Source organism: Mobula hypostoma, chromosome 14 (assembly GCF_963921235.1).
Source record: "Mobula hypostoma chromosome 14, sMobHyp1.1, whole genome shotgun sequence".
Classification (NCBI taxonomy): domain Eukaryota; kingdom Metazoa; phylum Chordata; class Chondrichthyes; order Myliobatiformes; family Myliobatidae; genus Mobula; species Mobula hypostoma.
Window position 1 is genome coordinate 31,700,867 of NC_086110.1, and position 144,179 is coordinate 31,845,045.

The 144,179-nt window shown below is 40.5% G+C and overlaps 1 protein-coding gene across 1 annotated transcript; it reads right to left on the bottom strand.

The window, feature by feature from the left end:
- Positions 1-22,642: 22,642 nt before the first annotated feature.
- On the bottom strand, positions 22,643-120,644 carry nkd1 (NKD inhibitor of WNT signaling pathway 1). The gene is made up of 10 exons (XM_063066892.1): positions 120,429-120,644; positions 120,292-120,324; positions 120,012-120,136; positions 74,419-74,476; positions 43,666-43,769; positions 36,765-36,860; positions 32,082-32,229; positions 30,307-30,391; positions 27,967-28,097; positions 22,643-26,176 (listed from the first exon to the last, which is right to left on the bottom strand). The coding sequence occupies exons 1-10, from the start codon at positions 120,451-120,453 to the stop codon at positions 25,587-25,589; spliced, it is 1,395 nt and encodes a 464-aa protein (XP_062922962.1). The 5' UTR covers positions 120,454-120,644; the 3' UTR covers positions 22,643-25,586.
- Positions 120,645-144,179: the final 23,535 nt, after the last annotated feature.

Genomic DNA, 144,179 nt, shown 5'->3' on the forward strand with positions numbered 1-144,179 from the left:
AGAGAGAGTTTAAGAATGTTTGCAAATACTCGTGCTGATCGGCAAAGGATCTAAGGACGTGGTCACGGGCACCATCGGGACAAAATGTTTTCTGCAGGTTCATTCTTCAGGCTGGCAACTGTGGTTTCAGGTGTACTGGAGATTGTTAGGGTGGGTGGGGCCATCCCCATTCCGTTCTGTTCAAAACCTGCATTAAGCTCCTAAGGAAGGGACGTGCTGTTGGTGTCAATGCTCCCCAGCGTTGTTTCGTAGCCTGTTACAGCCCATAAGTGCTGCCACAACTGATGATTTTGGACTGGTACTGTCCCTTAACATCTCTAATAGCTTTAAGGAGGTTGTATCTCGAAGGGCAGATGCTACATACTGTTCAGGAGATTGAAGGCTTTACTAGCTAGACCATTAGAGTATTGAGCAACTGGTCTGCTGCCATATGTCTGAATTTGCATTGGCACATAACTCATCCCTTAATTGGGCTTCAGTTAAACTGACATCAGCTCAGCATTTACAAAATACTTATGCAAACTGATAGTTGCAATTCACCTAATCTAGGTTATTTTTTACACCTTCTGAGATACAATATAGCTGTAGCATTAACATTAACATGCATGACAACCAAAGAGAAACAAATCTGAACAGAAATTAAGTTAAAAAAATTGGCCTAAATATTTACTTGCATAATGTGTAACTTTTATGTGTTGTGTGGCTAATTAGGTGTATAAAAAATTGATTACAAAATGGAAGCAGTGCCTCTGAATTTGCATTCCACTTAATGGACACATTGAAATTTATGGGCATGACACACTGGTGTGCACTTGGCATTGGAATACTGGAGTCCACACAACAGGAAAACAGAGTGAGCTTCTGCAGGGGAAACAGGAACGGGTTCTGCTGGAGTGCCACTCAAAAGCACAGTTCTTACCTGACCTGTACTTCTTCACTGCACCAATGGATCAAGTTATCTTTAACAAACATGAGAAACTCTGAAGATTTTGGAAATCCAGTGCAACACACACAAAATGCTGAGGAAGTCAGCAGGTCAGGCAACATCTATGGAAAAGAGTAAGCAGTCAACGTATTGGATCCTTGGTCTCGGCTCTAAATACCAACTGCTTGCTCTTTTTCCATAGACGTTGTTTGACCTGCTGAGTTCCCCCAGATTTATTTTAATTTTGCAAGTAACATCTTCTCTGGCTGGTGACCTGGTCACAAAAAGCATTGCCTTGATTTTCTACGAGGAGTGATTGAAAAGGTCGTGGCCTAAGGTAGAAGCAGTCAATTTTAGAAAACCTAGCACATTTATTTTTTAACATAGTCCCCTCCTACATTTACACACTAGTCCAGTGGTCGTGGAGCATACGGATCTTGGACCTCCAGAAAGTGTCCACAGCAGGGGTTCGTGGCTTAAGGTAGAAGGAGATGCGTTCTACAGCTCTTGTTACAAGCACATGCAGTTCAACGCTTTGAGTGATTATACAGAAAGTTTGAAGCTAATAACTCATCTCCTTCTAACTTAGACCACGAACTTATCAATCACCCCTCATATTTCCAGTATCACAAGGTCTGGTCAAAAGGCTGCAGGCAGGCTGCTCGGTGTCAACATCTAAACTAATGAATGCTAGACAAGTTCACTCCAATCTTTATCATAATATTTGATTAAGTATTCTTGTTCATTTGAATTATCACTTACGGGTAACATGTAGGAATACTTTAACTGCATACATCATCATGCTACCACATGATTGGCACATGCCTCACTGAAAGTAAAGAATGAAATTACAAACTTTTTTTCAGACTCCTGAATTTACTTTTGAATTAGTTTAATATCCTGAAGTTACAAAACATAACATTGGATGAATACATTTTAGATTTTTTTTTAGCTAAGAAGAAACCTCTGCATGCATGAAGAAATTGTCTCCATTTCTGCAGATGAGTGTCAATAAAATGTCAGAGGAAAATGAAAAGAAAATAGTGAAGATGTGGGAAAAGTGAAACTAAAGCAGGAAACAGGATTTTGGAACTTGCCATTTTGAAGCTTGTCTCTGGAGTTTGGAGGGGTGAGATTGTGAAACAAACTGCCAGCAGGAGTGGTGAATGCGGTTTGGATTTCAGTCTCTCACAAGGCCCATGTCCAATCCAATTTACTACATCATCTTGACTGCCAAACGGCTGAAACTTCATGACAACTTGCTTTGGCAAAGTCCATGTAGGCAACATCCACTGTCTTGCCTTCATCAACTTTCCTGGTACCTTTCTTGATAAACTCTATAAGACTGGTTAGACATGACTTTTACTATGCACAAAGCCACATTAACTATCCCTAGTCAGCCTCTGTCTATCCAAATACTCATATATCCAGTCCCTTAGAATACCTTCCAATAACTTTCCCATGACTGATGTCAGATTCACTGGCCTATAATTTCCTGGCTTATACCTAGAACCTTTCTTAAGCAACAGAACAATGGTAGCTATCCTCCAATCCTCCAGCACCTCACCCATGGCTAAGGGCATTTTAAATATCTCTGCTAGGGCCCCTCCAATTTCTGCACTGCCCCCCCACATCCACCCTAAATCAGAATCAGGTTTATTATCACTGGCATGTAATGTGACATTTGTTAATTTAGCAGCAGCAGTTCAATGCAATACATAATCTAGCAGAGAGAAAAAATAATAATAAATAAACAAGTAAATCAATTACGTATATTGAATAGAATTTTAAAAACATGCAAAAACAGAAATACTGTATATTTAAAAAATGTGAGGTAGTGTCCAAAGATTTGATGTCTATTTGGGAATCAGATGGCAGAGGGGAAGAAGCTGTTCCTGAATCGCTGAGTGTGTGCCTTTAGGCCTCTGTACCTCCTACCTTATGGTAACAGTGAGAAAAGGGCATGCCCTGGATGCTGGAGGTCCTTAATAATGGACACTGCCTTTCTAAGACACCACTCCCTGAAGATGTCCTGGGTACTTTGTAGGCTAGTACCCAAGATGGAGCTAACTAGATTTACAATCTTCTGCAGCTTCTTTCGGTCCTGTGCAGTAGCCCTTCCATACCAGACAGTGATGCAGCCTGTCAGAATGCTCTCCATGGTACAGCTATAGAAGTTTTTGAGTGTATTTGTCGACATGCCAAATCTCTTCAAACTCCTAGTAAAGTATAGCAGCTGTCTTGCCTTCTTTATAACTACATGGATATGTTGGGACCAGGTTAGATCCTCAGAGATCTTGACTCCCAGGAATCTGAAACTGATCACTCTCTCCACTTCTGATCCCTCTATGAGGATTGGTATGTGTTCCTTCATCTTACCCCTCCCGAAGTCCACAATCAGCTCTTTCGTCTTACTGATGTTGGGTGCCAGGTTGTTTCTGCGGCACCACTCCACTAGTTGGCATATCTCACTTCTGTACGGCCTCTCGTCACCACCTGAGATTCTACCAACAATGGGTGTATCGTCAACAAATTTATAGATGGTATTTGAGCTATGCCTAGCCACACTGTCATGTTTATAATGAGAGTAGAGCAGTGGGCTAAGCACACACCCCTGAGGTGCGCCAGTGTTGATCGTCAGCAAAGAGGATATGTTATCACCAATCCACACAGGTTTTGGTCTTCCGGTTAGGAAATTAAGGATCCAATTGCAGGGGGAGGTACAAAGGCCCAGGGGCTGCAACTTCTCCAATCAGGGTTGTGGGAATGATGGTGTTAAATGCTGAGTTATAGTCGATGAACTATAGCTCACCATTTGGTCAGCAGGTGGTGTAAAGCCGTGTGGACAGCCATTGAGATTACGTCTGCCATTGACCTATTGTGGTAAAAGGCAAATAGCAATGGGTCCAGGTCCTTGCTGAGGCAGGGGTCCAGACTAGTCATGACCAACCTCTGAAAGCATTTCATCACTGTCAATGTGAGTGCTACCAGGCGATGGTCATTAAGGCAGCCCACATTATTCTTCTTAGGCACTGGTATAATTGTTGCCTTTTTGAAGCAAGTGGGAACTTCCGCCTGCAGCAGTGAGAGGTTGAAAATGTCCTTGAATACTCCCACTAATTTGCCTCAAGACGCCAAACACTTCCTCTGTAATCTGTATAGACTCCATGACCTCACTGCAGCATTGCCACACAGCTATCAACTGCCTGTCTCCGGAGGAAATACAGATGGAAAAAATCCTTTTGAGATCTCCCCATCTCTTTTGGCTCCACACATTTGATTACCACTCTGATCTTCCAGAGGACCAAATTTGTCCCTTGCAAATCTTTTGTTCTTAGCATATCTGTAAAAGCCTTTAGGATACTCATTCACCTCATCTTCTAGAGCAACTTCATGCCTTCTTTAGCCCTCTTGTTTTTCTCTTAAGTGTCCTCTTGCATTTCTTTACTCAAGTACCTCATTTATTCCTACCTGCCTATACCTGCTATGCACCTCCTTTTTTCATAAGCAGGGTCTCCATATTTCTCAAAAATCAAGATTCCCTAAACCTGTTATCCTTGGCTTTTATTCTGACAGGAACATACAAACTCTATACTCACAAAACTTCACTTTTGAAGGCCTCCCCCTCACCAAATATCCTTTCTCCAGAAGACCTGTCCCAATGCACACTCGCCAGATTCTTTCTGTTACCATCAAAATTGGCCTTTCTCCAATTCAGAATCTTAACTCAAGGACCATGTCACAGGGGCGGGGGCTTTGGGAGCAAGGGTGGACCCAAATGCAAGATACATCTTGTGAGGTTACTTAGATTTAGTTTATTGTTCGATATCATGAGAGCAAGGCAGGAGCAGGAGTAGCAAACCGGACAAGGACTGAGGACTATGACCAAGCTGGGACCAAGGGTCTGGGCTAGGACTCGGAATCGGCTCCCAGAACTAGAGGAGACATGAAGAGACTAGGGTATGGATTCCAAGCTCGAGACTGGGCAAGGACCCCGTACCTGGGTCTTGCCTCGGGCTCGGACCCCAGAACCAGGCATGGACATGACATGGGCTAGGGAGAGGAGGAACATGGGAACACAGAGCCTCGGTCTCGGGAGAGCAGGTACATGGAACCATGGACACATACACAGAACAGAGGGCCGGGACCCCTCCTTGGGGACAGGACATAGGGCCGGGACTCACACACAGAACAGAGAGCCGGGACCCCTCCTTGGGGACAGGACATAGGGCCGGGACTCATGACCCTCCGCGGGGCAACGGCAAGACGGCCTGACTTACTCCACGGAGGTGAGGACAAGACAAAACAAAACATGACGCCCCGCGGGGCAACGGCAAGACGGCCAGACTTACCCCACGGAGGCAAGGACAAGACAAGACAAGACATGACTCCCCGCGGGGCAACGGCAAGTTGGCCAGACTTACCCCACGGAGGCAAGGACCAGACAAGACAAGACATGACTCCCCGCGGGGCAACGGCAAGACGGCCAGACTTACCCCACGGAGGCAAGGACAAGACAAGACAAGACATGACTCCCCGCGGGGCAACGGCAAGACGGCCAGACTTACCCCACGGAGGCAAGGACCAGACAAGACAAGACATGACTCCCCGCAGGACAACGACAAGACGGCCAGACTTACCCCCACAGAAGCGAGGACCAGACAAGACAAGACCAACACGAATGAACACTAGACAGTACCTATCTAGCTCCGGCGATGGAACTAGACTGAAGTGCAGGCGGGGGCTGCAGACAAGGGCTAGAGGTGAGAGGGGCAGAGAAGGGATTCAGACAAGGGGGTAGGACAGGAATCACAGACGGCCAGGGCCAGAACTTGACTCAGAACTGGGAAGCCGCCAGGGCCAGGTCTTGACATGGTACTTGAACACCACCAGGGCCAGGACTTGACTTGGTACTTGAATGCCGCCGGAGCCAGGACTTGACTTGGACCCTCCGGGTAGTGGCGAGCTCTTGACTCGGCCCGGGAACAGTGGACAGCGGTTCTTGATTCCCTCCGGTGGGTTAACTGACGGACCCACCTCGGTAAGGAAACTTTGCAGGCTCGCTTTGGCGAGGTAACTTGACAAGTTGCTCCGGTGAGAAAAGGCGAATTACTGGTACTCACTTCAGGCGGAGACTAGGCTTGCTCCAGCCAGATGACATTGGCACGCCATACCTTGGTGACTTTGCAAACGCTCCCGCACCGCACGGCTGAAAGCCGGAGACTATAAACTACCGGTTCAGCCGAGTGTTAATTGCCTCTAATCACCAAAGTCGAGGGCCACGGGAAAACAGAGAATCAACAGTCCAGATCGTAACATAAACAAGCTAAATTTAAAGGGACCCCGATCCGGACCATGACAGACCAGACCTATCCTTTTCCATAATTATCTTGAAACTAATGGCATTATGATCACTAGATACAAAATGTTCTCCAATGCGAACTTCTGTCACCTGCCCTGTATCATTCCCGAATTGGAGATCCAATATCACATTCTCTTATTGGGATTTCTATGCACTGATTAAGGAAACTTTCCAAATCGCATTTGACAATCTCTTTCCTATCCAGCCTCCAGCCCTTTTCTCGTATAGGAGTTCCAGTCAATATGTAGAAAGTTAAAATCACCTACTATTACAACTTTATGTTTCTTGTAGAAGTCTGCACTCTCTTTACACATTTGCTCCTCTAAATCCTGTGGACTGGCGTTCTATAATATAATCCCATTAACAGGGCCATAGATTTCTTGTTTCTCAGTTCCACTCATAAAGCTTCACTAGACAAGTTCTCCAGTCTGTCCAACTGAACACTGCTGTGACATTTCACTGACTAGTAATGCCACCCCTCCCCCTTTAATCCCTCCTGCTCCATCACATCTAAAACAATGGAACCCTGGAAAATTGAGCTGCCTGTACTGCCCCTTTTGCAAACAGGTCTCGTTAATGATCACAATGTCATAATTCCACATGCTAATCCATGCCCTAAACTCATCTGCCTTTCCTGCAATACTCCTTGCATTGAAATATACACAGCTCAGAACATTAGTCCCAGCATGCTTGATCTTTTGATTCCTGACTTTGTATGTAGCCTTGTAGACTTAACAACATCTTTCTCCACAACCACTCCAATATCTGTTCTGGCACTTTGGTTCTCATTTCCCAACCCCCTGTAACTCTATTTTAAACCCCCCCACCCCACCACCCTCCCCCCATGCAGTACTAGTAAACTTTCCCGCTAGGGTGTTAGTCCCTCTCCAGTTCAGGTGCAAACTATTTCTTCTGTACAGGCCCCACCTTCCTTGGAAGACAGCCCAATGATCCAAAGATCCGAAGCTCTCCCTCATGGACCATCTCCTTAGCTACATGTTAAACTATATGATCTTCCTATTTCTGGCCTCATGTGCACGTGGCATGGATAGCAATCCTGAGATCAGAAACCTAGGTGCCTTGTCCTTTAACTTAGCACCTGACTCCCTGAACTTACTTTGCAGGACCTCATGACCATTCCTACCCATGTCATGGACCGTGACCTCTGGGTACTTTCCCTTCAACTTAAGAATGCTGTAGACTCAGTCCAAGGTGTCCCTGACCCTGGCACCCGAGAGGCAACGTACCATCCAAGAATCTTGTTTTCATCCACAGAACCTCCTTTCTGTTCACCTAACCAATGAATCCCCTATCATTACAGCTCTTCTCTTCTCACCCATTCTCTCCTGAGCCATAGAGCCAGACTTAGTGCCAAAGACACGACCACTGTGACTTTACTCTGCTGGGTTATTCCACACCACCCCCCACGACAGTATCTAAAGCGATATAACTACTGTTGTTGGGAACAGCCGCAAGGCTACTCTGCATTGGCTGTCTATTCTGCACCTCTCTGTCTATCAATCCCTCAGCCTCCCAAGTGATCTGGAATTCATCCAGTTCCTTAACACCGTCAGTTAGAAGCTGCAGCTGGATGCATTTCTTGCAGGCTTAGTCATCAGGGACACTGGAGGTCTCCCGTCCTTCTCACATCCCACGAGGAGCATTCCACTACCTAGCCTGGCATCCCCACTGCTCTAAATGTCTAATAAAAAAAGAAAGAATAAATAATTTTAATTCAAGTGATGGCATAGATTTGACATTGCCCCCCGTGCTCTTCCCACATCCACATTAACCTTGTATGGATGCCCGGGTCCAAACATCCTGAGCCTCCATGTTGAGGCCTCAGTTGGTGTATGGCTGAGAATACTTTGACTGCCTTTGACAGCAGGTGAGGTAGAGAGCACATTCTCAACTCCTGTAAGTGACTATAAAGCTTTGTGACAGTTTTGCAAGGAATTTAATACCTGTCCAAGCTGTTTTAAACAATGTTTAAAAAAAAACTTTTAATGAAACTTCGAGTGCATGTTATAGAATTAATAAACAACTAAAACATTAAAAGAAAGGATGCCACGTGACAGTGAGTACAGGAATAGAATGAGGTGGAGGATAAATGCGTGGCTGAGGGATTGGAGCAGGGGGCAGGGATTTCTGGATCATTGGGACCTCTTCTGGGGCAGGTGTGACCTAGACAAAAAGGACGGGTTGCACTTGAATCCAAGGGGGACCAATATCCTGGCGGGGAGGTTTGCCAAGGCTATTGGGGAGAGTTTAAACAAGAATTGCTGGGGATTGGGAACTGAACTGAAGTGAGTGAGGAAGGTGAGATTGGTTCACAAATAGAGAAAGCTTGGAGACAGTGCGAGAGGGAGGATAGGCAGGTGATAGAGAAGGGATGCACTCAGTCCAATAGTTTGAGATGTGTCTATTTTAATGCGAGGATTATTGTGAACCAAGTGGATGAGCTTTGAGTGTGGATCAGTACTTGGAGCTATGATGTTGTGGCTATTACAGAGACTTGGATGGTGCAGGGGCAGGAATGGCGACTTCAAGTGCCAGGCTTTAGATGTTTCGCAAAGGACAGGGAGGGAGGCAAAAGAGGTAGGGGCATGGCACTGCTGATCAGAGATAGTGTCATGGCTGCAGAAAAGGAGGAAGTCATGGAGGGGTTGTCAACGGAGTCCCTGTAGGTAGAAGTTAGGAATAGGAACGGGTCAATAACTATACTGGGTGTTTTTTATAGACCACTCAATAGTAACAGGGACATCAAGGAGCAGATAGGGAGACAGAATCTGGAAGGGAGTAATAACAACAGAGTTGTTGTGGTGGGAGATTTTAATTTCCCAAATATTGATTGCCATCTCCCTGGAGTGAGCAGTTTAGATGGGGTGAAGTTTGTTCGATGTGTTCAGAAGGTTTCTTGACACAATATGGAGATAAGCCGACAAGAAGAGAGGCTGTACTTGGTATTGGGAAATGAACCTGGTCAGTGTCAGGTCTCTCAGTGGGAGAGCATTTTGGAGATAGTGATCACAATTCTATTTCTTTTACCATAGCATTGGAGAGGGACAGGAACAGACAAGTTGGGAAAATGTTTAATTGGAGTAAGGGGAAATATAAGGCTATCAGGCAGGAACTTGGAAGCATAAACTGGAAACAGATGTTCTTAGGGAAATGTATGGAAGAAATGTGGCAAATGTTTAGGGGGTTTTTGTGTGGGGTTCTGAGTAGGTATGTTCCAATGAGACAGGGAAAGGATGGTAGGGTACAGGAACCGTGGTGTACAAAGGCCGTTCTAAATCTAGTCAAGAAAAAAAGAAGGGCTTATGAAAGGTTCAAAAAACTAGGTAATGATGGGAAAGTAGAAGATTATAAGGCTAGCGGGAAGGAGCTTAAGAATGAAATTTGGAGAGTCAGAAGTGGCCACGAGAAGGCCTTGGTGGACAGGATTAAGGAAAACCCCAAGGCATTCTACAAATATGAGAAGAGCAAGAGGATAAGATGTGAGAGAATAGGACTAATCAAGTGTGACAGCGGAAAGGTGTGTATGGAACCGGTGTAAATAGCAGAGGTATTTAATGGATATTTTGCTTCAGTATTCACTACAGAAAAGGATCTTGGCGATTGTAGGGATGACTTGCTGTGGACTGAAAAGCTTGAGCATGTAGATATTAAGGTAGAGGATGTGCTGGAGCTTTTGGAAAGCATCAAGTTGGATAAGTCACTGGGACCGGATGGGATGTAACCCAGGCTACTGTGGGAGGCAAGGGAGGAGATTACTGAGCCTCTGGCAATGATCCTTACATCATCAATGAGGACCGGAGAGATTCCAGAGGATTGGAGGGTTGCGAATGTTGTTCTCTTATTCAAGAAAGGGAGTAGGGATAGCCCAGGAAATTATAAACCAGTGAGTCTTACTTCAGTGGTTGGTAAGTTGTTGGAGAAGATCTTGAGAGGCAGGATTTATGAACATTTGGAGAGGCATAATATGATTAGGAATAGTCAGCATGGCTTTGTCAAAGGCAGGTTGTGCCTTACGAGCCTGATTGATTTTTTTGAGGATGTGACTAAACACATTGATGAAGGTAGAGCCGTAGATGTAATGTATATGGATTTTAGCAAGGCATTTGATAAGGTACCCCCTGCAAGGCTTATTGAGAAAGTAAGGAGGCATGGGATCCAAGGGGACATTGCTTTGTGGATCCAGAACAAGCTTGTCCACAGAACACAAAGAGTGGTTGTAGATGGGTCATATTCTGCATGGAAGTCGGTGACAGTGGTGTGCCTCAGGGATCTGTTCTGGGACCACTACTGTTCATGATTTTTATAAATGACCTGGATGAGGAAGTGGAGGGATGGGTTAGTAAGTTTGCTGACGACACAAAGTTTGGGGGTGTTATGGATAGTGTGGAGGGCTGTCAGAGGTAACAACGGGACATTGATAGGATGCAAAACTGGGCTGAGAAGTGGCAGATAGAGCTCAACCCAGATAAGTATGAGGTGGTTCATTCTGGTAGGTGAAATATGATGGCAGAATATAGCATTAATGGCAAGACTCTTGGCAATACGGAGGATCAGAGAGATCTTGGGCTCCAAGTCCAGAGGACACTCAAAGCAGCTGTACAGGTTGATTCTGTGGTTAAGAAGGCATACGGTACATTGGCCTTCATCAATCGTGGGATTGAGTTTAAGAGCCGAGAGTTAATGTTGCAACTATATAGGACCCTGGTCAGACCCCACTTGGAGTACTGTGCTCAATTCTGGTCACCTCACTACAGGAAGGACGTGGAAACCATTGAATGTGTACAGACGAGATTTACAAGGATGTTGCCTGGTTTGGAGAGCGTGCCTTATGAGAATAGGTTGAGTGAACTCGGCCTTTTCTCCTTGGAGTGACGGAGGATGAGAGGTGACCTGATAGAGGTGTACAAGATATTGAGAGGAATTGATTGTGCGGATAGTCGGAGGCTTTTTCCCAGGGCTGAAATGGCTAGCACGAGAGAGCATAGTTTTAAGGTGCTTGGAAGCAGGTACAGAGGAGATGTCAAGGGTAAGTTTTTTATGCAAAGAGTGGTGAGTGCATGGAATGGGCTGCCGGCGGCTGTAGTGGAGGTAGAAACTATAGGGTTTTTTAAAAGACTCCTGGACGGCTACATGGAGTTTAGAAAAATAGAGGGCTATGGGTAAAGCCTAGGTAGTTCTAAGTTAGGGACATGTTCGGCACAGGTTTGTGGGCTGAAGGGCCTGTATTGTGCTGTTGGTTTTCTATGTTTCTATTAAAGTTAAATAAGTTCACTTTCTCTCATAATCTCAATTTGAATAATGAGATCTTTGGTATGAGAGGTGGCAAAACCTATCGCAGTCTAAACTTGGTGACACTCCTCTTTGCTTTGAAACTGGCTTTGCAAACATCCATCACCAAATGGAAAAGATGCGGAATCCTCCTAGAGAAAGCTGTTGGACCTTTGTTTCTTTTCCTGATTTTTAGGGTTCTTCTGGGAGTCAAAAATGGCGAGCGGTCCTAATTCCAAGATTTCGCTTTATTTTAGAGTACAAATATTAAGCAAACGAAATCAAGAGCTGAGAAACGATCCTGTGGGGAATTAATGCTAAAGGGTGCAAGACAACAGAATTAAAGATGGCACTTCAGAAAAACCTATTACTTTCTAGGAAAGATAAAGTAATTTCTTAGATAGTGATAAATTAGTTAATAGACTACATAACTAAAACAATTACATCACAATTAATGTGCTAATATTAGCGAATGAAAAATGACAAGGTTGATAAACCACAAACAATAAAAAACCTGCAGATGCCGAAAACCCGAACAACACACACAAGATGCTGGAGGAACTCAGCAGTACCCAAGGTTTTAGCCCAAAACGTTGACTGTACTTTTTTCCCATAGATGCTGCCTAGCCTGCTGAGTTCCTCCAGCATTTTGTGTGTTGTTTGAAGGTGGTAAACCTTTATTTTAGCTGCTATTTTACTTTCTGCCAGTGAGTGTGAAAAATACACAAGCTTGTTAAAAAGTACAAATCTTATAAAAAGTATTATTAAAAAAAAAACAGTGGTTTCCAACAAAGCCCATTGATCTGAATCAGATGAACTCACTACGGAAACTCCAAATATGCATTTTTGATTACAGTGCAAAGAGTCAATACTAGCATGTGTTCGTTGTTTCTCATTCTATTTCTGTACACTAACTTTTTTAGCTTGCCCCATCCACATTTCGCCTGCTGCTGCAGCAGTCCTATAGTGGACACGCTGTGACTGGCTCTCCACTCTGTTTTGGAGCCCTTAGAAACTGCAAGACGTACATCAGACTAATGTTTATTGATTATTGTTTGATGCGCAGCATCATCATTCCCTCAGGACTAATAACCAAGCTTCAAAACTTAGGCTTCTCTACCTCCCTCTGCAATTGGATCCTTGACATTTTAAATGTTCTACAATCTCAGGTCTGAAAGCACATAAGTAAAAAGGTTGTGTACACTGAAATCACACGTTGATAATGTTCAAACCATTTTATCATTAATTCAATGCTCATCATACATGATTAAAGAATGCAGCTCACAACCACCCCATCCTCATTTAATATTTCCATTTGATGCTGAAAAATTTCATATTAAAAGCATCTTGCTCTTTGAGGAGAAACTTAGCATTAAGTCATGAAACAACAATTCAGTTCAACAAAAGATACAATGAAGACAGCAACATAATTTCATCTTTGTTCCTCCGTATCTTATTTTGTTTGCTGTGTATAATTTTAGAAGATGGATAATGTTAGCAGTTGGCAACATATTATGGGGAGTTCTGAGTAACACTAAACTCAAAATTTTCTCCAGTTTCAAAATAGCTGATGAAAGTCACTTATGGATGAAAAATTTGGCCTCTCGCCTAATTTCAAAATAAAATTCAACCCTAGACTAGCTAAAAAGTTAATTCAATAACTCTCCTTGTGGAAGTCAGCTATAAGTAGCTCCACATCAACATTTAAACCTTGGGGAATGAAATTAATTTCAAATCACCCTAATACAAACTGAAAGTATCCTCACAAAGGGATTTGTTTTGATGGTCTCTTGGTTTTAAGTCAAAATAATGTAATTCTGGTGTGAAACCTTTACTGCAAATTTTTTCAATAGTTTTCTGAATTCAGTTAACCACAACCACCAATTGAAATCTGATGACAAAATTGCCTTTTGGCCTTTGGAGAAGAACAAGACACAATGATGTTCTACAGGTGCTGGAAGAGGCTGTGTTCCATTGAGCTGACCCCAACCACAATTCACAGGGAGACAACTGGAGTAAAGTGATAGACGATGGTCACCGATTGGATTAAGCAATAACAGTGACTCCAAATAGCTGGAAGACTGGTTGGAAATGCGCAAAAAATTTGATAGCGCAAAGACGTGGAGTACAATTCCGAGAAAGTGATTCAGAAGAGTGGATGCAGAATATGATCCAATGAAAAGCATATGTGAGGCATAAGTAAAAATGCTAGGTTTGCCCCCACAGTTCTTTTGCCAATATGTGTTACCCTCAGATCGGACAGTGTGGATCGGACCATAACATTTCCTCCTCGCTGTCAATCAACGCTGGCGCACCTCAAGGAAGCATATTTAGCCTACTACTTGACTCTCTCTACACCCACGATAGTGTGGCTAGGGACAGCTCAAATGCCAACTATAAATTTGCAGATGACACAGCTGTTGTTGGCAGAAACTGCATAACACCAATGCCTCAAACACCTATGTCAGGATACTGTTCATCGACTACAGCTCAGCATTTAACACCATCATTCCCACAATCCTGATCAAGGAGTTACAGAACGTGGGCCTCTGTACCTCCCTCTGCAATTGGATCCTCTACTTCCTAATCGAAAGACCACAATCTGTGCGGATTGGTGATAACATCTCTTCCTCGCTGATGATCAATACTGGCGATCCTCAGGGGTATTTGTTTAGCCCTCTGCTCTACTCTTTATATACACATGACTGTGTGGCTAGGCATAGCTCAAATGCCATCTATAAATTTGCTGACGATACAACCATTGTTGGTAGAATCTCAGGGGATGACGAGAGAGCATACAGGAGTAAGATATTCCAAGATATGCCAACCAGTGGAGTGGTGTCGCAGCAACAACCTGGCACTCAACGTCAGTAAGAGGAAAGAGCTGATTGTGGACTTCAGGAAGGGTAAGATGAAGGAACACGTACCAATCCTCATTGAGGGATCAGAAGTGGAGAGAGTGAGCAGTTTCTAGTTCCTGGGTGTCAAGATCTCTGAGGATCTAACCTGGTCCCAACATATCAATATAGTTATAAAGAAGGCAAGACAGCGGCTATACTTTATTAGGAGTTTGAAGAGATTTGGCACGTCAACAAATACACTCAAGAGCTTCTATAGTTGTACCGTAGAGAGCATTCTGACAGGCTGCATCACTGTCTGGTATGGAGGGGCTACTGCACAGGACCGAAAGAAGCTGCAGAAGGTTGTAAACCTAGTCAGCTTCATCTTGGGTACCAGCCTAAAAAGTACCCAGGACATCTTTAGGGAGCAGAGTCTCAGAAAGGCAGTGTCTATTATTAAGGATCTCCAGCACCCAGGGCATGCCCTTTTCTCACTGTTACCATCAGGTAGGAGGTACAGAAGCCTGAAGGCACACACTCAGTGATTCAGGTGCAGCTCCTTCATCTCTGCTATCTGATTCCTAAATGGACATTGAACCCATGGACACTACCTCATTTTTTTAAATATACAGTATTTCTGATTTTTGCATGTTTTTAATCTATTCAATATATCTATGCAGTATCTGATTTACCTATTTATTATTTTTTTTTCTATTCTATATTACGTATTGCATTGAACTGCTCCTGCTAAGTTAGCAAATGTCACATCACCTGCCAGTGATAATAAACCTGATTCTGATTCTGATTTGTGGCCTTTATCTTGAAGCCAGCAAGGACAAAATTTGTCAGGCTTTGCTTGATTAGCGTAGCAAGATTACTCTATATGTTACATAATCTAACACCATTGTTTTGAATAAGACCACTGTGACATTAATGTTGCATCACAGAATTACAATATACACCCTGAAGGATATGCTCAACAACTTCTGAATATGCAAGCATGGCCACACTTCACTTGGGAATTCTGCTTTGCTACCATTATAAATAAAATGCCCTGTGGCCTATGAAAATTGGCAAGCAAGAAAACAGCAAGTATTCTATCACACAAGTGTGTTGTATGTTAATACAGCTTCTGAAAGTGTTTTGGAAACCCTTTCCTCACAGTTCTTTTGCCAATATGTTAGCTTTGGATACTGATGCAGAGCTATGACCTAGCAGAGTCAGGTCACTGGCATTGAGTCTGGATGCTCAGCTCAGAAGGGAAGAAGGGAGAAGGGGAGAGCTGTAGCCAGGGAAACAGAGAGGAGATTCTATGGATGGTATGTTGCCTTGCAGATGCCAGGCTCAGGGGCAACTTGGACCGAACCCACAACACTCTTTCGTTGGGGTGGGGAGTAAGCAGCCAGGGCCATGGTCTATGTCGGTACAAATGTCAAAATGGCATGGGTAGGAAGGGTGATGAGATCATGCAAAGTGAATTCAGGGACTAGGTTAAAGGAGACGACCTCCAAGGTTTCGCTCTCAGGATTGCTACTGGTGCCATGTGCTAGTGAGGTCAGAAATAGGAAGATCGTACAGTTTAAAATGTGCTTAAGGAGTTGGTACAGAATGGTTGGCTTCAGATTTTTGCATCATTGGGCTCTCTTCCAGGGAAGGTGAGACCAATACAGAAGGGACGGTTTGCACCTGAACTGGAGGGAGACGGATATCCTTGTAGAAAGGTTTGTGAGTTCTGCATGGGGTGGGGTTAAACTAGAATTGTAGGGGGGTGGGAAGCAGAGTGACAGAGCAGATAGTGGACTGGAAGTGGAGAAAGATATTGCTAAGCCTACATACAAAGTCGACAATCAAAAAGTTGAGCATGGTGCAACTAATATTCTGACTTGTGTATCCTTCAATGCAAGGAGTATTGTAAGAAAGGTGGATGAGCTAAGGGCATGGTGAGACTTGGTCTGAGGATGGGCAGGACTGGCAGTTCAATGTTCCAGGGTTCTGTTGTTTTAGAAGTGTCAGAGCGGGAGGAATTAAACAAAGAGGGGTGGCATTACTAGTTAAGCAAAATGTCATGGTAATGCGGAGACAGGACAGACTGCAGAACTTGTCTATTGAGGCTATATGGTAGGAGCTAAGGAATAAGAAAGGTATGACTACATTAATGGGGTTATATTATAGACCAACCAACAGTCTGCAGGATTTAGAGGAGCAAATTTGTAAAGAGATCGCAGACTGCTGCAAAAAGCATAAGGTTGGGATATAGGTGATTTTAACTTTCCACAAATTAACTGGGACTCTCATACTCTAAGAAGGCTGGCTAGGATAGAGTTTGTCAAATGAGTTCAGTCAAGTTTCCTTAATCAGTACGTAGAAGTCCCAATTAGAGAGTGCAATACTGGATCTCCAAACAGGAATGACAGTGGGTAGGTGACAAAAGTTTGTGTAAGGGAACACATTGCATCTAGTGATCATAGTGCCATGATAGAGAAATAATTATAGACGAATGGAAGAGCTTTGATAATGGTATAAAAAAATTCCAGGTTTCTGAGCAAGTCACACTAATATCTCTTTTCCCATCTTAGCAACTATCGACTTTCCATGTGGTTAATAATTCAATAACAAACTTGCTCATCAATTAAATCACAAAGATGTCACCTGGCAGAACATCCACAAAATACAGATATGCATTGCATTTTAGTGTTGGAGATATAGGGAATGAATGCCATTTGAAGAAAAAAAATGGAGCTTGAGTCAAGTTAGGAAACTTACCTCCACCTTGATGGCAATGGTAACAACGGCAACAGTTTGAGACAGTCACTTCTGTTTATCTAATCTGCTAGTTACATCTTCAAAAAACTTTTATTAGATTTGTCAAATAGTTTTCCTCATATAGCACAATGTTGACCTTGGCTGATCACATTCTAATTTCAAAATCTTGGAAGAACTCAGTATGTTGCTCTGAATTTCCAGCATCTGCAGAATATCTTGTGTTTCTAATTTTCAGTCTGCTTGGTTTCAAAACTCTAAGAAGAATTGAAGGTAAAGAAGAGAAGCAGAAATAAGGCAAAGTTAATTGACACTCCCTGTCATTCAAAATGATCCTAGATGACTTGTATCTCAAATACACATTGCACCCAAATTATTATCCTTTGATTCTGTGTGACTAAAAAAAATTGTTGGAATTCAGCATTTTGTCAATGTCAGACTAACATGTCTATAGTTTCCCCTCTTTGCTCTCCTCCTTTTCTAAAATAGAAGGGAAACCATATCTTCTTTCAAGTCCGTTGGAACTGTGCCAGAATCGAGGACATTTTGGAGGATCGTTATTAATATGTCTATTTTCTTGACAACAACTCTTGTTTTAGTCCCCTTAAATCTTCAAATATTTTCTTTCTGGTAACATTCATTACTATGGTGAAATTATTTACTATTCAATGACATTCGTTACCACGGCGAAGTTACTTATTTTAAGTGCAGTCCCTTTCTTTCACCGTTACATTCATTGTATCCTCGGTAGTGGAAAAGGTATTTGTTGAATAACTCAGCCATTCCTTATTTCCCAATAATATCTCCTGTCATTGATTCTTCAACTCTCACATTTAAATTTGCTACTCATTTTTACACCATTATCAAAGCTCTTCCATTCATCTTATATACTTCTTGTTAATTTGCTTTCATATTCTGTCAATTCCTTTTTTTTTCAACCTGTTAATTAATTTCTTACCACTTCCTAAATTTTTTCTAGTCACAAGATTGCTCCTCTTCTTTGGGAACGTTATATTTTTCCTGTTATTAATTTGATACTTTTCTTAACTTCCTTCATTAGCCGTGCATGCATTTATATATTTTTTTCTCTCTCTGTTGGTTGGGAATAAATATACATTGCATGGAGAATTATTGTTTTGAATCTATGAACAAACCTTTCCCAATCAGCTTCATATAATTTACTCCTCATGATTAGCTATTTTTAGGTTCAAGACTTGTTTCCAATATAGCTTAGTCCTTTTCAAACTTAACGCATAGAGAATTCACATCGCCCTAGATTTATTAGGTGATCGCTAAATAATTCTGTCTGACTTCACGAAAGCTGGGAAGTGATTCCTTCATTTATAATCAGCAGACGAGGTCTTTGGCAAATGGTTTATTAGTGATAAAAGAAAGCAGAGTTCCTTCTACTTATTGGAATCATCACAGAACTGAGGTGAAGGGATGGAGAATCATTTGGGACCAATCTGTGATCTATCAAGGAGAAGCAATTCATTAAGTCCATGCTGACCATTAACAACCCATTAAGTGTTGGTGAGCCTCCGCCATTGCCAGAAAGTCCAGCAGTGAATATTCTTCCAGAAAGCGAGTTCCTGTTTGCTCTTGAATCAGAATGAGGTTTATGATCACTGGTATATGATATGAAATTTATTGTTTTGCAGCAGCAGTTCAGTGAAAAGACAATCTATAAATTGCAGAAATAAATAAACTGTGCAACAAATAATAATGAGATAGTATTCATGGATTCATGGACCATACCAAAATATTCGCTGAAGAGTCATACTGAGGAAAGATCTAGCCCTCAGCGTTCTCTGCCCTTCTCAGGTCCCCATCAAGAGCTTTAGAACATAAGGCTTATCAAATCTTTTTAAAAAATGCATTTAGCAGGAAAGTGCTCATTTCAACACTTCATAAATAGATTTACTGCATAAAATGGGAATTTTTGCAGGAGGAATAAGTGATGAAATTTGATTACCTTTTCTTATCTATGGAAGTTAAGCAGTAGATCCAAATGCTACAAATCTTTAAATCACTGTTAATATAGATCTTCCATTTTATGGTGTTTAGGTTAAAGGCCACATCATTTTCAGACAAGCTGTAACTCTCAAAGGATTCTAGTGCTATGTACAGTAGGTAGACAAAACAAAATCTTCCACCTTCTCAGATTTTGTACTGTTTGTAAAGTCTCACTTCAAATGACTGTTAAGAGGAATTAACATGATTATTGTCTTGGTACAGGATGGCGTTGAATCAGGCTATGCAGTGCAAATAGACCAGCTGGGTTTTGGTTCATCTTGTTGACAGACTATTCCCAAGCACAACAAATGTGAGTGTAGTTTGCTCAGATCTTTTAATATTTTCCAGTATATACCCAGACAATGATGAATCTTTGTAATTCTTTGTCAAAGGCTACAGAGGCTCAGCTTTTGTGCTTACTGAAGAGGAAAGACTGATATTTTGTAATGTTAAGAAAGTAACAGGATATGAGATCAGTAAGATTACCTCTCATTCTTTTGAATTCTAAAGGCACAGTGTGATTAATTTTTCCTCTCATAACAACCCTGCCATTCACAAGATAAATCCATGAAAATGTCGTTGTACACTCTCGATCACAAGCATATTCTTTCTTACTTAAAAGGGCCATCCCTTCCACAATATGCCAAGCAGTTTGACTCAAGTCCTTGATAACACCCAAATCCCTCTGAACATCAGCACTTTTTTCAAAAACATTGTTTTTCTATTTTTATTACCAGACCACCGAGCACAACTACAAGGAGCATCTGCCACAAGAAAGCAGCATCCAACACCAAAGACCTCTACCATCCAGACTATGCTCTATTCTTGCTGTTCCCCTTAGGAAGAGGCAGATTCACCCTTCAATCATCAGGCTCCTGAACTTGCAAGGATAGCTTCACTCCGCTCAACTCTGAACAGATTCCGTATCTTATGGACTCACTTTCAAGGACTCTACCATTCATGTTCTCACTACTATTTATTTACTTTTTTTTTGTGTATTTGCGCAGTTTGTCTTCTTTTGCATATTGGTTGTTGGTCTTCCTTGGTATGTACTTTGTCATTGATTCTATTGTACTTCTTTGTTCTACTGTGAATGCCTGCAAGAAAATCAATACTAAGGTACTATATGGGGGTATTCGCATCATTTGAAAACACATTTACTTAGAACTTTGAGAATAGGTTGAATCACAAATTTTCCACTCTATTTCATCTACCATGTCCTCACTCACTCAGTGAGCTGTTCTCACCTCCCCGAGCCTGTCTGCACCCTCCTCGACTCCACTCAGCCTCCAATCATACACAAACGTGGATATAATGCATTTGAGCCCCCAAGCAAATCCTTAACATGGATTATGAACAATGGGTGTCCCAAAAATGTTCCCTGCAGCACCTCTACTAATTACAACCTTCAAACAAAAAAAGACCCATTTATTTCTGATACCTTTTGCCCATTTTATTATAATGTCCTCAAAGTCATAATCTCCAAAATGGTTAACAGTTTGTGTGGCATGTAATTAAATGCCTTCTAAAAGTCTAAAGCACATGTCCAAAGGTTTTCAAATCACAAACAAGAGAAAACCTGCAGGTGCTGGAAATCTGAGCAACACACACAAAATGCTGGAGGAACACAGCAGGCCAGGCAGCATCTATGGCCGAAGTTTTGGCCCGAAATGTCGACTGTACTTTTTTCCATAGATGCTGCCTGGTCTCCTGAGCTCCTCCAGCGTTTTTTGCGTGTTGTCCAAAGGTAATTTTCCTCATCTATTCTACTTGCTACTTAAAGCTCTGATGGATTTGTCAAACATGATTTTCCTTTCATTAATCCTTGTTGGCCTTTACCAAATTCCGTTATTATTTTATAGCTCACTGCAACCATTTGCTAAATAATGAAATTGCACTTTTTTCTCCTCAGTCACTAATGTTAGGCCATCTCATCTTCTCTTCCCATTTCTCCCTACTTTCTTTTTTTTAAAATGGCGTGGATAAATGTGTTACTTTCCAAACTGTTTTAAAACTGTGGAATTTTGGTACAGGACAATCAACCATCATCTCCAAAACCACCATATTTAAACTTGAGATAAATCTTCAGGTTCTGGGGATGTATTAGGTTTCAGCCCCCCTTTTTTAAAAAAAAGCTAAAGGGTAACAAGGTGAAGCTATAAATGACAAAAGGGGTTTTATAACAAATGGCCCAGCCACCTATATTTATAATAGTTAAGTAAGTTGGATCCTACTTCATTTATTTACAAAACATAGTTTCATTTACACGTTTATCCAGTTATGTTATATGGCTCAGAAGATTGGACAATATCTAGTAACATGAGGAAGCGAATTGTAGCAGCAGAGATGTGGAGGATGCAAAGAATATCATGGATGAAACGAATATCTAACGAGGATGTCATGAACAGAGCAAACACAAAAAGAGGAATAATGTATAAAATCATGAAAAGGCAACGTAACTTCATTGGGCATGTGATTAGGAAAGAGGAGTTAGAGTACACAGCAATTATGGGAAAGATTGAAGGGAAGAAAACAAGAGGAAGGCAAAGACAAATGATGATGGAGACAGCAACCAGAGAACTGGAAATGAATACCAATGAATTGATCCACTTGACCCGAAACAGGAGCGTGTGGGCCATGGCAGTCAAAGCTCAAACTGGGCATGGCACCTGATGATGATGATAGTTCCATTATTACCCAGTAATTTGTTGGTGAGAGAAATGCAATACAAATTACTCGGATGTCCAAAATGTACTAGTAAACTTTTAGCTGGTTATGCTACCAATAATAGGGAAATGCACTGAGATGTATTTTCAGTTCTTTTCAATACATAAAGAATTGACAAAAAAAGTCTTTCTTTTCCTCTTGTACTACATAATAGTAATTTACCTTTTGTTTTGCTTTCAGTCTCAGTAAACCCAGCAGCCATTCTTTCTGAAGGTTATTAACATTTGATAAAATAGTCAAAAAAAAACATCCCAGACACAGGAACAGGGGTTAGAAATATTTGTTAACAAGAGTATTTAAGTTTTATATTTTAATGTGTGCTCTTGATATTTAAGTATTGAATTCTTAATCTTGTGATTGTAGTAGTCTCATAAGCATGGGGTAGTACAGGCCCTTCTGCCCAATTGTTCATGCCAATGTGATGCCTATCAATGTCAATCCCATTTACCTGCACTTGGCCTACAGTAGACCCCTCTACTCCTGTCCTATCAAAGTACCTGTCCAAATGTGTTTTAAATGTTCTATTTCTATCACCTCCTCTGTTCCATATAACCACCAGTCTCCGTGTGAAAAACTTGTCCCTCATATAATTAATTTCTGACCCCCCACATTAAAGCTCATGGTGTATTAAAATGAGCAGATAGCCCAACTTTATTAAGCATTAATGCACTAAGATGTAAAGGAAAATTTACTTTATTACCACTTATTTTTACATATTACATTCCTGTAAACAAAATCCGAACATAACTTTAGGTATTCTATTGAAACAAATGACTGTACTTTGGAATCAAAAGAACTTTAGTATTTCATCCCATAATATTTACACGTTGTTCTGTTTATTTCTTATGTGAAGAGATAGTTAAAATATTTTAAATTTGCCATCTAGCATTAGAATATAATAACTATCCACCAAATCGTAACAATCATGGAATATAAGTAAGGATACTCAGTTCTTATTTTTAATTGAATTAACATCCCCTCCCAACAGGTTTTCTAGTTTTTTATTACTTTGATGAATAACTCAACTTTCTAAACCTGACTGTGCATGCAATGATACATGAAGTTCATAGAATATATCAGTGAGTGAGAATTTGCATATTTGTCAAAAACACAGGGAAACAAATCAGAAACTATTAGTTCCTACAGTGAGGTACTGTGAACTTCGTAAAATAATTAGTCTCAAGGACACAGATTTTTTTAATATAATTAACTAGTTTATCTTTAATGAAAAGGGGTTTCTGTTGGCACAGTTTTACTATTAAATAAATAAAGCATTTAGTCAAAACCATCCATATATACTATACAAAATACTGGAAGATATATTCAATTAAGGATACTGCAAAAACGTGCTTTCAGAATGGAACATTATGAACTGTGTCACACAAGTAGATTTACAACTGAGTGGTACAATATGTACTCAATACAGATTTAAATTTAAATACTGTTCTTATACATGGCTGTCAGAAAATATTATACATTGGGAATGTACACAAATGTGTAAGATATATTAATGATGGAGTCATGATTGCATTAAACTTTGATAACACAGAGTTACTAATAATTAAAACACTAGGACACAAAAAGCCAATATGCTTAGCAGACGTGTGATTTTTCAGTCCAATATATATTCCATAAATACAAAGTATATTTAGAAGGGAAGGACTGCTAAACAAGCAGCACTCTTAACATACCTAACAAGATTCAACTCTGTCTAAGTCCAAATAAATGAAACAAGTTTTGTGGCTTCTAATTTCTTCATAAATCTGAAAAGAATCTGAAAAAGCATATATAACGTTTTCTTCGAGATTGATGTTGTAAATAAAACAATACAATCTTAAACATGTTCTTCTATGGTCCATGAGCAATGATACAATTGTTCAAGGCATTTGTCTTTCATGCCTATATGTTTCACAGGTGTGAAATAAAGTCCAATTCACACAGCAATGTACCTCTTGATAAATTTGAAACTTTGGGTAAGACATATACTTCAATATGTGTTAATCGGTATACAATTGTTGCCTGAACTGTTGGCAACAAAGCCAGCCCTCCATGTTAAATAATCAATAGAAATATATCACCAACTTCCAGTAGTGAAAGTTTATTACACGATTTAAAAGCAAAGAACTTTGATTATATTAATTAATGCAATAGATTTTACAATTTGCTTCTCATTATAGTTAGATACATGACAATTTTAAATTTTAGATGCAAAACCATGAGTAAGATCAACTAAACTTTCACTGAAATAAAAAACCAAATCTGATTTTTCTCTTACATTTCTTGTCTGGTAACAAACAAAGCTTATTACTATCCTATTCCTAGACTTAAAATTATCATTTGAAATGATACATTTATTGCTGAGTGAATAGGGCTGGACACTTAATCGTTAGCAGCAGCATGTAGTGATTTAGAATTTCTTTGTAGTAGAGCTCAAAGCGCCAACCATAGAATAACCAGGATATCTCATTCACTCCAGACCTCCTTCCATTTGTGCAACAGACTCATCACATCTGACTCATGACAGAATTCAGCAAGTCACCACTGTGGGTAGGATATCTTCCCCTGATCAAGTCCAATGCTATTTCAATAACTTTCAGAGACACAACTTCAAAAATCGTAATGGATACACTATGTCCCGACTTTCACAAAGAAGTCTACCATCACCAACAGGCAAATGTTTCCAAAAAATATATATTCAAACCACAGTTTTAAGAGAAAATGCACCTGAGATAGAGTATATACTTGCCAACTTCTCTGAAATGTATAAAGGGTGTCCAACCTTCTGTGTTACTCAGTCACATCATACAGGGTTTACCACTATAGTTAACTAAAGCTTTTCTATTTGATGGCAACAGACTGACAGAGTTTGTGAACAATATTGGGATTTACTTGCATATGTATGCAACTCTTACGCTTTGCACTTTAAGCAAAGTCAAACACATAAATTACACCACCCAAAATTTGATGGTAAACCTCTGATCTGCACTAAAGTAAACATATTGGCAGAGGAAGTTTGGAAATTACATCCACAGTACTGGCTATTCAATTCACTCAATGCAAATATACAGATAAAAGAAGGTTAATCTGGGCGATACACCATTGTTTTGGGTATTCCAAAAGCACAGCTGAAAAACATTCAATCAATAATATTTCAGAAATCACTGAATGTAAGCAACCAGATAAACTGAGAAAAGTCGCATCAATAATGGAACCAATTTCTCAGAACACCGAACAGTGCTTCATCTCCCCGTCTTCAGGCTTCCTCTCAAAAGGTTGCAACAAAAATTTCAGCCAAGAAAGAAGAATTTACAGTACAGACCTATATTAACTGAAGAGTTGGCAAGTGTGGTTAATGTGAATCTTAATACAGAAAATATATCACAGAAAGTCTGGACAACATGAAAAAGTTACATGTATTCAGAACAGTAAAACCCCCCGTGACTCAATTAATAGTTTAAAGAAAATAAAATCTGAATTAAAACTAGAGGTAGCCAGCTGTTCAGAAGTCTTTTAGTTTCACTTCATGTCATTAGCTTTCACTGCTCATTTTATAATTAACATTAACAATACTGTATAGATCAGTGGTCACAAAATCCAGTCATAAAACTCCTCTTCAAATTGGATGCTGTGGTTTTAAGTTCCTGTTGAATACCCTGCCGTGCTCTGCTCATGTCTGGTAGAAATGATGGTAGTGGTGATGATGTTCGTGATGGTGATGGTGTTCATGTCTCTGAACAAATCGACCAACATGCCCTTCATACAGCAGGAACGATGGCAAATCCCTCACATGTTCCTGTTCTATCACTCTAGAAGAAGACTGGAAGGCTTTATACACTTGGTGACTATCTTTAGCCCTCTGCTTGTGTTTTTTATGGTTCTGTTGATGCTGCTGACTGAGTTGCATGGGTAGACATGGAATATTCGTGCCTGTGGCCACAGGGGTAGAGGTCATTGGCATATAAGGGCTCTGCGAGATCTTGTTCTTTCCAACCTTCCCAGCTGCTCCTGCCACCAGCGTATCTTTGCCCAGAGTTTTGGGAGATTTAACTAAGTGCTTGCCGATGTCCTGATTGCGTAGTCTTTGCTGTAATTCCATCATCCTGTTGTATGAAGAATGGCTAAGATGACTGTATCCTGGATCGATGGTTTGAGACCTCCTGTGGTGACCGTACATGACTTCAGGTTCATGGGAGCGAGATCTGGTTTGATGAGAAATCTTCACAGGATTTTCTTTTCTAGAAGCCACAGGAGGTGACCCTGCGAGATAAACATTTGCATTAGTCTGTATCTCAAGTAAAGTTGTTATATCACTGGTATTGAACTTGAATCAACTTTGAAATGTTTTTTTTCCCTGTTTTGTGTGTGTTCTGCTTTCAGTTTTTTTTTCATCTGGTTTACTCCAAACCCTCTGATGAGCATTTCTCTGAAATCCTTTTCATGGAGGTGCTCTTTGTAATTCCCAGTGCTGACAATACGGAGCATGCAATTTACAGAATATATTCTTTTGTCTGATGCATCCTGGCAGAATATCCAAACTGCAACAGAGATTTGCTTCCATATCCCATCTCTAAATATTCAATGTCACTAACCAACTTCTTATATAAATGTTACTAATCACATTCACTTTAAAAAAAAGGGTCACATAAATTAGGAAGGTTCCAGGTTTAACACTGAGACTTTGGTGGTGAAAGAGAGAAAAAATGCAGAGAGGGAACGAGTAAAACGGAGACCTGGCTGAAGATGGGGAGATAACATGGGCTGCAGATTTTCCAGGACTCTCTCTGCATTCACAGCTGTCCTCAGCAGTTTATTTCAAGCCGTTCTGTCCCCCTTGCACTAAAAAAGCAGCAGAGTTGGAAATGGATGCTCATTTAGTGACAGAAACCAGCCACAGAATGATTAATGACTTTGATTGAAATGGAATAGACATTTCCCTAATCAACAACAGCTGATGAATTCTATTGGCTGACATTAAAAACTACTCTTTCAAAGAATGCATGTAGCTTTGCCACCAGGCACCAAACTTAATGAAGTCTTCACCTCCAATGGTCTACCCTGAGGAAAATACCAAATATTCACTCTCTATTTAATTATCATATATTAACCCTAATGTTTCTTGTGGAACTAACTTCTATCATCAAGGCTGCAGAGTTTAGATGATATACAAATACAGTTAATTCCAGTTAATTAGGTCATTGGATAATCAGGGCAACTGATTATTTGGCACAACTTTTAAAGAACAGAAACTAATTGAGAAAATAGCCAGATTCCCTTAGGTTATTTGGGATACCATGCCACTTTATTGGGGTGAGACTATTGCCGTACAGTTTCTAACTAGTGTCAGTCCCGGGCACTTGTGTCACTGTTAGAATTTACACTGTACTCAGAACGAGTAGTTTTTATATAGTGTTAGTTGTATGTGTTTGTGTTCAAAATGTGGTGATTTTTGTCACTGATAGTTGGCAAGAAATAACCAGTAACACAATTCAGAACAGTTTTTCTCACTGCGGTTTCAAGCATCGAGGCTTAGAAATGCCAAAAACAGCTGGGAATGAAAATTGAGATGATTTTACGACTTCAATAAGTTAGAAACTATGAAGAATTTGGAAGTATCAACAATCACTTTGAATGTTGCAATGAAAATGAAGATTTGGAGAATGCAATCATCAAAAGCGCCGTATGAAGATAGTCCAGTATCTACAGTAGGTCTACACTGATTTTGTTTATTTACAGTCAATCAAAAAGAATATAACAGCATACACTGGAGGAATTCCTCCAACGATAACTATAAGGATCTATAATATGTTCTGTATTTTACTTAAATCCATAATTTGTTACTCAGTTAAACAGCAGTTTGTCTTTTTTTATACCTTTTTAACTGTTTCCATAAAATTTCTACTAATTGGGGCAGTTGCTTATTTGGGCCAAAACGTACTGGTCCCAATTAACCAGAATCCACTGGATATAAGAATTTTAGGAGAGCAAATAAAGAGTGACAACACTAGTACATGCAAAAGTAATTCAAGGACTAGACTGTCCCAACATACCTGGTCCAAATTTTGAGGTGTAGTTTTCTATCCCTGCCAAGTCAAGATAGTGGTTTCTCCTTTCTGTGTTCTCATCAACACAGTGTTGATGGCAGCTATCCTGCTGAGGATGCTGGTCACTATTGTGACGTCTGAGAAGAAGAGGAAGTTACTTATGATTAATACAATCCTTTGCATTCAATCAAAATGCAGTATTAGGTAAATTCTACTTCAAACTCCAACATACCCAGTTAATCTTAGGCTCCCGCTAAATTGTGAAGAAGTAATGCTCTTTAAAACTATATAATGCTCCAGAATAATCTTCCGCGAAACCTCAGTGACAATATAGTCATTGCAGGCCACACCAGGCGTCTCTCTAGTTGTTGTATCTTCCAGGCCCACAGTGAACGACAGCTGCATTCCCCATGACTGGAGAGGTGTCACCTAAGACCCAAAAAAGCGGGATCTTCCCGTGGCCACCCATTTTAATTCCACTTCGCATTCCAATATGTCCATGCATGGCCTCCTCCACTGTCGTGATGAGGCCACACTTAGGTTGGAGGAACAACAACTTATATTCCATTTGGGTAGCCTCCAATCTGATAGCATGAACATCGATTTGTCAAACTTCCAGTGGCTCCCCCAACCCCGCTTCACCATTTCCCATCCCCTTTTCCCTCTCTCACCTTATCTCCTTGCCCACCCATCGGCTCCCTCTGGTGCTCCTCCCACATTTTCCCTTTCTTTCTTTCACGGCCTTCTGTCCCTTTTGCCAATCAACTTCCCAGCTCTTTACTTCATCGCCCCGCCCCCTCCAGGTTTCACCTATCACCTTGTGCTTCTCTCTCCCCTCCCCCCACCTTTTAAATCTACTTCTCAGCTTTTTTTCTCCAGTACTGCCGAAGGGTTTTGGCCCGAAATGTAGATTGCACTCTTTTCCATAGATGCTGCCTGGCCTGCTGAGTTCCTCCAGCATTTTGTTGGGTCTTACCCAAGACTGAGGCTGTCAGCGGTGAGAGAGACATGGCAATGATAGATACCTGGGGGTGATGGGTCAAGACTTAGTTGCATTCGGATAGAATAAACAAAGTAGTAGGCCAGAGATACTGGTCAAAGGCCAGGATTGGAGTCTGGAGTGTGGGTCACTGACCTGAACTGGGTCCCCAGCGAGATGAGCAGTGGGTGAGTGGATAATGATCAGGTAAGATTTTGGGCAGATAGATAGGAGTGCAGCGAGAGTGGAGACTGGAAAGAGAGTAAAAATTATTAGTTTAATGGAGGGGTGGGGGTGGGGTGGGAAGAACCTTTTCAGCATGAAAGGAAAGGACTGGATAAGGAAAGGCCAGTCGTGTAGGGAGTGGTGGGACATTGGTAAAGAGAATGATGGATATAATGAAGCTGGGTGTAAAGTTTAGAAGATAAAAGTTTGGAATTTGCCAGGGTGGAGTCCCATGCCTGCACTGTGCTTGCGTGCACCTAATGATGCTGGCTCTGCCCAATGACAGTTCTTCCAAGAACAAGATACTCAATCTTCTCCAGCATTGTTCCAAAAGGAGCACCGTGTAAGGAACAGCATTTAATGTATTTTAAAAACTGGAAATCAAGATATGTATATTGATTCCAGGAATGAAAGGGTTAACATATGAGGAAAGCTTGATGGCTTTGGGTCTGTACTCGCTGGAATTCAGAAAGATGAGGGGGGATCTCATTGAAACCTTTCGAATGTTGAAAGGCCTAGACCGAGTAGATGTGGAAAAGATGTTTCCCATGGTGGGAGAGTCTAGGACAAAAGGGCACAGCCTCAGGATAGAGGGGCACCTTTCAAAACAGAGATGTAGATAAACTTTTTTAGCCAAAGGGTGGTGAACTTGTGGAATTTATTGCCATGTTGAGCTGTGGAGGCCAGGTTGTTGGGTGTATTTAAGACAGAAATTGCTAGATTCTTAATTGGACATGGCATCAAAGGTTACGGGGAGAAGGCCGGGAACTGGGGTTGAGGAGGAGAAAAAAAGAGGATCAGCCATGATTAAATGGCGGAGCAGACACGAGGGCCAGATGGCCTAATTCTGCTCCTATGTCTTATGGTAAACAATCTCCCTACTGGGAAGTAGCCGGTTACACTTCTAAAGTAATGCAGAGTGTCCTGGGTCACTCCACAATGGGAGTCTTTGCAATTACGTACCTTTACATGATCTCATTTGTAATTCTTAGATGACTTACAGCAAGATGTGGAAAAAGGATCACTGATCCCTTTAATAGTTTTAAGGACAGGAAACTTAAAAAAAAAATCGGTACTAAACACACAGGAAGAATCTAATTGGCACTTGTTTATTTTTTTAAAGGTTCAGAACATTGGTTTACCTGAGAGGAGTGCGAGTTTTCTTCTCTGTATTCTTTGATTCCTCCACACATTTATTATCAGCTTTTTGCCATGGGCTGCTAACATCTGAGGAGGAGGAGAAAAGGGAGTACATTAAATTTTTGGGTGGGGGGGTGGAGTTCTGAGTTATACAGATTCTCACAAGCAACACAATTCAAAATTAAAATTGTAAGTACTGATGTTAAAATGGAATGAAGGCTTAGAGGCATGTCATAAATTTGTCCCAGTTATTTATCTACTCTGAATATTGCAATATGCCATGTAAGATCAATAAATATCATGTATAAAAATATTCTAAACTAACTCAGTTATGCCTTCAAAGGAATTTGATTTGCACAAAATGACCTCCTGTTCAAAGTCATTGCTGTTATTCATTAAGTGCATTTAAATGGCTTTCCTTATGATAGACTCCAATGCATTTCCGACCAGGTTGATAGGCCTATAAATCTAGAGGTCAGGTTTCTTGCTTTTATTCCAAGAAATAGAACATAAGTGATTTTCCAATCTTAATGAGCTTCAAAAAGAAAAATCAGCCACAATTCCCTGAACTTCTCCTCTCGTTTCCTTGTGCTGTTGGATGCGTTCCATCTGTGCCTGTGCACTACCAAATAATCAAGGGTTCACTATGTCCACAATCTTTAAGTTTCTCTGCAAATGAAATACATTAGCCCTACTTCCAATTACTGGAAAGGGAATACCGTTAATGCCTGAAAAGAATAACACAAATCTCCTTCTCAGCACTTTTCCCTTATTTTGAGCATGATGCTGTTCTTCATTAGTACAGTATGGTATTGTGCTTGCTGCAGACAGACATAGTAAGAAACCTCCCTTCTATTCCATCAGTATTCCTTGAAATTTTGTAGCCAGTTTATTTAATCGTATATGTTCCAATCTCCCGCTTTGATTGATCAAATAGATGTCTTCTTTAAACATCAATGCGGGAAATTCAAAGCAACAAACATTTCGGTGCATTCCACCCACCCAATCCACAGTCGTTTCCCCCCCCCGACACACGCGTGCGCACACACACGCGCACCAGAGTTAAATCAGAGCCCTGTATGTTGGACTTCAAACCTCAGTGCAGAAACCTCAATCTTCACAATGTTCTGACTACCAGTTAAAGTAATTTTATTTTGATTTACCAAAAAGATAGATCTTTTTATCTATTAACAGTTATAATTAATGAATATCAAAATATATCAGGTGTTGGAAATTTGAAATAGAACAGAAAACATTGGAAACACCCAGTAAGGATCTACAACCTGAAATTTTAATCCTGAGTCACAGAGAGGTAAGAATAGTACAGCACAGAAACAGGCCCTTTGGCCCAACTTGTCTATACTAACCAAGATGCTCATCTAAACTCATCTCATTTGCCAACATTTGGCCTATATCCCTTTAAACCTTTCCAATCTATGCACCTGTCCAAATGACATTTAAATATTCTTATTGTATCTGCCCCAACCACTTCCTCTGGCAGCTCCTTTCATCTAAATACCAGCCACTGTGTAAAGAAGTTGCTCCAAAGTTCCCTCTTAATTCCTTTCCCTCTCATCTTAAACCCATAATCTCTTGTTGGTGATGCCCTTTTTGCTGGAAAAAAGTGTGCATATTTGTCATCTCCATCTCCCTCAAGATTTTGTACAATACTCATCACTCTTTTCACAGATGCTGCCTGATGTTTTGACTGCTTTCAACATTTCCGTGTTTGCATCACTTACAAATATTTTGCCTGGTATAAAAGTCTTTCACTTACCGGCCTGGCATGCTTGATTGCCTTTCTTCTTCTGGTTTGCATCAGGCGTCACAGTCAGCTTTACCCGCAGTGTTTTACTGCTACTTGCAGAGTGGTTCACAGATGCATCTACTACTTCGTAGATAGTGTGCAGAAGACTAGTGATATCCTGCAAAAGTATTAAGCAAAAACACTTTAGTATTCTTAGCAATAAGGTTGCCCAAATTACAGTATGGTAAATAATAAATTTTCAAATATTTTCTTATGCACAGTAGCTTGTGTGACTAAAATATATTTAAGTATTTGTTAAAATTGGTACAAGGAGGAAAAAAATGGATGATTTCATTTGTTATAGCTTAATATTTGGGACACTATGAATGCAAATATTGTCAAACCTGACAATATAGTATGACTGGATGAAATCAATCTCCTTATTTTACGTAGCAGTATTTCAACTCCTTTTCAAATTGGCCACTTGGAAGGAGATTGTCAATCAGAGAAGAATCTTTTATGAGCAAGATCACACCATGCTCATATCCTGTGCAACTCATTTCAAGGTCACAAACCACTTCATTAAAAGCACATGCAAGCAGATATTATTACCAATAACATTTCACTAAAGTTGCAGTGCAAAATGCTGGAAAGCTGCTGTGTTTGGGCTATTAATATATCAACAATGTAAATGCTATCCCACTGTAATGGATGATGGACGATAGCAGACAATCAATTTGCGCACAAAGTTGTCTGGTTGACAAATATTGCAAAATCAGAAACCAGTTTGAAGAACAATCAAGAAAGTCATTCAAAACAATTTTAACATTACTATATAGGAACTACCAAATAAATTCCTCTAGGATCAGAATTCGCTGTCATGTACTGGCAGTGACTAACCCCATTCACAATGCAACAGTAATTTGTGTGCAATATGTGGGGCTGCTTTCAACTGTGGAACTATAAACAATGAGGAAAGATGGTGAAGGATGGGGAAAACACAAAAGGAAAGCTGGATAAAAACAAGGAGATAGGGAGTACAAGACTTTAGAAATTCTGGGGCAAAGATTTGATTTGATGTAACAAATAGATTTTGGAAAAATCACTGAAACATTCCCTTATGGTATGTTTTAAGATTTGAGATTGCAGGTCTCTCAGTTCTGGACCCAAAATTTTCTTCAAAATTAAAACCAAAATTTCTATTTAGCAATCCATGATATGTGCCTCTGTCCTCAAGCAGAAATTAAGATCTGCGGCTAAATATTTATTACATTGATTGATCGTGAGAAGGTTGGCAGCACCAGATCTGTCACAGAATGCTTGCGGCGAGCAGGGAATACGGCCTCTTGAACAATTCTATCACGAGTGCTATTCATTCCCATATCTGTTTTCAAATACGGTGGATTCCAGTTAATTGGGATACCAGAACATTTTGGCCCAATGAAGCGTCTGCACCAATTAGCCGGTTTCATAGAAATAGTTTTAAAAGTATGAAGTAGACAAACTACCATTTAACTGTGACAAATTATGTATTTCAATGAACTACAGACCAAATTAGAACACTACCAATACTATAAATCTATAAAACTGTACTACTTTCTAATAAATATCGATGGAGAAGTCGATCCTGTGTATGCTCCTAGGTTCTTTTGATTGACTGCATATGAACAAAATCAGCACAGACAGCTAGTGCAAATAATGGACAGCCTTCATACAATGTTTTTGATAATTGCATTCTCCAAATCTTCATTTTCATTATAATATTCAAGATGATTGTCGATACCTTAAAATTCCTTGCATTTCCTAACGTGTTAGTTAGCGTAGTGAAATTGTTTCATTTTCTGGCACGTCAGCAGTTCTGGAATACTTTACAGCTTATTTCTTGACAAAATCACTGCGCTTTGAGCACAAACACACATCTGACACTATTTAAAAACTGTTCACTCTAGGCACGGTGTTAGTGTCAAGTGCAAGTGCACGCAAATGAAGCTAGTTGGAAACTGTTTGGCAACAGTCTCCTGCCCCCAATTAAGTAGCAGAGTGACCAAAATAAATGAAGAGAATCCCAACTGTTTTCTTGATTAGTTTTAGTTTTCTAAAATTTATCCCAAATAAGCAGCCGTCCTGATTAACCAATGACCCAATTAACCGGAATCCACTGTACCTGCAATTAGATTTAAGTACTGCAAATATTTCACAGGCCCTGAATAGTAAACATAAAATTGGAATTGGAGTATATTTTTTAAATGCAAGTAGCACCATAACCAAACTAGTGGAATAATTATTTGATCCCTCTACGATAATCTATATAATCCAAAAACACAAGAAAGAAAATTTTTAGTATTTTTATCCATAAAAACATTCTACAAATGAGATAGGGGCAAGGCTTTCCTAGCTGGAACAATTTAATGCATAGTCAGTACAATATCAACTCTTGATTTATTAATGTAATAGAAATACAAACAAGACTTCCTCTGTGTTTAAGTACATTCTTCGTTTACAAACTTTTTATTTATACTACAAATTACACTGCCGTCACATACAAATCACCAGACAATTCCAGCAACAAAAAGTTTTAAATCGCTTTCAGCAGTCTGCAAAATTTTTTTCATGAAATTTATATAGTTTGTAATTTTAATTTCCATTTATTTTAACTGAGATCCCTGTGAAAATAATTAATAGCTCTCAGTTGACCAAAAAACAATCAGCTGGGCCTTTGAGTGAAGCACAATAATAGTGAGATTACTCTGCAATTTTTAATCCATAATGTTTGCTAATTTATTTTCTAATAAACACAAATAATGATAAAAATAGGTTTTATTGGGAGCTGACAAAGGTTAGCATTACCAATAATTTACAAGTAATCTGCATTGATACTAATTCCTAATTACTCTTCCAGTACATAAATTTTGACAGCTTCATTCTTCTAACATCTGTTTCGTAATTAAATACAGTGCACCCTAGTGTTATGGCCAGGTAATGGAAATTCATTCTTATGGAATTCACAAATCACTACCAAAAGATTCACTTTTACTGAACGTATGTTGTAAGAAAACTAAATGAACAGAAATGCAAAATATTTTGTCAATATTTGTCAAAGATTCACATTATAGAAAATTGCAATACACTCATTCATTATAAGGTCACAAATCTCCAATTATGTGGGAGCATAATGTATTCGTTAAAAGAAAAGCTGTAATTTAGATAAATCTTTTGGATCAAATGCAACTGTAAATGAATGCTTAACCATAAATGGGAATGTGATGACAAATCTTAATTCTTCATACACTGTGATTTCTAGATGGACGCCTTACTAAAATTAATTTCTATCAGTACAAAAGCAAAGCAAAAAAAGTTATATAGGACTGTTTTCATGACACCTTTTAAATAAAATTTACTTTTACATGTTATGGCAAATTTGAATCACAAACAGTAATTCTGCATGTAGCTCACAAATAGTTTTAAACAAGTTTAAGAACCTATTCAACAAATTTGTTCAGAAATAATAAAACATTATCAATAAGGTTTTAGTGGCTCAATAGAAAATATTGGACATTAATAAGATCTTACTTATAAGATGATAAGACAAAGGAGCAGAATTAAGCCAATCAAGTCTGCTCTGCTATTCAGTCATTTCTGATTAATTACATGGAGCAAATTATTCTTTCATCCTACTTGTTTAAATATTAATGAATTAATTTTGCCATCTCCTATGTAGAGCTCTTGGTTCCAATCTGAGTTAAGCATGCTAAGAGCTACAGCTTCACTATAGTGTCTACTGAAACCTACTAAGAGCTCCCTCTGCTTCCAGCAGGTGGTCTCACATATTTAAGAGAAGCTGAGCTGAAAGAACCAGCTAAAAAACATCTGCATATCCAGAGTCTTCCTCTGTTGCCAGAGATAAGTTGCTACATACAATGTAGACTGATAGTGACTAACTGTCCTGTCACATTCAATTTGGCCCATGTCAATATAACAGATTGGACCCAATAACTACAGTGAAATATGAAATCTTTTATTATTTTACATAGTTAATTTATTTCCAAGCATTATAAATCTATGATCATCTGGGGATATTTTTACTGGGTTTTTATGACCTGTAAAAGATAAGCTTGATGGTATTTCTGCTCCATTTCACCAGAAATATTGTTATGGTGATAATTATTTCTAACCTAAATATCAACACATGTAGTTCCACCAGAACTTTTCAAATGAAATAAATATGTGCAAACATAGGCAAACAGAGGCTTTCCTCCCTCATGAAGCAACATGATTTAGCTGCAATAGCACAAAAGGAGGAAAATGTGGATTTTTAAAATTAATTCCCCAAATAATGTACAGAAATTTAAAACTCAGTATCTATTAGGAACTGTATATCAGTATACACTCAGCAGTCATACATACCCCTAGATTATCAAGAAATGACTCTGTGCATTGAATTCACAATGATCTGTTATGGCTATAAACCAATAACAATCTATCCTGAACGAAACAAGTCTCTGCGTGAGTACTTAGTAATTCAAACAACCACTCATTGCAATGATCTGCTCATGATGCATTTTATAGTTGTCAAAAGTTTCAATTATATTGAAGTATGCTACTTTACAATTCGTATTCAATTGAAACAGAAATGTTTTAAGACAAACAATTATTTAAATATATCTTTTTGAAATGCAACAAAATATAAAGCCGATTATTATTTGGTTATATTACCTCACGGGTGACTTTCCCATTGTTATCGAAGTCATACAGAGTGAATGTCCATTCCTGCCTGTTGTCATCTTCTACGGATACATCACATTCCAACTCCTGTAAAATGCAATGCAAGGGCTACTTGAGACTTTCAGCACAAAGTCTTGACACATTCTGCACTACAATAGTCACCAAATTGGAAACTTTGAGAGAAGGTATTATCCTAACAATTCACTTGAATCAATGCCAAATAGATACCTTTAGAGTTGATATAATCTCATACAAATAAATTGCAATATCAAAAATAATTATTCACATTCACCAATGTATGCATTGATTCCTGATTAACAATAACTGACTTACAATAAATTTACTGCTTATCTATGAAATGAAAAGTATATGGTTAATTCCATTCAAAAATCTGTATCACATACTCAGCAATTTTATATAAGTAATGCAAATATCAAAATGAAACACGTGTTATTTTATACAGTGTACTGAAGTGCCAGAAATTCACATGTAATATAGTGGTGTCTTCACATTCAAATAGTGGTATTCTCCATTTCCAAAAGTGACTAAGGTGGAATGAAATTTGACATATGCTATATTACATGATTAAGCTATGTAACTGTTGACAAACTTCTACTCTCAATTCACTGTATTTTTGCTGGAATTATATAATGTACAAATTAACAGAACTATTTCAGATTAGACCAGACTCATCTCCCACTGCTAAACACGGGAGTTTATGACATGATAGAGTGGCCACTACAAAAGAGCTCTGTTCTCCATTATCTCGGTTTTTGAGAAATTTCCAAAAATGATGTTAATTTTATGGCTGATGGATGTAGTTGAGAAATTATTTCTGCTGGTTAGAGAATGAATGATGTCTAGCCTTACCAGACATTTCTCTGTCACATATGTCACTTTTCCCTGCAACATTCCTGAAATGTCATCACCTCTCACTTTATCTGAAATTTTTTGTTTGAATACCTCCAATTCTGATCTCATTTTATCACTGAGAAGGCTCTGAAAGAAAATATAAATGACATCTTGCTTTATAACAAAACCGATCTATCTCTGCACATCTTCCTCAAACTACCTGTGGTCATTGACAAAATTGACCACAGCACATTATGTTATTGCCTCCCCACTACTGTCAGGCTGGATTTGACAACTTGTCGCTTGTTCCATTCCTAGGTTCCCAATTTAAAATGGAGAACCAGCTGCGATAGTTTTAATCCGCTTCTAAAATTATTGCTTGTGACTTACTCCACAATCTATAATTGACCTTTCCTACTTCTCATCTTTCAGCTTTATCTTAAAATGCAACATCTATTTCTACACGTATGCCAATGACACCTTTCCATAAACTCTCATGACTCTTTACTGTATCCGAAATTCCTGGCAGCTTGCCTCACACTCAGTATTGTTGGGACAGATATTTTCCCAACAAACAATTAGAATGTCCAAAGCTGTCACTTTAAGCTCCCATAGCAAAATTTATCCCATGGCCATCAACATCAACTTTATGCCTGATAACTAGCTGAAACAGGTCATTCATTACTACAACCAACCTTTCCCTTTATGCTCGGTATTCACATGGGGTAATCTAAAATGCATGTTTGGATTCACACCACTTCACTTACCCATTGCCTATACCTATTAACCTATAATTGCAATGTCCATTTTTAAAAAAAATATTCCACCATGGCAGCATTCCCACCAAACCTGTACCATTTCCTCCAACACTATTACATTCCAAGACTGGACCATTTTCAAATTCTAAACCTTGAACTTAATCTGTTCACCACACACAGTAAAACTTTCAGCTGCTGAGATCTTGACATGCAATTTCCTCTCCTGAACCTTTTGGCTTTTTTTCTTTCATGATGACCTTAAAACTTTTGTTTATCTGCCCAGAAATGTGACTCAGGTACTCTGTTTAATAATACTACTATGAAGCACTTAGTTCAAGGAGCGTAGTAATGGAAATCACTGTTTTTCTTATCTACATATCTACAGTTGAATGGTTCAGAGATTATCAGGAAAAGCAGCAACTGACGTTGAATCAATTATTCATTTTAATATGACTTTAATGGATTGATTAAGGGAAATGAGTCAAAGGCACATTCACATCACTGACAGCAAGTCACTGAATGTGGAATAGACCAGAGGGGATAAGTGACCAAAGCCTATTCCAATGTAGATCTGAGCCTGCAACCGTCAAGGTCCAAGCATTCCAAAGAACTGAGCTGGGAGGCAATCACCCCAGTTATTCCATTCTGTGGCCTCAATAACCCCAGTTATTCCAGTCTGTGGCCTCAGTGATGATCATTCTCAGAAGCTCCACAATGAAATTGTGATGAAATTGTGTTTGAAGTGCCTCAGGTTTATCATCACTATCATCCAGTCCCTTCTGATTCTGTGCTTGTACACACACACACACACACACACACACACACACATGCGCACACGCAGTCTAGCAGCTACGACTAAACAATGATCGTGGCTGATTTTTCACTATCTAGCTTGTAAAGACTAAAGATTATGCATGTGGCTTTCTTAGTCTATATGTCAAAATTCCACATTGGAAGTTCAGGTACCAGCCTTTAGAAGAGCTTCTATTACAACTATGATATTGAGTGGCAATTGCTTTCAAATTAAATGTATGTGTCTTTGCCTTTGTGGTCTACATCATTAAGAATGTACTTCATCAGAAAGGCATGGAAAAACCATGTTAAACAGATGTACTTCCAGAGAAGGTCCTTTATATGTCAGTCCACATTAGTGGAATTCAGATCCAACCTGTAGGTTAGATCTACTATAACATAACAGCCATTGAGGCCAGTAATGATCAGCACGGGCGCTGCTTCAAATTCCTGAATTTTAACAGGTCAAAGGTTTAATAGCAGCTGAGACTCGAGTTCTGGCCAGTGCTAATGTCAGAGTGCCAAGATCAATATCCTAGAGCAGGAATATTGCCAATCCTCAATGCCAGCCAGCTGGAAATTGACCTGTGAAAATGTATCGTCCAAGGGCTCTTTTCCCACTGAAGATCTAATCCTGTATTTAAAGACTTATCCAAATAGGAACAGCTTTTTCCTGAAGAAGTACTGAACTTCTAATTGGTTATTAAAGGACAGTCCTATTAAAAGAAAAAAAAATTAGCTTTATTTGTCACATGAACATCAAACAGAGTAAAATGCATCATTTCATTTGGGGACTTCACCCATATTTGTTTGAAGAAATCCCTGCCCAATTATCTTCAGCGTATAACCTGGAGCATCAGAGGCCCCAACACACTAGACCAGTGTTACACTAAGATAAAGAATGCCATGCCCAGACCGCATTTCAGGAAATCTGGCCACTTGACTGTCCTTCTCCGACCTGTATACAGGTAGAGGCTATAAAGCAAACCTTCAGAGATTAGAACAACAAGGAGGTGGTCGCAGGAGTCAGAGGAGTGGCTACGGGAATGCTTCAAATCGGTGGACTGGGCCAGGTTCAAGAACTCATTCGTGGATTTGAATGAATACACCATGGTTGTCATGGACTTCATAAAAACCGTGATAGATGAGTATATCCCCAGAAAATCATTCAGAATTTTCCCCAATTAGAAGCCCTGTATTACCATGAGATCTGCACTCTGCTGAGGGCCAGACTGGAGACATTCAAATCTGATGACCAAGAAAGTTACAAGAGGTCCAAGTATGGTCTCTGGAAAGCCATCTCATGGGTGAAGCGGCAACTCTGGTCTAAACTTGAATCAATGAAGGATGCTCAACAGTTGTGGCAGGACAGGATCACTATCGCCTTTTATAAAGTAAAATCAAGCAACATAGGCAACAACAGGGCTTCACTTCCAGATGAGTTCAATGGCTCATATGCTCATTAAAAGATACAGGAACTTTCACAAGCTCCCCAAATCCCCGACGATCCTGCGATTTCAGCCTGAGGCCGATGTGCAAACAGCCTTCAGGAGAGTGTATCTACAAAAAGCATCCTGTCCAGACAGGGTATCCAGCCAAGTACTAAAGACCTGTTTTGATCAACTGGCTGGAGTGTTCACCAAGATCTTTAACCTCTCAGTTTAGTGGTCTGAGGTACCCATCTGCTTCACGCAGGCTTCCCCTCATACCATTGCCCAAGAAGGACGTGGTAACCTGCCTCAGTCACTGTTGTCCAGTTGCACTTACATCCACAGTGAAGATGTGTTTTGAGAGGATGATGATAATAAAACACATCAACTCCTGCCTGAGAAGCAACTGGGATCTACTCCAATTTGCCTATTACTGCAACAGGTCCACAGCAGATGCCATTTCATTGGCGCCTCACTCAACCCTGGAACACCTGGAGAGCAAAAATGCTTATATCAGAATGTTCTTTATTGACTATGATTTACACTAAGGTGTAACTTCTAAAGAGGAAAAGACAGTGTATTTGGCAAGCCGGTGTCCTGAGCAACAAGGATATTACTCATGCATTTAAGACTCCAGTCATCACTTAATATACACCATCATGATACATGATTCTCACTCATTCAATGCTTTAACGGCTTCTTCATTATTGCAACTTGGTCTATGGTGCGACTCTGATGGTAATTCTCAGTTTTATTTATGGTTAGCAAGAGTTGGCCACGCCCAAAATTTTGGCTGTGTTCTCAAGAGATGGTAAATGTGTGCATACTAATACCCAAGCTACAGCAGTGGTGAAAATTGTTGATACAGAAGCCTTCAGTCCAAACATTAGTGAAGTTTGAAAGCGAGTTCACCAAATTATACCTCCCATAGCCTGTAACTGGGCTACTTGTTTGATGAATATCCTTAACATATATCTATTAATTTTGCAAATTGCTGATGCTTGACATAGTCAAGAAAAAATGAGCCAAAGACATAAATAACGGATACACTATATTTTCCTATTTTTATAAGCTTCCTTATACTGCAACTTCTGAAAGATGTTTTTTTTTCCTTTCCCTCTCCAGTTTCCTTTTGCAGTGTTTCATTTTGTAATAGAAGTAACTCTTATTGTCCATGAGGTGCATATAAAGTGTTTCAAAATAAAATCAGTAAGAGTAAAATTTCATGTCACTTGGAGCAGAGATGGATGAACGGAAGGAATCCACCCTTAATATGGCCGGGTTTGCCTGGGAACCACAAGTGATCTTTTGGGAAATATTATTAAGTTCACATGCCTTTATGTCTTTCAGTCAGAAAATTCAGAGGATTCTGAGATTTCCCCTGGAGTTCTAGCTCTTCTAACTTTAATTCATCCATCATTCAGCTGACTAAGGCCCAAGCTCTGAAACTCCAATATATAAATCTGTCTGAGTTTTCCACCAAAGAAGCACAGCACAAGGGTGAAGAAGTGGAACCTCATCCTCTGACTGGACACTTTACAGCCTTCTGGACCTAGCAATGAGTTCAACAATCTGAAATAATTAGCACTTTCATTTCAAATTTCCAGCATCTATGCTTTATTTCTCAGGGGGCTTCTGTCCTGCTTCTCCCATTTACACTTGTTCTGCTTGTCCCATTTACTCTTACACCAAATTGACCTTTTATCCACTTAAATAAAGGCAGAAGATACTACAAATATCTGGGCAGGCAACATCTGTGGAAAGAAGAGTAATATTAGTCTTACAGGTTGAGAATATTTCACTTGCCTTGATAAAAGAACATCAACTTGAAATGTTAAACATGTTTCTCTCTCCGCCAATGCTGGCTGCCCTACTGAATATTTGCAGCGTGTGACATTTTCTCTTCTCGGGCTTCCAGCCGGGAACAGCTATCAACTTTAACTGTTGCTTCAATGAGAAACACTGCCATCTTCATCATGGATGATCCCAGGGAGTTTCTAGTCCGGTGGTATTTATACCCCAGCCGTCTGTTTGTCCTGATTGATTAGTCCTCAACCAATCAGGTTTACGCTTTCCCACCTTCTTTACAATTGAATTCTATTTCTTACTTAGAAAGACAGTATTGTCTTTGTTAAAATTCTTTTCCTTTAGTTTTATTTCAATGGCTTCCTTTGCCATGTGGTTCCAAAAGCCATTGGCATGGTACAGTAGTTTCGTGCCATCAAAGTCAGTCCTATGGCCATTGCAAGAATTTTAACAAAGACAAAAGGTCACGCTCTAAGTAAAGAACTGGAATCTCTCTGGGGTATATAAAGGACCCAATGACACTACTTCAAGGAAGAAGCAAAGGCAGGTGGTGTGGGGTAGAGGAAGATGTGTGGTAGTTTCCCCAACATATTATCTCACCATCTTGAATTGTACTTCATCTTAAATCTGTTTGTAGAAACAGCAGTATAGAAATTGATGCCTCTATTTCTCATGCTACACAAGAGCATTGGCTATAAAGGGGTTTGTGATATGAAAGGGATATGGAATGAGTCACATTAATACAGGTCTCCCATGTATTCTTTTAAGTTATTCAGAATTACTTTGAATAAAGAATAGTATCTTTGTCCTTTAAGATTCTGCCTTGACAGAATTAAAGGGGACACATTTTACATCTCAAATGATAGTATGGAAGAGACAATATTGCTACAGCTGTCTAACTCTCCCTAGATTTATTTACATTGAAGTTTCACATTATTGGGCAAAATCTAAATTAGCCACAGCACATCAACTGTCCTGATGCAATATTATGATGTCATAGTTCAGTATGTAATTGAAGTTAGAATATCTACCTTTAGCATATAGAATTTACCTGAAAAATGAAACAGATAACAAAATTGCTTTTTCCCTTTCCAGATTATAAATTGGATAATGTGTGAGTGAATGCAGTTATAAAATATTCATAGTGATAAAATGTCTTCAATCACACACATTTCCCTTCAGTTTCCAGCACAGTAAAACCACCAAGATCTTTGACTCATACATGTTACACATTGTTAAGTAGACATAACTCACTTCAAATTTCAATTGTTTCTTCATGCCAGTCTGTCCAGCTCCCTTTTCCATCTTCTTCTCATTTGTACTGAAGAAGCCATCCGTGGTCTCTGGAGGCAGGGCAACTTCAAATGACAAAAATCAAAGATTGCGTTCGTAGTCAGGTTCATTCCGAGAGATAATTTCAATAGATACATTCAAAAGCGGTAATAATGTACATTTATTCATTTTACATACATTTGATAAAAAATATAAATACTAATTATAAATGTTAATATCTAAAATATAAAACTACTGCAAAACATAGTAAAATACGTTAAGAATCACATGTCAAGAGTTTATCATAGAAAACACAAAAGAAATAAATGTTCCATTTGTGTCTCACAATGCAATAAATATATAACCCTAACCAATCCCCCAATTCCTCACAAATTTTTGGTCTTTCATTAAAAGTACCCTTTCCTCATCTGCACAATGCAGACAGTATAAAGAATGTTGCAACAACTTTCATAAGTTCCATAATTACTTCAATTAGATTTAGATCAAGTGTCAAGTCCTGAGCTCAGCGCTCCAACATAATGATTTGACAGTATACATAGAAACACAAAATCACTACAGGAGAACAATGGCTTCACCAAGACCAACAAACCTTCTAGATGATTTTTCTAAACTTTGTTCTGCAGAATCTTACAAGACCTTAGCACAGCAACATAATTCCTGCTGTTCTAAAAGATTAGATTTTCTCAACTTAAATCATTTGCAATATTTTGCATTTTAAAATAAATTTACATTTATTTTTCCCATTATTTATTGATTGATTACATTTCAGCGCGTTGCTTAAAAATGCAGCTGGCTCAAATATTCAAGTGTATTCTATAGCATGGTTTAACTATACAGCCCTGAACATCATTGACAGAATCTAGCAGGCAGCCCCTGGATACCCGTAAACTTCAATGGTACTGTTGTGACAATGTTCACCAAGTCCTGAAACGTGTCTTCTAAGCAGTAGATTTTATATTTCATCTGTGATCTAAAGTTAAGAAATCAAAGCTTAAAGGTCTCTAATTCTCCAGCAAAGAGATCTAGATACTTACTGTTCATCAATAATTCACCCCTGAACCCATAAGTGACTGCTTTACTTCTTAAACTTAGTTAATCCATTCCTTCAAACAGTAACTCTCTAATTTCCTTATAGAAAAAAAATTCAGGCATATTTTCTTATGTCAGAAGATTGATTGAAGTCTTTATTATTGCAGTCTGAGGGGCCATTAGGATTAACAGCATTAAAGGGAGAGTCCAAGTGGCACTAATGCATCAAGTAAGCAACTTTAATGTCATTTAAACAATTCTGTAAACAATCTTAAAAGTTGTCAACAAATACAAGTTGGCCACTGTAAACTGATACGTTTTTCCACACCATTCTCACACTGCGAAGACAGCACTCATTCCAGGATACAATTTTACATATACCAAAATCTTCCATTACCTCACCCAAAGGGCAAGACCTCACATGCTATTGGATAGTACAGCAGAAACCCTGGCTGACTTCTGTCTTCCCTAGTCCAAGGACATGGATTAGGGAGATTTGTATATAAATAGATCCTCGTTCTTGCTCATATAATAGCACACAAAGAGCCAAAGAACTTTGTCCAAATCCTTTTATTGGATTTTAGTACCCGTATTCTCTTGAAGAATGCCATCATAATTACTTATATTAAAATATTTAAACAATCCAGTTTAGTATTCTTTTTGTTGAGTTGATACTATAAGCACTATTTTGCTTTATCTGTCCGAATTACAACAAAAATGATTAGGAGGGGTTACTGAGCATCCAACTTCAGCTGAGTTCCATCTATTTCCCCAACCAATATTCATCACTAAAGCAAGTTTCAATACTCTCTCTCAGGGAAAGAGAATCGAAAACTAGAGAGGATAGGGTGGGAGGGAAAGGATTTTAAAAGTGACCTGAGAAGCAATTTCCTCACACAGAGGGTGGTCAATAGATACAACAATATCATTTAAACTTTGACAGGCACATGAAAATGTTTGGAGAGATAAGGCCTAAATAGGATTGGCCTAGATGGGGAAATTGGCCAGCATGGACAATTTGAGCCAAATGCTCTGTTTCTATGCTGTAGTGTTCTATCACACTGTGACACTAGTGATGAATTACATTCAAAAGTGAGCTGTTCACAGGTTATCAAGATCTTTGACAATCACCATTAAGCCCAGAAGTTCCCACTTCACATCATCTGCTCCGGTTTGACCACAGTGAGGCAGTGCAATGGAGTCAGTTCTATAACGCATTTATCTTGACTTGCCCAAGCAGCTGCACATAGTGAGGTAGTATGGAAGTTAACATCCTACACATGGTAATTGTGTGTGTGTGAGTTACACAGTTAATTGCTTGGTGATTAATCTCCTCTACAACAATACATTGCTCAGGAAAACAAATAAAACTGCAGTTGCTGGAATTCATTTAAGAATCTCAGGGTGGTATACAGTGACAAATAGCCTCTGACAATCAAGTCCAACTCCTAGCCTTCTCGTGTGGCTTAGCCTCTAAGCCCAGCGGAACTGTTTCTACTGACAGGAGAAGGGGCGAAGGCAGGTCCTGGTGCCTTAAAACCAGTGCTTCGGCTAGATGGAGCTTGTCAGCCTGGGAAGGCAGTCCATCTAAGAGAGGGAAAACTCTGATTTCAAACCTCTGCTGCCTTGCGGCCATACCCGCTCATGGGAAAGGCTTCGGGAGTACATCCTGAGGACAAATCCGGAGCTGGAGTCCCTAAGGCAGTCCAACATTGCCTTCAACCTCTTTCTGGCAACTCCTGCAACGACACTAGTGCCAAGCTGTATCGGTCTAAATGTCCTTCCCTTGGACAACATCAGTGTCGTGGAGAGGGGAGACTTGCCGCATGGGCAACTGCCGGTCTTCCATACAACCTTGCCCAGGCCTGTGCCCTGGAGAGGACACTCCAGACTTTCCAGGCGCAGATCCATGGTCTCACAAGACTAACGGATGCCATCAATACGGTGACATATATGCCATTGTCATCGTTATATGCTGTATGGAATGATGTAGATGATTATGGTCTCATGACCATGATCATTCTTGGCAAATTCGTCTACAGAAGTGGTATGCCATTGCCTCTTTAGGGCACTGTCTTTACAAGACAGGTGACCCCAGCTATTATCAATACTCTTCAGAAATTATCTGCAACCAGAGCTTATATTATGCACCAGCAGCTTATACAACCATCCACCATCTGTTCCCATGGCTTCAAGTGACCCTGATTGTTGGGGGGGGGGCGCTAAGAAGGTGCCACACTTTGCCCAAGGGTGACCTGCGGGCCAGCAGACGGAAAGAGGGACTTACACCTCCATATATGTGTTTCGATGACAAATTAACTTAAAACTTTGGAATTGGAAACAGGATAATGAATCTCAAGCAGGGGTCCAACCCAAAACATCAATAGCTCCTTTCCTCCCACAGATGCTGCCTGACCAGCCAAGTTCCTCGAACAGTTTATTCTTTACTCCAGATCCAGAAGTCAAAGTGAATAGGAATAAGGAACCTTGGTTCTCAAGGGATATTGCAACTTGATAAAGAAGAAGAGGGAGTTGTATGACATGTATAGGAAGCAGGGAGTAAATAAGGTGCTTGAGGAGTATAAGAAGTGCAAGAAAATACTTAAGAAAGAAATCAGGAGGGCTAAAAGAAGACATGAGGTTGCCTTGGCAGTCAAAGTGAAGGATAATCCAAAGAGCTTTTACAGGTATATTAAGAGCAAAAGGATTGTAAGGGATAAAATTGGTCCTCTTGAAGATCAGAGTGGTTGGCTATGTGCGGAACCAAAAGAAATGGGGGAGATCTTAAATAGGTTTTTTGCGTCTGTATTTACTAAGGAAACTGGCATGAAGTCTATGGAATTAAGGGAAACAAGTAGTGAGATCATGGAAACTGTACAGATCGAAAAGGAGGAGGTCCTTGCTGTCTTGAGGAAAATTAAAGTGGATAAATCCCCGGGACCTGACAGGGTGTTCCCTCGGACCTTGAAGGAGAAATTGCAGGGGCCCTGGCTGAAATATTTAAAATGTCGCTGTCTACAGGTGAGGTGCCGGAGGATTGGAGAGTGGCTCATGTTGTTCCATTGTTTAAAAAAGGATCGAAATTATAGGCCAGTAAGTTTAACAGGGACTTATTAGGGAGAGTCAACATGGCTTTGTGTGTGGTAGGTCATGTTTGACCAATCTATTGGAGTTTTTCGAGGAGGTTACGAGGAAAGTGGATGAAGGGAAGGCAGTGGATATTGTCTACATGGACTTCAGTAAGGCCTTTGACAAGGTTCCGCATGGGGGGTTAGTTAGGAAAATTCAGTCACTAGGTATACATGGAGAGGTGGTAAATTGGATTAGACATTGGCTCAATGGAAGAAGCCAAAGAGTGGTAGTAGAGAATTGCTTCTCCGAGTGGAGGCCTGTGACTAGTGGTGTGCCACAGGGATCAGTGGCTGGGTCCATTGTTATTTGTCATCTATATCAATGATCTGGATGATAATGTGGTAAATTGGATAAGCAAATTTGCTGATGATACTAAGATTGGAGGTGGAGAAGACTGAGGAAGATTTTCAGAGCCTGCAGAGGGACTTGGACCAGCTGGAAAAATGGGCTGAAAAATGGCCGATGGAGTTTAATACAGACAAGTGTGAGGTATTGCATGTTGGAAGGACAACCCAAGGTAGAACATACAGGGTTAATGGTAAGGCACTAAGGAGTGCAGTGGAACAGAGGGATCTGGGAATACAGATACAAAATTCCCTAAAAGTGGCGTCACAGGTAGATAGGGTCGTAAAGAGAGCTTTTGGTACATTGGCCTTTATTAATCAAAGTATTGAGTATAAGAGCTGGAATGTTATGATGAGGTTGTATAAGGCATTGGTGAGGCCGAATCTGGAGTATTGTGTTCAGTTTTGGTCACCAAATTACAGGAAGGATATAAATAAGGTTGAAAGAGTGCAGAAGAGGTTTACAAGGATGTTGCCGGGACTTCAGAAACTCAGTTACAGAGAAAGGTTGAATAGGTTAGGACTTTATTCCCTGGAGCGTAGAAGAACGAAGGGGAGATTTGACAGAGGTATATAAAATTATGATGGGTATAGGTAGAGTGAATGCAAGCAGGCTTTTTCCACTGAGGCAAGGGGAGAAAAAAACCAAAGGACATGGGTTAAGGGTGAGGGGGGAAAAGTTCAAAGGGAACATTAGCGGGGGCTTCTTCACACAGAGAGTGGTGGGAGTATGGAATGAGCTGCCAGACGAGGTGATAAATGCGGGTTCTTTTTTAACATTTAAGAATAAATTGGACAGATACATGGATGGGAGGTGTATGGAGGGATATGGTCTGTGTGCAGGTCAGTGGGACTAGGCAGAAAATGCTTCGGCACAGCCAAAAAGGGTCAAAAAGGCCTGTTTCTGGGCTGTAGTTTCTATGGTTCTATGATTCTAGAATCTGTAGCTTCTTGCGTCTCCAATGAATCTACCCTCTCATTGTCTCCCTTTATCATGTATATGATCCTTTCTCATCCAATTTCTTTAAAATGCTTCCCAAAGAGTCAGTAGTCTTGGGCCTTGTCGCTCGATCAATTGTAGCAAAACTCCATATAGTACTTACTATAGTCTCACACCTCTCCCTTCTCCCTGCTTTGTTTTGAAAACTGACCACTATCCACCCTTCCATCACTTCTGAAGAAGGGTCCCCAACCTGAAATGTTGACTGGATTCTCTTTCCACAGATGCTGCTTGACTGAATGATTTCTTCCAACATTTCTGTTTTTGTTTCAGAATGATGCTGAGGTCTGGTGTCTAATACAGTCCGGAAAGTGAGCAAAATGTTGGCTGTGGCATATTAGAGCTCCGCCTCTCTTCCTTCATTTACTCTAAGCACACAGATGCTGTGTAGTTAAAGTGCAGGAAGTACTGTGCTTCCTTAGCAGCTTTGATCTGAATTAATTGTAACCACAAGGCCATAGGACATAGGAGCAGAATTAGGCCGTTCTCTGTATTGGTTGGCTCATGGGTAACCATGGGTAACCATTTGATTCAGCTTCTCACCACGCAGGGCTTGCTGAAGTTCTATTCGAGAAGTTTTTGTTGTGCCATGCCAAAGTCCCATTCTTTTGGTAAGCAATGTCTAGGAACTCTCTCATGCTCTTCACTAATCTTCAGTGATGTTGGTAACAGTTAAAGTGAACAGCACTCTCCATTATTTTCTGTGAATGGACAGGACTCCCCATTCATCAAGCACACCTCGAGCTTTTCTGCTCTCACAGAAGTTTGCAGAGAAAATTCAAATTGTTAGCAAGGCCACAGGAACTCTAGCAATTAGACATAACATAGCGGAACTTGCAGTGTGCTCGACCCAAAAACCTGTTATGCACAGAATCAGGTGTTGAGATGAGAGAAAGCACACATTAGTCAGAATATTCATTTCCCCAACTGTCCATGTTAATTTGAGGCGAGTAACTGAGCACCAGACACCTGTTTGATATGTTCAACTGATTCAGCCCAAGGATCAGCTCGATCATCAAGAACATTTTTCACTGAAATTGCTGCTAGAACTGCACAATTGATATCATATTTAGCAGGTTGCTAGACAAGTTTAAAGGTTTCAGAGATGGCTCGCTGATTATACAGAGTACAATACAATTTGAAGGTAAGCCAGTCAGTTGCTTTATTGTTTCAGCATGAGACAGAGAAACGTTGTGGGATCAGGACTGCCAAGGCCACTTCACGTAACTCTCCTGATCGCAGCAGGTATTATAATTAGATTAGATTCAACTTTATTGTCATTGTGCCGAGTACAGATACAAAGCCAATGAAATGCAGTTAGCATCTGACCAGAAATGCAAAGAAAAGTGTTATTTACAAAATAACTGCCAATAAAAAGTGCTACAGCACACAAATGTAGAAGTACTGAGACAGTACAATATGGGTGCAATACTGCTTAGCACTGTGATGTGAGGTTCAGCAGGGTCACAGCATCAGGGAAGAAGCTCTCCCTGTGCCTGCTGGTGCAGGAGCGGAGGTTCCTGTAGCACCTACCGGATGGGAGGAGAGTAAAAAGTCCATGGTTATGCTGAGATGCATCCTTGATAATGCTTTTCACCCTGCCCAGGCAGCATTTATGGTAGATGTTCTCAATGGTGGGCAATTGAGTGCCAATAATTGGCTGGGCAGTTTTCACCACACGCTGGACTGCTTTGCGGTCCAATACAGGACAATTGCCATACCACACTGACATGCAGTTGGTAGATAGACAGAGAGATATCGAATTGCTTTGCGGTCCAATACGGGACAATTGCCATACCACACTGACATGTAGTTGGTGAGTATGCTTTCAATGGTACAGTGGTAAAAGTCCATCAGTATCCTTATAATGAGAAGATCAAGAGTGTTGATGAGTTACAGCTTGTAATGTAACAAATATACAGGACTGCACCATCTTGAAATCCCCAGATATGTTAGGAAGCTCTTTTTTTCCTCTAATATTTTACATTGAGGTATCCCAGGATTAGCATGTTGCTTCCAAACTACAGGGTCTTCCTGAAGAAGTTAAAAGAAAAATCCATGATGAGCTACAGACAACCGAGCAAACCTTGCTGATTGGAATGAATCCAGGTTAACGTAAGCACAGCTTAGCTTTAATCATCTCAATCTGATTCTGATTTGCTACAGGTTCGATGATGCGGGGTGGTCTGGAAAGGCAATATCTGGCTGGGACTAGTGAACAACTGTATTCTAATGAACAGCCTTTAATAATTTAATTAATATACAGTAGAAATATTTGATTTTACATAATAGTCATTACTTACTTTCTATGAATAATTTATCAGAAATAATGTCTATTATGCAAAGCACAAGAAAAAGAGATTTAATTTTGGTAACCGGCCAACAGATAGAACAATTTTGTCAGCTGAAAGCTGAGGCAGATGAATTAGACACACCCATAATTTAATAGATCTCCAACTGCAATCATTGGCTAGTAAGACTGATAAACTCTATGGCAGCTTACTACAGTGAAGTTTTAGTTCATTTCATTGTGTATGACCCTAAAGTAAAATACTAATTATTGTGTCGCAGTATTAATCATCTTTCTTATTCAACATGTGTATCTACCCAAAACTTCAATATATTTCATTAAATTTATTCTGCATCTATTTCATGCTTGAGATATGGAAACATAACCAATTATGAATGTAGTCCCTTGATTGGGTGGAAGCTTGCTGCAACCACATTAATAATCTTTGCCGCTCAAAACCTGGCTCTATTCATCACAAATTTATGTTCTTCTAAAAACTTCTGTGTTGAACTTCTCAATGTTTGACCCCCCCACAAAATTTTCAGAAAAACTTTTTTAAAAGAAGAACTGATATGTTCCAAATCAATGACAGGTTGCCCTACAATTTCTACAGTGGCATTGTATGAAAATGTACACTTGGTAAAAATAACAGATTTGTTGGAAATGCTATTAAATGAATGTCTAGTTAATGATTATTTGATAGATACTTTAATAACTTATTGCTGATTAGTACGCATAAATTGGATCAAATGATAAGGTAACAGAAAATTTCTAAATTTCGTAACAGACATCTCGTTTTTAAATCTTCACTTTCTGGAATGGTACATTAAGCCTCTTCCTCCAGCTCAGTGGTCCCCAGCCACCGGGCCGCAGACCGGTACCGGGCCGCAAGGCAAGCGCTACCAGGCTGCGAGGAAACAATATGATTTGGCGATATGAGTTAGCTGCACCTTTCCTCATTCCCTGTCATGCGCACTGTTGAGCTTGAACACACATGAGGTCATTACCCGCATGTCATCCATATCAGCGCGGGAAGGAGATCAACTCCTCATGTTTGCAAATTACGGCGGGCTGAAAATTATGTTTGCCATAACATCTCTGCCGGCATTCTGGATCAAAGTCAAGGGCGAATATCCTGAGATAGCCACGGAAGCACTGAAAACGTTGCTTCCATTTCCAACATATCTCTGCGATGAATGTAACAAAAACTAAATTGCAGAATAGACTGGACATAAGGAACCCCCTTCAAGTATCGCTGTCTCCCGTCACCCTTCGATAGGACCGTCTTGTTGCAGGAAAACAAGCCCAGGGCTCCCACTGATTCAGCGATATTGGTGTGTTGCAATGATTTTATATGTTCATAGGGGGAAAATATGCGCTGTGTGTTTAATATCCAAACGTTACTTAAAATGTTATGATGCTCTTGACTTACTTATATAACCATATAACAATTACAGCACGGAAACAGGCCGTCTCTGCCCTTCTAGTCCGTGCTGAACGCTACTCTCACCAAGTCCCACCGACCTGCACTCACCCCATAACCCCCCATTCCTTTCCTGGCTATATACCTATCCAATCTAAGTTTAAATGATAATACCGAGCCTGCCTCTACCACTTCTACTGGGAGTTCGTTCAACACTTATTTCAAGCCCTCCTGTCCTCCCCTGAGAATTGACTTATCGCTATATTCATGCGAGGAAATATGCGCTGTGTGTTTAATATTAAATTCATTAGATAAACCCTTTTAGAAATGAAATTAAGTGTATTAGCCACTTATCACCGATATTCTGGTCGTGATTAACAGCGCCCCCCTCCCGAACAGAATCGCCAAAAACGATTTATAGCATAAAACGGCACGTGCAGGCATACGCAAGTCACGCATGCGCACTGGTGCCCGCGCAAGGCTTCATGGTCATTGTGGTCTTTTAGGTAAACACAACGTATTTGACTGCTACTGTACTCTTGTCCGTTGGCAACCATCCCCCCGCCACCCCCCCCCCCGGTCGGCCGGTCCGCAAGAATATTGTCAATATGAAACCGGTCCGCAGTGCAAAAAGAGTTGGGGACCCCTGCTCAAGCTAGTATTTTTAAACTTGCTTTGTAATCCAGTTAGACACAAAAATATGAAAAATAAACCATATCCCCTTTTACAATAGTCTCCTTTAATCCTCACTGAATCGTTATCAAAGGAAGACAGCTAGAAGAAAAAGAAACCCGCACAACAGGAGTTGAGAAATATATGGGAAGCATACAAGTAATGAATCATATGGAAACCTGATGCTTAAAGTAATTTTAATGTTTTCAGTGGATTGCTCTTGCAAAATGTGACTCAGGGTACAGCAACTCTGTCAATGGTTCTTTGTGTCATTGTGACGTGGAAAGTAGTTGGATGTGACCAAATCATGTTATCCCAGAAGTCTATTGAATATTGAAAGGCCTAGATAGAATGGAGAGAATTCTGGTTAATTGGGACACATCGATTATAGAGGGGGAGTCTAGGACCAGAGGGCATTGCCTCAGAATACAATGATACCCCTTTAGAGTAGAGATGAGGATGAATTTCTTTATCCAGAAGGTTGTGAACTGTGGAATTCATTGCCACAGGTGGCTGTGGAGGCAAAATCATTTGGTATATTTAAAGCAGAGGCTGATAGATTCTTAAGGGCTTCAAAGATTGCCGGGAGATAGCAGAAGAATAAGGCTGAGAGGGATAATAAATCAGTCATGATGGAATGGCAGAGCAGATTTAATAGGCTGAATGGCTCCATTCTGCTCCTGTGTCTTAAGAATTTGGCACTGCATGGTACATGACTCCTGGGGTTATTTTGAACATTTTACAAACTTGCATTCGAGCCATTCCACTGGGTTATAAAGGCACATTTTCCCCTCGCTCTTTAAGGGACCACCAAAAACTGTGTTCTGAAAATGGATATAACTAAACCTGTACTCAATTGTCTGGTCTCTGATAATCGGATAGACACCAGCAGGAATAAACCAGGTATTGCTTGGCTGCAAGTAATTTTTTGATTGCAACATAAATGTGGGATAACTCTCAGTCCACAAAATAAAATCAAACTCGAATTCATATCATCATTATATACAATATTAATAGTGGGCAAAGGAATTTAAGAATGTTATTTGCACTGAGAATTGTGTTTTCCTTCCCTTCGCAATCTCTGCCAGCTTAAACAAGACTCGATAACTAATTAGATATTCCCCTCCTTTCCCTTTTCGGTATTTAGAAGCACATTGCACAGACAAAGAAAAGTAATATGCTTCTAACTGCCACATCAAGTCACTGAGTCTCACCCTGTTAGAGGTATTCCCTTTGTTCCACCCAAATCTCCCCCACCTTCTCTGTCACTGAAAACTAACCTGTTTACTCTCCTTCCCAATTCCAACACAGGGTCTTGACCCAAAACATTGAAACTGTTTCCTCTTCCACAGATACTGTTTGACCTGCTGAATGTTTTCAATATTTTCCAGTTTATTTCATTTTTAATGGCCTTGATGATATACTGTATGTTTACTTCTTGACATAACATCAATTTCATTATATCAAAACTGCACATCTTAGAATTTCATAAAAATGCCATTCCTTTAGATTTGTAAAAACTAGCTACAGTTCTAAATATCCAGTTAAATACATTAAAAAAACATTTTTTTCAGTTATAATGACAAAATTGTGTGAAAAAAGTTCACTTTTTAAATTAGTTTAAAAGTCTAGTTATGTTACATGTATTGCAGATCACAGTCTGGATCACTAAGGTTGAATTGCCAATTATGTATTATCCTCTGTTTATCCTATTAGGAAGCAACTGTAAATGTAAATGCTTTATTTGACCATATTCACTTGAAACTCTTTGATTCTCAATTCTCATGCTAAGAAAATGCATTTTGGCTGTAGATCAGACAGAATTAAATAGAATAACTAATTCATTAAGTTAAAATTTAAACACTGTTTCTATGCTAGCCAGAAGAGTGAACTTTTTTTTTGAAGATCAAAGAAGATATCCCCCCCCCCCCACCCATCTCCAAAGCTAAAATTAAATCACTCCCAACATGCTTCTTTCGGGTTACTTACAGCTATGTGAACCAACCAGTATTAATTTGTATTTAAGGAGTAATGAAACTAAAAACTGCCACCTTCAGGGCCTAAAACTTTTAAATACATTAAGAACTCACACACAGAGAGCCCAGAGTCTTTTATCTTTATAATTTAATCTGCAGTAATGATCTTTTCAAATCCATTTTTCCAGTTTTTGGATGAATATTTCAAACACAGTTTACATCAATAAATGTACCACCTAGACTTGAAAGTGATTGTTGTAAAACAAGATGGGTGGAATTAGGCATAGTGACATAATTTCCATAGTCACATAAACTTTCAATCTAAATGTGTGATATTTGCTGCAAAATTTGCTTAAAATACTTGGGAAAAGGTGAATATTTTTCAATAAAAGAGATTTACAAGGCTCTGATGTAATTTTACATTCTATTATCAAATGTGAAGTCATGATAAAAATTCAAATTCTTAATATTGATCTAAACAAAAAAAATTAAGCTACTATATTTCCCACCATTTATTGTACAACTAATATGAAAATTGAGAACTCATGCAAAATGCAGTATATAAGAACTGTATCATTACGGTTACAGTAACCCAGCTGGAGAACACACAGCTGTCAAGGGAAACTACTTCAAGTTTATTCTTTCAGAGAGGAGTTTAACAACCATTCATTACCACTAGTAATTTCCAACTTTACATCACGAAAATTACTGTATCAACTCCGCTGTTCTAATAAATGGGGAGTGATACCAGTCCACCTATAGCTTAAAAAGAACAATTCAAATCAAAGCAAAAACTGGAACAACTCCTCTCGGTTGAAACAGTCCTACAGTTGGTTGATTGTAACACACCACTAAACTCAGTCAGAGCAGATGTGATTGACATGGACATTAGTAAAAGTAGAAGAGTTACTTATTTAAAAAAAAGCTGCAGCACAATTTCTTGATTCTCTCTCTTCTCTCCTCCATTCAAAAATCAAATCTATGTGTTAGATATACCAGACAACCAGAGATGAACTGTTTCTTTCCACCCTCTATATATTAAATACAACACTAGGTGTAAGTCTTAACATTTAAACTGGAGTTTCACTGAGTCAACATCTGTTCTTACAGCTCAATATTTTGAAGCAACACGCACAAAATGCTAGTGAACACAGCAGGCCAGGCAGCATCTATAGGAAGAGGTAAAGTCGACGTTCTGGGCTGAGACCCTTCGTCGACTGTACCTCTTCCTATAAATGCTGCCTGGCCTGCTGCGTTCACCAGCATTTCTTGTGTGTTGCTTGAATTTCCAGCATCTGCAGATTTCCTCGTCTTTCAATATTTTGAAGTTTCTTTTGCCCGCATTCTACAGTTCAAAAGGGCCACTACTGTACCAGTCTCTCACCAAATAAACTCTCAATTCAAGAACCTGCAACCTTGCCTTCCTGGCAACAAAGACAGAGTATCATATCACACTTTTTCACAACTGATTAAAGTTCCATTCCAAATCTATCATTAGGTTCTGGTGAAGTCGGAGTTATCGAGGGTTGCTGGGCAGCTCATATTGAAGGGCTGGAAGGGGCTATTCTACACTGTATCGCCAAAATAATAAATAAGTCTTTTGGTTTGTATAATGCACTTTCACAGAAAGTAAATGAAAAAAAATTGTATACAGCTTGCCAAAATCTCAGAAACTTCACATTGACCATTTCAAGATGAAATTGCAAACATAGAGGAAGTGAAGCAAGCACTTCCATGCGGTGTTGACATTTGTACCTGGCATTTTCAAAAAACACACATAATGGTATAACTATTCCTGTCGCCACCATTTTTCAAATTCAGATTTATCATGTACATCAAAACATATACAATCGTTTGTAGTATAATGCATCGTTTGCATTAACAACCAACATACCCAAAGATGTGTTTTTTGGTTCGTACTGGCACAAATTGGAATTCTACAAGTACCACCTATCCTATTTAATGAACAGCTCCAAAAACGGGGTCACATTGAACTGCCTCAATGAGATAGAATAGAATCATAGAGAGATATACCACAGAACAGGCCTTTTGGCCCAATGAGTCCATAGTCCATTCTATTTGCCCCATAGTCCCATCAACTAGCTCCAGTTTCTACATCTCATCTACACACTAGGGCAATTTACAGTGGTCAATAACCCAGACATTTTTGGAAAGTGGGAGGAAACTGTAGCACCCAGGGGAAACCCAGGCAGCCACAGGGAGAACATGCAAACTCGATATAAACTGCTCCAGAAGTCAGGATTGAACCCAGTTTGGTGGCACTCTGAGGCAGCAGCTATGCAGTCCCTATCACTGTATTTATCTAAGCAATGCCTCATTTTTCGCGATCATTTTCCTTACTCATTTTCTGCACTTCAGCGTGTTACGCTACAGTCTTTGCCTTACTGGTCATTCCCACCTGTGGTGGGAGCTGGAGGCACTGGAAGCATTTAAAGTGTTATTTTAAAACTTGAGAGTACATTCTGGTTGTTGTTAAGACACAGCTGTAAGCAAAATGTACATCTGTCACCTTGAAGCCAAGTACTAAACCTGAGCCAGATTGTCTGGAATTAAACAACATATTCTATATCACTGTGAGGTCCAAAGACCTTCACAATGTTATGAAGTATACAGTATGCAGAGTGATTGTCCTATATCATGTTTAAAAAAGGCCAGGCTGTTATTTCAAACAACACTGCCATTAGATTCCAGCACATTCCCAACAATCCAGAGGTAAATACTGAAAAGGGAAGATGATTTCTCCTGCTAATGCATACCAATGTGAGATACCAAAGCGATAAGGAATCTGGGACATCCACAATCCAGAATTTAATGAAATGTAACCTTGACATTACAGCAAGCATTTTTAAAACAGCAAACCCAGTGAATGATTTAAGATTGTGCATTTCATACCCAAGAGCAAGTACCTCTTGATCAACTCAGGCAGCTTCACCCGCCATGAAAATAATTACTACAGATCAACCTCCTTATAACTACATTCATAATAGCTCATTAGTAAATTTACAGAGCAATCGCCAGGTTACAACCATAACTTAAATCTTCCTAAGATAAAATATCATATTTAATCACATTTCAGTCTTGCTCTCAGTCCGTGTAGAGCTAATTTACCTTGAAACTCTCAAAATATGGGAAATGATATGGACTTCTAAGTAGATTCATGGCTGATGATATATCATATTGCATCATGCCTCATTTCCCATGATGGCCAATAGCAAGTAGAAGTCGGGCATAATGTAAATCAACTGCCTAAATCCTGCCCACCCATTTTGCACTAAAGAAAATAATTGATTTTACTTCAATAGATGTTGCATTTGTTCAAGTTTGCACTCAGATTTAGAATTAGCTCCCTTAAAAGAGATAAGGGATCTGGGATATTCACCAACAACAGAAGTCCAGCTGGAAAAAGAACATTTCGATAGGCAGTTAATATATGGAAGGCGTAGACACATTGGGTCAAAGGCCAAAGTCCCCTTCACCATCAGGTCTGATCATGTGAAGGTGTTGGGAATCTGGTTCGGAGGGGCCGAGGCGTGCAACAAGAACTGGCAGGAGCGGACTGTCAAGGTGAAACAGAAACTGGGACTGTGGGGAGGGCGTTCCCTATCGATAATGGGCAAGAACCTGGTCATCAGGTGTGAGGTGCTCTCAGGGCTGCTGTACTTGGCGCAAGTGTGGCCCGTCCCCCGCTCCTACAGCTCGGAAATTACCCGAGCTGTCTTAAGATTCATCTGGGGATCCAAGATGGAGCGGGTCAGACAGACCGTCATGCACAAGTCCCTGGACAATAGGGGCAAGAACATCCCCAATGTCACCCTCACCCTGATGGCCAGCTTCATGTGTGGCTGCATCAGGTTGTGTGTAGAACCCAGGTATGTGGGCACCAAGTTCCACTATGTGCCCAGGATCTACCTGTCGCCCTGGCTACGAAGGATGGGTCTAGCCCCGCTCCCGCGCAACGCCCCAGTCAGCTGGTCGTTGCCGCCATACCTGTCCTTTGTAGAAAAGTTCTTCCAGGAAAATGCCTTTGACCACAGGGCCATCAGGCAGTGGTCGGCACGTAATGTCCTGCAGGTACTGTGGCAGAAGGACGTGATGGACATAGTGGGGTAGTCCCTTGAGCAGACCGTCCAGTTCATCTGGCAAAATGCCTCATCACCAGACCTCACCAACAGGCACCAGGACCTCACCTGGTTGGCGATAAGAGGGGCCCTCCCAGTCAGATCCCTCCTGTATGCCCGGAACGTCGTCTCCACACCCCACTGCCCACAGGAGGACTGCAGAGAGGAGGAGTCTGTGACCCACCTCTTTGCACACTGTCAGTTCGCAGAGAGGATGTGGAGGAGGATGGACGGGCTAGTGTCACATTTCATCCCCAGCAGCTACATTACAGAGGACTCTCTGATCTACGGGCTGTTCCCGGGGACGCACACGGAGACCATCACCCGGAGCTGCTGGCAGATCATCAACTCGGTGAAAGACGCTCTTTGGTCGGCCCGAAACTTGATGATCTTCCAGCACATGGAGATATTCAGGAGGGATAGACATGAAAGAAAAGGAGGTGGGGTGGCATTGCTGGTTAGAGAGGAGATTAACGCAATAGAAAGGAAGGACATTAGCTGGGAGGATGTGGAATCGATATGAGTAGAGCTGCATAACACTAAGGGACAGAAAACGCTGGTGGGAGTTGTATACAAGCCACCTAACAGTAGTAGTGAGGTTGGGGATGGCATTAAACAGGTAATTAGAAATGCGTGCAATAAAGGAACAGCGGTTATAATGGGTGACTTCAATCTACATATACGTTTGTAGATTGGGTGAACCAATTTGGAGGGTGCTGAGGAAGAGGATTTCTTGGAATGCATGCAGGTCAGTTTTCAGAACCAACATGTCGAGGAACCAACTAGAGAGCAGGCCATTCTAGACTGGGTTTTGAGCAATGAGGAAGGGTTAGTTAGCAATCTTGTCGTGCGAGGCCCCTTGGTTAAGAGTGACCATAACATGGTGGAATTCTTCATTAAGATGGACAGTGATATAGTTAATTCAGTAACAAAGGTTCTGAACTTAAAGAAGGGTAACTTTGAAGGTATGAGACGTGAATTTGCTAAGATATACTGGCAAATGATACTGAAAGGGTTGACGGTGGATATGCAATGGCAAGCATTTAAAGATCGCATGGATGAAATACAACAATTGTTCATCCCAGTTTGGCAAAAGAATAAACCAGGGAAGGTACTGCACCCGTAGCTGACAAGGAAAATTAGGGATAGTATCAATTCCAAAGAAGAAATATAAAAATTAGCCAGAAAAAGCGGCACACCTGAGGACTGGGAGAAATTCAGAGTCCAGCAGAGGAGGACAAAGGGGTTAATTAGGAAAGGAAAAAAAGATTATGAGAGAAAGCTGGCAGGGAACATAAAAACTGACTGTAAAAGCTTTTATAGATATGTGAAAAGAAAAAGATTGGTTAAGACAAATGTAGGTCCCTTACAGTCAGAAACAGGTGAATTGATCGTGGGGAACAAGGACATGGCAGACCAATTGAATAACTACTTTGGTTCTGTCTTCACTAAGGAGGACATAAATAATCTTCCGGAAATATTGGGGGACCGAGGGTCTAGTAAGAAGGAGGAACTGAGGGAAATACATGTTAGTAGGGAAGTGGTGTTAGGTAAATTGAAGGGATTAAAGGCAGATAAGTCCCCAGGGCCAGATGGTCTGCATCCCAGAGTGCTTAAGGAAGTAGCCCAAGAAACAGTGGACGCATTAGTGATAATTTTTCAAAACTCTTTAGATTCTGGATTAGTTCGTGAGGATTGGAGGGTGGCTAATGTAACCCCGCTTTTTAAAAAAGGAGGGAGAGCGAAACCGGGGAATTATAGACCGGTTAGCCTGACATCGGTGGTGGGGAAAATGCTGGAGTCAGTTATCAAAGATGTGATAACAGCACATTTGGAAAGCGGTGAAATCATCGGACAAAGTCAGCATGGATTTGTGAAAGGAAAATCATGTCTGACGAATCTCACAGAATTTTTTGAGGATGTAACTAGTAGAGTGGATAAGGGAGAACCAGTGGATGAGGTATATTTGGATTAGTGTGCAAACTTAAAGCACACGATATTGGGAGTATGGTATTGATGTGGATAGAGAATTGGTTGGCAGACAGGAAGCAAAGAGTGGGAATAAACGGGACCTTTTCAGAATGGCAGGCAGTGACTAGTGGGGTACTGCAAGGCTCAGTGCTGGGACCCCAGTTGTTTACAATATATATTAATGACTTAGACGAGGGAATTAAATGCAGCATCTTCAAGTTTGCGGATGACACAAAGCTGGGCGGCAGTGTTAGCTGTGAGGAGGATGCTAAGAGGATGCAAGGTGACTTGGATAGGTTAGGTGAGTGGGTAAATTTATGGCAGATGCAATTTAATGTGGATAAATGTGAGGTTATCCACTTTGGTGGAAAGAATAGGAAAACAGATTATTATCTGAATGGTGATCGAGTAGGAAAAGGGGAGGTGCAACAAGACCTGGGTGTCATTGTACACCAGTCATTGAAAGTGGGCATGCAGGTACAGCAGGCGGTGAAAAAGGCGAATAGTATGCTGGCATTTATAGCGAGAGGATTCGAGTACAGGAGCAGGGAGGTACTACTGCAGTTGTACAAGGCCTTGGTGAGACCACACCTGGAGTACTGTGTGCAGTTTTGGTCCCCTAATCTGAGGAAAGACATTCTTGCCATAGAGGGAATACAAAGAAGGTTCACCAGATTGATTCCTGGGATGGCAGGACTTTCATATGATGAAAGACTGGATCGACTAGGCTTATACTCTCTGGAATTTAGAAGATTGAGAGGGGATCTGATTGAAACGTATAAAATTCTAAAGGGATTGGACAGGCTAGATGCAGGAAGATTGTTCCCAATGTTGGGGAAGTCCAGAACGAGGGGTCACAGTTTGAGGATAAAGGGGAAGCCTTTTAGGACCGAGATGAGGAAAAACTTCTTCACACAGAGAGTGGTGAATCTGTGGAATTCTCTGCCACAGGAAACAGTTGAGGCCAGTTCATTGGCTATATTTGAGACAGAGTTAGATATGGCCCTTGTGGCTAAAGGGATCAGGGGTTATGGAGAGAAGGCAGGTACAGGGTTCTGAGTTGGATGATCAGCCATGATCGTACTGAATGGCGGTGCAGGTTCGAAGGGCCGAATGGCCTACTGCTGCACCTATTTTCTATGTTCCTATGTCCGTGGGAGAATGCTGCCGACTGGCAAATTCTCGGCTGCAGGAGTATGTGCTGAGGGACGCACTGAAATTTGGTGCAGCCACTGCAAGGGCCCGGTGGGGAAGGACCACTGTTTAGGGTTCTTCTCCCACAGGAGTGGGAGGGGTCTGGTGGCGGGGAGTATACCGCTCCACAATGGTGTCGAAAGATGAAACAACACAGCGCCACATGGGTGGCTAAAAGTGTGGAAATGTAAAGCCCATAATGGATACATCTGTAAAGGATTGAGAGTCATTGAATGGTTTATTGTACATAATTTTATTTTTGAATAAAGTATAAAAAAAACATTGGGCCAAAGGCAGTATGGCTATACTGTATATGGGATGTTTGGTCATTACATAAATTCCAATTTCAGGACCATTAATCGCACTTTAGATTCCCCATCATGCTTTTAGGGTATCCCTACAACAAAAGACAGTTCCATTCTTATATTTTATTTATTCATTTTATGTAGCGGTATCCCTCAAAGCTCAACAAGCCCACGCCACCCAATTACACCCATGTGACCAAGTAACCTATCAAGCAATGCATCTTTGATATGTGGGAGGAAACCCATGCAGTCATGAGGAGAACATACAAGTTCCTGACAGACAGCAGTGAGAATTGAACTTGGGTTGCTGATGTTATCATACCGTTATGTTACCATGCCACCACTTTGGAGTTCTTGCATTAGGTTGAGAGGAAGTTCAGAAAACAGATTAAAGGTAATTAGTGTGACTCGAGTTGCAGTTCTCTACAACTCCAAGAGATAAAGGTGTTTCTTATTTGCTATAGCATCAATCAGTGACAGAAGTTCAAAAAAAATGCACAAGTTTTAAAATAGCAACTTGTGCTCTACACACTGTCTCTATATTGCATAATTGTTGCCTCTTTTGTATCCTAATACATGGATGGATTACTCTAGTAATATGACTGACGTTGTTGTTGTTGTTGTTCATCCTTCATAGTCGAAGACGACCATGGCTTCAAAGTCAAATGGGAGATTGGTGGCTGTGGGTCCGGAGGTGACTGATGAGGCCAATCCGGGCCCTGAAGGCTCGCCCACATGTGGGACACAAGTGGGTGGATGCTGTCGTGGCAGTGGATGCTGCTCGGGCCTTGTGCACAGCACGCTTTCATTGCGCCTCGATGATGCGCCTGACTTCAGCTGCCCGGGCTCCTGTGGTGATCTTGCTGCGCCAAGCTGGACGGTCGAGGGCAAGCATCTCCCACGTGTTGATGTCGACACCCAGGCCTTTGAGGGACGCTTTAAGGCAGTCTTCGTAACGTTTCTTCGGCCCCCCCGACTGAGCGCTTGCCCTGACGCAGTTCTCCGTACAGCAGCTGCTTAGGCAATCGGCTGTCTGGCATTCTGACCACATGTCCAGCCCTCCTGGCTTGGGCTTTCAGCAGGAGGGTGTAGACGCTGCAGAGCCCAGCTCGTTCCAGGATTTCCGTGTCGGGGACTTTGTCCTGCTACCTGATTTGGAGGAGTCTGCGGAGACAGCTCAGGTGAGAGTGGTTGAGCTGTTTGGCGTGTCTGCTGTAGACAGTCCAGGTCTCGCTGGCGTAAAGGAGGGTGGTAAGGACCACTGCACAGTAGACCTTCAGCTTGGTGGTAAGGCTGAGTCCTCTCCGCTCCCAGACGTTCTCACGGAGTCTCCCAAAGGCAGCGCTGGCTTTGGCAATCCTGTTGTTGACCTCAGTGTCTATGTTCACTGCGCGAGAGAGTATGCTGCCCAGGTAGGTGAAGTTGTCGACTGCCTGGAGGTTCTGGCCCTTCACCATGATGCGCGGCTCCTGGTATGGCTTTCCTGGGGCAGGCTGGTACATAACTTCGGTCTTTTTGGTGCTGATAGTGAGACCGAAGTTGTTGCAGGCTTGTGAGAAGCAGTCCATTTCACGCTGCATCTCCTGCTCTGTGCTGACGTTTAGTGCGCAGTCATCAGCAAACAAGAAGTCTCTGATGACAGTCTCTTGCACCTTTGTAACTGCCAGCAGGCGCCTAAGGTTGAACAACCTGCCGTCAGTCCTGTACCTGACGTGGATTCCTTCTTCGTAGTTATGGAAGGTATCTGTCAGCATGGCAGAGAATACCATACTGAACAGAGTCGGGGCAAGAACGCAGCCTTGTTTGACGCCATTTGTCACTGGGAAGGCCTCCGACTCGTTGCCGTCATCCAGAACTTTCACCATCATACCGTCGAGGAACTGCCGGACGATTGTGATGAACTTGCTGGGGCAGCCAAACTTCTCCATGATCTTCCACAAGCCTTCTCTGCTGACCGTATCAAAAGCCTTGGTTAGATCGACAAAGGTCACGAAGAGGTCGCTGTGTTGCTCCTGGCATTTTTCCTGGAGTTGGCGCACAGCAAAAATCATGTCCGCGGTCCCACGTTCAGCACGGAAGCCGCACTGGCTTTCTGGGAGCAGACCTTGCTCAAGATGTTGGAGAAGGCGGTTGAGCAGGACGCGGGCCAGAATCTTCCCCGCAATGGACAAGAGGGAGATGCCTCGGTGGTTGTCACAAGACTGGCGGTTGCCTTTCCTCTTGTAGATGTGGACTATGCTGGCATCTTTCAGCTGTTGCGGGACCTGTCCCGTTTTCCACATGGACTGGAAGAATGCAGTCAGCTTTTGCATCATGACAGGGCCTCCTGCTTTGTATACCTCAGCAGGGATTGCATCGGGTCCTGGCGCTTTGCCACAGGAGAGTTGCTTCACTGCCTTCCTGACTTCATCTACTGTGGGGAGGGTGTCGAGGTTCTTGTTGATCTCTACCTGGGGCAGGCGGGCAATGGCCTCGTCGTTGATGTCGGCAGGGCGGTTAAGGACGTTGTTAAAGTGCTCAGCCCACCAATCCAGAATCTGCTTCTTCTCTGTCAGCAGCTGCGTCTCATCTGCGTTGAGGAGGGGTGAGGAGCCGGAGGACTGGGGTCCGTATACAGCCTTAAGCGCATCGTAGAAGCACTTTATGTCGTGGCTGTCTGCATAGCCCTGGATTTCATCGGCCTTCTTGCTGAACCAGCTGTCCTGCATCTCGCGAAGTTTTTTCTGCACCTTTCTTCTTGCGTTGGTGAAGGCATCTTTCTTGGCTAGCGATGTGGGGTCGTTCTGATGCGCTCTGTAATGTTGATGTTTCTCCGTTAGTAGTGCCTGTATTTCTTCATCATTCTCATCGAACCAGTCTTGGTTTCTTCGGGTTGCTGGTCCAAGATGTTCGAGGGCGGTAGTGTAGACAGCGTCTCTGAAGGCTGTCCACTGTTCCTCAACGCTGGTCCTGTCTTCCTGTGGTGTGTCTGGCAGTCTGCCTTCAAGGTCATCGACGAATTCTTCTGCAACCCTGCTGCTTTTCAGCTTGGAGACATTCAGCCTCTTTGCAGTCTTCTGCCCTTGGGGTCTTCTCATGGGCAGAATGCGAAGCCTGAACTTGGACACAATGAGGCGGTGGTCGGTCCAGCAGTCAGCACCACACATGGCTCTCGTCACTCTGACATCCATCCTGTCCCTCTTCCTGGTGATAATGTAGTCAATCAGATGCCAGTGCTTCGAGCGTGGGTGCATCCATGACGTCTTCTTACGGGTGGGTAGGCGGAACAGGGTGTTGGTGATGACAAGGTCGTGTGTGGCACATGTCTTGAGGAGCAGAAGGCCGTTGCTGTTACACTTGCCAGTGCCGTGTCTTCCAATGATCCCTTCCCAGGTTTGGTAGTCTGTCCCTACTCTGGCATTGAAGTCCCCGAGAACGATGAGCTTCTCTGACTGTGGGATTGCTGAGATGAGGACATCGAGTTCTTCATAGAACTTGTCTTTAATGTCATCTGGGTTGGTCATGGTGGGAGCGTAGGCACTAATCAGCGTAGCACTCTTCTTGTTTGCAAGTGGGAGCTGAAGTGTCATCAGGCGGTCGTTGATGCTCTCTGGGTGCTTGGTGAGTTTACGGGCGAGGATAGAATTGATGGCAAATCCCACGCCTGCTTCTCGTCGTTCAGCGCTGCTGCGACTGCTCCAGAAGAACGTGTATCCACCACTACTGACTGATAATAATTCAATGTTTCACATTGCATCATGCCTCTTGTATTTTCTACAATGGCCGATAGAGTATAAAACAGAAAGCTGGAAGCACTCAGGGTGTCATGCAGTGCTTCGGGAGATGAACAGCATATGTCAACATTTCAGGTCAAGGTATGTATGCGGAGTTATGATATCTTGATTCTATTCCAAAATCAGCAATAACTTCTCTTTGTTTCATGGGCATGTGTACTTTTGTACACAGTGGATTCTGCTAATTGGGACACATTGAGACCAGTACATTTTGGCCCAATTAAACTGCTGCTCCAATTGGCCAAAGTGTCATGGAAATAGTTTAAAAGGTATAAAAAAGACAAACTATTGTTTAACTGATTAACAATTTATGTATTTAAATGAAATACAGAACAAATTAGAACATTGCCAATCCTACTATGGTACTATAAAACTGTGTTAGTTCCTTACAGTAATCAGAGGAATTCCTCCAGTGGACACTGCCATGTTCTTTTGATTGGCATTAATGAACAAAGCCAGTGTGAACACCTAGTGCAGATATTGGAATGCCTTCATACGATGATTGCGTCCTCCAAATCTTCATTTTCATTGTAATATTCAAAATGATTCCTGTACCTTTAAATTCTTCATAGTTCCTCACTTGTTGACATAGTGAAATTGTTTCATTTTCATTCCTGGCCACTTCTGGCATCTCTAAACCTCAATGCTTGAAATTGCAGTGAGCAAAACCATTCTGAATTGTCTTACTGTTTATTTCTCCTAACTATCAGTGACAAAAATCATTACTTTTTGAACATAAACACATGCAACTAACACTATTTAAAATCTGTCCGTTCTAAACATGGTATACTGTCTAATGGCGACACAAGTGCTCGCAACTGACACTAGTTAGAAACTGTTCAGTAATGATCTTTTTCCCCCAATAAAGCAGCATAGTATCCCAAATAAGTGAAGGGAACCCTGGCTATTTTCTCAGCTGCTGCCCTGATTAACCAACAGCCCAATTAACTGCAATCCACTGTATTTATATATTGCCTAAACACTGCAGCCTCGATGGTGCTTGATTCCACATGCAAAGTTAGGGTTAATTTAAGAAGACTAAATACAGTGAATATTTGGTATTTTCTTCAGGGTAGGCCATTAGAGGTGAAGACTTCATTAAGTTTGCTGCCTGGTGGCAAAGCGACATGCATTCTTTGAAAAAGTAAAGTTGTACATAGGGCTCATATGTCTAAGGATAAATTAGCTCGTTATTACTCTCATATAAACCCTGTATGTGATAGATGTCATTCTGAGATAGCCTCACTAACTCATATGTTTTGGTCTTGCCCTTTATTGAAGAAATATTGGGACTATATTTCTGATATTATTTCCACTGTCTTGAACATTGATTTACAACCTCATCCTATTACTGCCATCTTTGGTTTTCCAATGATAAAAAAAACATCATTTGACCTCTTCAGCTTGTCGGATGATTGCTTTTGTTACTCTAATGGCTAGAAGATCTATACTATTGAATTGGAAAGAGATTAGTCCTTCAACTACATTTCATTGGTTCTCTCAAACTATATCTTGTTTAAATCTAGAAAAAAATTAGAAGCGTCATTTTTGACCCATCTATTAAATTTGATGAGACTTAGAGACCATTTATTCAATATTTCCACATGATGTAATTTGACCCTTGCCAAATCTATTTTGTGAATTCAATATATGGGGAGAGGAGCGGAGGTGGCGACACTATTGGTTCTATCTGAGGTATCATAATAGCCTTTTCTTTTCTTTTTTTCCCCTTAGTTTTCTTATAGTTTAGGTAGATTAGTCTTTTTAGGGGATTTTTTTTCTTTTTCTTTTTTTTATGATATTTTTGTATTTTATGTATACTCTTTATATATTTTATTGTTAATCTGTGTGATTTTGGGATGTTTACTATGTGTTACCTGACTGTAAACTTTTATAATTATTATTAATTAATACAATCCCAAATGCTCTGTACTTACTTTTGTAATGTGTATGATGTTGAAACTAATAAAATTGAAAAAGAAAAAAGAAAAGAAATAGTAGGTTTTAATGTCAGCCAATGGAATTCATCAGCTGTTGTTGATTAGGGAAATATCTATTCCATTTCAATCAAAGCCATTAATCTTTCTGTGGCTGCTTTCTGTCACTAAATGAGCATCCATTTCCAACTCTGCTGCTTTTTTGGTGCAAGGGGGACAGAGCGGCTTGAAATAAACTGTTTAGGACAGCTGTGAATGCAGAGAGAGTCCTGGAAAATTTGCAGCCCATGTTACCAGAGTGAACCAGATGAAAAAAAACTGAAAGCAGAATACACAAAAATGAAACAAAAAATAATATAACAACTTTACTTGAGATACAGCCTAATGTAAATACTCATCTCCTGTGGCTTCTTGAAAAGGAAATCCTGTGAAGAGTTCTCATCAAACCAGATCTCGCTCCCATGAACCTGAAGTCATGTATGGTGACCACAGGAGGTCTCAAACCATCGATCCAGGATACAGTCACCTTGGCCATTCTTCATACAACAGGATGATGGAATTATAGCAAAGACTACGCAATCAGGACATCAGCAAGCACTTAGTTAAATCTCCCAAAACTCTGGGCAAAGATACGCTGGTGGCAGGAGCAGCTGGGAAGGTTGGAAAGAACAAGATCTCACAGAGCCCTTATATGCCAATGACCTCTACCCCTGTGACTATCTTGTCACCAAGTGTATAAAGCCTTCCAGTCTTCTTCTAGAGTGATAGGACAGGAACATGTGAGGGATTTGCCATCGTTCCTGCTGTATGAAGGGCACGTAGGTCGATTTGTTCAGAGACATGAACATCACGAACATCATCACCACTACCATCATTTCTATCGGACATGAGCAGAGCACGACAGGGTATTCAACAGGAACTTAAATCCAATTTGAATAGGAGTTTTATGACTGGATTCTGAGACCACTGAGTTTATGTTAATTATAAAATGAACAGTGAAAGCTAATAATATGAAGTGAAATTAAAAGACTTCTGAACAGCTAGCAACCTCTAGTTTTAATTCATATTCTATTTTCTTTAACCTATTAAATGAGTCATGGGGGAAGGGGGGGTCTATTGTTCTGAATGCTTGCAACCTTTTGAGGTTGTCCAGACTTTCTGTGATATATTTTCTGTGATCAGCTTCATATTAACCTCACTTGCGAACTCTTCAGTCAATATACGACTATACGATTAATTCTTCCTTCTGTTCACATTTTTAACAGCAGCAAATCAGAGATCGGGAGCAAGAAAAGGAGAGACTCATGCAGGTCAGTAAGTGTGCATTAAAAAGCAGCACTTTAAGGGAGATTCAGCGTTTGAAGACAGCAGCCAGAATTTGCCATTCATTAGCACGTGCAAATTAATACAAGGCAGGGGCATGTGTTGATGTTATTTGGTGTAGTAGACAGTGTTAAATCGAGGATTTTGAGGCTTCAGCACTTCAAGACGAGGAGGAGAGGCTTCAATGAGAGAAGGTGAGAAGCTGTAAGCAGATTTTTTTCAGTTTATTTATCATTTCCTTCTTTGTGGAAGGAGCTAGGAAAGATGCTGCCTGAGATTTTTGCAGACCAAGGCGACTTCAGAGAATTCAAATCATGCAAGTGCCTGTCAGAATAAAATATTACAGATTACAGAGGAGGAGATGCTTGTTATCTTGAGGCAAATTAAGGTAGAGAAATCCCCAGGGTCTGACAAGGTGTTCCCTCGGGCCCTGTGAGAGGCAAGTGCAGAAATTGGCGGGGCCCTAGCAGAGATATTTAAATCACCCTTAGCAACAGGTGAGGTACTGGAGGATTGGAGGATAGCTAATGTTGTTCTGTTATTTAAGAAAGGCTCCAAGAATAAACAAGGAAATTATAGGCCAGTGAGCCTGACTTCAATAGTGGGAAAGTTATTGGAAGGTATTCTAAGAGATCGGACATATAGCTATTTGGATAGACGGCGATTGGTTAGGGATAGTCAACATGACTTTGTGCATGATAGGTCATGTCTAACCAATCTTGTACTTTTTTTTTTGAGGATGTTACCAGGAAAGTTGATGAATGTTAGGCAGTGGATACTGTCTACAATGGACTTCAGCAAGGTATTTGACAAGGTCCTGCATGGGAGGTTGGTCAAGGAGGCATTCAAGATGAGATAGTAAATTGGATTAGACATTGGCTTTGCAGGAGAATCCCGAAAATGGTAGTAGATGCTTGCCACTTTGACTTGGGGCCTGTGTCTAGTGGTGTGCCACAGAAATCAGTGTTGGGCCCATTGTTTTTTGTCATCTATATAAATAATCTGGATGATAATGTGGTTAACTGGATCAGCAAATTTGCAGATGATACCAAGATTAGGGGTGCAGTGAAGAGCAAGGAAGACTATCAAAGTTTGCAGCAGGATCTGGACCAGCTGGAAAAACGGACTGAAAACTGGCAGATGGAACTTACTGCAGACAGGAGTGTGGTGTTGCACTTTGGAAGAACCAATCAGTGAAGGGTAGGACACTGAGCAGTGCGGAAGAACAAAGGGATCTGGGAATACAGGGCCATAATTCATTGAAAGTGGCATCACAGGTAAATCAGTCTATTAAGAAAGCTTTTGGCACATTGGCCTTCGTAGATCTAAGTATTGAGTACAGGAGGTGGGATGTTATGTTCAAGTTGTATAAGACACCGATGAGGCCTAATCTGGAGTATTGTGTGCAGTTTTAGTCATCTACCCACAGGAAAGATGCAAGTAATATTGAAAGAGAATGGAGAAAATATACTAGGATACTGCTGGGTCTGGAGGACCTGAATTAGAAGGAAAGACTGAATAGGTTAGAACTTTATTACTAGAATGTAGAAGGTTGAGGGAAGATTTGATTCAGGTATACAAAATAATGAGGAAAAGGGTAAATGAAAGAAGGTCTTCCCCCCACTGAGGCTGGGCGTGACTACAACTAGAGGTCACGGGTTAAGGGTGAGAGGTGAACTGTTTAAGGGGAACATGAGGGGAAATGTTTATGGGGACCCAGAGGGTGGTGAGAATGTGCGACAAGCTACCAGCACAAGTGGTGGATGTAATTACAATTTCAACTTTTAAGGAAAGTTTGGATAGGTACATGGATGGGAGGTTTATGGAAGGTTATGGCCCGGGTGCAGGTTGATGGGACTAGGAAACTTAAGTGGTTCAGCACAGACTGAGTGCACCAAAGAGCCTGGTTCTAACCATAGTTTCCCGTGACTCAGATTTTTGCTGCACCTTTTGAGAGGAAGCACTGTTCGGTGTTCTGAGATATTGCTTCCATTGTTGATGCAACTTTTCTTAGTTTATCTGGTTGCTTACATTGTGATTTCTGAAATATTATTGATTGAATTTTTTCAGTTGAACAGAATAAAAATCAAAATTTTGAATTGCAATTGTCAGCAAGTCTGTCAGCATCTTTGGAGAGTGAGCCAGTTCTGATCAATGGCCAAGGTAATTTTTACCCAAAGTTCACGGCAAATTTATTACCAGAGTACTTATGTGTCACCATATACTACCCAGAGATTCATTTTCTTACAGGCATTCACAGTGGATACAAAGAAACACAATGGAATCAATGAAAAAAACTACACACAAGAACAAACAACCAATGTGCAAAGGACCACAAATACTGCAAACACAAAAAAGAAAACAAAATAATAATAAATTAATAATTTATAAATAATATTGAGAACATGAGTTTAGAGTCCTGGAAAGGGAGTCCTGAAGTTTTAGAATTGTTAGGGTGAGTGAAGTTATCCACTCTGGTTCAGGAGCCTGATGGTTGAAAGGTAATAACTGTTCCTGAATCTCCCTTCTAATGGCAGCAGCAATGTTGTGGCTGCTTCCAAAGGAGTAGCTTATTTCAACCATCACTAGTGAAATTAGGAACTGGAGGCTCTGTATAAAGAATTTATTTTCCCACTTGTTTTTTTTTAAACCAGAAAAAGGCCAAATACCACTAAATGTGCATCCATCCATCCAGTTATGATTTGATGACTTGGTCAGCATGTTCAGTTTGCTGCCATTTCTAACAGTGAGTTCCTGTTCACAGTGACAACATTCCGTCATTACAACTGGGACACCACTGTCCTGTTGCGTTAAGATAGGGGAGAAATTGAAAAGTGAGGTTGGGGCGGGGGGATGGGGGGTTGAAACTGGATTGAATTGAATTGGGTGGGGGGGGGTGAAGAGGAGAAACCATTGAAAGCAAAGGGTGAAAGGGAAAATAAAATTGATGTTGATGAAGCGTGTGGAGGCAATGGTAAATAGAAGCCCATGAAGATGCCCAGAGCAGAACTTGGAGTGTTATCAAGTTGAGGGAGAATGAGGGAGGAAGTGGAATTAATGGGCACATGTGAGGAGAGAGTAATGCCATGAACAAGCAAAGTCCCAAGGTGAAGAGAAAAAAAAACGTGGGATGAAAACAGGAATTTTATTTGTTAATCATAAAAAAGCACCTATCAATCAAATGGAGAAGAGGGTCAGGGAACAAAGAAAGCTTAGATACCTGCTTTAATAAGTAAGCAGCCACTATCCTTGAGTACTTAATTTTTTTGCATACCGTTATCAGCTATTCTGAAGCCATTAGATTTCTCTAGAATTCATGCCTCGGTATATTTACAAATGCAGTTCCTCTGCTCACAATTATACTGTTTGCAGGGATATGCTTAATCCTACAATAAAGCTACTGTTCAAAGCAGTAAAGATCTGAGTGTTGAACATACCAGGGATAAAAGAACATTAAACTTATAACTTCCAAATTACACACTGCTGTTAAAATATTGACTCAACTATATTTAGCTAAAGCAGCCATAGCAATGCATCCATCAAAATAAATTCATAGTTCCGGCAATAATCAAAATATATGATACAACTTCATCAATTCAAGTCCAATATTAAAACATGCCCATTTAAAAAACTGAATTGTGTTTAACAATGATTGTATTTTTACAGTGATAAAAGAGCTTGATAAAACTTTCCAGTCACATAATATTATCTGATTATTAGAAAAAACATAATGTAGAATATAACTTAATCCCCAAAATCTATTGATTTATTCTAGATCAGTACTTATAATCTTTCCTATGGCTATTTAGTAAGAAAAGGTATCTTCAGTGAAGGATCAATTTATAAAGATGATGACTGAATTGATAACAGAGCCAAAATTGATGCAGACCCAACCCCTTTTTAATCTGGAAGGATCTGCACAGAAATACCGTTGTGTCGTCGTTGCTCCTTGAACCAAAATACATTTTAATGCATGTTTTGGATTTAGCACTGCTAATTCTTCCACAGATTTTAATTGTTCTCTAAAAAATGCAAATAAATACACAAAAATTATTAATTCCTCACATCTCCGTGCAATGTACAAGTGAACTGTCATCTCAGAACACTTGAAGAAAGCAGTAACTATGTTACAAACAGGATTTGCAATAAAATAAAAACAGAAAAAAAACTAAAGCTATTTCTTCTTACATAAGTGTTGATCATTACCTTCTAAAGGATAAAGTTCTTCACTGTATCCTTCTCTGCTAAATTCACCGGTCGACCCCTGCAATACAAATGCCAGTTACTTTAATTTCAAAGCATAGCAATGAAATAATTTTGTATAATTTTAAATGATATTTTCTGTACATAAATAAGGAATTCACTTTTCTTATAACAGATCAATAATTGTAAAAACAATCAAATCCACAAAACACATCATATTGCAAGTACTGAATGCTCTAAATGGCAATCACTTGACAAGCATTTGGTTATACTATGTATCTAACGTATAGATGTCCAGTTTCACAGTGGAAAAAGCAACCTTCTGTGACGCAAATATGAAGGAGACTGATCCTGCAACAGTCAATTGCTTATTGTTAAGTTTTTATCACAGCAATTCTGGACTAAAACTCAAAGAGCATCAAATTTCCACTAGGACAGAATGTGTTCTTCCTCAAGCTTCACCCACATGAAAAGTGTCAAAAACTATGAGTAAGGGAGGCGACTTCAGTCACTTTCATTTTGATTCTGATCATTGCAGAAAATCACGACAACGTTGCATGTACAAGTAGGAGAGTGGAATACAATAGGGAGAAGAATTGGGAAAGGCTAAATTTACATTGAAGACAGCAGTAATCCTGATCCAAATAATAAAAGTTTTTTTTAAAAAAAACATACCCGGGGTTCCTCGGAGGAAAAATTGCTTCATTTTGGTTACCTCTAAGATGTTTCTTTCCTCTGCCTATCCTTCCACTGTGATCAATATTCACTTTGTGGGCCAGAGGGCCTCATTTTCGCAAACTTAGCTTTCTAAACACAGCAACTGTCACTTGTAAGATCAAGCTTTCAATTATATCCTTTGTTTAACTTCTGATCGTAAATGGGATCCAGCCTTCCAGTTCTCGAAATGTAAATGGCAAGCAGTAATCAGCTTGGAGTTTGAAAACATAGCTTTGCAAACAACCTCAATCTATGGAGCAGACTGCTAGACTACTGCACCTTGTTTATTGCTGCTCAAGAGGTGCAATATTGAACAATGGGTTATTTCATTTGGCTTGTCTCAAACAGGAACACTTGCTAAGTTGCTTTGTTCAAGGAAGCTTGCAGACCAGATGGAGAATTAATCTATTAATAAGTGGAGTTTTATGTACTCAGAGAAGCTAGCTTTACAGCATTAATTGTGAGCAGCTGGGATCCATGTCTCCAAAAACTTTTAGACCATTTGTGTAAAAAGGCTATCTGAGGAAATCACCCAAGTACTTCCTTAGGGAGTCTATGGAGATTCGTCATGACATCCAAAACTTGGACAAGGTTCTACAGATGTCTAGTGAGGAGTCGATTGGCTGGCTACATCACAGACTGGTATGGAAAATCCTACAAAAAGTCGTGGATACAGCCTAGTGCATCACGGGTAAAGCCCTCCCAATGATTGAGCACATCTGCATGAAATTCTGTGGCAGGAAAACAGCATCCATCATCAGGGACCGCCCACCACCCAAGAAAAGCTCCCTTCTCATTGCTGTCATCAAGAAGAAGGTACAGAAGCCTCAGGACTCACACCACCAGGTTCAGGAACAGTTATTACCCCTCAACCACGAGGGTCTTGAACCAAAGGGGATAACCACTCAACTTCATTTAAATGTTCCCACAACCAATGGACTCATTTTCAAGGACTCTTCATCTCACGTTCTCAATATTCATTGTTTATTTATTTTTTATTATTTCTTTCTTTTTGTATTTGCATAGTTTTTCTCTCTTCTACACTCTGGTTGAAAGCCCAAGTTGGGCAGTGCTTCATTGATACTGCTATGGTTATTATTCTATAGATTTATTGAGTATGCCCACAAGAAAATGAATCCCAAAGTTGTTCATGGTGACACATATGCACTTTGATAAATTTACTTTGAACTTGTAAGAAACTATAAATGTAAAGAGGTGTTTGGGCTTATTATTAGGAATGGGGTAAGGAACATCAAAAGGCATGAAAGAAAAATGGCGTGAACTAGAGTCCACTCATCTGCATCGTTGGTATGTCTTGTTAGTTTATAGGAATTGTACCTGTGTTTTGGAAATGGTTTGTGTTTTAAGGGTTTGTAATTTGGAAATGTTTAAGACAGAAATACTCTGTGTGTGTCTTAAATATGTTTTATGGATGTTGTTTGGATTTAAATGTGTATTTATGTAAATAAATGAACTGCATTTTAAACAACTTCATTAGCTGGAAGTATCTTCTCCTTGGTGGGGAAGGGGGACACACTGCTTGAATATTGCATATTGGTAGCTAATCTCACTGTGGAGAATAAACAGGGAAGTGAACTAGTTTTTGAAGATTGCGTAGGTACAGTATAATCTCCCCATAGTACAAATGTACTTGGGGCTATTTATATCCGATAGGATTTAAGGTTTCCGTTTGAATTTAGAACTTTGTAGTCAGTAAACCCAATACCATCACACCTCCTCCTTTCAATCCCCTAATTTTTTCCAAGTCTACTCTTGGAGTCAGCTCCCCTTTCTATGCCTGTCCCTAACCAGCAATATCAGCACATTAAGCTTCTTTGTATATTGTATTATAATTATGAGGCTCTGGAATGTGCCCAGAAGAATCGATTAACTGAATAGAATAAAGGAAAAAACTGAACCTATATGACGATAAGAATAGCCATTTCTGATATAAACTGAAGGAGACAGACAGCCACCAAAAGTTGGAGATTTTGACCTTAGTTCTGGAAGACAGCAATGTGCCCAGAAGAAAGAAGAGCTGTTATTCCTTGAGTTTGCTTTGGGCTTTGATGTAATCATGCAGAAGTCAGAGTCGGAGTTAGATGGTACATTAAAATGGCAAGCACCATTAGCTTGGGGCTACTCCGGTGAATTTCACTTTGGGGTTATCCCTGAGAGTGGAGGCAATGTTGAGAGCAGATGTTGCAATGGCTCCAAGGTTTTTCACAATTCTTGGAAACAATCAACACCACTCACAAGTGGGCTTGGGCCACTGGACCCATTGAGCCTGCTACACTATCCATCAAGACCATTGTCAACCTTCTGCATTGTTTATGACTAAAACTTATGTTTAAAACCTTAAACTGAAATGGTCATCTACATTTTAGGAAAACTCTAGCTATCACAAGTACCATCAGAAGAAGAGCAAGATAGAGGAAGAGAACTGCTAGATAGATTAATATGTGCTCATCACACCAAAATCTTGAGAGGAGGTGAAGTACAACATTTCTCCCTTCTCTGCAGATGATCTGTTCAAAATCTGAAGTAAATAAACTGACCACTGTCAAAATTCCATAAAACAAGAAAACATGTTCTCATATCCCATGGGAAATTCCACTGACTGGATCATCGAAGGCTGTGAATATGTTCAACTATCCGGGAAAGGAACAGACTAAGTGTTTCCACCAAACTACTGACAAAACAATACTTCCTCTTCAAGCTGGCAGACAATAAACCCACGTGGCCATTCTGTTGCTATGTAAGAATTTATTAGTACCGTATCTCCCATAAACACCTCTACAGACAAATTGCCAATTGTGAAATGTAGAAGCAACACTCACCAGGACAGTAAGTATGAAAGTACAAAGAGTGCCATGTTACTCACAATTATTAAAGTGCATTTGTCTCAAACAAGTCAAAGTAATCATTTAGGAAGTGACACATAAAATGTAGCTGTTCCTGTAAGATCCATTTACCACTAATGATACACTAAAGCTCCTACTCTCGCTGTCTCCAATCCCTTTGTCCTACAAGGAGAAAAGTCATTTTGAAAAATTGAAATTCAAATCAATTGAATGGTTAATAAGCATTTGCATATTGTGAAATTAATCTCAAACTGTCAGTGACTGGGATATGAATTGCACATTTCCACCGTGATGTTGCCAGTGGCTGTTAAAGGACTGCTAACTCCTGACTCGTGGATACTAGAATATTACTTGCATATTGTTTTCCTTCACAATGCTTGATACCATTAATTCTAACATCTACTGTGTGCTGGTGACCAAAGATGAATTTCTGTCCCAGAGTACTTATCCCAATCCAATTAATTGAAACATGAATGTGAACTAGGAATCTCTTTGTTCATGACTGACTCATTGCACTATATTTTAGAGATTCCTGATGATGCCATTTAGTACTCTGAATCTGAACCAGCCATGGTATTTTCAACCAGTTACCTCATGTGAGAATAAAGAACAGAGCTTAAGAAGGGGAACCTCTCTTGGTCTCCTTATGTTCTTGGAAACTATCACCTCAACACCAATGAAATCACAGAAAAGAAAAGAAACTGCAGTTGTATCCAGGTGGGTGAATTTATCCTATGAGTGGCTGAGCTATAGAGATCCAGGTTTACTTTAGTTTGCTCTTCTGCTTCAACAATGCCACCATAAATTAACACTCCTTTGCATCTGGGCAAATATGAGACATAATGGGTTTAATAGCAACTGCATCCTCTGACAATGTTTCTGAGAGCCTGTCTATAAAATCAAGACCAAAAGAATCCTACATGGGTTGGATTTGTGTCAAGTTGGCATTGAAAAGATCCAAGACCCTGGCCTCAAGTTGGACTGGACCAGACTCATTTTTCTGAGAGGAAAAAAGAGATGAAATAGGAAAGGACTATAAATAAGACATTGTTATCCTGTTTAGTTTAACAAAAGAAAAGCAAATATGTTATTCAGTTGCAATAAACCTTTCCGTGCAAGTCATTTTTTGTTTGCATTGTAATTTATAATTGTAAATACAGGAAGATAATATTAGGCATCAGTCTAACTGAGAGCCGAATGCATTTTGCACAAGAGTAAGTCCAGCCATTTGGCACATTACATCAGATGACATTTAGCAGCAAGTGCACTTCCTCCTGCTCACCCTGCCCTGATCACAGTACAACCAGGATATCAGTAATTTACATCAACATGCACCATCCATGACAAAGGATCAAAAACAAGTCTGTATTCAGTGTGTAAAGCAAGCCCAGAGATAGAGTGAGATCCACAGAAACATCAGCACTGATATGACTACTAGGATTTTTTTTGTACAGTTGCTTTCGGTTGGGCCCACGGGCTCCTCTCACTGGGTGGTCAGCACTCAAATGTGCAAGTTGGTGATCTGACCTGGATTCTTTAATGTTTGAACTGTACGCGGCTGTCATTTAAATCAATAGTCAGTGTTTATTAATAGGATCATGGAAAAACTAGTGACACTGTGTATACATTTCAGTTCTGAGACGATTCAAGAAGCACGCAGTGCGGATACTGTGACTTAAAGCCTCTATTCGTGAAGGATGAAATTACAACAGTTAAATCCATCTCGGCTACATGCAAGCACCGAACAGCAGAGCACACTTTGTATCTTTTCATATTCCAGTAAGATTTCTTAACAAGACTTATGTACAGAATTCCCACTTTACGCAAAAATGAAACACAAGGACGTTAATGTCGCCTCGTGTAACAGCTACTGCTTTTTGTGATCCTGTAGATACAAACAGAAAATAAGACAGTTAGTTTACGTATTTACCTGAGCAGTGACCAAAATTAAAGTCTTAGGTCTAAAACATGGATAAAGGCCAGGTGCAAAAAAAACAGTCAGTGTGTAGGGGCCAACGGTGATTTGAGGGCCTGATGCTGGGCACTTTGTCATCATTGAGCCAGGTCTTGAGAACCTGTTCGGAAAGCCAGCTGAGCCCAGGGTGTGGTTACACATTGGGGAGGGTGGCTTTGTGGACAGGAATTGGGAGACGGAAAGATGGGGTCACTTTTCAGGACCATCACAAACCTCGCAACCTGATCTGCCAATTTACAGAATTGTGTGTGTAAGACAAGATCTCTTTCACATAATGTGTTGGAGACCTGTAAGCAATAGGTTTTATTGCAGGGTGCTAACTCACAATCAGGCAGTGGGATTTCTTCAGTCCTTCAAGCTCGACCACATGTTAATGGTTTAATATACCTTCTCAGGTGCCGGACAATTTCAACCTGAGTTGTCTGATTTTCCTTTGGTAGGATCATATTAGCTATCAAAAATCTTTGAAATAAAGAAACTTGGCACAAGAGATTCTGCTGATGCTGGAAATTTTGAGCAACACACACAAAATGTCGGAGGAACTCAGCAAACCTGAAGTCCTGATGAAGGATCTTCGCCCAAGACACAGATTGTTTATTCACCTCCATGGATGCTGCCTGTCTTGCTGAGTTCATCTTCTTGATATGTTTTGTTTGATAAAATATGTCCTAAATGCCAATGGATTCCCTTCTGCAAACTTACATAAGTCACATTGCCTTGTGATCTGATTGTTTACTGCAGTTTAGCTCAGTAACGTCAACTTTGTATGAGAGAAAGATCCTGATTAAAAGATCCAGCATTCCTGTGGACAAGTCTACAAAAGAGAACGTTACAACAAAGGTAAGGGTTTACCACCTTTTTTTGATCTTTTAAAACTCAAAGTATAATTTTAGTCTGTAACTGATTTCACTATTTTGGTTCTCAATCCCTAAAAGTTAACAGATGTGGCACAGCAAGGTTAAAACAGAGGTTTCTGATAGCCATGCAAAGCTCTAAGACTTTAAAGCCCCTATTAAAATTTGACCATGCACCACATAATGAAACTTCAAACACAGAGACTTAAGTGGATTATATGGTTAAAACGATGAAAGAGTCTATGCATTTCAACTCTCAATGGCTTTTATTCATTACATTGTTTCCTTAAATCCTCCAAGTATGTTAGGAACCTTTATACTCTGCTAATGAGCAACGAGTCACAATTTTTTGACCTGGATTTTGAATCTATGTGGGTAAAGTTAGGGTAGAACTTTTTCCAAAAAATGAGGCTCTGGCCGTATTTTTGTCCCTGGGTCTGATGATATTTATCTCACTGGCCACGTTCCCAACTATTCATAAGAACAAGCTGATGGGAAGCAGTTGAAGACTCCATAGTTCAGAATCTGCTACTGGGATCAAATAACTTGCTACATTTACTGCCAGTGCCATCTTTGGGAAAGTGCTTGGTATAGAAATTTAGAATTCAGAACCATATGTTCCCAGCAGCTTTCTACTACTACTACTATTTTAGTTTCTATCTTCTTAGGTTTGTACAGGTATCACAGTTATACTTCCTGAAGACTCTCTTGAACATATGACCAAGAAGAAGAAGAAAACCCCTAACTCCAAGTGGAGTCATCAGGACGCCATCATGACGGCGTTTTTTAAAAGCAGGCTCTCTTATTTTTACGAGGACAAGTTGCTAGCTTGACGCTCAACCCAGCACAGATGGAAAGCGTGCAAGGGAGCCGGCTGGATTCGAACTCGGGAGCCTTCGCTCCAAAGTCCGGCGCTGATGCCACTACGCCACCAGCCGGCCGATATGACCAGGTGGATATAATGAAACTTGTCTTCTGGTTAAGAAAAATTGAGTCAAACGTGAAGAAAAACAGACTGAAAAGATGAGTCTTGGTATATAATGACGCTGCATTAGCAGAATCAGAACCTTCCAACAAGAGCAATTCAAGATGCTCATTTACTAACAGGGAAGGCAAAGGCAATATATATTTAGGATCCTTAGCACAGCAGCCACAAGTATTTATCAAAAATATAGATATCTGCTTTGGATTATTGTGATCAGACAGGCAGATGTGTTCATTTTTCAAAGTTATTTTAAATTCATCACAAAATTCATGGCAAGGCAGGTTTACACAATACGTGACTGCAAGTCTTTCACACTGCGTAGCATCTCAGTAAATAATTTTTACAGTTCCCCAACTCCCATGTCCTTTCCACCATCTGGTTATGACAAATCAATGTAAAGGTAAATGAAAGGGGTGAAGCATATGGTTAACTTTCTGGACAGCTTTTTGGTTTGCACTGAGTTTTGCTTATTCCAAATAAAGTTATTATATGAAAATGACATCTCATGGGTTAATTAAGTAAAACATTCCTGATAAAAAAGATGCAAAAGTAAATTGATTAAAAAATAAGCACTATTCCAATAATTTCTGTTCATTGTTTGCAGGAACAAGTAATGAGATGGATGTGGATCTCTGAGTACACATTTTCTGCAATAGGGAGCAATGATGATATTTCTTGGTTTGACCATGACCTCCAGAATTTCAGCCAGCAACTTCAAAGTTCAAAGTTAAATCTACTTTGTATTATAATGATACATACATGTCACCACATACAACTCAGAGATTCTTCTTCTGTGGGCATACTTAGCAAATCTATAGAACAGTAACTGTAAACAGACTCAACAAACAAGGAACTGTACAAATGCAGATATAAGTAAATAGCAATACATAACAAGCATGAGATAACAATATAACAGAGTGCTTAAATGAGTGTAGTTATCCTCTTTTATTCAAGAGCCTGATGGTTGAGGGGTAGATATTGTTCCTGAACCTGGTAGCGTGAGTCCTGAGGCACCTGTACCTTCTACCTGATGGCAGCAATGAAAAAAGTGCAAGGCCTGGGTGATGAGGATCTTTGATGATGGATGCTGCTTTTCTATGGCAATGTTTCATGTAGATATGCCCAATGATTGGGAGGGGTTTACCCATGATGCACTGGGCCGAGTCCGCTACCTTTTGTAGGATTTTCCACTCAAAGGCATTGGTGTTCCCATACCAGGCCATCATGCAGCATATCTGCATATGTGAGATCATCTCTCGCTGTGCCATGATGTTGCCCAGTAAATTAGGTCACATTTGCTTAAGAATACTGACACTGTTTGCTCCTGCATGACTCTGCAGCTACTTAAGTGGATTTTGTGGATCAGGTCCATATCCTGAGATGGGAAATCAATCCAAATAAATATTTCGCTTAAACTCATCTGCTACCTCAAGCCACTAACCATCCAACTAACACCAATGTCTGATTGCAAACTGGGTATATTACCACTTAAAGTCAAAGTCACTTAACTCCAGAAAACTAACAGGAATTCTATTTTAACTTGTTATAACTTGTATCCAATGACTGAATTCACCATATCTCTTTTCCCTGACAAGCAAGCACCAGAAGGTCCCAAGTTACACAAGTTTCCAAGACCTTGAAGTTAATCCTAATTACCCATCTTCCTGGCTCCAATGGGAAGAACAAACTAAAGATAACAATGGGCATCACAATCCAATTACAAACATTGTTGTTTGCAAGAAATTTTGTCGTCAATCACTTTTGTCAACTCTCTGTTTTCGTGCTTGGATATCATGCAAATAAAACCATTAATGTTGTGGCAATTATCCTTGAATCATCAAGTGCTTCTTAACAAAAACTTGTGGCTTCACACAATAGCTCCCACTGAACTGAAAACCATGAGATACGTCCTTTTCAAAAGTAACATGATGATCAAATACATAACAACTCCAATGACCTGTTCAAAGGAATGAGCCAATCTGGAACACTCGCTGATTAAGCATCGCATGCCAAAGAAAAGAAACAGCTAATCAGTAATTGCATTTTCCCATTATCTGTAAACCTCTTCCGAAATCTCATAACCAAGCAATACAATTCACACGAATAAGGGATTGATTTATATGCAATTTACAAAGCGCTTAACAGAGGGAACTCCTTAACCTCCAAAGAACGCCAAATTTGCACAGAATAGGGAGAGACAAGCCCTTTAATATTTATGAATCACACCGCTTTGAAACTCAAAATTACACCTCCACCAGAAATGTACTTGTTTCTGTTTACAGTCACTATACACATTGCCTTTCTAACTCTCAACCAGAGTCTCAAATTCAAACAGCACAAAAATAAACTCATGAAGTACAGCCAAGGTATCTCTGGACATTGTTGAAAATGTGCCCATTTCTGAGGTGCTGATAGATTGATGTGCTTTGATGTATATATTGGCATATCAATTAAAATTATGTTATCACATACAGTACAAGCACTTTAATAGTTGCAGGCTATCATTTGAAATAAACATTAGTGTGTTTCTGAAAAGACATAGACAGTAAACAGTTCTCATTAGCCTCATTTCTGCCCTGTGAATGATTTCACTTCACACTCAACAATGCACAGTGAAGTCAAGAACTTGGACAGTCATGGCTTATGCTGAAATAAACATGATTAAACGCAACAAGCTGGTCACAGGGCTGACTGAAGACAACCAAGTGAAAACGATTAATTCTTCATTTCTGTTTACCAAAAGCCACCCCTTTTCTTTCCCTTGCCCATTTCTTCCTACCACAAAATTGGACAGATCAGAAAATCTTTACGCACTTAAATTCTAGTACTTAAGCCAGGTCTTTAATAGAAGATTACGGAGAAGAGAAACTCAAGACGAGCACAATCACTCTGCATAGTAAATGGCAGCTATCCACGTAATTCCTGTGAAGTGAAGGAGAGTCAGTAAGTCTGGTGTAGTGCAAGATGAATTCCCAAGGTGTCTTTTCACACATCACAGGAGTGATTGGCACATCTGATTGGACTGTACTTTTTGTAATGGGCTCTGATAGACAATACAGATTGAAGGGCATCTCTGATATTGGAATGCTGTCAGAAGTGGACTTACTCAAACTCTATTCTCAAGTCTCCTCCACACATGGAAAATCTGCTACCTCCATACACACAGAGGGCAGGATCGAGGCAGTTCTACCAGCCGCACCTCTGTGCCACCCCTGCTGAAGTGAATACTTTAACACATTTCATCTGCCATCATTGTGCCCATTCTGTTACCCTGTCTATATCCCCCTTGCAACTTACTTTCCCACCCATCGCTGAATCATTAGCAAAGTTAGATACATCATATATTGTCCTTCTGTTGTTAATACAGATTTCAAACAGTTGAAGCCTAATACTGACTCAGGACTCACTTTCTGTTGGAGCTAAAAATGTTTGTTCCTGCTTTCTCTTAATTGATTCTCTAAACATGATAGATTCACCTCAATGCTATGAACTACTTTTGCGGTAATCTGTGATATGGCACCTTATCAAATACAGGTTTCTCCCGCCATCCGAAGGTAGAGCGTTCCTATGAAATGGTTTGTAAGCCGGAATGTCGTAAAGTGAAGAAGCAATTACCATTTATATGGGAAAATTTTGTGAGCGTTCGCAGACCCAAAAAATAACCTACCAAATCATGCCAAATAGCACACAAAACCTAAAATAACAGTAACATATAGTAAAAGCAGGAATGATATGATAAATACACAGCCTATATAAAGTAGAAATACTTTTCTACAATCATTGCTGCACTGTTCTCCGTAGTGAAAATCTCACGCAAGCGCTCTCAGCAGAAACATGGCGCAAGTGCTCTCGGTAGAAACACTCTCTCCAGTAACCTTTAAGCTATGAAGCTGCCAAATCATACCAAATAACACATAAAAATACACAGCCTATATAAAGTAGAAATAATGTATGCACAGTGTAGTATCACTTACGTGAATCGGGAAGACAGCGCTGAGCACACTGATGATGGTTTGTTAGGCTGAGTCGTCGGAGGTTGGGTGGTGCAGTGGTTCCCAACCTCCAGGCCGCCGACCGATACCGATCCACGAAGCATGCAGCAGTCCAGCGGTGGCCGGGACACACCCAGCACATATTTAAGAAAAAAGCAGAAATAAACAAGCTAATTAATTACGTGCCGGGTGGCACCTAATTAATTAGCTTGTTTATTTTGGCTTTTTTCTAAAAGATGTGTTGGGTGCGTCCCGGCTACCACTGCATTCTCCGTGGCAATGTATCGGTCCGCGGCCTGGGGGTTGGGGTGGTGGGACACTGGGGTGTCATCGCATCGTCGTCTGTTTCCATCAGGTCAGGCAGGTCATCTTCTTCTATCTCGAACGCTTAATTATATCTAGTTTTACGCTAAGTGTAACACCCTTACGAGCTCTTTTAGGCTTTTCCAGTACTGTAGAACTCATCTTGCTAATGGCTGCTCACAGGCACGTGTTTAAGCAATGCCGGCGAGAATGCAGTTCCAGGGGAGGAGCTCGGCTGCTCAGGGCGCACACGGCCTCTTATCGCGCGCTGCCTTTTTTAACAGTGAAAACACCTTCTGTTAGCAAAAACAGGTAACTAATGTAGGTCTTTCATAAAGCCAACGTTTGAAAAGCGGGGGACACCTGTACCATTTGAAAATAAATTATATCCGTTAGCTCCCCTTTTGTTGCTAACATCCACAAAAGAGCTTTAGTAAATTTGTTACGGCAACATTGCACTTGTTAACTCTGCCTAACTTTTCTTGGTGTTGTTCTCACATCTAACAATAATAGATTCCAGCACTTTTCTAAACAAATGGTTTGCAGTTCCCCATGTTTTCTTCCCCATCTGTTATTTTTCAATTTGCTTTCACCTTTCAGAATCGGGAGAATTTTTCAAAACCACACCCACTGCACCTTACTTAAACAAATAATTGCAACATATATTCATACTCCTTGTTGCTATTATTTTCATCCTCCATCAATACTTCCATCCTCCTTTGATTTTTTAAAATATATCCAATCGTTAGCTCCAATAATATTCTGCACAATTTAACAATCCTTTTCATTCAAGTTAATACCATCTTTAACTTACTAGAATGCTCTTTGGGTAAGTTCCTTATTTTTCAATCAAGTACATGTTCTGGGCGTGAACCAGTTTGAAACACATACAAAGTAAAAGGAGAATAATAAAAGAAGAGCAACGTAGAGACGCAACAAAAGACTTCTGAATGCACAGTTTCACAGTTTACTTTTGGTGCCAGTTTGATCGAGGCTGGGCTACTAGACTTGAGGTTGAAGGGATCTCCATCCCAAGGAAAGGCTCATTGGTGAGTGGCCAAGACATTAACAAGTAGTTATCTAGGCAATCTAATAAAATATAAAAGTGGAGGAAAGATAGTAATACTGCAATCTGGCACTATATTAAAATCCTGAACAGCACAGCAGCAAGGCAATCCATAGTGGCATAAACTACAACTTTAATGAAGCTACATAAAATACTGACTGTGGTCTTGACAACTGCAAAACATAAATGAAATATTAATGTTACACCAAGAGAGGAGTTCGCCATCAACGCACATTAACGTCTGTTTTTAAAGAATCACGAAGTATTTCATTAGTTTGTAAAATTGTTAGGATTAATGCCCCACAGTATGCCATGCATGTTCTTCAGCATATCATTCAGTGGCTCAGTAGTACTGACAGCTTGGGTGCTGTCTATGTGGAGTATGCACATTCTCCCTGTGACTATGTTTGGTTTCCTCTGCACACTCTAGTTTCCTCCCACATTAAGGATGTGTAGGTTGGTAGGTTAAGTGAGTGGCTGAATCTGGAGGGAATTGAGGAAAATGTGGGAAGAATGGAAAAAGAAGAATCTGTATAGAATTTCTGTGAAAGGACGGCTGATGATCAGGCAACACACATAAAAATTGCTGGTGGAACGCAGCAGACCAGGCAGCATCTATAGGAAGAGGTACAGTTGATGCTTCGGGCCGAGACTCTTCGTCAGGACTAACTGAAAGAAGAGATAGTAAGAGATTTGAAAGTGGGAGGGGGAGGGGGAGATCCGAAATGATAGGAGAAGACAGAAGGGGGAGGGATGGAGCTAAGAGCTGGTCCGCCAGAGAAAGCAGGATTTCCCAGTGGCCACACCATTTTAATTTCACGTCCCATTCCCATTCTGATATGTCTATCCAGGGCCTCCTCTACTGTCAAGATGAAGCCACACTCAGGTTGGAGGAACAACACCTTATATCCCTTTTGGGTAGCCTCCAACCTGATGGCATGAACATTAACTTCTCTAACTTCCATTAATGCCCCACCTCCCCCTCATATCCCATCTGTAATTTATTTATATACACACATTCTTTTTCTCTCTCTCCTTTTTCTCCCTCTGTCCCTCTCACTATACTCCTTGCCCATCCTCTGGGCTTCCCCCCTCCCGCTTTCTTTCTCCCAAGGCCTCCCGTCCCATGGTCTTCTCATATCCCTTTTGCCAATCAACCGTCCAGCTCTTGGCTCCATCCCTCCCCCTCCTGTCTTCTCCTATCATTTCGGATCTCCCCCTCCCCCTCTCCCTCCTACTTTCAAATCTCTTACTACCTCTTCTTTCAGTTAGTCCTGACGAGGGGTCTCAGCCCGAAATGTTGACTGTACCTCTTCCTATAGATGCTGCCTGGCCTGCTGCGTTCACCAGCAATTTTTATGTGTGTTGCTTGAAATTCCAGCATCTGCAGATTTCCTCGTGTTTGCGGCTGATAATCAGGTCTGCTCTCAGAGGGCGAAAGGACTTGCTTCTCTGCGGTATCTCTCTCTCTATCTGGTTCAAAGAGCTCATCAGAACACTCATGAGGATCATTGTGTATCACTTGCACTAAATCAACAATATAAGAGTGGTTGCATGTTGTCCTACCAGCCCTGAAGTAACTGGAGTGCAGCAGATTGAGCAGCATGGGGTGGGGGGGGGGGGTGGTCGGTGGGAAACAGAACTTTCAAAGTTTCAGGTGATGCAAGCTTTAACGAGAAGATGCAATGGTGGAAAAATATCAAACAAAATGATCACACATGATGGCCCAAATTTTATTAGGAAACACAGGCTGTTCGCTCTGAGTTCCTAATTTTTTTTATCCTAAGCACTGCGTCAAAACACATGCCTCGATTTCATAGGCAAAGTGCAATTGGGCTTTTCCTGGTTGCATTCTGCCATTTGACTCCTCATGGATTCCAGAGCAAAGCTACCCATGTGCTGCTCCATGATCAGCACTTATTCTCCCATCACCTACCCATGAAACGACAAGAGACTCCCTCAGTGTTTCCATTACCATGCCTATGTGCCCTTCTCACCCAATTTCTCTAAAATGCCTGACAAATGATCAGCACACACCTTCCTTTCACTTGATCCACCTTAACCTCTCCATAGCGGCTGCCTGACCCACTTTGTTCCTCCAGCATTTTGTGCGCACACTCCTCAAGATATTGAGCATCTGCTCACTTACTGCCCATTACACCACCAGCGTTTAGTGCAGCAATGAGGGTCCTCCATCTCTGGTTGTGTTCAGGGCTTCCCTCATCATGTCAGCAGCCTCCTCCCAGTTTTTACTACTGTCAGTCACACAAATCCCAGGTGAAGAGTCAGAAAAAATGTCACACTCAGATTCAGAAGGATTCTTCATTGTTTTACCAGTCAGGGCTACTATCCTTGAGCTGAGCCCCCAAACATGGAGGACTGGTAGACTAACCACTCTTAGTCTGGCCTCTACTCCCAGACTTGTTTGCCATAGGTGACTCTATCAAGAGCCAAAGCATAAAGCCCCAACTCTGGCCAACATAGCTCTCCACGTCATTCAGGCACACAAACCCCAAACCAACCTCTTGGAGGATCGAGCATCTGCAGAATCTCTTAAATCTGTCTTTGTCCATCTCCATATAGTCTCCAGTCTTCAATCTCACTCCTCCTTCATCCCCTAGCCTTCTTTAAAAGCTAATAACCCTTCACTCTTCCCCAGTTTTAGAGTTCCTGACCCAAAACATTAACTAATTTTTCTCCTCATATGCTGCTTGATTTGGTTTCTCTTTCTGTTTGTCTAGATTACATACAATATAGAAATACATATTATTTTTGCAGTTACTGTTAAGGTGATCCTTAACAGTTACATTGTTAAAACTGCACCTGGATGTACTTTTTGCTTTCAAGTTTTCACTTGGCATATATTGGGATGAATTTTTCAGTCCATGACTAGGTGATAGTGCCTGTGGCTTAGTTCCATGAAAACATGCCACAACAATTCAACAGATTCAGTGGCATAGATGCCCCACTTCCCAACTTGGCTCTGGGCATCACCTACTGAGCATCTGTGCACACTGGTTAACAAGTAAGCAGTTAATTATGCTGAAGAATTCCCACAGGAAATCAATTAGAAATTTTAATCCAAATATGCTTTATTTAACTAAATTTTGAATAAATAAAATCAGGAATAGTCAATTATGTCACAACGCGAAATATCATAGACAAAGATTATACAATTCATTTTAAAGGGCATAGTATTTTAAAATAATCTTAGCAGATTGAATTACACACATATAATGCTAGATTTTCAAGGTCGAAGGGAAAGTAGAGTCACTATCAAGGTTTAAGAATATCATTAAAAGCTTGTTTACAGTTTAGTTTACAAACTGCAACTATTTCATTGTTAAAACAAAAACAGTGTAAAATTCTTATCAGATTACTGATTCTTTTTGATTGCCTCGGCAATCACTGCAGCATTACCCAAATTGTTACACTGTAGTGAATCAGTGAACTTTGGGCGCCCTTGTTTATATGATGTGCATACTCTAAATTGTTTTTAAATTTTCCCCATTTTAACAGTGAAAGCTGATAACCTCACTGTTACTCTCAGTACAAATTCCACCTCTGTGCAGTAAGTATTCAGTTTTGGCATGGAATTTAAAACTGTTTATTGTAATTCTAGATATACAAAAACCAACTTCGCATTGTGTTTGTTTCAGTAAAAACAAATAATCCTACTTCTTACTATTTGCAGTTAATTATTAGTCACATCAGATGCTTCATTAAAAATTATCAACTGTAAAACAAAATTAATCACTTTTAATATCCTCTGGGGTCTCTAATTTTTTAACTGCAGGAGACTATTTATGAACATTATTTATTTCCAAACTGAACACAGAATAAGTAAATTAGCTAGTGTTTTTAAGAATGAACAAACATTAGAGGGTGGCTGTTGTTTCCTCAGCTCCCATTCCAACCGTGTGCCAATTGTCATGTCTAATTTTCCTGCTTGATATGTGCCCTACCCCCAACCAGCACTTTTCTTCTGCAGCCATCTGTGTTTCTAATCAACGTGTCATCTCCAGCAAAGCCCAGATGATGAAAGGGAAACATCTTGACTCCAAAGCCCACTAGAAAGACCGCTTGACTGATCAAAGCCCAGAGTCACTGCTGTTTGCACTGTATTGGCTTAATGAATGCCATTAAGTGCTCAACAGATTTGATAAACATTTTGTCTCTGATTTCACACAATCTGCGGATGAAATTTAGATTTTGATCCAAGAACAGGAGTTCTGTGCACATGCAAAATTGATGAAAGACATCTAATGCTTTACAAGCAATTTTACATTCATATTCGTTTATTGAACAGCTAAAAATCACTCAGCTAAAGGGGATGGGCAGTATCTCTTACTTTATGCTTTGTGGATATCTACTGACATTCTACTGATATTCAAGAAAATTTAAAAGTATCAGACACACACCACCTACTTTTCTTCCCTGCTATAGTCTGTTGCCCGCGCCCCCCCCCCAGTCAATTACCAAATGTGAGTTCCAACTGGCAAAACTGTCAGTTGTTTATAATGTCATTAGTTAGGAATCCTCCAACAGGTCAGGAGACACTTAGGATCAATGACACCACCAACCTTTTATCTGCCTAGAAAGGAACAGAAACAATACTGAGAAAAGTGCATTTTAGAGGTAGACAGAGTACTCATTGCAAAAGGTTAGTACATCAAATGCTGCCAAATCAGGGTCAAGCCTATTCCAGTAAGATTTGGAAGGAACTCCTATACATTTTCCTACCAAGATGTGATGAAATTTCTATACAGCTGCACATTCAGATTTATTATCACTGACATATGATGGTAAATTAGGTTTTAAATTGGCAACAGTACAACGCAAGGCATAAAAATCACTACATTTATGTAGAGGATATTATATATAATTTTATATTTTTTTATATATATTACACATTATTGTTTAGCATTTGATTGTAGCACAGTAATTTTGAGTAAAGTATTCTTATTGTTTCATTATGTTAATTATCAGCTAATCGTTGAAAGTTATTTTCTAGTTTTTCTAATTTAGCTGCACGGTGTCTTTGGGGCACTTATCCATTGGCTGCAGACTTGGAAGCAATGAATGAATTAATTGTCACAAGTGGTAGCATCATAAGACCTTTTACAGTTGGGATTACGATAGTCTCAATACTTAGGTGCCATTTTAACTTTACACCTTGTCTATCAGGTGGGTAGCCCAGTAGGTTCCTTCTTTCGATGCACCTGCCACATCCAAAATGATTTTATGCGGCCAAACACCAATTTTGCTTGGCAGCCCAATAGCAATTCTGCTGTTTCTCTCTCATACAAGGAAACATTGAGATCTGGAGCCAGGTTATGGTCAAAACTCTCCTTATGTGGACTAAAAGAAGAAGGGCATTCCTCTAGGCTGCAAAAGGGAAAGGTGTGATTGACCCTATGGACATCAATAATCTGATTCACAAGTGTAAAAGACTAACATTTCATAAAAGCCCTAGTTGACAGTTAATGTGATATATAGCAATTACAGAAAAAATCACTACTAATCCTTTTAGCTAAAATAAACTGGCCACCTTTGTGCAGCATATATATATACACATTATTCACATGTGCAGCACAACATATAGTTCATCTCCATTATAGCAGGTTGGGACTGTTGTAAACTGCACTGCATCCTCTCTCGACTTAAAAGTTGCAACTGCTTCCAAGCAAAGGACAGATCACAGGAGGGGTTTAGCAACAAAAGGATTGACTATAATGAGATCCGATTCTATTTTCCCCTTTGATCACAAGCCCACACCACAGAAATATCCTGGATCCCTTTTGAGATTTCCTGGACTGCATCAATGGATTGTTTTATGTCTACCTATTCTACACTTAGCCGATAGGGTTAATTGGTCGACAGCCTTGGAAAACATCAAAGAAAAGACTAAAGTATAATCACAGTAAACTCAGTGAACATCACAAGAACAACCGGCTCCTCCCTCTTCAATCTATACTATTGAGGAAGGAAGTTAGTGCTTGCATTTTACAATCATATACCTTCCTAATGCCTGCTCTTTAAATAAAGAAGCTTCTTTCTTCACCATTAACCCCTGACAAGAATCTTAAAAAAGAAGGTGGTTCCACTCTCTCACCAGTAGGTGTGAAATTTCAATTTAAGTGGCTGGATTTTCACATTGAGGTTCTACTGGTTTCCCGATTCTACCACTCTCAAATCTTTCTCCTGACATTTGCCCCTGTTGTGTTTATTTTTGATGCTAAATGTGACTTCCTGAAATACATTGTGACTGCAAATGTAAATGAAAATTAATCAGGCCAAACGGGTGTTTTCTGTCAGCATGTAAAGGACCGCTAACGGATATAAAAGTATAGATTTTTAAACTGGGTTAGGTCCATTTGATTTTATCCCTCTTTTGCTCTTAATTAACCTTATATAGCAATCTCTTGTAAGCCACTTCAAAGCTGTCAGGAAAGACCCCTGAAGTGCAACAGATCTTTGGAATACAACATGAACAGAAAACCCAAGCAAACATTTGTTTTGTTCAGTTCGGTTTTAATTTGGGATCTGTTTTTTTTTGTGCTGGGACGAATTGCAATATTAACTCTTGAGATTTCTAACAAAAAGAGTATCATTTGCCAATACATCTTGAAAAATACAACACTGAAAGGAACAAAGCAGGCATTCTCTGTTCGATCAGAAGTAACAGATCCCTGAAAATTTCCAAACATGTTCATATTTGAACCCCTGCTGACATTGTTCTTAATTCATGGCAAAGCAACAGACAAAAACAATTGATACAGAACAAGGTTTAAAAGGCAGTCAGGCCTTGCTGACATTCCACAGTTCAGTGTCACTTAGCGAAGATAAAATATAACTATATAACTGTCCCGTCAGGGAACAGAGCTTCAAATTATGTAGAAATTTAATGGACCAGTCAAACCGCTGAATGAATCCAACCATGAAACCATGCATAGCTGATACTGAAGTAAAAGAAAATTCATACTCGTTCGAAAACTCTGTAATAACAAGATGCCAAATGACTTCATTATTGACTTATCTGGAGCACATGCTTCACTCGATCTCTCAAGAATTTTCTACAGTACGTAAACTGCAAATCAGGTTTTGCACTCCATTTTTAGGATTTCCCTTCTAATTTAACAAGAAGTGATATTTTGCAATGAGTAACACATTGGTCAAACCTTACTTGGAGTACTGTGTGCGCTTCTGGTCACCTACCTAAAGGAAACATATCAACAATATTGAAATTGTATAGAGAATACTTACAAGGATGTGGCTGGGACCTGAGCACTTGAGTTATAGGGAAAGGTTGAGTAGGTTAGGAATTTATGCCCTGGAGTGCAGGGAAAAAAAGGTAGATGATAGAGGTGTCCAAATTTATAAGGGATGGCATGCAGTAAATGTAAGCAGGTTTTTTTTTTCCATTGAGGTTGGATAAGACTAGAACTTGAGGACATAAGGGTGAATGGAGAAATATGCAAGGGGAACCTGAGAGGGAACTCCTTCAATCAAAAGGTGGTGTGAGTGTGGAATGAGCTACCAACAGAAATGTCAGATGTAGTGCAATTGCAACAGTTAGGGGAAGTTTGGATAGGTACATGGATGGGAGGGCTAAGGTCCAAGAATGCGTCAATAGGACTCAGCAGAAGAACAGTTCAACATAGACTAGAAGGGCCAAAGGGTCTGCCTGTGTGCTGTAGTGCTCTATGATCCTATGTAGAAATCATTTGATTTATCATCATAAAATAATAATTATATTTAATGATTCTAAGTCATTTTTATTTGCATGATTCAAATCAGAGATCTAAAGTGCTACATTGCCTCAAATCATACACATCAAATTCACAATCGGCTCTCTTTCCTAAACTCCCCTGATGGCTCAGCAGATGAATGTTCTTCATAGTGTGTTACATGCCAATGAGATGTTCCTGATCTTATTCTAATTTGATGCCGATCCAGAAGTAGGACAGGGGTACAGCAAATGACCCCAGAAACAGTGAAGCAAAACAGACAAGAATAGTGTTTCTGCTGATGCTTGCTGAGAAGGACAAATCCTGTCTTGTTGTCCTATACAAGTACCTTGACTCACACTTAATGACCATCCATTGGATAACATACTAGAAAGTTGCCAGCACCCTGAGCATAGTATTACTTTGAGAATAATGGTCAATTGGATATGAAAGATTTTGCTTCATAACAATTTTACCAAGAAATTTAAACTTGAAATTTGATGGAGTACATTATGTGATCAACATCATTGACCTTGTACCCATTCTGCTTTCTTCTCCTTTTCTTCTAACTTTTCTCTTCCAAACGTTGGTGCTGTGGCACAATTTTGTAAGTCCCAGCTTCTCTCCAGCAGCTCATTCACATGACTATTCTTCATATCTTTGTATCATTGATTCTTGTGAAAGGAGGAAGGGAGAAACAGCGCAGAACTTTCTATCAGATTTACATTATATCTACACCTAGAGCAGTTAAAATATAAAGCAGTGTTCCCATTCTCTTTCCATTATTCACAAAGATTTAAAAGATAATTTAATAACTCTACTGTTAAAATACGCACACACGTGCTGCTGATAAAATGCAGGACCTTCCAAGTCCAGATACTTTCATATGGGGCAGGTCAATTACAAAGTAAGCTACTGGCCAACACCAATGTGCTTCTCAACCTTTCAACTCATTTAGAAGTACATTACTAAGAAATCAGGAATTATCCAGATCAGTTCTGCACAAAACAATGGTACAATCTTGAACACTTCAGGATAAATCATCCAAAATCTTTCTTCATTAAAGCACAAGCAATTTGCGGACCTCTAAAGGGACTAAATCCTTGGCTGATATTCCAAACAGGAAAATATGTCAAGTACACAGCATGATAAAGTAAATGGAATGGCAGCCACGATACACATTTTCGTCCCTAATTTTTTTACAACTTCAGTTCTTGAACTGGAAAACTTGCAGAGCACTATTTCAAACTGACAGCTTTTTTTTTTGCAGAGACTCAGAATCACTTTCATGTCTACATTTTCCTCTTACAACATTCTCAAAGTTTACACTGTATCTTTTGGCGTTTTTCAGATATTACAAACTATAGGGTCAGCCAAGTACACAGTTCTAGGAGTAACAATGCTTCAAATAACAGCTTCTACCCCCAGTATGCACAGATTCACCTTAACCCTTTGAAGCTTCAATGTTATGTAATTAATAACTATCTCAAATAAAATATATTCCATAAAACATCCATAATAAAACTGGTAGCCCTCAGTACTCACAAAAACTTACTTCCCGATTAACAAATTAATAATAATTCAGTACAAATATGCAGCTATAACTGACTGCCCATTAACAAATTTTCTCTACAGCAGAGTGACTAAAGACAGTACAGTCAATAAAAATTTCATTTCAATTCTGTTTTTATGGTCAGCTAATTTCACTTATGTTCCCAATGGGTAACCACAGTAGTTTCTTTGTTATCTTTTTATTGGGTAAATATTGCAAGGAATTTACAGTTTAGAAACTAGCCATCCTGCCCAAACTGGCTATACTCGTGTCTATGTCCCATTTGTCCCTCCTTCATCTCAACACATCTACACATGCGTCTTCATCATGTACTCAACTAAAATCACTGAAACAGCATCCAAGGCACGTCCCTCATTTACCTCATGGAGTGGCAAATATCATACTCTCCAAAAAGGACGCACAAGGAAAAAAAATACTCCACATTTATATGCACTTGACAAAGCAACAGAAAGTGCAATGAGACAGGAATTCTCTGGCTCTGATGCGGTTTCTCCACTGCAGAATGACTGGCTGGCACACAGCCAAGCAAATGAGACAGGTGGCCCTTGTCAGTACCATATGAAACGGGGGAAATGGGGACAAAATTGGAAACAGCACAATAATCTACAAAGCTTGCCGTCTAATTGTCATAACAGAAGTCGAAAGTACCATATTGTAGATTTTACAATAGAGAGAAAAGACCATTTTTAATTGTTTGTTACAGGTGCAGAAGGAGCATCCAGAATACAGAAACACTGTAACCCAGGGGACCCCAACCTTTTTTGTACTGCAGACCAGTTTAAAATTGAAAATATTCTTGTGAACCGACCAACAGGGTGGGGGGGGGGGCGGGCTGTGGTTGTTCAAGTTCAACAGTGCGAGACAGGGAATGAGGAAAGGTGCAGCTGACTCATATTGTTTCATATCGCCAAATCATATCGTTTCCTCTCAGCCCGGTAGCACACCTTTGCGGCCCAGTGGTTGGGGACCACTGCTGTAACCAATATCAAAGGCCAAGGTTTTACAAATTTGCAGCACACGTACAGCTTTGTGGCTCCAAAATTTATTGAATAAACACGCATCTTGTTCACATTCAGTGAAATACTTGCACCTGATGACTTCACAACAAACTCATTTTGAGGTGATGGAGCTAACCTGGCCTAGTCATTCCACAGCTGGGGACATTTCCATTCATTGAAATTTTTTAGCATTCTAATTAAATTTCCCAATCTACAAAGTCACAGAAATCTCCTAAAATGTTTGACATCCCCAATCAATGGAGTCACACGTCTTGGGTTGAGCACCAATGGTAAAGCCAGTACTTTTTCTCCAATCCAAGTTAGGACCTTATACCTTATAAATTCAATGTAATTACAAACTACCTTACACTTGTGCTTTGAAAATGTTTAAGATTGCATTGACACCATGCACAATAAGGCATAGGAGTCACAATATACAATTAATTTGAGTCCAGTTTTTCTGACGTGAGAACTACATCATCTTCATTCTAGCTGTTCATTTGGACGGTTGCTATGTTCAGCCATTTGCTAAGGGCACTGTTCAATAGCTGCATATTTCAGCAGTTTACACTACACTGTGGCTGCAGCAAGTTATTAATGTGCTTTCTGGAGCGTATACTCGAGACTGAAGGTGGGTCTCACATATCAAGTTCGGGTTCCTTGGGTTACCAATGCTGTACTTGAGGAGCTGATTGAAGAGGGGTCTGATTTATCGTCACAAGTTCTTCCAAAGAAACCCTCAAACAATGATGGAAGCACACAGACACATTTCAAATAGTGGGGGAGTCCAGGACCAGAGGGCACCACTTCAGAACAGAGATGAGGACTCATTTCATTACCTGAGTCTGTGAAATTCATTGCCACGAGTGGCTGTGAAGGCCAAGTTAATAAGTATAGTTAAAGGAGAAGTTGAAGCTTCTTTTATTAATAAAAGTGTCAAATAGGGAAAAGGCAGGACAATAAGGTTGAGATGGTAAATGAATCAGCCATGATCAAATGGCAGAGCACCTATGCGCCAAATGGCCTAATTCTGATCGTAGGTCTTATGATCCTGCCTAACAATTCGTGCACACAGCTTTTTATTCACCATGACACATGGGACCTCAATCAATTAGAATCACTAGGAGTCAGGCACAGCTGCACAACTTTGCAAGTATAAAGGAGAAGATACCGCCCACCTCCTCCTTCCTCCCTTTGCTTGTCCCTGCCCTTCCCCTCACCCCACAAACATTTGGCCCTTAGATACTCACCACACGACATCTGGCAAGATAATGACCTTGTAATAGGAGATTGTGAGGCAAAAAGCAGAACGCATTCAAACTTATACCGCCTTTAGTGAGTACTGCAGGCTTCCTCCGTGTGATCCAGCCAATGCAGCCGTAATCCTGAATGTCAGTAGTGTACACCTATTGATTCCTCATACCGTCATCCAATGATTGCCATATTCACTCGCAGGTGCTCTTTGATTTGCCATTGTGGCTACTACTCTGAAAGTGATATTGAGTACCATTGTGTGGGTAAGCACAGCACCAATGCTATATTTAAGTTTGCTGACAACACCGCTGTTGTTGGCTGAATTATAAGTGGTGACGGATTGGCATCTGGGAGGGAGACTGAAAATCTGTCTGAGTGTGCCACAACATCAAACTCTTCAATGTCAGCAAAACCAAAGAGCTGGATACCATCTACAAGAGGAAGAAGCCCGAACGTACACAAACCTCGATAATAAATTTTACTTTGAACTTTGAATATTGCAAACCTCCATGGAATTAGGCAGGACATCAGGCACTGATCTGTATCTGTACTGCCTGTGGTCATACCCAAGCAAAAAACCTTAAGTGGGGAATTTTTTTCTTTGCAGTGCACTTACAAACAATATGCCGGCAGACAATGGTGGCCTGAACTATAAGGGAGCACAGAATCCTTGCAAACCCATGTGCTAGTACCATCTGCTGCTTTCTGACAAGAGAAAATGAAGTGCAGACAGAATTCTTTGAAAAGAGAATAGAACAGAGATTGCTGCAGCCACCCTGATCAACACAGAATAGCGAACTATGGAGGTGCACAAAGTAGTAGATTCTGGTTAATTGGGCCATTGTTTAATCGGAGCAGCCACTTATTTGGGACAACTCTTAAAGAACAAACACTAACCGAGAAAATAGCCAGAATTCCCTTTGTTTTTTTGGGACACAATGCTGCCTAATTGGGACGGGAGACTGTTGCTGAAGTTTCAAACTAGGGTCAGTTATGTGCACTGTGTGGTCGTTTAACAATATACCATGTTTAAAGTGAACAATTTTTAAATTGCATCAGCTGCGCGTGTTTATTTTCAAAAAGGGTTTGTCACTGATAGTTGGGGGAAGAAAAGCAGTAAGACAATTCAAACAACAGGAATTCTGCAGATGCTGGAAATTCAAGCAACACACATAGAAGTTGCTGGTGAACGCAGCAGGCCAGGCACCATCTCTAGGAAGAGGTGCAGTCGACGTTTCAGGTCGAGACCCTTCGTCAGGACTCTGAGTCGACTGTACCTCTTCCTAGAGATGCTGCCTGGCCTACTGCGTTCACCAGCAACTTTTATGTGTGTTAAGACAATTCAAAACTGTCTTGCACAAGCGTTCAGGCTTGGAGATGCAAGAAACGGCCAAGAGTTAAAATGAAACAATTTCACTACTTCAGCGAGTTAGGAACTATGAAGAATTTGAAGGTATCAGCAATCATCTTGAATGTTTCAATGAAAACAAAGATTTGGATGATACAATTGTGGAAAGCATTGCTTGAAGGCAATCCATTATCTGCACTAGGTGTCAGTGCAGATTTTGTTCATTTACAGTCAATGAAAAGAATGTGGCAGCGTACACAAATCAACTCCTCAATCAATAATTAGGAACTACAGTTTTATCGTACTGTTGTTAGTATTCTAATTTGTTCTGCATTTCATTTAAGTACATTATTCGTTACTCATTTAAATGGTAGTTTGTCTTTTTTATACGTTTTAGACTATTTCCATGAAACTTTAACTAATTGGGGCAGCTGCTTAATTGAGCTAAAATGCACTGGTTTCGATGAGTCCCAATTAACTTCCAACTCCAGCCGCAACATGAATGAAACAAAGAAATTTCACTTAACAACCATAGGCACTGTGATCCTTGATGAAGATTGAATTTGTGGCTGGGACTGGTGACATATTTCAACAAAGGTACTATTTCTGATGCACAGGCAGTTTACCTGTAGTTTACTTGTTGAGGTTTGGACATGAGAATGCATTCACAACTCTGAACAGATTGTGGTTTCTGGCTGAGATCCCCTTGAGCAGCACCTATAACCCAGCTCGACCACCACACCTCATGGACAACCAACCCTATCCCCGGCTTCTTTTCTTCTTCCTCACACCTTTCTTAACAGTTAGCCCTGCTGTGCATGCCCGCTGTTCATTCCCTTACGCAGCACCAGCTGAAAAATATCTATGAATATACCGATGAGCACACCACTGTACTCATGCCTCTTTTGTCCAGAAGTTTGTAAACATGTAAACTTCAGCAATTTGAATGACCTTTACAATGTCCTTCAAGCTCACTCAACTACAGCAGCAGCCTGACTGAATAAAACCACCCATACACCAAAAGCAGAGGATCCTTTCAAAACTGCATCAGCCAGGGCGAGTTCATCCTGCTGCTAATGGATGCTCCATTATGTAGAGCATCGAGCTCTGCAATGCCAGTACTAGTGTCAGTCAGCACACTGGCTGACGTGACCATCTTCCCACTCGGCACGGTTTCCCTGAACAATATGGTACGTGCGAAGTGCATGCACTAGATGCTATTCTGGAACTAACTGCGCACTTACATGGTCCAAGTTAGAGAAGCTTGAATAATTATATCAGGAGAGCAAAACATACAGAGATTTTTTAATTTTTATGTACGGAAAAGAAGAAACTTGCTTCAACAAACACTTCTGCTTACTTGTTGTGAAACGATGACAAAAACAGTACAATTACAAAATTAGTGTACAAGTTCATCATATGCTTCATTTAAAATACAAAATTATAAGAACTGTTCTACAAAAGTCAGCCATTGTTTAATATTCCTAAATTCCCCTGTTGCAAGAACTACTCAATTTATATTGCAGCATGAATTCCACAGTACATCTGGCAACTAACAATTATACTTGCTTAGTGGACACTGCTGCTACTGAAAGAATTACCCCTTTAATTAGTTCTCCATGTCTCCACAGGCAGCAACACCATCTCAGTTACAGTGCAGGCAGTCAGGACTACAAACAGGGAATGCACTTCAGTATAATACTAGCCTATCAGTTACATGGGCAATATCATGTATTGGTTTCAGCAGTACAACTAATGAGCAATCTTTAACTTCAATTTGCAAGTTGTAACCCTCCCCTATTCCCTAAATATTAAAATTAGATAGAGTCAAGGATGTACAGATGTTACTTCCTCTTCACACAGTTTGAGATTTTCCCTCTATATGTATTCTGTCTAAAGCCCTCAGATGCAAATTTCCCACTCCTCCGTCCTTAACCTCCTTCATTTATAGCTTCCTGTCCATCACCAAAGAAAAACAAGAGTCTCCAACTAAAGTGGAAATGCTTTCCTGCTGAAAAAGAATCTCAAGAGGAAAGGAAGAGATAGCAGTTTTAAAAAAACAAGAAAAATATGTATTTTTAATGTCTTAAAGCATTCAAAATAAATGACCTCTCAAATGCTATTTTTGATGCCCATTTTCACAAGATACACTTAACCACAGGGCCATTAATACTGGATATATATTTAAGCTGTCACTGAAGCAAACAAGCTGAATGCAAATTCTGTACCCAGTGGTCCACAAAGACACGTGCTTCCCTGTAAAATGCAGAACCCAGCAACACAAGAACTACATCCTTTCTTCTATGCAACTGAGGCAACACATTGAATTCTTATAGTCCAGCTATCTATGCAGTCAACAGCAATCTCAACAAAATAGACCACTTGACTGAGAATTCATGGGTCTTTTAAAAGTTGTAAACACAGAAGAATGCTTTCATAAGAAAGTTTTTTTTAAATATCACCACTTTGGGATTTCTTTGAGTACCAGCAGCCCCGTACAGTACACAAGACAAAAACAGGGAATACTTAAACAGTAAGTTTTTCCTTAATCAAAGGAAAACAGGTAATTTAAAACATAGTTATATAAAGAGGTCATTGTTCGAAAAGTTACAACATAATAATGCTTTGAAATGTGCTTTCATGTAGTTATTAATAGGAAAAAGATGAAAGGCACAAATCAAAGCAAAAATCATTAATGATATTTTGATGAACTATTATATAGAACTATTAAAGCTCAACTAAAATTGTGACCAGTATTAAGACTGGTAGATGTGCATTATAAATTACAGGAAGAATCTACATTTTCTGACAGCAGTACTTCAATACATTTAAAAGAGACAATTACATATTTTTTGTTATCTGGAGAAATCATTGACAACTAAAATCAAATCAAAGACAAGTGTTATATTTAAATAATAAACACAAGTACCACACCTACCGCTACACCTCCTCCTTCACTACCATTCAGAGCCCCAAACAGTGAGGCAACACTTCACCTGTGAGTCTGCTGCGGCCATCTACTGTATCCAGTGCTCCGGGTGTAGCCTCCAGTATCTCAGTGAGACCCAACCTAGATTGGGAGACTGCTTCGCCAAGCACCTACAAGTCTGCCAGAAAAAGCGGGAACATCCAGTGGCCACCTATTTCAATTTTACTTCCCATTCCAACATGTCAGTCCGTGCCCTCCTCTGCTGCCAAGGTGAGGCCACACTCAGGCTTATATTTCACCTGGGTAACTTCCAACCCAAAGGCATGAACATTGATTTCTCGAACTTGCAGTAATGCACACCACACCCCTTCACCATTCCCATTTCCCTCTTCCTCATCTGCTTACCTACCCATCAACTACCTCCAGTGCTCCTCCCCCTTCCCTTTCTTCCATTGTCTCCTACCCTCTCCTATCAGATCCCCCTTCTCCAGCCCTTTATCCCTTTCACCAATCAACATTCCAGTTCTTTACTTCACTCCTTCCTCCTCTCCCAGTTTCACCGATCTCTTTGTACTTCTTCCTCCCCTCCTCCCCACCTTCTTACTCTGACCTCATTATTCTTCCCCAGTCCTGAAGAAGGGTCTCGGCCTGAATCGTTGACTGTTTACTCTTTTCCATAGATGCTGCCTGGCCTGCTGAGTTCCTCCAGTATTTTGTGTGTGTTGTATGAGCATCCTACTGTTCAAATAAATTATTGAAAGTGTTTTACCCATTGATTGCTTGTCATAGTCTTTGTGTGTAGCTTTTCATTAATTCTATTGTATTTGTTTGTTCCAATGTGAAGACCTGGAAGGAAATAAACCTCAGGGTAGTATATGGTATCATATACATACCTTGATAATAAATTTACTTTGAACTTTGAACTCCTCCAGCAATGTTCCCTGCCTCATCTCTTTCTAACACATCACCCAAGAGCCTAGTCAGGGAACGTCAACATGTGAATTTCTGCGGTGCATCAAGAAAGTTCACCTCTGTCCCAGGATACTGACGGACTTTTACCACTGTACCATTGAGAGCATACTCACCAACTGCATCTCAGTGTGGTATGGCAATTGTCCCTTATCAAACCCCAAAGCACTCCAGCGTGTGGTGAAAACTGCCCAATGGATTATGGGTACCCAATTGCCCACCATTGAGAATATCTACTATAAACGCTGCCTGGGCAGGACGAAATGCATTATCAAGGATGCATCTGACCCTAAACTTGACTTTTTACTCTCCTCCCATCCTGTAGGCGCTACAGGAGCCTCCGCTCCCGCACCAGCAGGCACAGGAAGAGCTTCTTCCCTGAGGCTGTGACCCTGCTGAACCTCACATCACAGCGCTAAGCAGTATTGCACCCATATTGTACTGTCTCAGTACTTTTATATTTGTGTGCTGTAGCACTTACTTTTTATTCGCAGTTATTTTGTAAATAACACTATTCTTTGCATCTCTGGTCAGATGCTAACTGCATTTCATTGGCTTTGTATCTGTACTTGACACAATGACAATAAAGTTGAATCTAATCTAAATCTAATCTAATCTAATTTGCCTGAGAAAGGAGGGTGGCAGTAAGAATCCTCACTAGGTTTCTGTTTTCACCTGACATCCTACTCATGTGCACTTCTCAGTGTAAGAATTGGGAAAAAAAAGATTAGTTGATAGTTCCTTCCTTTGTTATAAACTAAAGAGGCTAATTGACACTCAGATTGAGATCAGTTTCGATCAGGAATGGAACTAGCTTATCCTCTGCAATTTAATATCCAACCAATTGATCTTAATGAATGTGGCAGGGAAGTTAATTAGTTAACACATCAGTTGCATATTTTTTCTAAATTATGTTTATCCATTAAATACTACAGATTTTACCCACAGAGCATTTTCAGTACTTTCAACATTTTCTATTTTGGCAGCCTACATCAAATTTAATCCAAATAAATAATTTGTGGTTAAGAGATCCAATTGCAACAGTGAGCATTAATTCTACAATATCACATTTTACACGGGGAGGCTTTCCTAAAGGACAAAGTAAACATTATAGAAAGTTCCTTCTCTATTTTAAATTCACATAGAAAACACATACTGTAAATTTTTAATTTGGGGGATACAGTTTTCATTTAAATTAAGATTTTAAAATAATAAAATTTTTTTAAAAAATCACTCCATTAACTGACGAGGTAAATTATTCTATTAGGCAAATGATAGATCAACTAGGTAGTCAAAGGTTTGTATTTGCCTTGCTGGTTTGGGCTGGAATTGAGAAGATGAGCTCCTTGTGATGACTCCAACCACTCCAGTATAGCAGAGACCCTCAAGCTACCAAGAGTAATCGTCTCCAAGGGTCTGCTTAAACACCACAAAAGTTCCAATGTAACTTAAACCATAAAGTCAAAAACTCTGACCATAGTTAAGAGCTTAACATAGACCGTGTGGACGATATTAACACAGGGTGGGGGTCCCAAATTGTATTGAGCAGGAAAAGTGAATGCATCAGGCATCAAACTGAATTTTGCTCTAAGAACAACTAAATAGTGCTTCCATACATAAAAGACAAACTTTACATCTCCAAGAACTGAGGTTGTCAGCTAGGTTAGTGCAGATACTACTCTGGTTCAGGCACACAGTCATGGTCACCCCACTATAGAAAGGATGTTGGGGCTTTGGAGAGGTGCAGAAGAGGTTTACCAGGATACTGCCTGGTTTAGAGGGCATGTGCTATCATGAGAAGCTAGACAAACTTGGGCTGTTTTCTTTGTAGCAGTAGAGGCTGAGGGGAGAGCTGTTAGAGGCTTTTACAGATCATAAGAGGCATAGATAGAGTAGACATGGAGTATCTTTCTCCCAGGGTAGAAATGCATTGACAGTGAGAAGGGTTAGATTCAAAGGGGACATGAGAGTTAAGTTTTTATACTCAGGGTAGTGAATGCTAAGAATGTGCTGCCAGGTATGGTGGTAGGGAGAGACATTTAGATAGGTACATGAATTTGAGGAAGATGGAGGGATATGGACATTGTGTGGGTAAGAGGGATTAGCTCCTTTGGGGGGCGGGGGGGATGGTTGTTTACTTTTTAGCCGGCTCGGCACAACATTGTGGGCCGAAGGACCTGTTCCTGTTTTAATATCTGAAGAATTTTTTTGTAAGAAATGTGAAATTTTGTTTAAGAACAGAGCATGCTCACATTGATACATCAACATTTCCAATACACAGCTGTTCAGAGCTCCATCGTGCTGACACTATTAGGACCAATTCAAGCTTGATCCAGCCCTCTGCCGAGTTCTTACTCCATCTGCCTTTTCAGCAACCACACTATCTTCCTGTAGTCCCCTGTAGTCCTCTGGGACGATTGATGGGGAACCTTGGTTGCCATGGTCATTTCATTAGGTACATTATATATGTACTTGTTCAACGTATCTGCACTGTAGTTGTGCACATAACATTCTTTAGAATAGATTTCAAGTGACAACATGACCTCAGGCAGCAGGTTTAAAAGCTGCTTTGACGGGAACACCCAGATTACCTACTGCTCTCAAATTAGATAAAGTAATTAAAAAATTAAAAATAATTAAATAATTCAAAAGATAATACAAATAAAGTACTAGAAGTTACTAAACTGAAAGATGAAGTAAAGACAACAGACAATGTCTTTACCTGCATCTACCCTATCAAGGTCTGTGATTCCCATTGGTCATGCAAAATACACTAATCATGGCTGTTATGAAAGGACTGAATACAGACTGCTATCAATCCTCCAGGACAGGGTATGTGTGCTTGTCAATGCTGAGGCCATCGGTGGTGAAGGAAGCATCTGAATTCCATCTCATCTCTGACCTCCATATTCTAATGAAGTCAGGGATGAGCTGACCACTGGGAGGACATTGCTGGCGGTTCCACGTAGAACCCCTCAATAAATGGTAACTACATTTAAACCCTTTACAATCTGTGTCTACCTACTGGGTGTGTCTTACAAACAAACTTTTATCTTTCAAAGTTTTGTTCTTCTCACCACTGAATTTGTATTTGTGAAATTCCAAGCTTGAAATGTCTACACCAAGATTCTATTACATTTTCAGTTCCTCTACATCATCCCAAGAAATACGGACTTGGAATATAATCTGGGTATTGAATGCATGATTCATATAAAACTACTATGCAGGAGGAAACAACTCCACAAAACTCCTCCACATTGTCATTGAGATCCTGCTCCAACTGACTGAACTGCATTTCTATTTGTGTTTCAGTAAAAATAATAAAATGCATATTGTTGGTCTACATCCCACTTAACAGGAACTGATAAGCTTTAGTGGTGTGAATAAGCCACTTGTCCTGTTGAAACTGCTTTGTCATTGAATTAGATCACAGCACATGTATATATAACTCCAAACCTGCATTCCTGCCTACCAACAGCAGCAACCTTTCACTCTCTTGCTTATCAGACATCTACCTCTGCCTTAAAAGTATTCCAAGACTATGCTCCTACTATTGAGGAAGCAGGTCAAAGACTCATTGCTCTATGGCCATGATACACTTAGTGAAAAAAGTTCTTCTCATGCATGCCTTAAATGGGCAACCTCTTATTTCCAAAATATGGACACCCCCCAACACAGTTCTTGATCCTCCCATATAAAAAAAATCCCAAAAATGTATCCCAATTATGTATTGCATTGAACTGCTGCTGCTAAGTTAACACATTTCACAACACATGCTGGTGATAATAAATGTGATTCAGATTCTGAAAAATCCTCTCCACATCTGTCAGGTCAAGAACTCCCCTCACAAGTTTCTAAACTCTTAACAGGTGCAGGTTTAGCATTTCCAATCTCTTCTCACAAGATATTCCAGGTTTTCGTTTAGTAGACCTTCACTGAACTACTGCCAATGAATTAAACAACATTGGTATGGAACTTATTGAGAAACATAATCTGAGTGTTAACATTATTGGGCATTTTGAGATGGAGAGATTGTTCTGCAGTTTGAGATGGTTCAGAATGACCAACTCAACTGAATTTTTCTCAGAGGTGACTAAGTATGCAGAGATAATGTTTGGTGAGGCCTCAGACATTGGATACTGGTCCAGAAGTTATGTGTCCATGAAATTGGCAAATTGGAGATGAAACTGGCATGGTGATAAGAAACAGAGTGATGATCGAGTTACAGTGATTAGAAGCCTTTAACTAGTGGCATGCCACAAGGATTGTGCTCAGAACCTTGCTATTTGTTGAAAACAATAACGATCTGGATGGAAGTATAATTCATTAAGTTTGCAGATCACATGAAGGTTGTTGATGTTGTTGGTAGTGAGCAAGCCAATCTTCAGCAACAGATTTATATAGAGCAGAAGGTACGACAGGCAAAGAGAAATGGCAAATGGAATTTAATCCTAAAAAAAATGTGAGGTGTTTCAATGTTAGGAAGATGGCACAGCAAATGGTAGGAGCCTAAGAAATACTGATGAATAGCGAGATTTTGGTGTAACTATTCAATGGGACCCAGAAGACAGCAGCACCAATGGATTCAGTGATAAAGAAGGCATGCAGAATACTTGCCTTCATTAGCCAGGGCATAGAATATAAAAGGGAGATTAAGTTACAGTTGTTAAAACATTACTTAGGCCAAGCTGAGTACTGTGTACAGTTCTGGCCAGCACACTTCAGGAAGGACATGATTGTATTGGAAAGTGTCCAAAGGAGATCCACCAGGATGTTTCCTGAGCTACAGTATGAGGAAGAAGTGGATAAGCAGGGTTTGTTATCCTTAGAGCGGAGGAGGCTAATGAGTGACCTAATTTAGGTGTAAAAAAATTACGAGGGGCATAGATTGGATAGAAACCTATGCTCTCACCAGAGGGCACAGGTTTAATGTTCAGTGCAGGATATTGATAGGGGGATTTAGGAAGAGTTTTTTCTCATCCAGAGGATTGTTGAAATCTGTAACTCACTCCTTCAGTGGCAATGGAAGCAGACACTGGAGCCATTCAAATACTGGAAGAGCAGTTGAAATGAATTAGAATAGAAAACTGTGGGCCAGTGGGATTAGCAGTTGATAGATAGTTACCAGCCAGTATGGGCATAGTGGACTGTTTCCATGCTGTACAACTCCATTACTCTAATTCTCACTAAATAGAAAGACCAGTACTGTGCATTCTACTTCAGAAGTGGTTTCACCATTGTCCTAACCATAAATCCTCCATTTTTGCAATCAATGACAGCATATTGTTGATATCCCAAACAATTTCCTGTATCCACATACTAACCTTTCTCAAATCATACAACAGGACACTTGGATCCCTCTGCATTCCAGAGCTACCACCACAACAGGTCTACAGCAGATGCAATCTCACTGGCTCTCCAGTGGGCTTTGGAGCACCTGAACAAGAGAAGTACCATATGACAGGCTGCTGTTTATTGATCACAGCTTGGTGTTCAACACCATCATCCCCACGGGGCTAATCAACAGGCTTCAAAACCTGGGCCACTGTATCTCATTTTGCAACTGGATTCCTGATTTCCTCATTCGGGAGACCACAGTTAGTACAGATTGGTGATAACATCTCCTCCTCGCAGACATCAACACAGGTACCCTTCAAGGATGCATGCTTAGCCCACTGTAATACTCTCTCTACATTTATGAATGAGTAGTTAGGCAAAGCATGAACACCATCTATAAATTTGCCAATGATACCACTGTCACTGGCAGAATCTCAGAGAGCAACAAGGAAACATACAAGAGCAAAGCAGATAGGCTGGTTAAGTGGCGTCACAACAACAACCTTGCACTCAATGTCAGCATGACTAAAAAACTGATTGTGGACTTCAAGAAGGGGAAGTTAGGATAGCGCACACAATTCCTCATTGAGGGATCAGCAGTGGAAAGTGTGAGCAACTTCAAGTTCCGGGTGTCAACATCTCTGAAGATCTAACCTGGGCCCACCAAACTGATGCAATCATGAAGAAGGCACGCTAGTAGCTATACTCCTATACTCCATTAGGAGTCTGAGGAGATTTGGTAAGTCACCAAAAACAAATTTTTACAAATTTACCATGGAGAGTTTTCTGACTGGTTGCATTACTATCTCACATGGAGGCACCAATGAACATGATCGTAAAAGGCCTCAGAGGGTTGGCAGCTCAGCCAGCCCCATCATGAGCACAAGTCTCCCCACCAGTGAGGACATCTTCGATCGACAGTTCCTCAAAAAGGTAGCATCCATCGTTGAGGACCCACACCACCCAAGACATGCTGTCTTCTCATTACGACCATTAGAGAGGAGGTACGGGAGTCTGAAGACTCACACGCAACATTTCAGCTTCTCTCCCTCTGCGATCAGATTTCTGATCGTTCCATGAACACTACATTGCTTTTCCTCTTTTGCATTATTTATTGTTTTATTGTAACTTACAGTAAGTTTTATGTGTTGCACTGCAGCCAAAACACAACAACTTTCAAAGCTGATGTCAGTGACAATAAACCTGAATCTCATTATTTGTAGCGTTTCACTAGCATAACACCTTCTTAGTTTTATGTGCTTCTTTGTTTTTTTATGCCAAAATGTGCAGCTTCACATCTTCCTGCTTTATAAACCAGATCTTTGCCTACCTGTTTAACATATCTATATTCTTTTGTAGCATTTTGTCCCTATTTCATAAAGCAGAATGTCATTTTTCTAAATGCAAGCACCTACAGAACTTAGGAACATCTGTATTCCTGACGTCAAAGCCGTGCCTATTTCACAAATCTATATATATTCCTTATTCTCCAAAAACAGGCAAAACTGAAGCTTCAAGAGCCAAAACAAATCTCAGTTTTTCTCTAAATAAAGTTGAGGACACCAAGGCACACACTCAGTAGCTGGGAGTATATTTGTGAAAGCAGTATATTTGCCATTCACTGGGAGCTGCAAAATATTGAACCATTCAATCAAGGCCACTAGTTTGAAAAATTAAAAATGGTTGCTGTCATAATAAGGTCTATTCTAAAAGGCACGTTTGAAAGTATTCTTCCTCCCCCATCTTTCATTCAAATAACTTTACAGGGTATATGGATTTCAGAAGACTAATGCATAAGAAGTCACTTTGACAGTGCTCTATTTGTTATGTTTACGGTCCTCCTTAAAGCTTGCCACTTTTCAAATGTGTTCAATATTATAAGGGCGGATTATTCACAGCTACTAAGATATCCACCAGGTAATGGCACTTTCATAAACATTGAGATGTTAAAAGCGACCTTCCTACACAAATGCGAAAACATAGACTGTAGCAGTTCAAACTGAGAGCGCACTGGTATCTTCAAGCCACAGGCACCTGCAGGCATGTGAAGATCAGCATTAAGTATCAGCCTTGCCAGTGACACCAGTATCTCAAGGATGAACTTTAAAAACAAAACTAGTAAGCATATTACCAGCATCTGCTGAGAAATTAGTATGGGGTTGTTCAAATATTTCAATATCACTGCCATACTGAAAATAGCTGAAATACAGCTTTGATGAATCAATCACTTATATGTGTGTATTCTTGCATGGTGCAGTTCTGTATGATGCAGATCTCACTGATTTAGAACAGTAAACTACTGACTACATGTTACTGGTGGAGGCTTTGAATTTCTTTTACTGAAGCAAGTACATTTTTGCTTGTGGCAGTATTTATTTTCAAGATGTGTGTGCATGCTTTTAAGCAGAAAATGCAAACGGAATCGAAAGTCATGTTCACTTTACTGCACATATAGCTGGGAGGTTGAAAGTCTACCTGAAAGAAACTACTCCTTCGATAACCATTATCTTTTGCTTGTCAATGATTGGTAGCTGCTTTCAACACCATTCAAGACATTGTGGAACTGATCTCAAGCTGCCACATCCCATGCTTCATCCAAAACAGAGTTCACAAATTGACCACACAGGGCCAATCAGCCCACCATATCCATGCCAGCTTGTTGAATTGGACCCATTCTCCTGCTATTCCCCTACACATCTTCAAAGTGCCCTTGTGTCTAAATTAAAAGACTTCTCTTCACCTCCACTCTGGTGCTTATGCTAATTATCTCGAACTACTATCCTTTGGTTACTGAGCCATCCACTGGGAGGAAGAGTTTCTCCTTACTTAATTTATCAAATAGCTTTAAGTTAAATATCCTTTACAAAATGATGTTGCATATTTAATCCTAACGAAGCATGAATGAAAATCCACTGAATATGTCTTTTCTTTTACAGACATAAACTAAGTATGTTTCAAGTGGTGACAACATGAGGTGCTGGAAGCACTGGGGAACATAGAGGAAGCTTTTAGAAGAAAGAGATCAAAGGGTGTGAGCAACTGGTCAAACTGCTGCCTCACAACTCCTGCAACCTTTACTGCCATCTCTGCCTGTGTGGAATCTGCACATTCTCCCTGTGACTGTGTGGGTTTCTGCTGTTTGCTTTGGTTCCCTACCATATCCCAAAGACGAGCAAGTTAATTAGCCGTTGTAAGTTGCCCTTATTTTAACTGGCGGAATCTGGGCAAAGTTAACGGGAACGTGGCGAGAACAGATCACAGGGAAAAAATATTGAGGTAATGGACGGTGAGCTACCATATTTTCAATGGTCTGATTGGCCTCCTTCAACATCATAAAGAAATACAGGAAAAGAGGAATACGAAGCAAAGTGTACTTGTAAGTAGGAGGTGGCTCCTGAGCGCCAGCAGAGAGCAGGTAGGCAAAATGGACTACTCAGCTGGTGTAAACTAAGTAATTCTGAAGACTCCCAAACCTGAAGGTAAATTGGAGGCTCACTATTACTGACACTTAGCAACACAGATACTTGCTGAAGAATAACAAAGTGAAAAGGCATGAATGCTAACAGAAACCAGATGAAATATTTCAATAAAACTTCTTGCCTTTTCATTGTTGCATGAATCAAAATCATGACATGAAAATATAGTACTTCAAATGTAAGACTTGCATGCTAGTTCCTCCCACATCAAACTACACCCAAGGCCAAATAAAGATCCTGGATGGGAAGGACTACTTGGCCTGCATTTAGTTTGTTAACCAGTTTGAGATTAATTGTTAGGAGGATTTGACAGATGTTGAGAAACAAAAACTAATATTCATTGAGTTGCAAGTGTCAGGAGCTGGAAATCACCACCGAAAAGGCGAAGGCACTGTTAACGGTGGTGTGCACTTTCTTAGCCATGCCCTACAAGACTAGGATCAAAAACTAGGATGCAGTGTTAACTGAAGGTCAGTTTGGACATGACAAACCAAATGAATCATCCCCCAGTTAATCGCTGCAACATTAAACTATTGCTTAAATACAATGGCTTCAGGATTTTTGCTTCCACCACACAACTGATAAATTTAATGAAGTTCCCAGTATCCACTTTCTTTTATATCGGACATAGAGCAGTATGGGTCCTTCAGCCCAGGATGTTGTTCAGACATTTAACCCACTCCAAGATCAATCTAACACTTCCCTCACACATAGCATTCCATTTTACATTCATCCACCTAAGAGTCGTGAATGTCCCAATGTGCCTGCCTCTCCAGCGCCCCTGGCAGTATGTTCCATGCATTAGGTACGTTCCTACCTATAACATTACCTCTGTACTTTCCTCCAATCACCCTAAAATTATGCCCTTTCATATTAGCCAATTCCACCCTGGGGGGTGTAAAAAAGGGGCATAGTTTATCTTTGTTCATGTAAAACTGCTGCAAAAAGATTTTACTACCGTGAGCAGGAACCAGCCACTTTCTGAAAACCCAAGTTCTTTAGGTGGGTGTTACACCATTGCCTCTGCTACCAGACTCTATAGCAAATATAAACTCAATCTGTTTAATCCTTTTGACCTTTCAGCGAGGTCGGTTAATGGATTTCTACAAAGATGGGATACGCAGTGAAAAACGTGTTTTGTAATAGATTGATCCGTGCAGATAAAAACTATCTTAAGTAATAGAAGTGCCCAAGTAATATCGACTTACTCTCATCACTGGCACATTGAGCAGTGCATCACGTAAAATAATAAATATTAGAAAAATGTTAATTGTTTAGAGTGCAATAAAATCTGCTGTTCCACAAGCAGAGAATAGGCAAAGTGGAGATTGAGACGGAATACATTGTAAAAAGAAAGTCCAGTCTTTTTTCACTTCCTACTTAAAATATTTCAAATGGCCTTGTGCATACTCTCTTCAAAGTTAACCATGCTCTGATACATTTGAAGTGTTTCACAGACGTTCAATTAAAATCAAGTGCCTTCCTGCAAATTATACAGTGACTTCGGACCCCTTCTCACCATACAGTGGTCCCAGTGATTACTTGATTTATGATGGTGTTTGAATGAGCCACTGCCAGGAAAATGGTTGGTTAATGAGATTCTTCTACCATGTTGACATCGACTTGGTTTTAACAGGAAGTACTGAGAACTCCATTAACGGTCCACATCTACTGCATGTTAAAATACTGTGATACTGGAAACATAAAACGTTCACTGTTTCCCTCTCCACAGATGCTCTCCGACCTTTTGATTTTTCCAAGAATTTTTTGAACTATAGTTTTTTAAAACAAATACTGCAGTTTGACTGAAACATGAGAGGAAATTAAAGTTTGCCAGTTTTCTGAGTGGAAGGGGAAAACATTCACACAGTCAGTATGTGGGTGTTTTTCAATCATTTAACTCTACAGATAATGTCAGTGCTACAGTGGCCCTGTCCTCACACATCATGAAGACCCTAGAGAGGCTGGTGCGGGCTCACTTCTGACCTCTGGTCAGATCAGCCCTCGATCCCCCGCAGTTAGTCTACCAGCAGCACATTGGAGTCGATGATGCTGTCATCTACCTGCTGAACAGAGCCTACCCCCATTTAGATAAGCAGGGCAACACTGTGAGGATCATGTTGTTTGATTTCTCAAGTGCCTTCAATACCATACAGCCCTCACTGATGGGGGGAACGCTCTGTTCAATGCAGGTGGGCACTTCCATTGTATCCTGGATAATAGATTACCTGACTGGCAGACCGCAGTTTGTGTGGCTTCAGAGCTGTGTGTCAGACATGGCTATAAGCAGCACTGGGGCCCCACAGGGGACTGTATTGGTTCCCTTCCTGTTTACCCTGTATACCTCAGACTTTAGATGCCACACTGAGTCCTGCACTTGCAGAAATTCTCTGATGAATCAGCAATAGTTGGGTACATAAAAGGAGGATGGGAGGGTGAATACAGAGCCCTGGTGGAGGACTTTGTCAAATGGTGCAAGCTGAATCATCTGCAGCTCAACATCAGTAAGACAAAGGAGAAGATGATGGACTCTAGGAAGACCAAGCCTGCACTGCTCCCTGTTACTATTGATGGTGAGGACCTACAAGTACCTGGTGGTGAACCTGGATGACAGACTTGAGTGGAGCACCAACACAGAGACTGTGTATAAGAAGGGCCAGAGTTGCCTCTACTTCCTGAGAAGACTCAGATCCTTTTGAGTATGCAGGCCTCCCCTTCACATGTTCTACCAGTCTGTTGTCATCAGTACAATCTTCTATACGGTGGTGTGCTGGGGCAATGGATTCAACACTGGTGATGCCAACAGGCTCAATGAACTGATTAGAAAAGCTGGCTCTGGTGTAAGAGTAAATCTGGACACACTGGAGGTTCTGGTATAAGAAAGGACCCCATGGAAGAACCTGGCAATCCTGAACAATATTTCTCACCCTCTGCATGCCACCTTGGCTGAACAGAGGAGCACTTTTAGTAATAGGCTAAGACAACTGCACTGCTCCAAAGAGCGCTATATGAGGTCATTCTTACCCTCAACCATTAGGTTCTATAATGAGTCAACCTATAGATGGGGAAGTGATGACCACCCCCCCCCCCAGACTATTTGAAGAAACTTATTTTTTATTCTTTCTTACTTCTCTTCTAATATTTGCATATCTGTTCACTCGTAATGCTACTGTGACACTGTAATTTCTTTTGGGATCAATAACAGACTGTTGTTGCTAGTCCATCTTCTATGTGGTGGTCAACATGGGTGGTTTGTATCTACCTATCTATCTCTTGCCTTCACACAGCATGGATATGAAACATCAGTGCCATGGTAAAAACATCTGGAGGTTGAATGAAATTGTACTAAAATGAAAAACAGCACAGTGGCGTAGCAGCTAGCGTCGTGATTTACAGCGCCAACAATCAGCAACTGGGGTTCAATAACTGACACTGCCTATAATTTGTTTCTACATTCTCCCCACGAACCCTTGGATTTCCTCCAGGTGCTCTGGTTTCCTCCTACATTCAAAAGACTTGTGAATTAGGGCTAGTAAGTTATGGGCAGGCTGTGTTGGCGCCAGAAACATGGCAACACTTGCGGGCTGTCCCAGCACATATTTGGACTGTGTTAGTCATTGACACAAACGATCCATTACACACCATTCATGAGTCAATACACATCTGACAAATAAAGCTCATCTTTCTAAGACAACAATGTTATTTCATTCTCCAACAGCTTTAATCCAGAATTGAAAGGATCATAGAGTATATAAAATCAAAAACATGCAGGAGAAGTATGTATTTTATTGTATTACAATTACATTGTGGTTTGAACAATCTTTGAATTAGCTAAACACATGAATAACTTTTGGGTTGGGTGGAGGAAATACTTTGAAATAAGAAAATTTTGATACAATACAAAGCATACTGGGAACTCAGCTGACAACTTTCCATCACAATTTTTGCAAACAAATTACTTGGGAGCTTAACCTTCCAAAAATTTCTTACCACAACCACAACACTGCGTTAACAATGTTTTGTTGTCCAAAGGCACATGTCCCCATAAACCTGTACAACTACAATAAGTACTCACTGCAAGAAACTAATAGAAGGCAGGGCTTCACAATATCTGACCCAAGCATGGATTCGGAAAATGAGTGTGGATTGGGAGAAGGAAAGCGAGTTCCCCCATTTGCTGTTTGTGTGTCACACAATTTTCACCACTCAATATATAACAAAACTTTTCACTTTATCCCTTATAATATGACCTTACAGTAGTCACTTCGCCAGCACTTTACACATTGCAAATTAACTATATAACAAGTGTAAAACTAAAAAATATGCTTCTCGAAAACTTTGCACTCTGAACAATGCTATTTATCTTTCAGAACTAATGGGAACCTCTTTCAATATTAAAAATTTCATGAACTGTCTGAGCTGAAAGTGCACTCCTTCTATGCATATAACTATACACGGATCTGGTTCTCCTGCTCCGCAGTGCACGTGGTCACAATAATTAAGGATCCCTAACAAACTAGATGATAAAAATGCTGCATTAGTAGTGGAAAGAAATAGCCTAGAAATCCATTGCTTTCTCCTAGAGACAATGGCAAGCCAGGCATGGTTCTGCATTCACTGGTATCTTTTCAGTTTATTGCCCAAGTGGTCATTTTACAAGTCTGAACTTAAGCAGCAAATGCTGAGTGCTTGTGGAACATCAGCACACAATCAGACCAACTCTGATCCTTCTTTCATTTGCCCTTCCATATGCAGAGACTGCAGTAAGACCGATTGGAAAGGGATGAAAAGTTTCACAGATTTTGGAAACTCCCTACTCCTGAAGTACAGATTTATGGTGCTTCCATTTTCCCTTAGCCATGATCAGCTAATCCAAGACAGACAAGGAAGAAAAAAAACAGCGGAGGACTTTCAAGCTTCGCCTGCTCCAGCTCTATACCAGGTGGTGTAGATTTACTCAGTGAGCCCCCAGGGAGTCTTACAACAGCATTAAATAACAACAGAGCACTATAGTTTGACACCTTCCCCATGATTTTTATTTCCCAAGTAAGAATGACAGCACTTCAGCCTGCGCAAAAGAGTTAAAGCAAAATTGTACAAAAAATCTTTGTAGTATTCAGTTCTTGCTACAAGTTGATTTTTTTCCCCACGTTTTTAAAGTATGTTTTATTTTGAATTCCTGGCGTTACATATTTGGAATGATGAAAGCTGATGTCTGACTTCTATCATTGAAATGCATCACACATCTATGGATGGAAAAATTATGCATCATTGCATTCACCACTAATGGGCAAGGCGAACAAAGTGGGGAATGGAATTTGCAGATCCTCAGATTGCTTGTCAGAAGGCCGTTGTTACGTGGCTTCTGCTACTTTTCATCCAACACTCTGCAGGAACTCAAGATACAGTTTCATTCCATTCACAAGAACCCAGTTCAAGCAGATGACTTATTTTCTCTTTTTCTTTCTTTTATTAGCACACTAGCAAGGGGGTGGGGGAAATGGGGGGGGGGTGGTTGGAGGAGGCACAAGGGCCCTTTAAAAAGAAAACCCTTCTCCCAGTGGTAAGAAATATGCAGCAGCCAAGAAACTCTTGGCTCCACGTGTGAATCCGTCTCCTGTAATCCATTCATTCACCAAGAAGCGGACCAGATGCAGGATTAGGGCAAATTCCAAGCAGCCTTATTACAGCCAGATTTAATAGCCATTCAAACCCGTTTGGAGACGCCAGGTTTATCAAGCAATTATCATCATTCTGGGCAAATTCCATTTGATTGGAAATCTTTAGAATTTAAAACAAATATACAGGCATTTAAATTAACTGTTTAGGCATTAGCCTTTTGCATGTCATAAATCTCCATGGTGAGCAACCAATAAACATCACACTAAGCAGAAAACTGATTGAGACCAAATTTAAGTCTACCTAAATGTGAAAAATTGTCAATTAAACTAATAATTGTGTCAGATGTAAAAGTATACTAATAAAGCGAGCTGTTATTAAATTTTAAGTAAGCTGCCTTTGATATTGCAGTTATCAACGCACTCAGACACCGCAAATGCATTTTCCAAGTTTTGGAAGGATTAATTGTAACAACTTCAAAGCTTTCACTAGACAATGAGACAATGACATCGGAATCACAGCTCAACACTCCTTTTTTTTTACAGATAATGACCAAGCCTCCTCCTTGTTCTCCCCCCCCCCTTAAGGTTTCATTCACTTCAATGATGTGCATTTTTTTTACACAGTTTGGCCCGTGAAACTTGAATGCAAAATAAAATATGTACCAACATCACAGAGAGAATTACAAAGACAAGACAGCATATTGAAAAGAAACAACACCATCACGACATGCCCCGGACACATAACCTATCCCAGAAAAAAACACTAGGCATTAAAATCGCACTTAGTTACAACATGGAGCTCTGAAGATATGTACATCTCAATCTACCAGGCATCCTGCCAGAATCCAGTCCCTTTGATGTAAGAAAAATATCCTCTAGTTTGAGTACATTTATAAAACCGCGAGGCAAGCTCTTTAAATAATATTTTCTTCAGCGATCACCTGGACTTTACCCAATCTACTGGCGCCTGTCGTAGCTTCTCAAGCAAACCCTCTTTGCTTCCTCCCCACCCCCAAGAAAACTATTGGAAGAAACTGACTCCAGAACCGGCTTCCCCTTAAAACCTAGGATGGAGACATCTGCGGGACACTTTCATTTTGTTGGGGGTGGGGGTGAAGTGGGTAGGGGGAATGAAAAGAACATCTTTCAGATCACGCATCGATTGAGCAGCCGGACTGTTAAAAGGAAACAGGCGTGTACAAATGGGAATTTGTAACACTTTCCATATGACATCTGAATCGCGACGGCTGCATTGTACCAACTGGTATCATTCGGCCCGTTCTTCCAATACACCCCAAACCCCGCCATTGGCAGCGTGATTTCTCCGCAGTTTCTCGGGGCAACAGCCACTTTTAATTCCACTTATTTCCTTAAATATTGGCTCCGAAGCAGTTTATTACAGTGTTAAATATCCTTTGAGCGCAGACGCAGTGCGGATCCCAGGAGAGCGTTTTTAACAATGAAACGGACTGGGAATAGGGGTGAATATGTCTTCCCGGACCCCTCTCCTCCCTCGGTCTAGGAGACAGGTTGAAAGGGGTATCCGGGCCGGGCTGCGCTAGAGTGAGGAGGGGAAGGGGGTGCTGGATGTGGGGAGCCGCTTACCGTGGTGGAGAGCCTGCAGTCCGCTCGCTGGAAACCCTGCGGATGTCCAGGGACGCTCTTCTGTTTGACGATCCACTCTTCCAGCCCCTTCCGACTCAGGCAGGCATTCACCACAAAGCTGTCACCTAGATCAACAGAAAGAGCCGTGACTTCTCTGCCAGTCAACGCCAGCTATAGCCAAACATGGACAGAACTTTCTTTGCCCCCCCCCAAAAAAAAAAGTTTTGCAACATATAAACTTTTTTGTTGTTGTTGTTGTTAAAGAGGAAGAGGTGCCTACCTTCAGGGCTTTCTCTGGCTTTACACACGGCGGCTGTTTGGTGAAGGTGTAAAAGAGCGGAAAGGGAAAAAAGAAATGTGGGTTACTTCTATTTTACAGTAAAACGAGTATAATCGCTTTGATCACCGCTCCCTTACCATGCTTGGAGTGAAGTTTACCCATATCTAGCGCTTCTTCTGCATTTGCCTGTGTTTAGGGGACATTTGGAGCGCTGGATAGTCCCGCTTCAACTGGACTCTACGTGCTTCGGGCGGCTTAGATGGAGTCTCGCTCCATCCCGCGGCACAGCGACTGATCCCCGGGTCTGCGCCCAGCTCTTTCTCTCCGATCTACAACCCTCCCCCTTGCACACTCACACTCACACACAGAGGGAAGAGAGGCGGCAACAAAAAGAAACTTCACCCACCAGGGGACATGATTGACACCTCCCCGAGATTACAGCACTTCTGGCTCCGGCCCCACTTTTACTGTTGGTTGGCGGGCGGCAGATGAAAGGAAACTTGGTTCCTTTGCAGTCTCCAAAATAAAAGGGCTCCAGCAAGCACTTCCAGCCAGGCGGGAGCAGCAGCCAAGGATCGAGGAACATCAATCCAGGCAGAGACAGAGCACACTTTAACATATATAAAACAAACTCTGGAAAAAATGCTGGAGAGGCTCCGGACCAGTGGCACAGAAAGGAAATAACCTTCCAGGTGCAGTATTTGGTTACCACCCATCACACATGCACACACTTTCATTTCTAAATTTGCAAATCCCCTCCCCTAATGCATGCAGGAATTAAGCTCCCGAATACTGTTGTGATTTTTTTTAAAGTCCTAGGTGCACTAAAATATGTTCTTGCTAAATTTCCCTTATAGAGTCACAGAGCACTACAGCGTAGTCACGGGCATTTTGGCCCATCTGGACGGTACCGAGTTATTCCGCCTAGTCCCATCGACCCGTACCTGGACCAGAGCCCTCCACACCTCTCCCATCCACGTAACTATGCAAACATTTCTTAAATCAACCCCGCATCCACCACTTCCGCTGGCAGCTTGTTCCACACTCGCAACACCCTCTGAGTAAACTCCCCCTCAGGTTCCCCTTAAATATTTCACCTTAAACCCATGACCTCTAGTTCTAACCTCACCCAACCTCAGTGGAAAAGGCTTTTCGCATTAATCCGACCTATCGCCCTCATAATTTTGTAGGGAATTAACTCCTAACCTATTCAACCTTTCCCTATAACTCCTGTCCTCAAGTCCTGGCGACATCCTTGTAAATTTTCTCTGTACTCTTTCAATCTAATTGATATCTTTTCTGTTTGTAGGTGACCAGAAATGCACACAATACTGTATTCCAAATCTGACCTCACTAACATGTTATAAAACTTCAACATAACATCCCAGCTCCTATACTGAATACTCTGATTTACTCAGGCCAAGGTGCTAAGAGCTCTCTTTGCGATCCTGTCTACCTGTGACACCACTTTCAAGCAACCATGGATCTGTTTCCCAAGCTCCCTTTGCTCCACAATTCCCCTCAGTGCTCTACCATTCACTGTGTAAGTTCTAACCTGGTTTGTCAAAGTGCATCACTCACACTTGCCTGCATGAAATTATATCAGCCATTTCTCCAGCCAGTCCAGATCACACTGCAAGCTTTGATAACCTTCCTTGCTGTCACTATGCTCCCAGTCTTGGTGTCACCCACAAATTTGCTGATCTAGTTTACCACATTATGTAAACAATCATTAACAGATGACGTGCAGCAGTGGATTCAGCACCGATCCCTGCAGCACTCCACGAGTCACAGGCCTTCAGTAAGAGAGGCAACCATCTACAACTACCCTCTGGCTTCTCCCACCCAATTTACTGCTTCATTCGGAACACCAAGTGACTGAAACTTTTGAATTAGGCTCCCACGCAGGACTTTGTCAAAGGCCTCGCTAAAGTCCATGTGGACAACATTCATTGCCTTTGCTTCATCAGCATTCCTTGTAACCTCCTCGAAAAATTCTATAAGATTGGTTCGACACAAGTTACATCCACAAAGTCATATTCACTATCCCTAATCAGGCCCTGTCTTTCCAAGTACTTCTATATCCCATCCCTTAGAATATTTTATAATAATGCCAAGCTCACTGGCCTTTAATTTCTCTGCTTATTCAAAGAGCCTTCTTGAATAACAAAACAACATTGTCCTCTCGCCTTCTAGCACCTCACCAGTGGTTAAGAGCATTTTAAGTACTTCTAGCTGGGCCTCTGCAATTTCTACACTTAGTGCTTTACTTATGAAATAAAATCTATATTAGTGGAAAAAAGGTGACTGAAGGAGGTTCTATGGCCACTAAGAGGCATTCCTGGAAAATGTGGTGCCAACCGAATGAAGAAACAGACAGGACCATTTGGATGTTAGACTGTGGGAATGGCAAGCTATAGACAGAGCTACGTAAGTAATCTCACAACCAAGAGATCACTTCAAAGCTCAGCGGTGCTAACAGGTCCAATCGTGAATGATGGGGGACAATTAAATAGCTAACTTTGTGGAATGGGGATGAGTGAGGGGAGATTTCCACAAAGTGCTCAGTGTTAACAAACCACAGAGCATAAATGGGAAAAGCAATAGGAACAGAAAATGTTAGAAACACTCAGCAGATCAGGCAGCACCTGTGGAGAGAGAAACAATTAATGTTTCGGATTCAAAACCATTTGTCAGTGGCTAGAAATGCTGAGTGAATTATCTGTCTCAGCCTCATCCTTCAGTGTCCATTGTCATTAAACAGACACAATTAACTCTGTACTCAAAACACGGCCAAAAACAGAAGATACTGTATCATCACAGGACCTAAAAACATCCTAGTCATTGTCCGACATTTTTGCCCATTCATATAACCTAGTTTGGTAGAGAAAAAAATAAAAGGTTAAGTATTTTTTAAATAATAAGTGCTTAAAAAGTTTTGGTGTTTAGTTGGATCTGGGTTTACTTCTACACAAAACTTAATATGTAGGTAGAACCATTAATTATAAAGCAAACCATAGATTGGCCTTTATTGCAAGTTGATTTGAATACAAGAGAAAAGGTACCTTTTAAAACAGGGCTTGACAGGGAAGATCCTGAGATGACGTTTCACTTTCCTGGACTATTTAAAAGGGGTTAGATATTTATGAGTGAGATGAGAAGAAATACTGGCACCCTGAAGATGGTGAATCTTTGAAATTCTTTACCCAGAAGGCTGTCCTGGCTCAGTCACTGTGCGTATTCAAGGCTGAGATTGTTGGATACAAAGAGAATCCAGGAGCTTGGAATTAGTGTGGGAAAAGTGCCACCAAAATAAATGACCAAGGAAGATCTAACTGAATATTGGAGCAGACACAAGGGGATGAATGGTGTGATCCATTCACTATTTTCCATATTTTTAATAACATGGGAGGTCATTTGACCCATTGTGTTTATGACAGATTACAGAGAAATTTCATTCTCCCACTAATTTTCACTCTTACCTATTCTCTGTCCATTTCAATCAATTCTACTGTCCAGCTATTCTAAGGATAACTTACAGCAGCCATTACCCACCCCTATATCATCAGGATGTGGGCAAAAACCTGAGCACCTTGATGGGGGGGGGGGGTGTGGGGAGGGAGATGTGGAGCCCACATAGTGACAGAAAGAACATGTGAACTCATCATGGGCAGCACCCAGAGTCGGGTCCGAATCCTAGTTGCCAAAGGTGTGAGGCGGAGCTCTACCAGCTGTGCCTGTCTCTGTTTCTAACGTTATTCAGACCTGAGGACTAGTTGCTGCTGGGGGACCACTCCAGATTGGGGCACAGCTACAACACTGAGGTCTGAAGGGTGTTTACCGCCAAATACCACATCAATACCCAGATACAAATGAAACTGGTAAAATACAATCACATAATTTAAAAGGGTAAGTTATGTAAATTTTTATAAATAATAAATGCACTTAAAATGTTTAGTTAATTAAAAGCATTGATTAATTAAATAAACAAAGGAACAAATCAAGTTCAAGCCCAGGTTTGTTGTCATTTCAACTGTAAATATGTATACCACGAAACAATGTTCCTCCAGCCCATGGTGCACAACACAGCACATATAACACACACACACACAACACATAAAGTATTATTAATGCAAATAATAAGGTGCATTTACAAAACAAGCTAAAAAGCAAACAATGTAATACTACCCGTGCTTCATACGTGGTGAGACCTGGGTGGTGTCAGGGAGTTCAGTAGTTTCACAGTCTTGGGGAAGAAGCTGGTTCCCATCCTTACAGTCATTGTCCTAATGCTAAGATACCTCCTGCCTGATGGTAGAGGGTCAAACAGATTGATGGACAGCTGGGAAGGATCACTGACAATGCTAAGGACATCTGTACATAGTGATTACGATAAGTATCTTGATAGTTGGAAGAGACTCCTTGATGACCCTCTCAGATTCCTTGCAAACCTTTGTGGGGTCTTGAAGTCAGGTGCCCTGCAATTCCTGTAACAGTCTGTGATGCAGCTGGTCAGGACACTTTTACTGGTGCTCCTGTGAAAAAATCGGTAGAATGGGTCTGGCTTCAATCTCCTCAATAATTGGAGACGCTACTGTGTTTTGTTGACTAAAGAGGAAGTGTTAAGTGACCAGGCGAGATTGTCCGATTTTGCTTTCCCAGAAATTTGGTGCTCCTAACTCTCTCCACAGAAGAGCATTTATGTACAGCGAGGAGTGTCTTTCTAAAGTCCAAAAGTCCACAATCTTGATGATCCAGATGAAATCCTGATGAAGGGTCTCAGCCTGCAAAACCAACTCTTTATTCCTTTCAATAGATGCTTCCCGACCTGCTGAGTTCCTCCAGCATTTTGAGTATGTAACTCCAAATTTCCAGCCTCTACAAAATCTCTTGTGTTTATCACTTACTCACACTTCCATCCAGAGTTGAATGGGGCTGCATTATACACAAGATTCATAGCTCGTTTGAAGCCGAAAGGCCAGATGCAGAGTGTCTACTGAATAGAAGGATACAATGGGACAAATCTTCCTCCGATGTCCACGTGGCTCTGCCTCTGGAAATGCTGGGGTTGTGGCAGATACCCAGCCGAGTCTGTAGCTCAGCCTTGCATCCGTTGAACAAGAACGTGGCTGTGATCATTTGTGCAAGTTATTTTGTCTTTAAATCTTAACATTTTACTTTAATTTTTTAAAAAGTTTAATGCTATTTTTATATACTTTACATCCCCCGAGTGATTTTGAGTGCATATGAAAATCACTCACAAATATTCAATTGAAAAGGCTTCCTTGACAGTCAGTTAGTCAAGGGTGGGGCTTTGCCTCCTTCCAAAGACCGCCAGTTGCTTAGATTAAAAGAGTCTCTGAAATGTCCTGGTCTTCACCCAAGTGTTGAGAGCCTTCTCGTGGAAGGCTGCATTGGGGACTAGATTCCAGAGTATAAACAATGAGTTATTTAAGGCTGCAGAAGATTTGCCATAGAGCTGTATGATGTGAATCTCATTTCAGCCATGGAATTCAGCCAGAGCTAAAACTTATGAAGACATGTTTAATCATTCCAAAAATCTCTACTTTTGATGCTTTCATAATTTGGAATTAAAGACAAAATAGTGTAAACTGTTGCATAAAATGTTGATAAGCAGATGCTCATGTGGCTGTTGGTTTCAGAAGAAAAGTTAATACTTTGACAAAGTACAATTAATTAGCATATAGATCAAAGTCCTGTGTCTTGACTTACTTCCAGGCCAATTCAACTTGGCCTAGTTCTATAGACAAGTTGTCTCCAAGCTGTCATTCAAAATTAGGCAAATAAATTATCCCCTTTTTTAGATTTGGTTACTTCAGAAATGGTGGGATGGAAAGAAGGGGGAAGGAATGGAGGTGAAGGACTGAAGCAGGGAAGGAGAGAGAAGATTTGTTTTTAATGTGTCATTATTGCTGCAAATTGGGAAATTGAACTTTTGTACATAGTAACATAATAATGAATTAACTACCGGTTTTGTTAAAATATATTCAATATAAACAATGGCTGGGATATTGGGATAATTTCCTTGTTCTTTGTAAATTACAACTTGAAATAATTTACATCCATCCAAGAGAGCAGGCATGGTTTTCACTTACCAGCTTATCTGAAGAATGATAACTCCAACAATGCAGTGTTTCCTAGGTACTGGATTGAAGAGTCAACCAACATTTTTATGCTCATGAATCTCGACAGGAACTTCCAACCTTAACTATATGACTTAGAGGTAAAAGCGCTACCAGCTAGGACACTGCTGGCATACAATTTAGACTTTCACCTTGATTTATTTTCAAAGAGCAGAAGTGACATATTGAATAGCTCAATTAAATTAGCTGGTTAAGTCAGTTAGAATATTCAGTACCAGAAATTACCCTCAATTCCTCATTCCACATTGGGGGAATAGTTGGTCACATTACTAAAGCTTGTGACCATTTGTTAAAAACTTGTTTGTTGCAGTTGATCCGCTTCCCATGTCGTTCATCCATCGTCATTGATGAAGACCTCGACACCATTAGTCACTTTGAGACTGGATGCGGTGTGTCTGAAGATGACTGGTCAGGCCAATTCGGGCACGGGATGTCCTGGCACGTGTTGGGCAGACATGTGTAGGCACTGCAGTTGTTGCGCTGGTGGCTCTGGACTTGCGCAGCTTGCGATTATGTTGTGCTTCAGCAATGCGCCTTGCTTCGTAAGCTTGACAGCCCTTGTGGATGAGGCAGCGCCAGGGAGAGCGGTTTCGTGCCAGCATTTCTCGGGTGGTCGTGTCTATGTCAAGCGACTTCAGGGAGGCCCTTAGTGTGTCTTTGTAACATTTCTTCTGCCCTCCATGTGAGCGTCTTCCAGCAGGGAGCTCCCCAAAAAGGAGCTGCTTGGGTGTGTGCTCATCTGGCATGTGGATGACGTGACCTGCCCACCGGGTCTGCGCTCTCATCAGCAGTGTGTGGACTGATGGCAGACTTGCTCTAGAGAGAGCTTCAGTGTCCGGTACTTTATCTTGCCATCTGATGCCTAATATTCTGCGAAGACAAGTCATGTGGAAATGGTTGAGCTGTCTTGTATGCTTTCAATACACAGTCCACGTTTCACAGGCATACAAGAGGGTAGTGAGTACCACGGCTCTGTCGACCTTCAGTTTTGTTGCTGGACTGATTCCTCGACGTTCCCATACAGTGGAGCGCAGTCTACCGAAAGCAGAACTTGCCTTCGCTATTCTGCGGTTAACTTCTGTATCAATAGTCACTGCTCGGGAGAGGGTGCTGCCAAGGCAAGTAAACTGGTCCACTGTCTGTAGTTTCTGTCTCTTGATTGTAGTTTTGGGTTCTGTGTACAATGCATGAGGAGCAGGCTGGTGCATGACTTTGATCTTATTGATGTTGATAGTGAGTCCAAAGTTGTCACAAGCCATGAAGAATTTGACCATATTGACTTGTATCTCTGGCTCCAAGCCAGCATGCAGGGTTTCCCATGTAACATATATTAAAATGTTAAACAGCTTCGTTATGGGTACTAGACTCCATAGTATCCAAGACATCTTCAAGAAGTGGTGCCTTAGGAAGGTGCCTTCCATCATTAAGGATTCCCACCAACCAAGGCATGCCCTCTTCTCATTGTTACCATCCGGAAGGAGGTACGGAAGCCTGAAGGCACACACTCAGTGATTCAGGAACAGCTTCTTCCCCTCTGCTATCTGATTCCTAAATAGACATTGAACCCATGAACCTCACTACTTTTTATTTGTTTTTTTGCACCAATTATTTTAACTTAACTGTTCAATAGACATATACATACTTAATCTAATTCAGTTTTTTTCTTTATTTATTTATTATGCATTTCATTGCACTGCTGCTGTAAAGTTAACAAATTTCACAACATATGCCGCTGATATTAAACCCGATTCTGATTTTTGAAAAGGACCTCAGTTAGATCAACCAGTGTTGAACTTGCAATTCTTGACTATAATGCATCTCAAAAATTTAAATAATATTGGATTTATATGATTAGTTAACAATCATCACAACAGACAATTACATGAAATTTAGAAAATACTTTGTCTTTAAATCAGATGTGGATAATGACTCATGGAATCACATTTCTGTAATAAAACCACACAATTTCATTACAGAAATGTATATTTTCATAATTGTACCAAATTTATTCCACATTTTAAAATATTTACATCATACAATAAGCTCAACCGTTACCACAGTTTTCATTGTGAATAAGTAAACAGTCCACGTCTTTTGACAGACATAAAACACGCTTTGGCTGGAAAGTCTAACCATACTATTAAAATAAATAGAAAAGTCAAAACAAAGTGGGGCATCTGCATCTCTGCTAACAAACTGCTTGTTTAATGAGTTAATGAAATAAGAAAGAGATGTACTTTGTTAAACAATGTTCCGAACTTTGTAAAATATAGAATATTTTGGGACAGGCAGCACTCAAATAAAGGCTAAAAAAGAGGAATAAAATCAATCCTACTGAACATCAAACAGACATCATCCAGTATATTATTTATGCATTCTCCAAAGATCAGCATGTCACAGGTACTGGCAGCTTTCTAGTAAGTTAACAAAGTGCAGATCTTCATGCATGATCATAGATAGAATGTTGATGTGCTATTTGGCTAGGAAGATATTGCAATCCTATCTTCACAAATTGTATCCATAAATTTTTAATGATGATCCATTGAATGGTGATGAGCAGGGGGAGCCTGACTGTTTTAATCCTGTCCAGTTGGGAAGACTGAAGAAAATGTGTTGTCCTTGGTAACTCAATAAAAATTAAAAAAAACACGTTTCGAACTCATTCATCAAACCCAAAGACCATCAAAGAAGAATTTTTAAAAATTAAATATTTAAATCGTATCGGAGTATTTTTTTCTACAATTCATTGGAAAATGGGAAGTTTTTTTTTAAGTGAACAATTTTACAAGGAAAATCTTCCAGAAGTACCTGCAGTTGTGTCATCTGATGTAATTTTAGACATTAAGGCAGCTCTTTCATCTCGCGGATCAAGTCCTTTGTTTGCTTATTTGTCAAAATAGCAATTTCCCGGGTTACTAAAGAACCTCCCTCCTATATAAAAAAACTTTAATGGCACTCACTATTGAAATGTGTTGTGCTACAAATGGACAAAATGTAATCCCCTTTTTCAGATTACTGGGTGAGTGATAAAACACTTCAAAGAAGCACAAGTGCCCTCCACTGACACTGCCTCTCCGTCAACCTGAAAGCAGAAACAATAAAAAATAATTTAAAGGCTACTGGAGAAAACTTTCTCTTGCACACCACAGCCCTCTCCAATAGGACCAAGTGCTGGCACAATGCGCTGGTGCAAACCAATTAGTAAATGAACAATCTCTAAACATGGAGAGAAGGGCGTGCAGGTTTTTTGGCTTCTGCATCTGTTTCCAGGGTTCATTAAGTTAATCTCTCTTTTAGGTTCATATCTATATTTATACTGGACACTAGCTGTTTACTATTAAGAGCAAACAAAATGGACAATGTTCCATAGTAAAGGAAGGCTAATCTGTCAGTTGATACTGTACACAGATCCCACAGGCTCCAGGCCAATATTTAATGGGGGCTCCTGAGTGATATTTAGTGCTGTGAAAGTGACCTGAGTCAAAATCCTTAGAAATATTTGCTGAGCTATGCTCCGTTTCTCTATGTGGCAGGCTATTCCAGTCGTTCAGAAGCGGAAGGGGCAAAAATAGCAGCTCACTTCGACAGGGAATTAAGAAGCGAGAAATAGAATTTATACCACCTCTTGCACTCCCGTGGAACTCATCAGGAAAAGATGCTGGTTTTACTACTTCAGGCAAGGAAAAGAATTATGAGGAGTTCCAAACAAAAGCAGATAGCAAGTGAATGTAAAATTCATCAAGGGAAAGCAGAAACAGCTTACAATTGCTAATATCTTAAACTATTTCAAAACTTCCAAGTATGTAAGGTGTAGATGATAAAGGGTTATTTTTGCCATGGTTTACAATAATTCTTAAATCCCTAAGCCAACACTTAAATAAAAGCACAACAGACCCAAAACTTGGAAGAAAACTGTAGGCTGTGGGCCGAGTAATCCCTTTCACTTGTCTTTTATAGCAGCAAGTGCTTTTGTGAGCATGAGAAAATAATACACAATGTGAAACCTTGGGGAATGGTATAAATAAAACAATATTTCTAAGGATTTTTCATTGGGCGAGGAATGTATTCTAGCCAACAGAACAAAGAGTGATATCTGAAACACTTTTTGGATGAAAGGAATTGTGCACAGGCAGTGTAATAAGAAGGATATCAATGTTTTCTTTTTTCCAGAACAGGAAAGAGTAGCCTAAAGATTGATGGCTTGGTGCACAGGGCTTAAATGTAACATTTGATCTTTAGGGATTTGGTGAAAGAGGGCAGTGATTGTCAATGGGACGGTGGGGGTGGGATTGAAGGGACGATGCTGTTGTGGGAAGCAAGATTTCAGCAGCAGTCTATGGGCTCAGAATTTTCTGTGGCATATTTATCAGAGCTGTTATAACACAGCACATGAATGGGCTTCATGATAAAGATGTATAAGACTCAATCCAAGCTCCACTTTTAAAGGAACATTCCAAGCATGACACCTGATATGGCTGCAGAGATTACCAGAGTACATATGAGGCTGCCCCTTCCCTTTCAGGTCACAATTCTCAATGTTACAAAAAATAAATGATTCTGTACTGAGAACTGTGAGAGCCCAGAGTAATCTGTGCTGATGGGATTGGAGAATCTGCTCCAGAAGGTCACTCCTCACCTCACATCACCTTGTATGTACCTGCCATTTACCTCTAGTAAAACACTGCCTCTTTCTCATCTGAACAAGCATCGCTGACGTATAACCGCAGTTTTAAGCAATATTTTTCCTGTCCCTTATATTTTCCCATCTCTCCACTCAATATATCTTATTCCTTTCACCCTCACTTCTTTCCCTCCCTGTAGAAGAGAAGGAGAACTTTAAGGTAAGATGATGAATTAAGACTGGTCCACAAACTATCTGACAACTCCCAGCTGCAGTGACAGGGCTCTAGCGGTAACTACACAGAGGAATGCTTGACCATTGGAGGAGATGAGAGCCTCATCATTGCCCAGTGATAGAATTCTGTCACATTACATACAATGTTCACTCACAAGTAAAAACAACAGCAAGTGGAATATGATCATCTGAATAATGAAAAACATTCTCACCTTGAGAGTTCTAATTTATACCTTTAATCTTCCACTCATCTTGTAGATATGCAACCGAAAGATTATGATGTCTCCTCCCCAGAGGTTGTTATTTCTACCAACTACCATCCACACTAGAGTTAAAGTTCCTTGGTCCTCAACTTTCGCTAGCTTCCGCATTCAACACACAGAGTCTTGCCATTTTTGCCAGCTGCAATGTGATTCCACTGAGGCACATCTTCTCACCTCTTTCCACCTACTACGGGAACCAGTCCCTCTGTGACTGTCACTATGTGCACCTGCAATGCCGGAACCCAAGTGCAGAGGAAGGACAGACTCCAATATATAGACAGCAAGCAGAGTTTACTCATAAGAATTCCAACACAACATTTGTGGCTGGGGGCTCTGCGAAATGTAGCTTTCTCAAAACTAGGACCCCACGATCAGCGCTAATTGGGCATCCACTTAAGTAACACAACATAAACTTAACAAGTTTAAACAGAAAGCACTAATTGACTGCATTACAAAGAGTGAGTCACCTGAGAAAAGCACAAGAAAATCTAAATGAGTAATTACTCTATTTAAAGAACAAGAACAATGAACTAATTCAGGGACTTTGCAATCTTGGAGCCCAACACACAGGCAGAAGAGTTGATTACAGTGACTCCTTCATTCCTCCCTAACTACCTATCCATAAGGCTTGGTTTTTTTTTTCGTATTACACTTGTCCCTGTATGTCCTTCCTCCTCACCATCCAGAAACCTAAACAGGCAAGGCAAAGATTCCCGTGTACCTCCTCCAACCTCATCTACAGCATCTGGTGCTCCCAATGAAACCTCCTTTACATCAGCAAGACTAAGTGCAGACTAGGCAATCGTTTTTCAGGGCACTGTGCTCTGTCCACAGTAGTCACCTTCTGAGCTCCCAGTTGCCTGCCATTTCTATTCTCCTTTGCACTCCCACTTCAACTTATCCACCGTCAGCCTTCTCTACTGTCAGTGTGTAGCCTAACACAGACTAGAGAGAACAACATTTCATATTCCACCTGGGTAGATACGAACCAATGGCAGGAATGCTGAATTTTCCAATTTTGGTAACCTTCCCCTCCGATGTGTTCTTTCTTTCCCTTCCCTCTTCTTCCAATACTCCTCTTGTCGCCCCAGTTTTGTTCTCTTTCCCACGCCCCACCCCCTGTCCTGCAGAGTCCTCCCTTCACCCATCTTTGTTCCTCTCCCCATTCTGATTCCATCTGCCCATTGCATATACAGTTCACCCAGCCTCTACCTCTCTTCCCCCGTCTGCTTCCGGTTCCATGCACCACTCACCTCTCTCCTCATGGCTGTCATATCTCCTCCTTTGCTTATCAAATGCCAGCACGGGTAACCTTTGGGCTTCTACTCATCATCTTCCAGTGGCTGTCTCCACCTTCAATCTTCCCTCCCACACCTTGCAGCATCTGCCTTCCCTTTTGTTTCCCTGCCTTCAGACCTCATCCACGTGCCTCTATCTCCCCTCCCCCACCCGACTCAACCTGTCCGTCATACTTTACCCTTCCTCAGTCCATCAATCACCTTAAGCTCATGTTCCACCACTCCCCCCTCTTCTCATTATGTCAGGTATCTCTCTTCTCTGCCATCAGTCCCGATGCAGGGTTTTGACCTGAAATGTTGACAATTCCTTTGTTCTTCCCACTGATGCTGCTCAGTTCACCAAGTTGTTCCAGCATCTTGTTTTGTTTTGCTCTAGATTCCAGCATTTGCAGTCTCTTGCAGCTTCTGCTATTCCTACTAGTTCAGGTGCTTTCACTGTGATGGTCGTGGTAGATGGTCTTTCACAGACCGTCCTACACACACATGGGACGTGAGTGAAACGCCCACACCCTGGAGTGCCTTACCTTCCTCAGTCTCCTCAGCTGGATACCGACACCAAGTTGAAGGCCATCAACAAACATGATACTCCGGGAGTAGCGGCAAAGAATGTGCAACATGCTGGGCAGAGTTCCAGCTGCACCGCACATTTGCAGAGAGATTCCCGATGAGTAGCACTGATACCTCAAATCACAGTTAAGTGCGTCTCAATACTGCTGTTCAAAATTGGCACAAAATCTACTTCAGTGATTCATATTTCTTAAGTCCTAGTTTTGCTGAGTTTCCATCTTGGGGAAAAAGAGAAGTTTTGGGAAACTTATTGGCTTTTCAGTTTAATTTAGAATTTTAGTAAAGATTAAAACCACAAGAGCTCAAACAGAATACATTGTTTAAATGGGCATAAATACCAGACTAAGCCAAACAAGCATGCAATCATCAATCTGTGTGAGACGAAGAGCAAGCACGTATGTGGCCAAATTAAGCTTACACGAGATTTGAAATATTACAAACACAAAAAAGTCTGCAGATGCTGAAAATACAAAGCAACACACATAAAATTCTGGAGGAACTCAGCAGTCAGGCAGCATCCATGGAAATTAATAAGCAGTCAACGTTTTGGGCCGAGACCCTTCATCAGGTCTGCAGAGTCCTGATGCGCTGTATTTGGGGAACTGCATCTTTCCCTGTTTTACAACAATATATACATATCAAAGATAGACCTGTAAAAAGCCTGTTTAGTTCAGGACCACAGTAACACAACTGAGCTAAGAAAGCAAGCATCATTGTCTGGTTAGGAATTTTATAGTATATCATTCAGGCCGGTCATCGTTGTACTTAAACTGTGATACTATTTCTTTCTAGATCCTTTACCTCCTCATATTAAGTTGCAATATCCTTTCCCTTATGGAGTAAGCACTTGGCAACATCACTTTTGGTCTAATCACTGAAATGTGATATTCAACAGTATTAGCATCACCAAGTCTCCCACCGTGATCTTCCTGGGGACCACCATCAACCAGAAACTAACCCACCTGAAAGCTCTGGCTACGGGAGCAGGTGAGGAGCTGAGTATTCTGCAGTGGGTGACTCACCCCCTGACCCACCAAAGCTTCTCCTCCATGTTACAGGAATGATGCTCATCCTGGAGTTCAGCGCTTTGGTTCGCGTTTGTAAAAATGCTGTAATAAGCTTTGGAAGCAAATAGTCCCGGTGAAGTCATGACCAAGCATTATTGGGCAGCTTATTTTGCGAGTAAGTGCAGCTTGGTAACATGGTCAATAACATCTTCCTTCACTTCTTTGATGAGTGACAGTAAAATGAATGGGCAATTATGAGCTGAATTGTATTTTTTATATATTTTTCTCTACAAAAAGTACTCAACAATGTCCACATTGTTGGATGAATATTAGTCTTGTAGTTATACAGGAACAGTTTGGCTGGCTCTGAAACATAGATCTACAGTATTACAGTTGAGATCTTGTTTGGTCTCATCATCTTTGCTGTATCATTTTAATGTCACATGGAGTGAATTATATTGGGTAAAGACCAGATTCTGTGAGAGTCAGGAAAAAAGTAAGGTGCATCATCGACTTAGGACTGTGGCTGAGTGGCGCTCACAAGCTGGGCCTCACTGTGGCTGAGGATGGGGTTCTCACTAGCGAAAGTTTTCACTTTTCAATAGTGCCTATCACTATTCATGACTAGATGCAGGGCTCCATTGGTTGTGAGATCATTATTCCTGTCTTTTGCAAGTTCCTGTTGTCATTTAGCCCTCTGCTACCACTTCACTTGGTAGGTTTAGCTCATTTATCATCTGTCCAGCATGCCCATCAAGAGTCTTTCACGAACTGAGCGTGATCCACTAGGGGATGAAGGATTGACATGAAAAGTTTAGCCCACACTCACAAAGGAAATAGCTGCTTTTTGACACATGAAACACACTTCCAAGGGATTGAGTCATTACCTAATTACCACAAATCAAAAATTCAGACTAACATACTACAAATCATGAAAGTTAAGCACTTTACCTTGTTATGGTGAGAATTATATAAGTGAATTACCAGCTTTATGCTTAAACTGAAAAACGTGATGAGAATATTGAGGTCTAAATTTGAAGTCCCCCATCCCCATGCGGGAATATACAAAATATATACTACATCTACAAACTCAATTTCAGAACCATATAAACGTGCGTGTGAGATGCACGTAGCAAAGGACAAATTTCTACCATTCCGCCTTCCAGCAACAAAGCTCATTTCTGCTGTAAGTTATTCCTCATCTTTACTGCTGCACTAGGCTCAGACATAATATAACAAAAGAAGTCCAAGCATTTCCACGTTTGGTTGAAAAACCAAGAAATGGTTTGTCACAGTAATTACTGGATTTACAATACGTTCAATATGTTGAAACTTCCAAAGAAATATGTAAAATACACTCCTTTGATTGAATGAGCATGGTTCTCTTCATGTGGTGAGCTGCAATCAGTGCAGTCATGTAAAGGCTTCAGTAAGTAGGTGTCATCTCTAATGTCAGTTACCTTATGTCAGTGCACCATGAGTGATAATTGAGGAACACCATATTGCTTATTGCAGAAAAAAGTATTTGATGCAGTTAATAGATAAATTGTATTTCAATATTAAATGATGTAGCAACCACCATTGTTAATAGCTCAATCTTAATGCAATAATGTTACATCTGATTTCAGTTATCAAAATGACTGACCCAATCTAGAACTGGCCTTTATGTATCTTTTTATTTCACATTGAACTTAATTAACTTATTGTTTGACAAGTAATTCCTTTGTGTCTCTATTTTTACAATAACTCAAGCATGTCAGGTACCTCGAAGCTTTCATTTCTTTAAGCCTACAGATTAGCTCAGATGTTGGCTTTGGGTCTATGCCCAAATTCCTGCAAGGAGCAGTATATCTTTCTCTACTTCTGTGAAGTAGAAGCACAGCACCTTCCAATTTCCACTTATTGAATTTGAGATTATATTTTCCTGTGTTCCTAGCTTTTTAATCAGGCAATCCCTGTATTGATACCGGTTAATTAACGGAGTTCAGTAATGGTTTTCAAGGCTGTAGGAACATACCTGGCCAGTTCTTCAGCTACTTTCTTTTGCCAATTACATTTTATGTCAAAAATATTAACTTACAGCCAAAGTATATTAATATTTCAGAAAAAGAAGGACCCACTAGACTTGTGAATTACTTCCCCTCTAGACCACAGTGGTCTTGTAGAGTAGTATTTTATTGCAACATTTGTTACTCTTTACTATTTGATTCCCTTACTTCAGAATTTTTTTATTCGGGTTGAATGCCAGAGTTGAGGTTAAGATACTTATTTTACTTGGTCATAGCTTCCATTTTATAGGTTACTGGAAAACTTAAATTATGACCATCCTCCTGAAAAATGCAAGTAAAACATTCTCTTCTTTGGTTTCCTTGAACATGTTATAATAAACTGAGCTAAAGGTATTCATCAACACATATTTTACATCTGTACATTGTTAATAACCATACTCTACTTCCAGAGTATGGCCCAGCTTCTTTACCTATCTCTTCTACTACTGCAACTGTCCCTGCATATTAAACACAGCAACATTTCATTACTGAGGTTTGTTGTTTGATGGCCTCACCATTTCCACCACTTCACTTACGCTGCACATTTTATGGTTTCAGTTCTTATTCTTATAAACTAAAACACACCCATCTTTTATTATTATCGCTCAGTCCGCTGGCCCTCTATGTATCACAAACCACCAAGTTGATTTCAAATTTTTCAGATCCCTTCACTGCATTACTTCATCCATTTCTTCAACCATTGTCGCCTCCCAATCTCACATTTCCTTTAAATTTTGGTGAATCATCATTTTCCACAGCTGAATTCTTTTCCAAGTTTTCTCCTAAGGGTTAAATCTCATGCATGGAGTAAGCCTGAGGTATTACTTCCATATAAAAAGGATGATGTAAATGTAAGTGGTATTTAAGATTCAAGTATGGACCAACAAGCTCCCAAAATAATTAGGTAAATCTGAGTGTCGCACATTCAGGCATGCAATTTTGAAGCTGAATCATAACACAGTGTTACTTCTAATTTTAAAAATAATCAGTTTTCCTCAGAATTTACATCGAATCATTGAGCCATACAATCAAAGAAATTCATCAGATAGAAAAAATCCATTTTGCTCTGAGACTCTAAATTCTCCAGGCCTGAAAATGAGTATATTTTAAACCTGATGATGATTTCTGAGCCCACCAACCATTTAGGCAATCGAAATCCCCACCAAATTTTACAAGGAAAAGAGTCTACTCCTATCTGATGTTTCTATGCACAGTGCTCACTTCTCTATCAATGGAAATATGGTCTTCAGCTCTACAATCAGTTTAGGGCAGGAGAAATTTGTGCTGAAACTGATCTTAGATCACAGTTATCAGTAAGAGGTAAGTGAAATTGTAGTTCACAAGTTAGAAGGAAATAAAGCTCTTTTTTGTGATAGAGAAAAATTTTCAATGGCTAATCATGCAGATTATTACATATTTTCAGGTGTCATTATCTCCATACAGAGTGGAGATAAACATTTTGTCGTACTGAAGGAGGAATTTATCACTAATATGTTACATAATAAAGCATTTGCAAACCTTGTTCAGCATTTGGACTTGTAAGGAGAGTCAGGATAAACACTCTAGTTCTTGTTGCCCTTTGCTACTGCTGATGAGGATGCCAGGTTATAGAGCTTCTGTGCCTCATGTAGATATACGCATTCTGTGTATAAAACTTCAGCACAAAGGATTGCAGACTGTGCTCAAGGGAGCAACTCAGCTGACTCACCCAAAAGGAAGCGTGCAAACTGAAAGGTGATGATAGCAAGACGTGTGAGGAAACAAAATATTGATTTAGAAGAGGTGTAAATGGCGACAAGATTGTCTAAAGAAAATAAAACTGACAATAGTGCTCACGGTCTAAAATAAGAACAGAACCAAAAACAGAAAATACCGGAAGTGCTTATTATCTGAATTTGTTGAACCCAAGCCAAAGGCAACAAAGTGCCGAGATAAGTTCACGATCCTTGAATTGAAGGCAAACGAGTTAATCACGGTTTTCACCTGGAAAGAGTTTTGGGGACTTTGTTCAGTCAGATGAAATGAGTTTAAAGGGTTAATATTTTTCTCAGTGACTGTTATCATGATGGATTTTTTGTAAGTGATGATGGCAAGGTTCCCTCAGTGAGTCCATGGATAAACATGCCATGTGGTATTGTACTGAGCCAATCAGTGGGCCAAGGATGAAGTGCAATTAGCTTGATTCCGAGGACTCTCTGACCATGATGTAATGTGGCATAACACTGGAAATGACTCATCCACCACTGCCTATCATTGTCCATGAGCTTCCAACGTAATTCTTAGAGGAGCACAGGTTACAGCCAAGGATCCTATGTGGAGCTCAAAGGATCCTGCATTCATTCAACCTCTTACATCCCTGTATGGTACTTCATAGTGGTTTTATAGTCAATTACTTGATAAGTAGTCATTGTTATTATGTCAGCAAATATGACAGCCTGATGTGCAAAAGATCCTACAACTGACTTTAAGATAAGTGATAACAAGTACTTGTCATTTGCATTGATGGAACATATACAAGGATGACAGGAGATCTTTTAATCAGAGTACCTTTGCCATTCACTCAGTACATTGAGGTGGCCAGTATTAGTTATCCAACCAAAATCTTGTGTGTGGCTTGGACTCTTTTAGTCTTCCTTCAAACTACTCAGCAAAATTCATGATATCACAATCATCAATAATAGATTTTTAGGTGACAAATGATAATAACTGAAAGATTTTTCATGACATCAGTATCACTGCCCATCTTCTTTCTTCCCCTGTGAGCACTACAAAGGAAACTGATGATGAGCATGCATTGCATATTAGCAGCCAACACACTTGGAGGAGGGATAGCTGAATTTTATTCATCGTAAGGTTAGACATGTGGCCCAGCAAATAACATCAGCAGTTTTGCACAGGAAGGCATGAATATTCACTTGTTTACCTTTTGTTCTGCAGTTCACGTCCAAGTTTCCACTGGCATAGATTCAAAGACAGTTGTCAGAAGAGAACAGAGCCAAAGCTGTAGTTCTGTGTGGCCATGTCAATTGAATAGATTAAGAATGTCAGCTAGTGCTAGAAGCCAGAAAAATTGTTTGGAAAGCTTTTGAGTTGTACTTGGAATAGCACTTGTGCGGGCACAGTTTGGAGTGAAGCCAATTTTACTTATGCAGTTCAAGGACTCCTATAGCAGTCATCGACATGTATGGTCTTTATTTTAAGAAACTTGGAATTTTCTGATCTATGACTCTGGCATTGGTTCCTTTAATAGGCCATCAAAACACCAAACAAATTCACTATTGGCTGATGTAATGGATGAAAATTCTCCATTTGCAAATCACAGCATTCTATAAATAAGCACTAAGCTCTAGGGTAGCTATGAGTCTTACTTTGTAGATACATAGTAATCACAATGAATACTTAGCTGTAATTAACCTCTGTTCATTGTACAGTTTTAAACATTGCATAAGTTCTATTTATGTTGCCAACTTATTAAATATCTGGATCCTCTTTAGATCAAATTATTTTTAAATAGGTACACCCTTTCTTGTTCCTGCAACTGGGATTACTGAATGGGTCAAGTACCCACCCTCAATGATGTTCAGCAAATTAAATTGATCAAAAATTGGATGGAGTCTATCAGAGCTTCGTTTGTCACTTTACCAGCATTCCGGTGCGGGTACAGAACAATCCGACCTACAATCAAAATCTAAGAAGGATTTCTGCAACAGGATTTTTGAGGCTGTTTTGTATAATCTTAGAACTACTTTGAAGAGAATTTTTTTTTTGGCCAACCCATAATAATTATGGGGAAAACCAATCAAAAGCGTATTCTGAAGATGAACTAGGAGAAAAATACCTTCATGTGTCAATTTATTCACTGTTTTCAAGGGTTTCTCTTTGCTTCTTCAAGGACCTTTAATAGATGCAAATCAGTAATTAAAGAGAGGGATTTTGGAAAACTTTAAAAGATTAAAGCTTCAACCATGTCTGTGAACTAAGTAGCTCTGCTTTCTATCACCGGTGCCAATGTTCTGCACTGCATGCTGCACCCAAGCTATAAACAAAAATTCTTTATCAGCAACTGCAACTGAAAATACCAAGGGAACTAAATTAGATACAACACCCCCTCCCCACCCACCCTCAAGGTTGGACACAGGACGCAGTTGAGTGATGAATCTATGTCCATGCATTGCAATTCAGGCAACAGGAAAAACCTGAGGATGCTCCCTTGAATTATTTCTATGTTCTGACGACAAAAGCATGCAGTCCAACTGTTGGATACATTACCTAATGGTCAATAGCGTGATTGGCTGAGCTCCAAATAAGATTAGCCTGCATTGCTTCAGATATGCCTGTAGCTCACAAATGGGAGGTTGCTGAAGCAGGTATTAGCTGCCATGCAGAAAGCAAAGGCAAAAATTGCCATTCAAGGCTTTGAATGCTGTGCTGAAAGCCTTTGTAATTGAAGTGAAAATCAAGGAGATGTCCTGTACCTTTCAGTCCCGGGAGGGCACCCAGAAGCACATAGAAGGTGTAATGGGTGCAGATCTCTGTGGAATACAAGGCCAGGAATCCAGCCCTAAGGATCTGAGAATAATGCCACAAAAGATGCAATGATCCTATACATCATTACGGCAAGTGCTGACCTTAACAATTGCACCATCAGCCTTAAAGATCGCTCAGTTCACTAGAAGCCCAATGCATATCCACCAGCAATTGCTATCAGTTTGAGATTCACAGCCAACATTGTTATGCTCCACCATTATCACCACTGCAGTGCTGACACACACATGCATTCATTGTCACTTTCACTGGCTAATTACCTTCGCTAGCACAAAACGGTATCTCAGCAGAGGCAACATAAACTAACTGGTTGCGGACACGTGTCTTCTCTAGGAACTTGTCAGTTGATCAGCCCAAGACCAGCAATGAGTGATTCAACTAAAGCTGCCTTTGATCTTATACCCAGTCTTATTTTGACAAATTGCACACACTACCTGATTTTCCAGGGGCAAAGATGTACTCGTTAGTTTCTCCTCTCCCCTCATGCTGACCAGTATCCTCGTCTCATTCTCCTTTAGTTATCTAGTCAGGCAGTGGAAGAACGGTATGAGGAAAGTAAAGATGAATATGCACAATCTTTACACTTGCAACAGCTTAGGTAAAGACATGATAATAATTCAGATCTTGCACACCTAAACCGAGGACCATATGCTGGGTTTAGTAGCATGATTTGACCTTCTGTGGAGGATCATTCCTAAACAAGAAGTTTAGTTGCTCTATTGTGCATGAGGTCCATAGAGTTGGCCACTGTCACCATTTCAGGTGGGAGAACAGTTGAGGAGAGAGAGGAGAGCATGAGTAGGAAAATAAGAACAATGATTGGGATGACTAGGAAGGATGATTCAAGTGGAGAATCAAGCAGTTGTTGGCTGATGGGTCAGGAGACATCAGAAGTGAGTAATGAAAAGTAAACAAAAATCTCTTGGAGTTTGATGCATGTTTCAGGCTGTCAAACCTCCTAGGGGCCTTGCCTTCAGCACATAATTTTACAGAAGCAAGGGGATGCACAGTGGTACATCAGGAAGTATTGGCTCCAATGACACAGGTTTAATCCTGACTAGGATACTGTTTGCATGTTCTCCCTGTGACACCAGATGCTCTGGTTATCTCCAACACCCAAAAACATTCCTGTTGATAGGTTTCTTGGCTGCCATAAATTACTTAGAGTGTAGGTGGGTGGCCGGAGAACTGGGAATAGATTGCAGGGAAATAAATCAGAGGAAGGGGCTTGATGGGACTGCTCTGGGAACTCATTGTGCTGAATGATATACAAATGTATGAAAGGAATAAGAGCCAAAGGGCATTTGATGAAACTCTGTAATCCCAAAGACTCTGTGCATGACTGTGTCATCTGGCCCACAGCTTTCTCCACTTCTTGAAAATATCTCACCAGAGGCAATAAGCAAGCTGCTAGAGGAACTCAGCAGGATGAGCAGCATCTATGAATTGTGGCCTTTTTGGATTGAAACCCAAAAAGGACCAGATGCGCAGTTTCGACCCAAAACATCAACAATCAGTTGAGCACAAACTTGCCTTCCTTCTGTACTTTGCACTTGCAACAAGGTACAAGCTGTAAAACAGCCTAGCTACAAGTCACACGCTCAGGGTCTCACCATGCATAGAATCACCACATCCTATCCTAGATCAAGGTCTCCAACTTCAGTGCATGGAAGGTCAGCTTTGGAAGCGACTAGAATCCATATGACACATTCATGCTTGATGCTCCCATAACAATCATCTGCCTTGTATTTCTTAGCCATTGTCTTTATCCTTTCTGTCAGTCAGAATCAGACTCAGGTTTATAGTCCTCGGCATATGTTGTGAAATTTGTTTTTGCAGCAATACAGAGCAATACATAAAATATACTACAAATTTATATATATACACAGTGGATTCCCAGTTAATTGGCACATCGATGGTTAATTGAGGCAGCCCACTTATTTGGGACATTATGTCACTTAGTTGAGGCAGGAGACTGTTGCTGAACAGTTTGTAACTAGTATCAGACGTGTGTACTTGTGTGGACATTAGCCACTACACTGCGCTTAGTGCGAACAATTTTTAAATAGTGTCAGTCATGTGTGTTTGTGTTCAGAAAGCAGTATCTTTTGTCACCGATAGTTGTCGAGAAACAATTCAGAACTGTTTTCCTCATTGAGGTTTAAAGCATTCAGGCTTAGTGGTGCCAGTACGGCTGGAAGTGAAAATGAAACAAGTTAGGAACTATGAAGAGGTTGAAGATATCAACAACTTTCTTGAACGTTACAATGAACATGAAGATTTGGAGGATGCAGTCATTGATAGCATTGTTTGAAATCATTATCTACACTGGGTGTCTGCACCTGATTTTGTTCATTTACCATCTAAGGAACAGATGAATTCCACGATCACTAACTATAAGGAACTAATACATAATTTTATTGTGCTGTAGTAGTATTGATAGTGTTCTAATTTGTTCTGTATTTTGTTTAAATACATAATTTGTTACACAGTTAAATGGTAGTCTTTTTTTGTGCCTTTTTAACTATTTCCAAGAAACTTCGGCTAATTGGGGCAGCGGCTTAATTGGGCCAAAATGTATTAGTCCTGATGTGTCCTGGTTAACCAGGACGCACTGTATATACACAATTTGCATGTGACAGCACCACTGCCTGGTACACCGCTTCAAAGGGCAGTCTAAACTAGGTGAGAGTAGTCTGTTTGGCTCAAATGCCAGTGAGATAGGAATATGCCTATCCGAGCAGGCAAAGTGAGTTTCAGTGGACTGGGCGGATGAGATCACCAATGAAATCCAACAGCCAGGAAGGTGCTTCTGCAGTGCTCCGTGGAGAGTGAAGGGGACGCCAGGGCACAGAAGTCAGGGGCATCCACTGCAGCCAAGGGGTCTCCAGTTGTGTCGATGACTCATACCACTCTAATGTGGTTTCTGGAGTCGAGAAAGTGAAACAGCTCGGTGCAAGGGCTTTTCCACTTCAAATGTTTTCCCAACAGGTTCCTACTGTCATCGTCAAAATTGATGGACAACCAATATATACTATATATAGCGCAAAAAGAGAGCAAAAGTATTGAGGTGGTGCTCACGGGTTCATGGACCATCCATAAATCTGACGGAGGAAGGAAAGAAGCTGTTCTTGAAACATT

Bases quoted from the DNA above. Each gene is read 5' to 3' on its own strand.
- nkd1 (XM_063066892.1), bottom strand. From the start codon at position 120,453: ATGGGTAAACTTCACTCCAAGCATG. The intron at 74,477-120,011 runs GTAAGCGGCTCC...TTTGTATTGCAG, and splicing joins ACTGCAGGCTCTCCACCACG to GGGTCGACCGGTGAATTTAG. The intron at 28,098-30,306 runs GTAAACCAATGT...TCTTCTTCTCAG, and splicing joins AAAACTCGCACTCCTCTCAG to ACGTCACAATAGTGACCAGC.